Here is a 136011-nt window from a genome sequence, read left to right on the forward strand (position 1 = left end):
TCCTATCGGCCAGTTTTTCTTCTCAAACATGGTAGTTTTCTTCTCTAGAAGTTTGATGTGGGACTTTAAAACATATATCTTCTATGTCTGCACGTAACTTGAAAGGATGGAACGCAGAATAAAGTAACTCTTAAGGTCATTGTCTGCTACTTCTAACATCTGTGTCTTTTCTGCGACTGTTTCAATTGATTCACCTTGTTATGGAACATATTATTTTGCTTCTTTGTATGTCTGGTCATTTTTTATTATGTGTGAGACATTGTGATGTTATCTTGTCAGTTACAAGATATTTTTACAGGCTGGCAGATGGAAACAGACTCTATACCTGGCCTTAGGTGAATGTTGGGTACTGTTCCCTCTAATCATTTGGGGTGATCCTTCCTCTGCCCTCAGGTATTTTTTCATGCACATGCACTGATAAGTACTGTAATTAATATTTAAAGGGACCTAGGTATAGATCTGGAATTATCTGTTTGCAGATCTCTCTTCTCAAGTGTGCTGTCCCACAAACTCGAGATGCCTTGGTTTCTCCTGACTCTCAGCTCCCTGCTCTCCTCAAATCAGAGAGTTTTCCTGGTTTTACCTGGATTCTAGTTGTATACAGAATGCATATTTACTGTAGAAAATTTGTAGGAACATTAAAATATGAAGCAGACAATAGAAATCACCCCAATCACGGACCAAGAAGTAAATAACGTTGGTACATTTGTTTGCAACTTTTCGTGAAGGTATCAAATTGGCATAAAGGAATTTGGGGTTCCCTGCCCTTGTTCGTATTGAATGCAAATATTTTGTCTCTTGTTAAAACGACATCGGACTTACCTAGAAATTATGGATCCATTCAAATGAAGGAACCTTTTTTAGACTTGTGCCTATAATCTCTTATCTCCTGATCCTGGGCCTCATACGTAGGCAGGCTTTTCAGCATTCAGAAGAAAAATACTTACAGTTACAACTGATGTGACACCAAGACATAAATCTTCCATGTCACAGCTCATGAAGGTGATTTTTACTAAGTTGTGTGAAAGAATAAGAATTCCGATAGTCGAAACAACTGTGCTGACAGTGTTAGCTCTCAGATTTCCTCTCAGCTGCAATACAGAAAAAGTTCATTCACCGAAAATATTCAGGACCCTTAACTTCTGATTTCTTACAGGCCTCCATAAACCTTTCCCAGGAGAGATATTCACAAATAATTCTTAATACCTCTTCTGGGTACTAATTAACTGTGTCGCAGTTAAATTAAATGGAAACCCACAATTGAGCAAAGGAAAGCCGGAGGCAGCTGACAGCTGAATAAAATATGCCACAGGAAAAAGCATCAGTTGTGAGCTTTTATTCTTTCCCTTCCCTGATATGGATGAGCCCAAATAAATGTCTACTCTGTTCAAGCCTAAAGGGATTCATTTCTCTATATCAACATTACTCATGGCCATAAAGTCTATGTCAAATTTTACTCATGGAGATTTGTGTTCTGAAAACCCAAGGGAATAGATCTTATCTAAACCTGAGGAGGCTTCTGATTGTATCCAGACCCAGAGTGATCAGATGAATTCGTGGAAAGAAAAGACATTTGTACTTGTCCTCAAATGTACTGAAAAACAAGGAACTTCTGGCTTATTGGGCCTTCTATAGGATATCAGAGTGTTACAAGGCCACATACTATTTATAAATGAAATATGAATTAACTGATACATTACCAGAGCTTTGGTTTGCTTCTTTGCAGACACAACTGTCATAGATCCAGAAATGATAAACTGCTCATGAGAGAGAAACGAGCTTATTAGCACTTCTTCCTGCACATTAACTGGCCATGTCTAAAGGGTCAATTACCCTTAGTGTGTATTTTCTTTTCCTATGAAAATCCCTTCAAAACTTTGAGTAGGGCAGATTATTGAACTGCATACAATGCGTGACTAAATTTTCATGGCTGCCTTCGCCTCCTTATGAAAATAATTGACAATCCTTATCTAAAGGTGAAAATCCTTGTCTAAAGCAGAGGGGATGAAATCAAAGGAATCCAGTGAATGTTTCCATGGAAGGTAGAGAAAAATTTAAAAAGAGAGCTAAATTTATCTTGAGTTTCAGAGAAGGGACTAAGTGCACTCATATCCCATGATTCTCATCTCAGTAGCTTTGGCCAGGAAAAAAGACAAGTTCAAAGGAATAGTTGTTCACTACATGACCATCATCTTCAACACTTCAATATTCTATGCATATTTGAAGAGAACTCTGTGGGTGAACCAGGAATTATCTAATAACCCAACCCAATACAGTCTCCTAAAGGAAACGAGTAGGATTTTACTGTATGGCTGTATGCTACCTAGAATTTAATGAATAATCACCAACACATAGACCTTAAGGCTCCTATGACAATAGAAAGTCTACAATGGCTGAGATTAAATATTGAACCTTAGATCGGCAAGTTTGAAAACTCTGCAACCTTTGCAGGCGGCCAGCGCACAATTTGATGGATGACTGAATGAAGAGTTAATTGGCTATCAGTTATTTTAGGTATAAGCCAGATGTACTCACAGGTAAAGCTGCCCATATCGGGAAGCCTATCTGAAATGAGAAGAAACTGGTGTTGGGTGTTGCGTAATGGAGAACTGAAATTCCAATTATCCCATAGACGATGAATTTCACACTAATCATAATCTGAGCCACCTGGATAAAAGACAGAATAGAATAAAATACAGACGTCGGTGAACATTCCAAGAGAGAAGATTTCTCTGTTCAAACACAGAGGCCACCCGTGGATTGGACCGTCAGATGTCACTAAGAAGAGCTCCTAAGTAGAGCTGGGTACCGTGGTACCTGCTCCCTGTACTGGCAACAGCTGAAATCACATCACTGTGACAGCTTGCCTGTCTCTTGCCTGGAGTCACCCCTACAGGCATACACCCTGGTGTCCTTCAAGGCCTCCTCCATGGGATTCCCAGCACTCTACTATCTCCCAAGCTACCCAATCCCTCCCACCCCCCCCACCCAAGATTAAACAAAAACCTTCTAGTTTCTCTTCACTAAAACTTGCACCTGGCTGAGGCTCACCTACCCCCAGGAGTTTGAGATGTTCCTTCAGGAATCTCTGCAGCTTGTTTGGTGTGTGTCCTGAGGTGTCAGGTGTTACAGCCTTCCCTAACCGGACACCGTGGTTTTGATTTGAAGAAACATCCACAGCTATCCCACTGGAAGCCACAATTTCTCTCATTCTGTGAAGAAACCAGCCGTTAACAGCATCAGATTCACTATTCACTGCTCACTAGGCACAGTACTCTGTGCTCTTCTGTGAGAAGTATTAGTAGGAAAGTAGACACTCGTGTTTCTGTTTCTGTAGACTTTACAGCTCATAAAGGAGTCTTAGGCCAAGTCATGTTTGTCTACGATTGTAGATCCCAATACTGTGCCCACAGCAGGCCCTTCGTAGCAAAAGTAGGAAAAAGAAAGGAAAAAGAAAATGATGGAGGCTTACAAAAGTCACTTAACAGGTGTCTGGGAAATTTTCTAGGTTATAGAAATATGTCACTCTGTGTCTGGGTTTCAACACGAGTTCTATGTGGATTAGGTGGCAAGATGGCCCAGGAAGAACTGCTCCATGTTGTAGCATGGGCATTGCTTCCTTCTTTTTTTTTTTATGACCATGGAATATCCCATTGTAAGAATATATTACATTTTGTCTATCTGTCCATCAGTTGATGGGCATTTTGGTTGCTTCCACTTTTTGGCTATTATGAAAAATCCTGCTGTAAACAACGATGTGCAAAGTTTTGTGTGTACTTATGTTTTTAATTCTCTCGGGTGTAGACATGGCGTAGAACGGCTGTGTCATCGGATAATTCTGTGTTTCACCATTTGAGGAACTGTCAAACTGTTTTCCGGGGTGGATCCACCATTTTCCATTCCTACCAGTAGTGTGTGACAGTCCCAGTTTCTCCACATCCTTGCCGACACTGGTTATTGACTGACCTTTTGGTTATAACCATTCTAGTGAATATGAACTGGGACCACATTGTGGCTTTGATTTGCATTTCCCTATAACTAATGATTTTGAGCATCTTTTCGTGTGTTAATGGCATTTGCATATCTTCTTTGGAGAAATGTCCATTCCAATCCTTTGTACATTTAAAAATTGTGTCATTTGTCTTAGTATTGAGTTAAAAGAGTTCCTTATTTTTTTTCCATACAAGTCCCTTATCTCACCTATGATTTGCAAATACTTTTTATCTCATTCTGTGGGTGACTTTTCACTCTCTTGATGGTCTCCTCTGAAGACCAGCATTACTTGTGATGAAGTCCACTTGATCTGTTTCTCTTCTGTGTCTCATATATTTTCAGTCTCATCTCTAAGAATCCATTGTTAAACCCAAGGTCATGAAGATCGAGACCTTCTAGAGAAAAAAATCTTAGATTTTTTTCTAAGAGTCTTTTCTAAGAGTCTAATTTTAGCTTCTAAATTTAGATTTTAATCCATTTTGGGTTAATTTGTGTTTACGGTATAAGCTAAGGGTCCGACTTCATCATTTCGTACATGGATATCCAACAACATTATTTGTTGGAAAGACCTTCTTCCCATATTGAATGGTTTGGGAACTCTTGTCACAGATCAGTTGAGTATAAACAGATAGATGAACTCATTTCTGGACTCTCAATTTTATTCTATTGATCTGTATGTCTATCCTTATGCTGGTACCACCCTGTCCTGATTATTATTGCTTTGTATTGTTGCTCTGAAACTGAAAGTGTGAGTCATCCACTTTGTTCTTTTACAAAAACATTTTGCTATTCTGGGTCCCTTGCAATTCCATATGAATTTTAGAATCAGTGTATCAAGTTTTTACAAAGTAGCCGGCTGGGATTGTAAGAGAGAGAATACTGAATCTCTATAGGTCACTTGGTGCCTATTGCCATTGTAAGAGCATTAAATATTCTAATCCATAAGATTTCTTTTCATTTAACTACACCTTATTTATTTGAATAATGTTTCTGTAGCGTTGAATTTTATGCTTCTTGTACGAAACGCATTCTTAAGTATTTTATTCTTTTGGATGTTTGTAAATAGCGTTGTCTTACTAATTTCATTTTCAGCTTGTTCATTGCAAGTGTATAGAATTACAGGGATGTTTGTATATTGATTTTGTATTCTGTACCTTCCTGAGCTAGTTTATTGGTTCTAATGGATTTTGAGTGGAGTCCTTCGGATTTCCTACCTACACAGCGATGTTATGTGCCAATAGAGACAGTTTCGCTTCTTCCTTTCTCATTTGAATGCTTCTTATTTTATTTCATTTTCTAATTGCTTAGCTAGAACTTCCAGCATAATGTTGACAACAGGAGTGGTGGCAACAGGCAACCTCGTCTTATCCCTACTCTTGGCAAGAAAGCTTCCAATCTTTCACTGTTAAGTATTGTGTTAGCTGCGGGATTTTCATAGATGCCTTTATTGGGTTAAGAAAGCTCCCTTTTATTCCTAGTTGTTGAGTGTTTTTATAACGAAAGGGTATGAAATCTTGTCAAATGCTTTTTCTGCATCTATTGAGATAATCATGTGAAGTTTTTCTTTTTGATGGTGCACTTTTCTAGGTGACGATGCAGTACATTAATTGATTTTCAGACTTTAAATCTACCTCACATTCCTGGGATACATCCCACGTAGTCATGGTATATCATTCTTCTACGAAAAAAACTTTTTTAAAGTTTATTTATTTCTGAGAGACAGAGAGAGTGCAAGCAGGGAAGGGGGCAGAGAGAGAGGGAGACACAGAATCTGAAGCAGGCTCCAGGCTCTGAGCCATCAGCACAGAGCCCCCCACATGGGGCTAAAGTCATGAAATCATGACCTGAGCCAAAGTCAGATGCTCAACCGACTGAACAACCCAGGCGACCTTATCATTCTTTTATATATTTCAGGATTCAGTTTGCTAGTGATTTGTTGAGGATTTTTGCATCTAGATACCTAAGAGATATTAGTCTGTAGCTTTCCTTTATGGTAATATAGTTTCTTGTCTGGCTATCAGGGGAAGACGGGGCATATAGAATGAATTTGTAGGTGTTCCCTCCTCTTCTACTTTTTTGGAAGAGTTTATGAAAATTTGGTAGTAACTTTTCTTTAAATGCTTGGTAGAATTCACCCATGAGGCCATCTGGGCCTGGGATTTTTCTCTGTGGGCAATTACTTTTATTAAGAAGCCAATCAGTGTCTTTACTCTTTAGGGGCACTCAGATTGCTTTTTCTTGAGTCTTTTCAGTAGTTTGTGTCTTTTAGAAATTTATCCATTTAAGCTAAGAAATCTAATTCATTTACATATAATTGCTTATAGTATACGGTTATAATCCTTATTTCTGTAGGATCGGTAGCAATGTCCCCTCTTTCCTTTCTAATTTTTAAGACTTCTATCTGTTTTTTCTCGTTCAATGTGGCTAAAGATATGTCAATTTTGCTGGTATTTTCAAAGAGCCAGCTTCTAGTTTCATTGCTTTTTTTGTATTTATTTTTGTTCTGTATTTCATTAATTTCTGCTCTGATATTTCTGCTTGCTTCAAAACAAATTTTTTTAATGTTTATTTTATTTTTGAGAGAAAGAGCATGAGCAGGGGAGGGGCAGAGAGAGAGGGACACACAGAATCCAAAGCAGGCTCCAGGCTTTGAGCTGTCAGCACAGAGCCCGACGCGGGGCTCGAACCCACGAACCGTGAGATGATGACCTGAGCTGAAGTCAGACACTTAACTGACTGAGCCACCTGGGTGTCCCCTGCTTGCTTTAAGTGTAGTATTATTATTATTTTTTAATCTCCAGTGTCTTAAGGTGAAGTATTAGGTTATTGATTTTGAGATAGTTCCTCTTTTTAAAAAAAAAATTTTTTTAATGTTTAGGTATTCTTGAGACAGAGAGAGAGAGAGAGAGAGAGAGCATGAGCAGGGGAGGGGCAGAGAGAGAGAGAGAGAGACACAGAATCCAAAGCAGGCTCCAGGCTCTGAGCTGTCAGCACAGAGCCCGATGTAAGGCTTGAATCACAAACCCCGAGATGACGACCTGAGCCCAAGTCACACGCTGAAGCCACAGAGCCACCCAGGCACCCCAAGATTGTTCCTCTTTTTTAAATAGGTATTTTCAGGTACCAATTTCCCTCTGAACACTGCTTTAGCTGCATTTTGTAAGTATATGTCATTTATCATGAATGCATTTCCTAATCTCCCTTTTGCTTTCTCCCTGACCCCCTGCTTTTTAGGAGTGTGCTACTTAGTGTGTGTGTGTGTGTGTGTGTGTGTGTGTGTGTATGTGTGTGAGTTTCTCGAATTCCTTTCTATTACTAACCATTAACTTCATTCCTGTGTGGTCAGAAAACATACTCTGTATTATTTCTATCCTTGTAAATATATTGAGGTTTGCTTTATGGCCTAGTTGATAGTCTATTATGGAGACTAATCTATGTTCACTAGAGAAGAAAGCCTTTCTGTTGTTGGATGGAATGTTCTCCATAAGTCTATCAAGTCTGGTTGGTGTATAGCTTGTTCAAGCCTCCTATATCAGTGTTGACCTTTTGCCTGTTTGATCCATTATTGGATTGAAGCATTGATTGTGATTATTGAGTTATCTCTTTCTCCCTCAACGTCTGGTTTTGCTACCGGTAACACCATAACTTGGTGTTCCGTTGTTAGCTGCATATATGTTTGTAATTGTGTCTTCCTGGTGAAACTGACTCCTTTAGCATTAGAAAAAGCCTCTCTTTATCTATGCTAATGTGTTTCTGCTTCTTTGCATGTCTTGTAATTTTTTGCTAGAGAATGGACATTTTAGGTAATATACTGTAGCATTTCTGGGAATTGTACCCCTCCTCGGCTTGCTATTTTTATTTCTTTGTTTACGTTTATATTCCCTGGCAGGACTATTTTAGTAAGCTTATTTCTCCCCACGCAGTAGGAAGCCTCTGATGTTTCTCTCCAGGGAACAGAGCCGTGGGTGTGCCCGCAGTCACCCTGGGATGACCTTGGTTTTCTTAGAGCTTGCTTTGAATGTTTCTTTCCCTGCCCTCAAGCAGTGATTAATCTCCACTAATTGTAGGCTGACTGCTTTACTCTTTTCAACAGTGCCCTTTCATGCATTTTGAATGACTCCACAAAGGTATGCAATCAAAATCAAGCTCCCTTAAAATCTTTTTAATGTTTATTTATTTTTGACAGAGAGAGAGAGAGAGAGAGAGAGAGAGAGCATGAGTGGGGGAGAGGCAGAGAGAGAGGCAGACACAGAATCCAAAGCAGGCTCCAGGCTCCGAGCTGTCAGCACAGAGCCCGATGCGGGACTCGAACTCACAAACTGTGAGATCATGACCTGAGTCAAAGTTGGATGTTTAACTGACTGAGCCACCCAGGTGACCACCCCCCCACCCCCACCACACACACACATCAAGCTCTTTAAAGAGGTAGTTCTAGATGCTCTACATCACTCATCATCAGGGAAATACAAATCAAAACCACAATGAGATACCACCTCACACCCGTCAGAATGCCTAAATTAACAGCTCAGGAAACTACAGGTATTGGCCAGGATGCGGAGAGAGGGGAATGTTTTCGCACTGTTGGTGGGAATGCAAACTGGTGCAGCCACTCTGGAGAACAGTATGGAGGTTTCTCAGAAAAATGAAAATAGAACTACCCTATGACCCAAAGGATACAAAAATGCTGATTTGAGGGGGCATATGCACCCCAATGTTTATAAGCAGCACTATCAACAATATTATGGAAGTGTTACGTCATGGAAAGAACCCAAATGTCTATTGACTGACAAATGGGTAAAGAAGATGTGAGATATATATATATATATATGGGAATATTACTCGTTGATCAAAGACAATGAAATCTTGCCATTTGCAACAACGTGGATGGAACTAGAGTGTATTATGCTAAGCCAAATCAGTCAGATAGAGATAAATACCATATGATTTCACTTATATGTGGAATTTAAGAAATGAAACAGATGAACATAGGAAAAGGGAAGGAAAAATAAAAACAGAGAGGGAGGCAAACCTTAAGAGGCTCTTAAAGACAGAGAACAAACAGGGTTGCTGGAGGGGAGGTGGGTGAAGGGATGGGCTAAATGGGTGATGGGCATTAAAGAAGGCACTTGTCGGGATGGACATTGGGTGTTATAGGTAAGTGATGAATCACTAAATTCTACTCCTGAAACCATTATTACACTACAGGTTAACTAAATTTAAAAATAAGAAAGAAAAGAGTTCCAAGTCAGTAATTGAAACTTGTTCCGGCCCCAGGCAGGCCTTATTCCATTTTCCCCTGTGAAGCTTGCCAGTGTATAATTTAGCGTATATCTCCAGTTAATCTACTGATGTGTTTTCAATTGCTTTTCATTACCATCTACACTGTTTTTTGTTTTTTGTTTTTAATTTTTTTTTTTCAACGTTTATTTATTTTGGGGACAGAGAGAGACAGAGCATGAACGGGGGAGGGGCAGAGAGAGAGGGAGACACAGAATCGGAAACAGGCTCCAGGCTCTGAGCCATCAGCCCAGAGCCCGACGCGGGGCTCGAACTCACAGACCGCAAGATCGTGACCTGGCTGAAGTCGGACGCTTAACCGACTGCGCCACCCAGGCGCCCCCCATCTACACTGTTTTTGAGAGAACCTTTAGGCTTCACCTTCACACTCTGTTTCAAATGAAGTTGTTTCCTCTACTAGGTATTTATCCAAGGGATACAGGGGTGCTGTTTCGAAGGGGCACATGCACCCCCATGTTTATAGCAGCACTGTCGACAATAGCCAAAGTATGGAAAGAGCCCAAATGTCCATTGACGGATGAATGGATAAAGACGTGGGATATCTATACAATGGAGTATTACTCGGCAATCAAAAAGAATGAAATCTTGCCGTTTGCAACTACGTGGATGGAACTAGAGGGTATGATGCTAACCGAAATTAGTCAGAGAAAGACAAAGATCATCTGACTTCACTCATATGAGGAATTTAAGAGACAAAACAGATGAACATGAGGGAAGGGAAGCAAAAAGAATATGAAAACAGGGAGGGGGACAAGACACAAGAGACTCTTAAATATACAGAACAAAGAGAGGATTACTGGAGGGGTGGTGGGAGGGGGGAGGGGCTAAATGGGTCAGGGGCACTAAGGAATCTACTTCTGAAATCATCGTTGCACCACATGCTAAGTTGGATGTAAGTTAAACAATAAATTAATTTAAAAAAATGAAAATAGAAAAAAAAAACGAAGTTGCTTCCTTTGGGGAGTGATTTGGAGACCTCTGTTCCATGGTCTACTACTCCCTACCCCCAGGCAAAAACAAACAAAAGTAAATCATAGCTCTAGTGCTGGGGTATAGGAATAATGACATACTTCTCTATGAATGACACCACTACTTTAGGAGCCACGTGCTCAGTGGGGTAGGGTAACAGACCCAGGTCCCCTCAGCTTGCCTCTCACAGTATGGAACCCAACTCATGCGCTGGAGTGGGGCAGTCAGGACCCAGTATTCTCAGCCATGCTGTGCCCAAGGAAGAGCCTTCATCCTCAAGCAGGGGGTTGAGAAGAAAAGATGGAGCCTCACGTCACAGGTACACTCACCTGGAGCTTAGCCTCACAACAGGTAGTGGGGGGCAGGCTGCCAAATGTCGAGGTCCTGCCCCCGGTCAGGAAGATGGCCATCTGAGTGGGAGCTGGGAGGGGTCACAGAGGGAGCGAGTCTAGATTCAAATACCACAGATTCTTGCTTTCTGTCCCTGTGTTTTCGTTGATTTGTCTTCAGTAAATAGTATTCACTTGCTCTCTGACCATTTGTAGACACATTAAATGCTTCTTAAGAATTTTTACCAGTTTGCCTGAGGAGAGCTCTGTAAACCTCCTCACACTTCCTGCTGGAAGGAGAACCCGTAAACCACTTTTTAAGTACGATTTTACCTCGTTTATGTGTTTTATTGGTCTTGTGTTTATACCGTGGCAATGTTTGTGAAACACTACCAACGTGCCACCCAGCGTCCCTATCTTGTCCATTCTGTACCCCACAGTAATTAAACTAATATTAAAGGATTCAGAGGCTAGTTTTGCCCCCTCTTTCCCCTGCGTGGGAAAGGATGCTCACATGATCCAAACACGAATTCTCCTCGATTTGAGGTCCAAAAATATGTTACTGGAGGCATCCCACCGTCTTCTGTACACAATTGTGCAAAGCCTATTTCCTACTTGATGAAAGAAAAACTTTCCCCTAATCACCTTTATTACAAACAACACTCCTGCACAGGTCCCCTGGGAAACACAACCAGAGGAAAGCTTATTTACCATAAAGGCAATTCCCTCAGGAAAGCGTAAGTGAGGATACAGGGAAGGGAGGCAGGACAGCAGGGAGACGAAATACCACGTAGCCCCTCTCAGAGCTGCCATTTTCCTGGGGAAGCAGACGCCTTGCACCAGAGCCCCACCCCTGCCCGGGCTCTGTCTCCAGAGTCAGGTCCTGTCTCCACATCCCGGAATTTACCCAAGAAGCCCCTCAGGTGCCCTTCAGAATCGTGAAGAAGAGTGAAGAGCGGTGCATACCTGGTGTGTTCCAGAACACAGAGGTGGGGGCCTGGCGTCTCCTGAGGTGTTGGCTTCTCTTCCATGTCTGGCACAGACTGAGTCATCACGTGGGGGCTCAGATCTCCACTCTGATCTCTGTGAGGCTCCTCGTTGGCTGTGCTCCCACACCCAGTACTCTCCAGATAAGTGGCTGTGATGTGCTGATACTTCTCAAAGTTCACTGCTCAGAATTAGGAGCATTCTAGCCTGTTCCTTTACTTGCCACCCCTCAGATTCCACGTTCTTCCAGTCTGCTGACTAAAACTCTGTTCATTGCCCCATCATCAATAAGTTAAAATGAGTCCCTCATCGGCAGCCCCAGCCTCGAGTCCATGCCTCATCTGGAGCATCTCCTCAGACACACCTTTGAAGGAACATGGTACCAGGGAGCATTGCCAGTAGTTGTCAGGCTGGTACCACGTCTCCTTTCTCTTGTTCAGAAGGAACTGACAGAAATAAACGTGGGCAGATGGGATTTTAGAAACTTGGTGAAACAGGTTTTGTGCTGAGAACTTTAGGAACATCATCTCCTCAAATCCCTCCAGGAAGACACTGAAGGGCAGTTGACTCTTGAACAGGTTTGAACCATGGGGGTCCAGTTGTACACAGATTTTATTTTTATTTTTTTATTATTTTTAAAAATATAATTTATTGTCAAATTGGCTTGCGTACAACACCCAGTGCTCATCCCAACAAGTGCCCTCCTCAGTGCCCATCACTCATTTTTCCCTCTCCCATAACTCCCCATCAACCCTCAGTTTGTTCTCTGTATTTAAGAGTCTCTTATGGTTTGCCTCTCTCCCTCTCTGTTTGTAACTATTTTTTTCTCCTTCTCTTCCCCCACAGTCTTCTGTTAAGTTCCTCAAGATCCACATATGAGTGAAAACATATGATATCTGTCCTTCTCTGACTTATTTCACTTGGCATAATACCTTCCAGTTCCATCCACGTTGTTGCAAATGGCATGATTTCATTCTTTCTCATTGCCAAGTAGTATTCCATCGTATATATAAACCACATCTTCTTTATCCATTTGTCAGTTGATGGACATTTAGGCTCTTTCCACAATTTGGCTATTGTTGAAAGTGCTCCTATAAACATTGGGGTACATGTGGCCCTATGCATCAGCCCTCCTGTATCCCTTGGATAAATTCCTATAGTGCTATTGCTGGGTCATAGGGTAGGTCTATTTTTAATTTTTTGAGGAACCTCCACACTGTTTTCCAGAGTGGCTGCACCAGTTTGCATTCCCACCAACAGTGCACGGGGGTTCCCGTTTCTCTACATCCTCGCCAGCACACAGATTTGTTTTTTTGCAAATACAGTACAGTACTAAAAATTCATTTTCTGTTCTTTATGACTTTCTGAACATTTTCTTCTCTTGAGCTGGCTTTACTGTAAGAATACCAGATATAATACAAATAAGATACAAAATATGTGGTAACTGTTTATGTTATCAGTAGGGCTTCTGGTCAACTGTAGGCTATTAGTAGTTAAATTTGGGGGGAATCAAAAGTTATACTTGGATTTTTTACTGTGTGGGGGGTCGATGCCCCTAACTTCTGTGTGGTCCAAGGGTCAACTATATTATTTTCCTTATTCTTGAGAGTGCTGGCAAGAGAAAAGTGGTTTCCCTTTTCAGAGCACAGAGTTACTAATGATTGGTCTTTGGGCTCAACTCAATCAGTTTCTATGATCTTGTTTTATTTTTTAAAACTAACCATGAGTTACATCTTCTCTTCCTTCCTTCCTTCCTCCCTTCCTTCCTTCCTTCTTTCTCTCCTTCCTTCCTTCTTTCTCTCCTTCCTTCCTTCTTTCTCTCCTTCCTTCCACCCATCATTCTCTCCTCCTCCTTCTTTTCTCCACCCCTTCTCATTTTTTGCATGCATAGGAATTTTTAGTTTAAAACTGGACATCATAGTTTTCTGTATTCTGTATTCTGTGCTGTTCTCAAGACTGCTGGCTTCTGGTGGTAGATAACAACACAATGATAAGGATTCAAATGTTGGACACCATCTTTTCTGTAATATGCAGAAGCTTATATTTATTCTCTCCATTTCCCCCTGGCTACTGTAAGGGTCTTTTCTCCATACTCCAGTGGTCAACCAACCACTTGGAAAGGGAGTATAAATTCAGCTAAAGCTGCATGAAGCTTGAAAAATTCACCCAATAGAAGAATCCTCAATATAACAATCCTTACCAGAAGCAGTTCTGCCTTTCAATGATAGGCACCCTTTCAATATTGCCTTAGATCTTCTGATAACATGTCTATTTTTGAAGGAATACTCATCAGGTATAGTACCCTCAGCGCTTCATAAATTCCCATTTTTTTTCCTTGCCTAGTGTGTATTTTCTAACGTGAAATTTGTTACCATCCATCTCTTTGTTTGTTTGTACACATTTTCCCCCCTCTGGCAACTCTAGAGATGTTCTGATTTTTGGCTTTCAAAAAATTAATTAGCATATGCCTTAATGGGGTCATCTTTTCATTTATCTTCCTTAGGATATCTTGCATTGAGTCATTGGGCCCCCAATTTCCACCAAATTTACAAAGTTTTCCGCCATAGTTTTTTCAGTGTTTTTCTGTTCTTTGCCCTCATTCTTCTTCTTTTTAAAAAATTTTTTTAATGTTTATTTATTTACTAATTTATTTATTTATTTATTTAATATGAAATTTATTGTCAGATTGGTTTCCATACAACACCCAGTGCTCATCCCAACAGGTGCCCTCCTCAATGCCCATCACCCACCCCTCCCTCCCTCCCTCCCTCCCACCCCCCATCAACCCTCAGTTTGTTCTCAGTTTTTTTTTTAATTTTTTTAACGTTTTTTATTTTTTTTAATTTTTTTTTTAACGTTTATTTATTTTTGAGACAGAGAGACAGAGCGTGAACAGGGGAGGGGCAGAGAGAGAGGGAGACACAGAATCTGAAACAGGCTCCAGGCTCTGAGCTGTCAGCACAGAGCCTGACGCGGGGCTCGAACTCACAGACCGTGAGAACATGACCTGAGCCGAAGTTGGACGCTTAACCGACTGAGCCACCCAGGCACCCCAAATTTTTTTAACGTTTTTTAAATTTATTTTTGAGACAGAGAATGAATGGGGGAGGGGCAGAGAGAGAGGGAGACACAGAATCAGAAGCAGGCTCCAGGCTCTGAGCCATCAGCCCAGAGCCTGACGCGGGGCTCGAACTCATGGACCGCGAGATCGTGACCTGGCTGAAGTCGGACGCTTAACCGACTGCGCCACCCAGGCGCCCCGTGTTCTCAGTTTTTAAGAGTCTCTCATGGTTTGGCTCCCTCCCTCTCTAACCTTTTTTTTTTTTTCCTTCCCCTCCCCCGTGGTCTTCTGTTAAGTTTCTCAGTATCCACATGACAGTGAAAACATATGGTATCTGTCTTTCTCTGTATGACTTATTTCACTTAGCTTAATACCCTCCAGTTCCATCCACATTGCTACAAAAGGCCATATTTCATTCTTTCTCATTGCCAAGTAGTATTCCATTGTGCATATAAACCACAATTTCTTTCTCCATTCATCAGTTGATGGACATTTAGGCTCTTTCCATAATTTGGCTATTGTTGAAAGTGCTGCTAGAAACATTGGGGTACAAGTGCCCTATGCATCAGCACTCCTGTATCCCTTGGGAAAATTCCTAGCAGTGCTATTTCTGAGTAATAGGGTAGATCTATTTTTAATTTTTTGAGGAAACTCCACACTGTTTTCCAGAGTGGCTGCACCAGTTTGCATTCCCACCAACAGTGCACAGGAGTTCCCGTTTCTCCACATCCTCGCCAGCATCTATAGTCTCCTGATTTGTTCATTTTAGCCACTCTGACCAACGTGAGGTGATATCTCAGTGTGGTTTTGATTTGTATTTCCCTGATGAGGACAGACACATAGACCAATGGAATAGAATAGAGACTCCAGAATTAGATCCACAAAAGTATGGCCAACCTATCTTTGACAAAGCAGGAAAGAATATCCAATAGAAAAAAGACAGTCTCTTTAACAAATGGTGCTGGGAGAACTGGACAGCAACATGCAGAAGGATGAAACTAGACCACTTTCTTACACCATTCACAAAAATAAACTCAAAATGGATAAAGGACCTGAATGTGAGACAGGAAACCATCAAAACCTTAGAGGAGAAAACAGGAAAAAACCTCTCTGACTCAGCCACAGCAATTTCTTACTTGACACATCTCCAAAGGCAAGGGAATTAAAAGCAAAAATGAACTATTGGGACCTCATGAAGATAAAAATCTTCTGCACTGCAAAGGAAACAATCAACAAAACTAAAAGGCAACCAATGGAATGGGAAAAGATATTTGCAAATGACATATTGGACAAAGGGCTAGTATCCAAAATCTATAAAGGACTCACCAAACTCCACACCTGAAAAACAATCCAGTGAAGAAATGGGCAGAAAACATGAACAGGCACTTCTCTAAAGAAGACATCCAGATGACCAACAGGCCTCATTCTGTCTTCTTACGTGACCCCATTTATACATGTGTTAAATTTCTTGGTGTTCTTCTACAAATTACTGTAGTGCTGATTATTTATTTTAAGGCATTCTCTCTCTATGCTTCAGTTTGTATATTGTCTGTTTTTATGCCATCACGTTCACTGACCTTTTCCTCTGCTATATGTAATCTGCTCTTAACCCCATCCAGTGAAATTTGCATTTCAGAGAGTGTATGTTTTATCTTTCAAGGTTTCATTTCTTAAAAAATATATATTTCATTTCAATATGCCTTATAGTCATGCTTACGTTAATCTTTGAGGATATTTATACTATTTATAATAGCTATTTGAAGACTTTGTTGCATAATTGCATTAACTCTTTCATTTATGGGTCTATTCCAGTTCATTGCTTTCCTGGCTGTAGGTCACAATTTCCATCTTAGTGTTAGGTCTGGAAAATTTGAATTTTTGTGTGGATAGTGCATATTGTGCATGCTACTTGGAGTGACAGTATTTTGTTTCTTCTTTTACGTAACGCTGGTCTTCATTGCCTTGGGCACTTCTCTTATGTACAGATCAGTTTGATATTTTCACGGTTTGTTTTTATACTTTGTCAGTATGGGTCCTAAGTAGCCTTACCCTGGCAAACTTTATCCCTTTTACTCAGGCATGAGCTTTTTGTGGTCTCTGCTGAATGTGCTGAGTGATTACCAAGGACTCTCCACACCAGCCCGAGCATCCTTCTCCATTAGGCAAACTCTGGGAATCACTGGGCTTACTGGGCTCAACTTCTCCTTTGTCCAGGTGTGTGGAGTTTTGCCCTGTACCTCGTGATTTACTGTAAAGCAGACTCAGGGACTCCTAAGCAGATTTGCAGAGTGCCTTTTCCACCTAGCCTCCTCTTCCGAACTCCCCCTGCAATTTCTAAATCACACAAGCCTCCCTGAACTAAGGTCTCTGTCTTTTCAAATCAATAAAACAACTATGCCCTCATTTGATCTTGCTTTCTTCTCTGGGAGTTGGACTATTCCTCCGGGCAGAGATCCTGAATGTAGGGCTCATCGGGTTTGTTTTCATCCCCTCAGAAACGAAATCCCTGTACTCCGTTACAGTTTCTGGAAATAATCCTTTCATAGATTGCACCCATTTTTCTATTTTTTTCTATGAGGAGAGCAGTTCAGGTCTTTACCAAGGCTGGTTGCATGTTGGTTTTATTTCTTATTTTCCAGGAATCATATACCCATTTAGTTCCCTATCTCTTTGGTCCCCTTAGTCTAGAAGAGTTTTGTATTTTCTTTGCTATGATTTTGAATGGTTTTGGAGATTCCAAGCTAGCTGTTTTATAGAATGTTTCTTAGTGTGGACTTGTCCGGTGCTTCACCATGATAGAATGAGTGTATGCATTTGGGGCGGGGATATTACAGAAGGGTGGTGGGGTTTTCCTATTCCATCTTTTGGGTGGTGCGTGATTTTGATTCATCACTTTACTGATGGTGCTCTGATATTTCCCTTAATGATTACTTCAATACATACCTTGATGATATTACCATGGGACAGTAAATTTTACTTATTTATTTATTTATTTATTTAGAACATGTGAGTGGGGGAACAGGGTAGAGGAAGAAAGAATCTCAAGCAAACTCCACCCCAAGCACAGCGCCCTACATAGGACTTGATCCCATAACTGTGAGATCATGACCTGAGTCAAGATGAAGAGTTGGACACTTAACCAACTGAGCCACCTAGGCGCCCCTACTTCAAAAGGTAGTATGCAACCTTTTACAAGTGGGTGCTTTCAAATGTTATGACAGCTAATCTTCTGCAGAGATTCAGATGGGGAAAACAGGTCGGTTTGGCAGGCTTACCTAAAAACAGCAAATGTTCATGCCAAATGGAATATACCTTCTGGAGCAATAGCAATTTCCCACATCTAAAAATCTTTTGGGGCTCTATGCACATAGCCACCGGCAAGAAATCTGAATTTGAGTGGGTTCTTGATCAGAAGAACCATTAAAATATTTATAGAGAGCAATCGTGTAGACATTCCTCCCCTGTCCTTATGATCCAACTGCTGGGATAATACTGGAGATATATCTGCAACCCGAACACGAGTGGGACCTTGAGAAAAAAATCAAACAGGTCTACCCAGAGAAGGCGTTCTGAGTTTGGGTCTCAAAAACTGCCTGAGGCAGGGTCACCTGGGTGACTTAGTCAATGAAGGGTCTGACTCTTGGTTTTGGCTTGGGTCATGATCTCACAGTTCATGGGTTCAAGCCCCACATCGGGCTTTGTGCTGACAGTGCAGAGTCTGCTTGGGATTCTCTCTCCCCTCTCTCTCTGCCCCCACCGCACTCATGCACTCTCTTCTTCTCTCTCAAAAAGAAATAAACAGTAAATTTTTTTTTAATTTAAAAAATCTGCCCGAGGCAATTTCTTTTTGGAATCCATTTGAGAGACAGCTGGTTTGTCACTGAATTGATTACAGCTGCTTCTTCAAGCAAAAGGTAGAAATATTTGGTGATTTCGGACAGACCTTCTGGGAGGAAGCGGCACAGAAAGACTCATTCATCGTGTGTGGTGGTATCTTCAAAGGCACACTGCGATCTGGTTGCTTCATAAAATAGGGAAGGGAGGAGCCCTCTGAGAACCTCCTTGTCCCACTGCTGGGATCTGAATCCTAACATTCTCTCCTGCTGAAGGTGAAAAAGTTCCCATAGTTTACTGATGGGAATTCCTGGGTTAATGACTACATTGCTATCTGGAAGGCAATAAAATCTAGATGGAGTGAGACAGAGTAACTCAGAGTTGATAGCAATGTATTTAGCTGTGGAAGAAGAGTCTGACTCAGGCCTCACAGGAGGGTAAGATTAACACATACATGCGTGTTGTGGAGGTGATGTTAGCCAACAGGCTTTCTAGATGATCAGGAGTATTGGCCCTAGATAACCAAACAAGAAGGATCATCGCCATGTGAGGTACTCTGTTATTGAAATCTACGTAGAAATTTAGAGGAAGAATTAATTTGGCTCCTCTTGGTGCCTCCCAAAGAAAAGAGAACAGAACAACAATAAAAGCACCTGCTGGCTCAGGAGATGAGAATATGGGGGTTGACGCCTTAGCTGACGCTTCGATTCAGGAAATGAAAAGGCATATGGGTGCTCAGCCATGGGCCAACAGCCAGAAAGGTAATACATTCCCTTTAGTGTCATGGAAAGGCAAGTGCACGGAGTTAGAAGACCCCTCCTAGTAGTCTCTGAGAGTGAAGAATGGGTATTAACTAGGACTGACACTTATTCTATTCTTGACTTCCCTGTCCTGTAAAAGAAACAACCTGAAAAAGTAGAATTCATGAGTGGGAACAACGAATTCTTGGTCACTTTGGATCCTGTGGGTATATTGATGCTGGCCAGGTACATATTTTAATGCTACCTACGAAAAATGATTGGCAACATGGTTCAATGTTACGCTGACCAACTGTGCTCATTACCCTCGGAGCAGTGTTGTCCTGTGAAATTTGAATGAACAGTTGAAACATCTGTTATGCAAAATGTTTTCTTTCTCTTCTACTTTTGTGGACAGGTTTTCATGGTTGGGAGAAGATCTTGTTTTCAATTATATTTCCCCAACAGGAGTAACCCTCCTGATATCATGCCCTCCTGGTAACAGCAGGAAAGATAAGAACAGAGAGACAAATGACGGGTCATTGCCAGCCATGGTTTTCTCTCTCAGGTGCATTGGTGTTCCTTATCTGTAGATTCTTCTCCAGAAGAATAATTGGGGGTTTTGAGAAGATTACAAGGAAGTATGTTTTTGGTTTTTTTTTTTAAATATATTTTTTAATGTTAATTCATTTATTTTTGAAGGAGAGAGTGTGAGTGGGGGAGGGACAGAGAGAGACACACAGAATCTGAAGCAGGTTCTAGGCTCTGGGTTGTCAACACAGAGCCCGATGTGAGGCTTGAACCCATGAACCATGAGATCATAACCTGAGCTGAAGTCAGTTGCTTAGCTGAGTCACCCAGGCACCCCTAGTTGTTGTTGTTATTTTTAATTTATTTTTTTATTTTGAGACAGAGAGCGTGCATGCATGCATGAGCGGGGGAGGGGCAGAGAGAGAGGGTGAGAGAGAATCCGAAGCAGGTTCTGCACTGTCAGCACAGAGCTAAAGGCAGGGATTGATCCCATGAAATGTGAGATCATAACCTGAGCCAAAATCAAGAGTTGGGCCCTTAACCAACTGAGCCACCCAGGCACCCTTATGTCATTATTTATGAGGTCAAAATTGAGTTCTAAAAAACAGAGAATTCCTAAGACAATGTAACTTCCACAGGGAATATTCCCTATCTTCTTCTCATGTCATGATTGTTCTGTGGACAAAGTGGTTTCTGATTCTCAAAATGTCAAGTTTTCCAATACTGATAATTCCCTCACATAACCCACTACTGACTTCTTGGACAACTGGTAGACCGAAGAGGACAATGTGTGTCAGGCTCTGGGAATCAACATTTGTAGGTTGTGATAAAGGTCTGAATGTTTTAAAATAAAAGCTAAAAGGCTATCTCGGAGAGACTCCACATCTTAACCCATCTTAATACCTTCTCTGGAGGACGTAGAGGCTAGAGGGTGCCTGTGTTGCATAATTATTTTCTTACACAACAGGGGAATTCAGTTTTGTTGAAGCAAAAACCTAGCATAAATGAGAGAAATGCCCAGCTACCTCACCACATAGTACCCCCCAAAGAGCCCAGTATACTGCTTCCTAGGGAAAGATCTGTGCTACACCGATGCCTTACAGAGGTATCATCCTATGGCCCTGGTGGAACAGAATGATTTTCATGGGCCAAGTCACTACACATATGGCAAATCCTCTCCATTTGATAGAAAATAAGTTTGGCCCCAGGCCAATTTCTGGGGCTTATCCAAATTCTCTTTTTTGAGCTTCAGTTTTGAAATTTTGTCCAATAGGGGATACATCTTAGGAACAGATTATTCCTTTAAAGAAAGTTTACTGTGCTGAGAGTAATTCACTGAGAAGGCCAAACCCCTTTCTGAAACATTTCTCATTTTGGAGAAAACACTAATATTATTACCTTGCCACAGATTTAACGTTGCAAGTTCCAAACTACAAAGAATTCTTCTAGACCAGTTTTAAAAGATCTCAGTTACTTAATTATTTCCAATTAGCATTAGACCTTATCCATCAATATAATAGAAAACTGGCCAAGATGTTTGCCTCGTAGCTATTTAGGGAACCAATATAAGCATCCCAGGGAATAATCTTGAGACAAGTATGAATCCTAGGAGTGCTCACATTGGTTAGCTAATGTGTGATTTTCCCTTTTACAGTCTCTTTCAATATTTGTAGAAAGATAATTAGTTTAGAATTCTTGTACTGATTTAAGACATTTCATCTAAGAGGGAGGCTGAGTTCAAGAATTAGTTTCTCTATATTTTCACTATCCTTGTTATAGAAGAAGATTGTCCTAATAATTGTGTTTAGCAATTGTGGAATTAGTGCAAAGAACAAAAAGAATACAAACTTTACACTCAGAAATCTCTGGTCAGGTTCTATAAAAGGGAACAGTGACATCATGTCTGTTGTCTTATCATTGAACTGTAAGTGAGGAGCTCTAAATACTAAGATCAAGGCAACTGGAAGGCTGTGAATTGGGGTGTTTCACGAGAGAATGGTGATGATCTAACACAGGTAAGTACAATGTCTTCAAGATGTTTTGTTCAAGAATACAAAAACAAAGCAAGAACTCAAAAACTGAGTATACAATTGGATGTGTAGCAGCTCAGTACCAAGGACAGGAGCAAAGACAGAATATCGGTATATAACTGCTCCTGACTGCCATTACAACCTGCTGAACATTTGGAGGAAACTGTAGGTAACCAAGAGGATTACTTTCAAACCAAATGTATAGGCTTGCAGTTTTATCAGTGTAGGAAAGGAAAAAATTCTTTCTCTACCCTTCAAGTTCTTCTGGTGGACTTAGAATGCAATCTACATGAGACATATTTGTAGGAGAAAAAAAGCTCCAAAGTTTTACTACATGCCTATGGAGGCCCAAGAATGAAATTGAGACCTAAAGAAATGATCAAGGCAGGAAATTTTTATACTTTTAGACAGACAATAAATCAGTGAGGAATTGACAGGACAAAGACAACTTAACTTTGGGAGCTTCAATTAGTAAGGAACTCTAAACAGAATTTGAGCTGGGGCAGTAAATTAGTAAAAAGTAACAAATGTCGTTTATACAGCCTCTTGGATCTAAATTTTCTATCTCTGGTGAAAAGGATATCTCTGTCTCTCCTGCTGTGAAAGGGTGTCTTTCACACGGGAGATTTCTTTCCTGATTTCAGGGGAGACAGAGGAGGGGCTGAGTGTCCTTCTTGTGCAGGCTGTCTCGTAAGTAACTTTTATTTAAAATAGTATGTTGGAAAAAATAAAATGATAAAATAAAATTAAAATAAAATAAAATAAAATAATAAAATAAAATAAAATAAAATAGAATAAAATAAAATAGTATGTCCGGGCACCTGGGTGCTCAGTTGGTGAAGCGTCCGACTTCGGCCCGGATCATAATCTCACAGTGCGGGGGTTCGAGCCCTATGTCAGGCTCTGTGCCAACAGCTCAGAGCCTGGAGCCCGCTTCAGATCCTGTGTCTCCCTCTCTCTGTGCTGCTCCCCTGCTTGCACTCTGTTGGTCTGTCTCTCTCAAAAATAAAATAAAAACATAAAAAAATTAAAATGATACGTGAAAGTGGCAGTCTATTTAGCCTCTATATCTGCTATGAGGTGGTACACAGTAGATAAAGTCACTGATGAGGTGATACACACTAGATAAAGACGCTTATCATGTTGATAAGGAAAAAAGACATTAGTAGAACAATTGTTTTTGCCTTAGCTGGAAAGCGACAGTCTTAAGAACTTAACGATCTTTATCTATCAGCCAGATTAATGGGAACTGTAGGGTTCAGAACTAACTAATCACTTCAAGATATCCACTCTGGCATGCAGACTATTTCAAGCTGAAAACAAACAAGGTCCAAACCACTCAGGAAGAAACTTTGACCTTCCCCTTAACTGCCTAAAAGAATTTAGACAGAGGATCTTCTCCAGGAAGAGAGTTATCACCATAGATGACTACAGTGTAAGATGAGCTAAGGGTGGTAGACAGAGAGAAATTTAGCAAAGTCTGTTTGTTTAAGTTCCTCTAAAACCTATAGATCTTTCCACTTTCCAAACTACTTCTGTCCTTTAGGCCCCTGAATAGTCTGAATAACTCTAACCCTGTTAGGTCTTATTAGGCCAAGATACTCTCTGTAAATGGGTTATCACCATTTTCTATGGCTCAGGTGGATTATCTGCAGATATCCCAGGATGTGTATCAGAACAAGGGGTATATTTCTGTATTGGATCTCCCAGCTCTAGATTCTAGATTGCTTATTGCAATTTTGTCTGATCTACTAGAAATGTCCTTATTATATTATGAATTAGAAGAAACACTGATGCGGACTATTGAACCCTTAAAAGTTACCACGGATCCTAAAAACCGACCAACCAACCACAAAATGTGATTCCTTCAGTAACCCCAAACAAGAAGCCACATCTGGTTTAGAATGAATTGTGCAGGATCTAAAACAAAGAAGGTTGAACGTATCTTAGAGAAGCCTGTTTAATAGTGGACAGGGGTCCACTAGCAAAGACACTTCGTGGAATAAGCTATGCTTGTTCAGGATCTCAGAGCTGTGAATAAGATGATCTCTTGCATTTTAACAAATGATTTCCAATCAGAAAATTGTTCTTTTCTTCCACTACTTCAGATTCTGTTCATTTCATGGTAGTAGAGCTCCATTCTACTTCCATCATAATTCCTGGATGTGAAAAGTTTGCTGTCACTTAGGAAAAGCAACAATCCACTTACACAGCCATACCTCAGGTTGTGTTACCCGCACATGGCTCTCAGGTTGTAAATCAAGATGAATGGATAAAGAAGATGTGAGATAATATATAATATATAATATATAATTATACTTATATAAGTATTATATTATATATAAAGTATATAATAATATATTAATATTATATATAATATAATATAGTATATATAATATAATAATATTATAATATAAAGCATATAATACTTATTATATTATATATCATACTTATATACTTATTTATATATAATACTTCTATATTTTTATATATATACTTCTATATTTTTATATATACTTACTTATTTTATATATACTTACTCAGCGATCAAAAAGAATGAAATCTTGCCATTTGCAACAACGTGGGTAGACCTAGAGTGGATTATGCTAAGTGAAATAAGTCAGAGAAAGACAAATACCATGATTTCACTTATACTTGGAACTTAAGAAACAAAACAGATGGGGGCGCCTGGGTGGCTCAGTCGGTTGAGCGTCCGACTTCAGCTCAGGTCATGATCTTGCGGTCTGTGAGTGTGAGCCCCGCGTCAGGTCCTGTGCTGACAGCTCAGGCCTGGAGCCTGCTTCAGATTCTGTGTCTCTCTCTCTCTCTCTGCCCCTCCTCTGCTCATGCTCTGTCTCTCTCTCTGTCCAAAGTAAATAAACATTAAAAAAAATTAAAAAAAAAAAAGAAACAAAATAGATGAACATAGGGGAAGGGAAGGAAAAATAAAATAAGATAAAAACAGAGAGCGAGGCAAACCATAAGAGACTCTTAAATAGAACAAACTGAGGGCTGGTGGAGGGGAGGTGGATGAGGGGATGGGCTAAATGGGTGATGAGCATTAAGGAGGGCGCTTGTTGGGATGAGCACTGGGTGTTATATGTAAGATATGAATCACTAAATTCTACTCTTGAAACCAGCACTACACTATATATATTAACTAACTTGAATTTAAATACAATCTTGGAAAAAAAAAAAGACTTGAACCATCATTTGAAGTAAATCCTACTCTTTCCCAATATATGGATGATAGAATCCTTTGCTTATCCTCTAGAAAACTGTCACTAAAAGACTCTCTTTATCGCCCTCAAAAAATTGCCTTAAAATCTTACCCTGATTCCACTATACAACTTTTCTAATATTAGACTTATTTTGGGTGTAGCATCTCTAAGACAATCAGATATCAACAGACCATTAAAGGGTCATCTACTTTTTCTCAACCAACTTCCAAGAAACAACATGGGATTGTTCGGATGGTGGTAAGATATGGTCATCCTTAGGTCCCGCATTTCTTCTCTGAAGTAGCCTCCACTATTCCCTGACCAGAATTGAGGTGTTCAGTCCTTTACTCTAGGATTCCACTCCTGATGCTACCTCTCTGCCTAAAGGAATAGACTTTCCTTCCTAAGCCACCACTTTGGGGCTTCGGCAATACTGTAATGGTGAATAAAAACATTTAGAACTTTCCCTGTTGCCAAATGGAAATAGACCTCTCTCTTCCCCGCTCCCATCTCCTTTTTAAACCATTTCTTTGAGAAACCTAGTATTTGTGAATCCTTCTTCTGTCCCTTTGGTATGTATGTAAATGTTTTTTTAAAGGCTAAATAGACCTCTTGCCCAAATTACAACGCAGGAATATTTTTCTTACGGGCTTTAGAGCCATCTCTTTGAAATGTAAACAATAAGAAAGATAGTATCACCATTCCCTTGCCACTATGAGTGTTTGGCTTAGTGCCTTGCTCCAAACTGTAACCATCTGCCTGTCATAGAGATACCGGATTCTTGTTATGCCTTCACACAAAGACAGTTAGCTAGTACAGATGGCTATTCCGATGGCTAGATAAATTTAGTATGAAATAGAAAAGAATGTATGTGCTACCAAGTCCTCTTCCAGGAGTTCAATGGTCTTTATTCCTGGGAACATGTCTCTAAAGGATTGTATCTGCTTAGCTGTATAAAAATCCCTTCGGTGGATCAACTATGACTTGCTGGGGAAATATGATGAAAAATAAAGTCTGCTCCCAACCCAGAAAATCTTTCCACAGAGGAGAAAGAGAAAAAAAACCCATTTCATTAGTGAATAAACATCAAGCCAGAATGTGATGTGACGAACAAGGTTCTACTGAGTTCCTGTCGATTATATCAGTCACGTCACATTTACCTGACAATGTAGACCCTTCAACAATTTTTACATTTTCCCCAGTAATGTTTCTCAGATGTATGACACAAAGACATCCACGTATGACCATTGTGCAGTCTATCGGGAAGCAGCTTTGCAACCTAGTGAGAGCTGCCTCTTGGAGATGGGGTCCTACCCTCCACAGAAACCAGGAGTGAAGGGCACTGTCTTGATGACGATTTTTCAAAGAGATGGTTCCCAGGTGCTTAAGAAAGACATTCCTGGGTCTTAAAACTGTCAAGAGACGTATTTGCCTTTTCAAGACGATGCTGGCAGGCCGGATCTGGAGACCTAGAGGGGGTCCCGCAGGACCAGCCAAGAGGGTTCTTGGCTTCAAGAAGGATGGAAATCAAGTGTGAGCCAGGAGGAGGTGACAGAGCTCAGTGAAGATTTAGACAGAAGAGATACAGATGGACCATCCGGGAGACTCAAAGGAAAGGAGCATGAGCCTCGTCTTTGATCAAGGTCTGGGGGATTTATGGAGGATGGAGGTCTGGTGTATGTGTCCTCTCAGGTATCCAGGAACCTGTTAGAACACAGATGAGGGCCCAGGTGTCATTTCTTGGAGCTAGGGGGCCTTGGCATCGAGATGTCTAATGTCAGTGGTCTGGAATACACATACGATGGCTTTGTGTCCCGTCATTCTCTCATCTGGTCCTTCCTTAGATGTAATTTATTCTAGAGAAATCATTAACTCCTTGCCCCTTTCGAGGAGGACATACTTCTTCGCGTTCTGAGGCATGTGTAGAGTGAGGTCAGGGTGCAGGTCCTAGCGAGAATAGAAGCAGGAAAAGGAGCAAAGAGATTTTTATAGAGTCTTTCAGTTTTCCTGTCTCAAAAAGATGTACATACATTTCCATAAGACAGAGGAGGAACTTACTAGTTTTCTAAGGTAAATATCCCAAGGGGGCGGGGGGGGGGAGTCTTTTCCCTTATTGTCGCCAAGGCAAATTAATCCTTCTATTTCTAACTTGTATTTGCTCTTACAGATGCACTAGGTACACTGGCATATATGCTTGTTCAAAGTCAAACTGGAAAATGGTAAAGGGGGTGGGAGGTCCAGGCTTCCAGTTCTGGCCTGAATAAGTCACGGGAGTGAAAGGCCCAGCACAGAGAACACAGTCCGTGGTGCTGTAATCACCTGCGGTGACAGGTGTTAGCTACACTTGTGGTGAGCACAGCCTAACATTGTAGGGGCCAAGGGCAGACCACCCCCAAATGTACCGCAATGGCATATGGATTGTATTGAATGAAAGCTACTTGGGAAACAGTCACTGTCAGGATACTCAGACCCTTCTCTGTCCCTCTGAAAGCAGGAAACAAATCTCCTGTATGGAAAGGTACCCTTCCCGTACTAAGAAGAAAAAAAGACACCCTAGGCCTCCTGGGTGGCTCAGTTGGTTAAGTGTCCAACTTCGGCTCAGGTCATGATCTCACGGTTTCTGAGCTTGAGCCCCACTTTGGGCTCTATGCTGACAGTACGTGGGATTCTCTCTCTCTCCCTCTGTCTCTCTCTCTCTGCCCTTCACTCACTTGCACCCTCCCTCTCTCAACAATACATTTAAAATTTTTTTTTAAAGTAAAAGAGGGTTAGAAAAAAAAGAAAAGAAAAAAGACACTCTATCATCCGAGAAAGGGACTTTCACATTGAGAAAGGTGTAGAAATAAACCACGTTACTTTTTTTCCTAACCTTCTACCTCAGCCCAAATTCCACTTAGAATTCCTTACTCATGAAAGCTCCTATGTATCTATTTTCCTTCTCCTGTAAATTCCTCCCAAATGGATCGCCCTTTTGTTTAAATATCTAAAAACTGCCTGCCTTGGTCATTTCTTCGGGCCTCAATTTCATCATCGGACCCCTGTGCACACATAATAAAACTGTTTTTTTTCCTCCTCTTGTTAATCTGTCTCATGTAAATTGAATTCTTAGTCCAGCTGGAAGAACTTGAAAGGCAGAGGAAGATTCCTCTCCCCCACTGCAATGTGCAGACATGTCTTATCAGTATATTATACACCTAAGGTATGGTAACATTTTGTGTCAATTTGACATCATTTTTTTTTTATGGGCAAAATTTGTGGATATTGTAGGCTTGGCAATACAACTATAAATAAATTCAGTGGCACTAAAAAGAAAAGTAAAACTTGGGCTCCTGGGTGGCTCAGTCAGTTAAACATCTGACTCTTGCCTTCGGTTCAGTGCATGATCTCATGATTCTTGAGTTCGAGTCCCACGTCGGGCTCTGTGCTGACACTGCAGAGCCTGCTTGAGATTCTCTCTCTTTCCGGCTCTCTCTCCCTCTCTCTCTCTCTAAGAATAAATAAATAAACTTAAAAAAAAGTAAAGTTGTTTCCTGTATTTTCTGCTGTGGAGAACAAAGGCAAAAGGAAATATAGATAAAGCTAAATTTCCTTATAACTTGCAGCTCATTGACAAATACTTGAGACAGGGGAGTTTGACATTCCTCCAGGAACTCCCTGCTGTCTTAATGGTAATACCTTGCTAGAGGCAAAAACAACCTTAACTTGACAACAATCCTGGAAGTCTTCTTTAACATACGAAAATCCTTTTGGAAACTTCCTTTGTCTCTACTCCTCCCAAATTAAAAGTGTGTAATCAATCACTCCTCCCAACCCCAGTGAAGCTCTTTCTGCCCATGGGAGCTATCTCTGTGCTTTAATAAAACCGCCCTTTTCGCACCAAAAAAAATCTTAAGAATTCTTTCTTGACCATTCCCTCATGCACCCCACATCAAACCACATCATTTCCCACATTTTGTGGAGAGGATTCTGAGTTGGCAGGATTTAAAATTTCCTTTCACTATCAAACCTGCTCTCTTTATCCAGACATTTGTCTCAGGACACACACATTCAGCTTTATTGGAAACCGCTAGTCAGTTTTCCGAAGAGGTGGTGCAATTTTAGGATTAAAAGGCAAGAAGGAGGAAGGGGTGAATGGACAGGATAAGGATTGGCTGTTGGGATTGATGTGAGGTCACTGAGAACAGTGGTCAGGAAGGAACTCTGGCTATGTCTCCGGTGCAAAAAGTGTTTTAGTATGCCCTGGGACAGGACCCTTGGGCAGAAAGAGCTGCATTATGATTGTGAGGTGCGACTGATGATATATTTTTAAGCAGGGGTGGGTAGAGATGATGGAAGTCTCTAAAGGGATTTCCTTATGTTAAAGAAGCCTTCCAGGATCCTGGGGTTCTGGCTGTTGTCAGATAAGGTTGCTTTTAGTCTCTAGCAAAGTATTAACATTAAGAAAGCTGTGAGTTCCTTGAGGAATGTTACATTGTGCATGTCTCAGGTATTAGTAGGTTGCCCGTTGTAAGGAAATTTCATTTTACCTCCATTTCTCTGGACTCAGTTCTCCTCATCAGGACAGCTCCCCACCCATCTTTGTGGGATTCGGGAAAAACAGACCAAGGCAGATTGATAGGGAGCACTAGGTGTACGAAATTAGTTGAAGATCCCATTACCTGCTTATTGTTAGTGACCCTGCTTAAAGCCTGATGTCTGAAAGAATAGGAGGTGATAGGTTTACTATCTGTAGCCTTCTGCCTCCATGACCTCCTGAGAAGAGTTTTATTTACTCAGAAATTGCTCAGTTAAAATCACTTCCACTCAAAAACTGTATGTATAGCAGAAACCAGGGCCAAAGGGATAGGAAATCCCCAGAGAATAGTGTGTAAGAATTAGGACACTTTCTAGAAAGATCAGCAGAAGGGCAGATCATTATTGACATGGATTATTAACATCACAATAAGGAGACAGATTACTAATTCTAGATATGACTGAGTAGAAAGGAACGTTTGGGGGTGGATGATTGATCCCTAAGTGGAAGCACATTTTGAGCTCCAGATATTGTGACTTAACCTGTCACAGTGGGTAAAGACCCGGATCCAACAGAGTTGCCCTCAGAGGAGAGTTCTTATGCATCAGTATTGATGAGGGAGCATAAGGCAGGCAGAGGGCAAAGTACAAGCTAGCGTACCCCACCGCCCCAGATGGGATATGTGTGATATCTCTCGGACAGTCCCGACTACCCCAAAACAGGAAAGGACAAAAAACCAAGTGGTTAACTGATAAAAGTCTCCAACAGTTTACAAGAAAAAGGCAATCCCATCAATAGCCTAAGGCCCAGGAACCCCCTGCTATCTTAATGTTAATGCTTTGCTAGAGGGAAAAACAACCTTAGCTTGACAATAGATAGGCCTCCAGTAAGTCTTTAGCATATGAAACTCTCTTTGGAAACTTCCCTTTTGACTTTACCACTTCTGGCCCCAGAGTATATAATGAGCCACTCTTCACAAGCCCAGTGCAGCTCTTTCTGCCCACGGGTCCTGTCCCTGTGCTTGAATAAAATCACCTTTTTGCACCAAAGACGTCTTTAAGAGTGCTTTCTTGTCTTTCAGCTCCAAACCCCATGAACCCCTCATCACCCAAAAACCTCATCAGGTATAGTGTAAGCCCTGATGTTTTTGTTTTTGTTTTTGTTTTTGGTAATGCACGCGCCTGCCAACTTAAGCTTTGATTTGGAGAGAGGCGTTCTTTCAAACAGGGATCCACTTCCCAGATAACCATCTAGAATAAACACACTGCCAGCCATCTGGTAAAGAGTCATAACACCTCTGGCACTGACCCCTTTATTTTAGAGATCTTTGGCGATTTCCCTAACTGATACCTTGGGCCGCTTGTTTTTTCTCTTCCCATGCTTGAAATTCCTACTCTTGTGTTTTAAATTCACCGGCAAAGAGTGAGTCCCCCAGACCCTAGGCCCCCACCCTGTCCCCAATAAGAGCAGGACCCCAGGCCCCTGCTCTCTCTTTTCCCCCCACCCTTGACTTCACAATGTGACTATGGTGTGCTGTGTAATTTCCTGGTCTTGTAACAAATCTTTATTTTTTCAGAGTTTCCTGATGATGGCTTCCGAAGGGTGTCTTGCAATCATAATAACCACAAAAGTTGGTCCATCCCTAACATTGGTTTGGAAAGGGGAGACATCTGTGGGAAGCTCACAGGGGCCCAGCTGAGTGTCTCCAGACATTTCTAGCCAATTGCAATACTATTAGATGGGCTGAGACCATACAAACCCCTGGAACTTCGTGGCGATAACAAGATTCACACCATGTAGGAGGGATTTGTCAGTATGAGGCCCAGAACAAAACACCTTTTCCAAGAGAGTAGGATTCTTGTGGGACTGCTGCGTAGGTTATAGCCTAAAACCAAAACTGTGGCCTAAAGGCACCTTATCATATTGAAAAGGACCTGCTAGCCTAAATACGGACAGTAGAGAGAGCACTTTCTTAGGGGAGTGGTTATGGCTGGAAGTCCGCCTACAAGGACCTCAGAGCTGTAGGGGAATTCGAGAGTTATTCTAATACATAAGCATCACCATCATGGGGCTTTTGCTATTATTCAGGAAATACTGTTGGATATTGGTTATGGAAGGTGATGCCTTCGAGAATCAGTGTGTCAGCCTGTAGAAGGACAGGCTAACAGGAGAAAGAAGGAATTTGGGAGACAGATACCATCTGCATAAATGCTCACAGGCACACATGTCATGGATAACTTGGAGATACTTCTTCCTCGTGGTGCATCTGGCTAGAATCGGGCAGAACACCACCGCTTTCATTTTGTGAAGTGGGTTACAAGAGGTTACCATGGACTACAAGTCCAGAAAAAATCGACTTGTGATAAAAATTTCCCGTACAACCCAAAGTTTAATATGGAAAGTGTCTTGTGGAGTTGAAAATGTTATGTAATAAAATCAACTTCATTGCTCATATAAAATAACATAAAATAGAATTAACTAAAACAGAGGCTGATGAAGCTTTGGGGTGATGGTGAGTGGTCTGGAGCCAACGGCCAAGAAAGAATTCTTGAAGAAGTCTTTGGTGCCACAAGGTGATTTTGTTAAAGCAAAGGGACAGGACCCATGGGCAGGAAGAGCTGCACTGGGGTCCTGATGGGTAACTCATTATATATCCTCAGGGAGGGGGTCAGGGATAGAGTAAGTCTCCAAAGAATTTTGGAAGTGAGGCTTCCAGGACACTGAGGGGTTAGCTGTTGCTAAGAAAACACCACTTATCACTGTTTAATAAAATCTCAGTCATGAGACCCCTCAGATGCATCTCGGGGGGGGGGAGGGGGGGGTCGGGCATAAGTTTGGAGCATGATTGCCAGAGTATATCCTGGGGCAGTTGAGATAAAGGAAGTAGACTTACAGGATCCTCGAGGTTGGGACAATGCTAAGCCTAGGTTCTCTTTTGTCCCCAGCAAAGCGTCATCCTTGAGGCAGCTGAGGTCCTGGAGGGAGGTCACTCTGTCGTCTTGAGGACTTGGCAATGGGCTATAGGCAGTAGGGAATTTAATTTGTCATTTACCTTAGTTTCCCACATCACCACGGCAAGCATTTAAACCCCTTTCCTTTGTTCTTGGGTAGCCAGGAGTGTCCGAGGAATATCAGACATATTCCACCTGGTCGGGGCTGGGGGGGGTGGGGAGGGTAGGCCAGCCTGTATTTGGCCCTCAGCTGGCCCCAAGCTCCCTCATCAGAGGTTTCAGCAAAGCCTTTATTTATGAAAACTCATCATTTGCATGCAGCTTCTACTACATCAAGCCAGGATAGTGTGTGATGTGGGAAACAGAGGCAGAAAGAAATGGCAGATAAAATTCAATTTCCTTATAACCTGCAGCCCGTTGACAAATACTTGAAGCAGGCAGAGCATAACATTCCTCCAGGAACTCCCCACCGTCTTAATGTTGATGCTTTGCTAGGGGGAAAAACAACCTGAGCTGGACAGTAGCTGGGCCTCCAGGATCCTGTGTCTTTAGCATATGAAAATCACTTTGGAAACTTCCTCTTGACTTTACCTCCCCCAACTCCAGTCTCTTCTCATGGTTCGATCCTGGGGCAGCTCTTTCTGCCCGCGGGTCCTGTCCCCGTGCTTTGATAAAATCACCTTTTTTGCACCAAAGATATCTCAACAATTCTTTCTCGGCTGACAGCTCTGAAACCCCACCACTCCAACACCCCATCGGTGTGGGTCCCAGTCGTTGAGGATCTGGGCAAACACAGACTTCTGCCTAGTCCCGAAGAGGAGCACAGCAGTGGGGAGGAGCTGGTGTTGAGAACACGTGTGCCCTTTGATACAGTCTTTATGTGTGAGAAGTGGAGCTCGATTATTATCTTAGCTGAAGCACATCACAGATACTCATCTGGGAAGGTTGAGATAAGTCACAGGAAACAAATGGCCAACCCGGGATCCCGAGCAGAGTCGTCTTCACGCATCACACATCAGAGCAGGTCACTGTCTTTGAACGCTGTGAATTCGAGACCACGCCGCAGAAGGCACAACCACCCATTTGTGTGTGCTGAGGAGATGCATAGGTAGGAAGAAATCTTTTCTCATCTTTAGCCCATGCTTTGTCTCCGAGAAGGTGTCTAGGTGGGAGGCATACAAGTGTCCGGACTATGGGGCATTCCGTAAGTTGAGCTAGAGAAAATTTGTGAATGGAAAAATCTTGCTTGAAATCTTGCTGTGAGCGGGCAGTTGCTTTTGCTTCTGGAATATGAGCGGAAGGTAAATATCTGGCTTTGAGTCTTACAAGGTTTAGAGTCTCTGCTTTAGGATCAATAACTGTGTGCACATTGCCAAGGAGAGGCAGCTGGAACGCAGTCTAGATTATTCTGAGCTGACTGCTTGGGTAGGTATGGGAACCAGGATAGAAGGAAAACTCTGGGTTATGCCAGAGACACCAAATCCCCTGTCCCTGGATTTTGCTGAGGAACAAGGAAGATATTTAAAAGTGAAATGCTGAGGGGGCGCCTGGGTGGCTCAGTCGATTGAGTGGCTGACTTTGGCTCAGGTCATCAATCTTGCAGTTTGTGGGTTTGAGCCCCGCGTGGAGATGGCCGCTGTCAGGGCGGGACCTGCTTTGGATCCTCTGTCCTCCCCCCCACCCCCGCCCATTCCTCCCCCACTTGCTTTCTCTCTCTCTCAAAAATAAATAAACCTTTGAAAAAAGTGAATCCAGGCTGAGAAGTGTTTTCTTTCCTGCTGTCAACAGCAACACAGGGACATTTGAGGCAGAGACAGCCCGGGACTACACGATAAACCTTCCTGAGAGTGAGAGTATAACCCAACCACACTGGCCAGGTACCTGGGTTTTGCCCTCGCAGCAGCAGAGTCTGCTGCTCTTCCTGAAGGGGCAGCCCCAGGTCTTAGGGGTGAGTGGGCCTGAGATCAGAGTGCAGGCTGTGGGGAGGGGCAGGCTTCCTGACACAAGACTGGGGTTTCCTCGCAATACCCCCCTTCTCTAGATCATCGACGGTGGTCGTGAGCTGAACAGAACCATCCTGAACGGCACAGACCTTACAGATTCAGGAAGTGGAAAGAAATGGTGGAAAGCTGTCCACCACTGGAATTAAAAAAAAAAAAATTTCTACTTAGGTAGTAATTATATGAACAAATACTTTCAGACTAACGTCAGTGTCCTGCATTGGGCAAGGAAAAAGATTCGCTCTGTAGACTGTCACCTTCCTGGGACCTTCTCAGGCTTGGGGTCTCAGCAGTGGGAAAGAGGTTAACAGGCACTGATCTGAGAGAGAATCTTCCTCCTGAGAAGCTGTCCCTCATAGGATGTCTCTTACCTTCCAGGTGGCTCAGATCCTGATTGGGCTGATAATACTGTGCCTGGGTGTGACAATCAGTCCTTTCCCCCTATATGACTATGATTCTCAATTTTGCCTTACCACTGAAATACGCTATCACCTATGGGGACCCTTCTCTGTGAGTATTAGTGATGGTTCCAGTGTTTCAAATTTTTCAAGGGTCTTCAACACCTTCATCCTTGTCTCTCAAAATCCCATGCACTGCTGTTTAGGTCCTAATCTTGGGCTGACTGGGTAGATAACACTGGCAGGGGAGTGGGGGAAATCAGGTGGATGGGACAAGCTCTGAGTGGGTTTTCTCTCTCTGGTCAGTTCTTCATATCTGGAGCGCTGTCCATTGCTGCTGGAAGGAAAGTAACCAAGGGTTTGGTAAGTGTTTCCTTGCGGAGGCTCGGATGGGTCTAGTGAAGTAAGGAGCTGTTCAGCTACAAGGCTAGGGCACCTACAACTTGCTGGTTCTCTAGAGAAGGACCCTAGAAGTGGTTCCAGGGGGGTCCCTAGAAGTGCTTCCTTCATGGCACTTAGGCAAGAATGATGGGCTCAGCTCTGTGCTCTGTGAGGTTCCACGTGCCCACGTGCTTGCTATATGAGAGCGCCTGAGGGAGTCAAAACCACGACTTTACCAGACGTTTCTTTTTAAACTGGGGAAGATCTCCAAGTAAACTCCCTGACTCAGCTCAGATGAGCTGAATGTCCCCGACTGGCACATCTAACCTGGGAAGAACACGAGAAAGGTTCGCAACAACTCTTCTCTCTTATTCTTCTTCAGATCCAAGGAAGCCTGGGAATGAATACAGTCAGTGCCACCGTAGCAGGCATTGGCATAATTGTGATAATTTTTGAAGAAATAATCATGTATGACACAGTGATATGGAAGTCTTCCTATGCAGTTGCATTTATAGTAAGTATATCCGGTCCCAGTCACGGAAACCTGTTAACTGGTTTTGTTTGAATTTTTCTCTTAATTCTCACCATGGAATTGGCAGCCGTTGCTTACTTAGATTCTGGACACTCTCCTGAAGGCTAAGGGACCTAGCCTTTTGCGTCTTGCTGGGAGTACTGAGCAAAAAAAAGTTAGCTTTTTAGTACCATTCGTGTCTGAAGGCCCCGATGTGTGGTTGGTGAGTGGAAAATTCTGCAAGAACTCAGTTTTCCCTGGGGCACTTTTCTCTTGATTTGAAAAGCCATCCGAAGAGAAAAAAGAAAAACTGGTGTTCCCGGTGCTCCATGAACAACCACCTGATATGACTGGGGAGGGTGTGTTGGTATTTGAATTGCATGGTGCAACCAGAGTGAGGGAGAAGTTCAGAGGGTTAACTGTAGGGTGTCGTGTGTCATAAGGAACAACGGCAGACGGACCAAAGGAGACGTGTAAGGCCCAAAAGTCAACACTGGTCATGAAAGGTGGGTAGCAATCAGGCAAACAAACCACCAGAAATCAGTATGGACACGCCCAGACTTACCTGCCATTCTAGACCCTGTGAGTAAGAGTAGAATTCCAACGATCCATTTTCAAGTTGTTTGAATTGGGAGAAAATTCAGGAATCCCTCCTAAGGAAAGGGGTTCCTAGTGCCAGATGTGAAATTTTGCCAACAATTTTCTCTCTTACAATACCTGCTTTTCTGTCTTCTATAGCCTGTGGGGGTTTTCCATGTGTTTTCCAGGGCATGCTAACTGGACTGCTGCTCTTGTCTCTGGCGGAAGGCTGCATTGCTCTGGCTCTCTCCATATTTGTGTGCAGGGCAGCCTGTTCCGTCAACAAGGTGAGTGTTCTGGGTCTTTATGGGGTCTCTCTCTCTCCTTCTCTCTCTACTCTGCTTCGTTCTCTGTGTGTGTCCTCTATTCTTTTTGTGGGGAAGATTAGGAAGAGGGAAAGTGCTGTTCCATGTATAAAGTCTTTATCTTCTTTGAAGGAAGTGACACAGGGGGAGACACAGGGAAATAGCCAACCACACTCAGCCAAAGAACTATCCCTAGACACTGAAGAGTCCTCTTTTTCTCAAATGAAGGTCACTTCTGGCATTGTTGAAGAGGTGTAGGGAAAGGAAGGTTAAGGCAAGAATGGGAACCTAGACCTGCAAAGTATCAGGATTCAGAAGGAAGGTGCTCAGTGACCATATGGTTTCTAAAGCAAGTGAGATGGTTTCTTTCTCCCTATTGTCGACTACAAGAATCTAATGTTCTGATTTTTCCACAGGTGGTGGTTTTCTTACCAAATAATGACAACAGCCCCTCTCCTGACCATTTGTATGATGAGGTCGCATTTCAATAGATCCCTGTGGTGTGGCATTTCCAGTCAGTTTGACCTATCGAATCTCCCTCAGTTGGCTGTTTACCACATGGGACTAAGACTGAGAGTACAACACAGGATAATAAAGACTGCTTTTATTTGCTGATGAGGATTATTCTTTTGATTCCCCACCGTACGATCTACCAGCTTTTCAAGGAATCAGGAAACAGTGTCATTTTAAGGTCTCCAAATCTGTGTAAATGGAAATAAGTTGCTTGATTCAGATTTTCTTGTATCAGTCCATGTCGTGCCGAATCTTTCACCAGAGGAAAGAAGTCCATGTTGGTTACTTCTTATTCCAACAGCTCCATGTGTCCCTAGTTTTTTTTTAGATTCTGCCCCTCTGGATGAAGATCCAGGACATTTCTACTGCCAATGAATTCTTAGCTAGCGTCAAACAGAATATAACCTATATTTTTCTTCCTATGTTCCTTGATGACACTCTCAGACAAGGGCAGTGTGGTATTCAGAAAAATCAGTCCTCAAAGCTCTTTAGATCCTGATTCCCAGAACCATTAAATATGTTACATGGCAAACGGGAGTCAAACATTGCAAAAAGAATTAAGAAGATTACTAATCCTGGATTGTCTTTCTGGCCCAATAGTATCACACAGGTTCTTAAAAGTAGATAAATTTTCTGGTTGTGGTCATGGAGAGTGATGTGACAATCAAAGAGTCACAGATGCAGTGTGAGAAGGGCCTGGCCCCCCCACTGCTGGCTTCGAAGGGGCTCGAGCCAAGGACTGTGATTATATTGGGCCCAAGAGCTAATTCAGGAGAATGTCCCCCCCTTTTTTTTTTTTTTTTTTTTTTAGAGAGAGAGAGAGGGCACAAATGAGTGAGGGGCAGAGACAGAGAGAGAGAGAGAGAATTCCATGGTGAACAGAGAGAGAGAAAGAGAGAGAGAGAAAAGCAGGGCTCACCTGAAGCAGGGCTCAAGCTCATCCCATGTGGTACTTGAACTCACAAGCCATTAGATCATGACCGGAGCCAAAGTCAGATGTTTAATGACCACCCAGGCACCCAGGAATCTACATATTTTAAAGCGAGATGTAAACAACCCTTTACTAAGCAATCCCTACTTGTCCTGTTTGAGGAGACACTGGTTTGTCTTCCAGTTAATAAATGATGGGTGATCCAGATGTACATTGTGGGGGAAATCCATGATGCTGGACCACTAATCTTAAGTGATCTTAAGGGGGAAAAAAGGTAAAATTGGACTCATAACTCACATCATTAAAAAAAAGGCAATTCCACATGAATAATGGATTAATTTAGAAAAGAAAACCACTACAAAGTCTATAAGGCAGTGTAGAAGGATATATTATTATGTTGAGGCACAGAAAAATTTGTCAAACAAGATGCATAAAAGTTGCCCGAAGTATGTTTTATACAGTCCGTGAAAAATTAATTTTTCAATTCAAAAGAAATATAGAGTGAAAAATCAAGAAGTAACTTCTAGAGTATAATTGTAACACACAAAACATCAACAGGATTAATGTGCAGAGTCTTCAGTTTTTGTTTGTTTGGGAAGACCTTTATCTCTCCTTCTATTCTAAATGACAGACTTGCTGGATAAAGGATTCTCGGCTGCATATTTTTGCTGTCTAGCACCCTGAAAATCTCGTGCCAATTCTTTCTGGCCTGCCAAGTTTCAAAAGAGAGATCAGTCACGAGTCTTATAGGTCTCCCTTTATATGTGAGGGCACGTTTACCCCTTGCTGCTTTCAGAATTTTCTCTTTATCCTTGTATTTTGCCAGTTTCACTATGATATGTCGTGCAGAAGATCGATTCAAGTTACGTCTGAAGGGAGTTCTCTGTGCCTCTTGGATTTCAATGCCTTTTTCCTTCCCCAGTTCAGGGAAGTTCTCAGCTATTATTTCTTCAAGTACCCCTTCAGCACCTTTCCCTCTCTCTTCCTCCTCTGGGATACCAATTATGCGTAGATTATTTCTTTTTAGTGTATCACTTAGTTCTCTAATTTTCCCCTCATACTCCTGGATTTTTTTATCTCTCTTTTTCTCAGCTTCCTCTTTTTCCATAACTTTATCTTCTAGTTCACCTATTCTCTCCTCTGCCTCTTCCATCTGAGCCGTGGTGGTTTGCATTTTGTTTTCCATTTCCTTTAAAGCGTTTTTCAGCTCCTCGTGACTGTTCCTTAGTCCCCTGATGTCTGTAGCAAGAGATTCTCTGCTGTCCTGTATGCTGTTTTCCAGCCCAGCGATTAATTTTATGACTATTATTCTAAATTCACTTTCTGTTATATTATTTAAATCCTTTTTGATCAGCTCATTAGCTGTTGTTATTTCCTGGAGATTCTTCTGAGGGGAATTCTTCCGCTTGGTCATTTTGGATAGTCCCTGGTGTGTTGAGGGCCTGCAGGGCACTTCCCCTGTGCTGTGGTGTATAACTGGAGTTGGTGGGCGGGGCCGCAGTCAGTCCTGATGTCTGCCTCCAGCCCACCGCTGGGGCCACAGTCAGACTGGTGTGTGCCTTCTCTTCCCCTCTCCTAGGGGCGGGATTCACTGTAGGGTGGCGTGGCCCGTCTGGGCTACTTGCACACTGCCAGGCTTGTGATGCTGGGGATCTGGCGTATTAGCTGGGGTGGGAAGGCAAGGTGCACGGCGGCGGGGGGTGGGGGGGCAGGCTTAGCTCGCTTCTCCTTAGGTGATCCACTTCAGGAGGGGCCCTGTGGCAGCCGGAGGGAGTCAGATCGCTGCCGGAGGTTTGGCTCCGCAGAAGCACAGAGTTGGGTGTTCGCGCGGAGCGAGCAATTTCCCTGGCCGGAGCCGGTTCCCTTTGGGATTTTGGCTGGGGGATGGGCGGGGGAGATGGCGCTGGTGAGCGCCTTTGTTCCCCGCCAAACTGAGCTCTGTCGTCCGGGGGCTCCGCAGCTCACCCTCCCTTTGTCCTCCAGCCTTCCCGCTTTCCGAGCAGAGCTGTTAACTTATGACCTCCCAGACGCTAAGTCGCGCTTGCTGTCGGAACACAGTCCGTCAGGCCCCTCCGCTTTTGCAAGCCGGACTCGGGGGCTCTGCTTGGCCGGCGAGCCGCCCCTCCGCCCCGGCTCCCTCCCGCCAGTCCGTGGAGCGCGCACCGCCTCGCCGCCCTTCCTACCCTCTTCCGTGGGCCTCTCGTCTGCACTTGGGTCCGGTGACTCTGTTCTGCTAATCCTCTGGCGGTTTTCTGGGTTATTTAGGCAGGTGTAGGTGGAATCTAAGTGATCAGCAGGACGCGCGGTGAGCCCAGCGTCCTCCTACGCCGCCATCTTCCCAGAATCCCTGTGCAGAGTCTTTATAGATGACCGCAAACCAATTTAAAAAGCAAACATAGAAAAGGGCAAAAAATATTAACGGACTTCATAGACGAGGACATGCAAATAAAAAAGAAACACAAGAAAATTCACCTCATCAGTCTTCAGAGAAATGTCAGTTAAGTCCATGGTGGGGCACAACTTCCCACTAACTAGGGAACCCGGTAACTCCAGCTGTTGGCGAACATGCAGACCAATGTGAATATTTGCTCTTATTTTGAAGGAGACATTTGATTTAAAAAAAGCACTTCGGAAAACCACTTTAAGTTTTCTCATAAAGTTGCATACTGCATTTCCTAAGAACCAGTTATTGCACTCCTAGGTATAGACCCAAGAGTACACTTGTACTCATGTAGACTGGGAGTCAGGCACTCAAGGTATCTTAAAGGAAGGATAGCAAACAATTGAAACAATGCAAACATCCATCTATAGCATGTGGATTATATATATATATATATATATATATATATATATATATATACACAAACAAAAATACAAATGAAAAATTTGTCAAACAAGATGTCAAAAAAATTATTCATTTGTTTTTATATTTATGTATTTGAACAAATAAATAAATGGACACACACAGGCACGAGAGAGGAGAATAGGTACACACTTAGGAACATTATAAAGCAGTGAAAATTAATGAACCACAACTCCATGTGGCAACCTCAGTAGGTCTATGATGGATGAAGCGAGGAAGGGGCCTTAAGTAGAACGAGGAGGGACACATCAGAGGAAGCAGAGTAATGGCGCATATGGTCTATCCTCACGGGGAGATGCCCAGACCACGGAGAGAGAGGATTCTGATTATTTTTGAAAATGATAATTAAGCCTACCCAATAATTCATGTTAGAGATTTCCTCATTATTTTTCTTTTCTTTTTATTTTGTTTCATATCCTTCAGTTAATCCAGTTATGAGAATCTTTCTGTAAACCACCAGGCCATGATCTTTATGAGAATGTGCGTATTTGCAATGCCAGCTCCTTAAATGCCTCAACTCACATTTCATTGGCATAAAGCATACCAAAGGGGTTCTCTATTTCCTATGAAAAGCTAGTGTTGTTTTATAAAGAATAGTGCATGAATAGATTCCCCCACAATAGATAGACTCGGGCATGAACTATAGTCAAACTACTTATGAATGGTGTGACTTTCAACAGTGGTTTTTTTCTTTTAAGTTTATTTATTTATTTTGAGAGAGGGAGAGAAAGAGCAGGTGAGGGGCAAAGGGAGAGGGAGAGAGAGAGAATCCAAAGCAGGCTTCGCGCTAGTAGTGTGGAGCCCGACACGGGGCTCAAACTCATGCATTGTGAGACCGTGACCTAAGCCAAACCCCAAGAGTCATCCAACTCAGTGAACTGGCTGAGCCACCCAGGCACCCCTTACAGGAGTAGATCTTATCTTTGCTAGATCTGAATTCTCCCATCTATAGAACAGGGGTAACTATTGGGCGGTGTGGTATGGCTGGAGGGTTGCTTTCTCTTCCAAGGGTGTTTCCTTCCAGGGGGAGGGAGCTCCACCAGAGCAACATTTCTGGCCTTTTTCTTATCCATCACTTCCTACTTCCATGGAAAGGAGGAAGCAGTCTGTTACACCAGGGAGGAGGGACCTGGCATCATGTAGAGAGTTACTGCTCCCTATGGAAAAATGGGCTGCTGCCCGTGACAGTGTGCTAACCCTGTGTGGGGCCACCCCTGCCATGACTTTGCATGGTTGTGTCATTCTGAGACCCACTCTTGGGAAATCGAGCAGCCACCAGTTATAAGCCACATCTACCATTGTCAGACCTTTTGATCTTCTTCTGTTTTACTTGATTATTTTTCAAGAGGGTAGAAAGATGATGAAGGAAGATAAATAATATTTATCGGGTATTTCTCAAATCTCAGTACTTGGTGCTTAAGTCCGGACCACTCAAAAGAGAACAAAACTACTATTTTGGGTAGAATAATGCACACAGATGGTAACCTCCTGCAGGGACGTTACCTTTTTGGAGGAATTACTTTTTTGCTGCCCTGTAGAAGGGCCATGCAGGGTTTCTTCTAAGATAGCCATTGAAAGTATAATATCACGGTCCCTTGGTGGCTAGTTATATCTATAAACTATAATAGAACCAATAAGGGATATCTATAACTATTTCTGTATCTGTCTATGTATTCATGTATCTATCCATCTATCTATCAAGAGAGGAGAGAGAGATTTATTTCAAAGAACTGGCTCACACAATTATCAAGGCTCGCAAGTCCAAAACCTGCGGGGTAGCCCAGTAGTTTGGAGATCCAGCCCAGGGAAGAAAAGATGTTGCGTTTTGAGTCCAAAGGCAGTCTGCTGCTTTCTCTTGGAAAGTCAGTCTTCTTTCTGCTAAGACTTTCAACTGTTTGGACAAGGCCCACCCACATTACGAAGGGTAATCTGTCTTACTCAAGTCCACCAACTTAAATGTGAATCTCCTCTAAAAAATGCCTTCACAGAAACATCTAGAATAATGGTTTGATCAAATACTTGGGGACTGTGGCCCAACCAAGTGGACATAACATTAACCATCACAGTAAACACGTGGGAGGAATTTCTCAGTAAAGAAACTAGCTAAACCTGCCAAAGAAGACAGGAGGCTATCGGCTGTTGCAGGAAGAAAAGCGTTCCCTAGTAGTCTTTCACACATCACGGAGGAGAAAATTATTTTATCCTGCAGCTCAGGAGAGTCTTCTGTGTTTTCTGAAGCACTTGTGAGCTTGTAATTCAAATGGGCAGTCTGGTCTGGGAAGGCACCCAAGAAGAACGTGCACTGAGAAGCAAACAGAATAGGGCAATCTACTGAATTTGAACCCCCCAGGCTTGTACAGAGGCTCAAAAGTCATACGCAGAGATTATAACTGGGGGCGCCTGGGTGGCTCAGTGCGTTGAGCGTCTGACTCTTTATTTTGGCTCAGGTCATGATCCCAGCGTTGGGGGATTAAGCCCTGTGTCAGGCTCTGTGCTGAGCATGGAGCCTGCTTGGGATTCTCTCTCTCTCTCTCTCTCTCTCTCTCTCTGCCCCCTTCTCCCTCTTGTGCACTCTCTTCCTCTCTAAAATAAGATTTAAAAAAAGATTATGTCTGTGCATTTCTAAAGAGTATACCACTTTTAGATAGGCTGATAGACATTTACTGTTTCCTGAGGTAATATGCAGGAGAAAGGTCAATGTTAAGCTTCTAAGGGAAGGCCTTCAGATGAAAACATCCTGCTAGCTTCTCTGTGTCAGAGAAGGAAGGCACAACTCAAGCACCTGATAAAAGGTGCTTCTACAAAGGAGATGAATTGAGATACACACAAATCGCTACAGCATATGCCTCTGTGGACAGAGATGGGGGAAGGAAATGCTTCTCAAAACCTGGGGCATTCACGAGTTAAGAAAGGTAGTGTCTTGGGGCGCCTAGGTGGCTCAGTTGGTTAAGCATCTGACTCTTAATTTCGGCTCAGGTCGTGGTCTCATGGCTCGTGAGTTCGTGAGCCCCATGTGCAGGGGATGACAGTGCAGGGGTTGCTTAAGATTCTCTCTCTCTTGCTCTCTCTGCTCCCCCCTCCCCGTTCTCTCTCAAAAATAAATAAAATTAGAAGAAAGAAAGAAAAAAGAAAGACGGTAGCTTGAAAAACTCACGGTAGAAGCGTCAGGGACTTACTAGGGCCTTGAGCCAAATATGAAACAGGGGTTTCAGTGTAGGAATTTGGCGAGGGTGATTCTCCAGCAGTGTGGTCAGGAAGCCACCGTCCAGGTAGGCAGGTTTCATGGGCTTAAATAATCCCTGGTTAGGAAATGGAAGCATTTATTGTGGTATAAAATTAAAAATGGCCGGAGAGGCCCTGCCAAGACACAGAATGCAAAGACAATACAGATGTGGTGGGAGAATGAGAAATCACAGCATTAACCTGGGTCTTCCCTCACTTCCTGTTTTCATCCAGACTTCCTGCTGAAAAAAGAAAAATTCCTGGAGGCGGAGCTAACCACTTTGGTCGTTGGATGGCATGAAGGGGACCGTATTAGACACTGAGCCTGGGTCAGGGAGAAGCATACCAGACAAAATTTCAAATCCCCAAGGGTGACAGTGGAGACAAAATCGGGAGTTCAAAGTAGCAAGGGTTAAATGGCAAAACCAAGGAATTCATACTGGGAGAAACGAGAGGCACAGATGCGAGCAGTGCCCGGGTGCGTTCTTACGCTGGTGCAGTGCAGTGATGTGTGAGCCTGTAGGCATGACTTCGGATGCTTGGACTCCCGCGGAGGACGAAGGGCCACCGTCTGGGAAGGGGTGGTCGGCCATCAATGTCTCCTTTCATATCTTCTCCAATGGCAAATCCAAGAGCGACTTCTAACTAAGCCCATACTGTATTTTTTTTTCAATTTTTTGAAGTGAAAGTCACATAACATAAACATTTCTCCCCCATTTCTCCCCTCCCTCAGGCCCTGACAACCACCAGTCCACACGCTGTCTATGTGGGTTTACCCATTCTGCATATTTCCTATGCATGGAATCATACATGTCTGGCTTCTTACACTTAACATAATGTTGCAGCTCATATGTATTTTAATAGGAATTTAAATAAAGCACAGAATAAGGCAAAATAGAGAGCTAGTATCAGGCCTGATAGAATATTGGCTAATACTCACTGAGCTTTTAGCATATGTCCAGCTTTGTAGATGTATAAAGCACCTTGCAGACAAAATGTACTTTGTAGACAAAAATCTCATTTTTCCTCAAAACAGCCTTCTGTTACAGGTCTACTATTGTCCTCTTTTAGAGACCATGGAGATAATAAGTAATTTTGCAAGATCACAGGCTAACGGCACTAGCATCTGATTCCAGGGCTCGTTCTTTCAAAAGTCATTCTTCACTTCAGTGGGTGTACCTTTAATTGCAGAACTTAAGAGAAAGTCAGGCTTGAATAAAAGTGGAGGAAGGAAAATGAGATTAGTTACAGGAGAGCACTCTTTGCTTCCAGATTGCCTTTGCATATTCAACTGGACCATTCTCATCTCTACATGTATCTAATGTGTATAGGTATGTTATCGGTTTTTTATATTCTCATAAGGCAGGTGACGGGTCCTTTTTCTCTCAGAGCAAATCGTTCCTGAGATCAATATGTACCTGTGCCTGTTATTTGTTTCCTGTAATAGGATCAGAGTCAGAGTGACTGGGTTTATACCCAGCCCACACTTAAGCCAGGGCCCTAGGAGACGATGGACTAGAAGCACATTCCACACTGAGGCAGGCTGTCTACAGTCAACCTCGTTCATTGACAACATAGGGAACGGTCATGACACTGACCCTACGGAGTTCCATTATTCTTGTAGACCAAGGACGTCTGCATGTTTTCCATTCCTCCCTTTTTGGAACTGTCGTTTCCCACCCTTGACTATACACGAATTAGAGTAGGGGGTGATAGAAAATAAACGGATTTGTTGTTGGTGTTGCTGTTTTTTAATTCAGAGGTCTCTGACTGTGAGGAATAACAGCCGGAACAGATGAAGCAGACTACATACACCCAAAGGTTCCGGTTCTCAGGACGAGTACGTTGACTGGGTGGAGTTGTTTTCTTTGATGAGAAGAGTGAGTATGTTTTGAGATGGGAAAATGCCAGTGGGTAATTTTGCCAACAGAATTACAGGTGGTGGAGAAAACTCACTCTTGCTCAGAGTCTATTTTGCCGTCCATTCTAGACACAGAGTTAACTACATTTTAGCATCCTCTGCAGGCAGTTCTATACTAAGACCTCATTCTGGAACATTACTGACAGGTCTGGAACATGGACTCCCATGGTGACCTCCTCTGTTGTGCCTTCCTTACAGTTTACTACACATACGTATAGGGTTCTAAGGAATGGTGAAGGCCAGACGGATGAGGTCAGGGTCACTGGGTCACAACCTGGGGAAGAGCTGCTTCTGGCTAGGGTTGCTCAATGTGAATTATTGTGTGCCTGAGAAATGAATTTCTATTATGTGTAAGGAGTTAGACTTCCATATGTCTGTTTCAGGGTCTACCCTCATCACACCATTTTTTACTTCCTGCATACCATGTGTAAGGCACTTAACTTCTCTAGATTTCTTGTTCCTAACTGGTAAAAGCATTGTTTATAGGCACTGTCCTCGGATAAGAGTTGTGAGGATTGATTCATTTAATAGATTTGAACTCCTTAGGACAAATCTTGGTCCTCAATATTATTCATTATTTCTTAAGGAAACCCCGTTTGATTTCCAGAATGCTCAGTCTTCAGAAATACCCCTTTGTCTTTGTTTTGTTTTGACTTTTTTCCTCTAGTAATTTTCATTTTGAAAACATTTCCCATTTAATTTTTTAAAAATTTTTTTTTAACGTTTATTTATTTTTGAGACAGAGAGAGACAGAGCATGAACAGGGGAGGGTCAGAGAGAGGGAGACACAGAATCTGAAACAGGCTTCAGGCTCTGAGCAGTCAGCACAGAGCCCGACGCGGGGCTTGAACTCACGGACCGCAAAATCATGACCTGAGCCGAAGTCGGCCGCTTAACCGACTGAGCCACCCAGGTGCCTCAACGTTTCCCATTTTAGATAGATAGCTGTAACTGGGACCTCTGATTAATGGTTTGTTTTACTCTTAATTGAGTTGTTGTTGTATCTTTCAAACTCTATAAACGATCAAGGCTGCAAGAAGGCCTGGTTCAAGGGACAGTCCAAAGATAGAAGATGTCTAAGAAGATTAGTATGCCCTGTTTACTCGGTTGTGAAATATTCTGTAGCTGATGGATGGCATGATTTGCTCACGAGAGTTAAACAATCTTATATATACATCTGACACTCACAATCAGATTAGGCCCTAAAAGGGGAAACTTCCAGCATACCTCATCTGCACTAAGGAACACAGAAGATTTAAAAGTAGCATTTGTCATCTCTTGGTTGCAGGACTGGGGAAAGAATCAAGCTAATTTCCACTTCTCGCTCTCTTAGAGAGTCAATAACATGCTTGGTGGAGACCCACCCTGAGTGAGTAGTCCTGGGACAGAGATAGCTCCTCCCTGTTGTCTGGATATTTGGAGAAGAGCTGTTTTCCTCTAGCAGATTAGTTTAGGGAACTAAAGCGAGGTGTGATAAGATCTTACCCTCTAGATCAGGGGAGTGGATGGGTTGTGTGTAACCTGATATAACCTAATCTCCGTTACAGAAAGCGAGAAACACAGGACTGAGCAATTGGGGTCTAGTAATATGAGGAAGACTTGGAGCCTGAATCCAAACTTTTTGAAGCTACCCAACCAGATGGTAATGGTGTCTCACCTGCCAGGAAAGAGCATGTTCTTAGTTTTACAAGTGACAAGGGGTGATTTCTGAATTTCTGTAAAGAGAGCACTGATTCTCATGAGAGTAAAGGCAGCTAGAAAAGTTGTCTGAAGAACTGTCTTCATCTTAGCCATCTATCTATCTTCTGGCTTCTGCTTTCTGGAGGAATAGTCCTCTGGCCTGTGAATAATGTCTTAAAAACAGAACAAAACTCTTTATTGAGGTACAACTGGTGTATAAACACCACCATTGTTTTAAGACTACCATGCGAAAAGTTTTGACTTATATACACAACCATGAACCATCATCACAATGAAGATAATGAACAGAAACATCACTCCCCCCAAATTTCCTGCCCCTCCTCACCCGCATCCCCATTACCATAAATTATTGATCTGCTTTCTGTTGCTATTTTATATAAATGGAATCATACAGCATGTAGTTTTTCTGTCTTCTTTCACTTGGTGTAATTATATTGAGATTCATCCATGTTGCATTGTCTATGGACAGTTCATTCCTTTTTATTGCTTGGTGGTAGCATTCCTCTGTTTGGATACGTTACAATCTGTGTATTCACTTGTTAACAGACACTTGGAGTGTTTCCGGTTGAAAGCTATTACGAATAAAGCTGCTATGAACATTTGTGTACATATGCCTTTGTGTTAACATATACTTTTATTTCTCTTGGGTATTTACCCAAGAGTGGAATATCTGGGTCATCAGTATGTGTTCAGATTTTTAAGAAACTGCCAAAATGTTTTCCAGTGTGATCATTTCACATTCCCACCAGCTACGTATGAAGGTTTCTATTCTCCACATTCTTGCCAATACTTGTTATGATCAGTCTTTTTCATTTTAGCCATTCTGATAGGAGTATAAAAGAATCTCATGGTCTTAATTCGCATTTCTTAACAACCAGTGATCTTGAGTACCTTGTCACGTGCTTATTTCTAATTGCTACATCTTCTCTGGTGAAGTGAAGATTCAGCAGATCCAATTATTTTTCACATGTATTACTTGGGTTGTTGGCTATTTTGTTATTGAGTTTTGAGAGTTCTTTATGTATCCTGGATACATGACTATTATCAAATATATGTTTTATAAATATTTTCCCCCAGTCAGTGGCCTCTGTTTCCATTGTCCCAAGAGTGTCCTTTGATGAACAGAAGTTCTTAATTTCTTCCTGTTAGAATGCCAGAATGACTTCTTAAATATACTGCAAGACTCTGTCATACTCTGGGGAGTTGGGGCTTTGTCCTTTACACGGCTATATGTATCTCTGAGCCAGTGGCTATTATGTATTGTTATAACCCTAATGGATAGAATACGGTGACCCCTCTCAAGAAATATCCCAGTGATCCATTTGTAAAGTTTATGCTTTTCCCGGAAGTTTATTCTCTGCTGAAGTAGAGTGTTGGTTCCTATGAGGCAGGGGTGAGGCATTTATCAGGTACACCGTAAGGGTTCCACCAAAACTAGTAACAGTGAGTCATTTTGGAATCTTCAAACCAGTGAATCAGAAGAAAATGAAAGAAGGTACTCTATAGAACCCACTTTCTTCGAGGAATTAGTATTGCTCTTAAGTGATAGGGGTGTAAAGAATTATGTCAGGAACTCATGGGATTCACCAGGATGCCTCCTGATGTTTCCATGTCTCGTAGTAGCCACAAATAGGTAAATGGAACAACCATGGCCTGGAGAAGGCATGAAACCAGAGGCTCAGACCTCTCAAAGGAGAATGTCTGGGCTGCCCTAATGGAGAAGAAATTGAGACAATCAGAAGTACTGAGTGAGGGTGAGTGGAATCTAAAATGGAGCTTAAAAGAAGGAATTGATGGATACTATCGAAACTTCAGAACAACTATAGCTGTGGGTACCATTGCTTGTTCCTCTATTGCAATATTTTCTTTTTTTTGAGAAGTTTTCATGTGAAAAAATGCTCTAGCGTAGGAAATGAGTGTAGTTGAGCAGGACATGATTTGGCCAACACTGTTTGGTCACTGACCAACCCATGTCCCACAGGCCTTGTTTCTAGAGCACACTCTTGATTCTTTGCCTGAGGACTTTCTCCAACCCCAGAGAGGTAGGTCCTACATATGTACATGGCAGGAAGATATTGCCAGGGAATTAATAGTTCCTGAGAACAGCTTTTAAATAGCAACAGCTAGGAGTTGATATATAAATATAGTTCCTAGATTTTTCCTTCTAAACTAAGATCCACTTCGTATACAGTTGGAACTGGCTCGCTAAGGTATATTTTACTGGTTGCATTTTCTTGTTATGGGCTGAATTGCGTCCTCCTAAAATGTATATGTTGAAGTTCTGATGCTCAATACCTCAGAAGGGGATTGTATTTGAAGATAGTGTCTTTTATTTTTTTTTTAAATTTTTTTTTCAACGTTTATTTATTTTTGGGACAGAGAGAGACAGAGCATGAACGGGGGAGGGGCAGAGAGAGAGGGAGACACAGAATCGGAAACAGGCTCCAGGCTCTGAGCCATCAGCCCAGAGCCTGACGCGGGGCTCGAACTCACGGACCGCGAGATCGTGACCTGGCTGAAGTCGGACGCTTAACCGACTGTGTCACCCAGGCGCCCCGAAGATAGTGTCTTTTAAAGAGCTAATTAAGATAAAATGAAGCCATATTTTATGCAATCCAATTGTCACCGGTGTCCTTATCACAGGAGGGTTAGGACACAGACATATACACAGGAAAGACCATGTGAGGACACAGCAAGAAGGCAGCCATCTACAAACAAGGAAAAGAGGCTTCAGAGGAAGCAACCCAGCTGAAACCTTGATCTTGGACTTCCAGCCTCCTGAGCTATGAGTAAATAAATTTCTGTTGTTGATTCTGTGGTATTCTTTTATGGCAGCCTGAGCAGGCTACCCCTGCTATCTTCATTTGACTATCTTCTATCTTCTCTTCCTCCCTCCTGATGTTTTTCTTTGCTTCTTAAAAAATAGACACACAAATCCTAACCTAAAAATCTGCCTTTGATAAACCAAACCCTGGATAGTGCCTTATAAAACAAAAACAAAAACAAAAACAAAACACCATGATACCCAGTCACCAAGAAGAAAGCAACACTATTAAAAAAAAAGAAAAAAGATTGAGCAGTAGGTTGATTAAATCAGCATTCAGGTAATAATGAGGTTGCATTAGATTTTTACTATGTGTCATACATTAGAGTGTGCATTTTGTATCGCATTACATTTTGTCAAGTTCACCTTGACACAAGCAAGGGAGACCTAGTACATTCAACAGTCAAAGAAACTTAGATTGGACCCAGTGTCAGATGGTATGCCACTACTCACCCAAACTATTTGCACAAAGATTTTTCATTTGAATAAACTGTCAACCCAGAGGGAAGTACAGTTTCTAGGAAGGAGTAAGTGGGTAACAACAAATTCCTCTCTGAGGCCTAAGAACTGAAATTGGCTCAAAAATGGTAATACCGTCCCAATGAAAAGAGGTCTATTAGGCCACGGAATGCTAATATTAGTATTTGCTGGTCACCTGTGAAATTAAGCACATATCCGTGCCAATTGTGTCTGTGTATGTGAAAGTGCATAATAAAAGACATGGGGAGCAGGGGATTTGTAGAAGATTCCTATCAGATCTGTCTTTGGTTGCCATCTTGGATCCAAGATGCCCTGGTGTGGTAAAAAATGTTTCGATGGTGTCTCATGGATGAGAGTGAACCTGGTCTATGTCTTGAAGCACTAAATCTTCGTAAGTTTCAGGTTGAGTCAGTAAGTCTTGATAAGGATCTTCAGAATGTGATCTGGTCAAGCAACTTAGTGCAGAAGCCTAGAAATAGGACATCACAACATCGACAATTACTTCAACAAGATTTTCAGTGATTTTTATTTGATATATTTTTTTTTTTGCTGCAGTGCTCTGTATAGCCCACTGGTCCTCAACTGGTGGTACCTTTACCCTCCAGGGGATATTTAGCAATGTCTGAAGACATTTTGGTTGCCAAAATTGGGGGTGGGAGGAATTTTTGACATTGAGCAGATAGAGGTCAAGGATGCTGCTAAACAGATCATGCCCCCTCCTCCCACCCACCCCCTCCCCCCACCCCTCAACATGTAATTATTCATTCCAAAATGTCTACAGTGCCAAAGCTGAAACACCCTGGCCGGCCAATGTTTTCACAACAGCCTAGGCAGAGATAGGGCAATTCTAGCCATGTCTGGAACCACCGTAAAATACATTTTTTTTCGGTGATCTTGTCAGGTATTTATGTAGCCAACAGTCCATGCCAGCATCTACAGGGATTTGAGTAGTAGCAAGAGAGACAGTCATTCCATAAAAAATAATAAAATGCTATCTGTGAACACAATGAGATATGTCCCCCTGACTTTTATCCTAGGGACGTGGAAACAGAAATATCAGTATGACATTTTGCATGTAGCAAAGGCCAACCATTTACGAGGGCTTTGCAGAATCAATATGGAGGAACGCACATGTGGTGATGTGGGAGACTACATATACACGTATGAATACGTCTGTGTGTGTGAGCACATTGACGTGTTGGGGTGTGTATGACTGATGGGATTCCATGAAAAATTATGAGGTATGGAATTAATATCGAAATCACACTTACTTGTTCCTAGAGCTATTGTATCTCTTACTTGGCTGCTACTTTTTTCCTTAAGTATTTATTCGATCTATTATGACATCCACTTGTTAAAGATACGGGAAAAGCCACTGTTTCCCCATCTCCCAACACAGTAAATGTAATACATGTTCAGTATATTTTAGATGGATGAGTAAGAAATACATGTGTGAGTGAATGAGGGAAACTGACTATGAATGAAGTATCTGTACAAAGGAATATTTCGAAAATGGAGTGGCTGGTGAATGTAACATGTAACTGTTGTTCTCTAACCTCCCATCTCCCATCTTGCCATTAAGAGGGTTTTTGGGGGGTGTTTGCTGTTGTTGTTTTTGCCAATTCTCTATACAACCAGAGATTGAAGTTAACTATTAACACATCTGATTCTTTGTGATGCTTTAAATGCTTCCTCACCTTCTCAATAAAAAAGGCTACTCACCCAGCTGATCTCCTTGCCATCCACGGTATAAGTGAGCCCACAGAGTGAGAACGAAATAAAAATCTGCACACAAGTCAGTATCATTTGAAGGATCACAATATTCTACAGAAGAGAAGGGCAAGAATTAAGATTTCCCCAACCAGCTTTAGTCTGCAATGTGCTCATCCTGGTTGTCCGGGGGGGCAAGGGGCCAGGGTTAGTGGATATTTTGAGGACAATGCACTTCCTATCTAAGATATGCCCATTCCATTGAGACACAATATTGGATCTGGCACAAACCTTGCCTCAGCGAGCAACCATAAATAAACTCCTACAGAAACAAATATGAGTTATAGGAATTCTAAATGGCAGAGCTCTGCAAAAGAACTCCCTTAACATTCTAGAGTTAGTTACTCCTATTTCAGCCATTTTTTCACACGCATTGGTCAAACACTGAATACACCAGGACTTTTCTCTCTCTCTCTCCCTCTCTCTCTCTCTCTCACACACACACACATTCATACACATACACACATCATGTGACTCAACTTTACTCACAGAAAGGATGGATTTACTAACATTCCATTGGTCTTTTATTTTTTTATTTATTTTTTAATTTTTTTATTTTAGAGAGATAGAGAGAGAGCATGGGGAGAGAGGCAGAGGAAGAGAGAGAGAGAGAGAGAGAAAGAGAGAATCCCAAGCAGGCTCCACAGTCAGTGCAGAGCCCGATGCAGGGCTCGATCCCATGAGCCTGGGATCATGACCTGAGCTGAAATCAAGAGTCAGATGCTCAACTGATTGAGCCACCCAGGCGCCCCTCCATTGATCTTTTAAATTAACATTAAAATGACTCAGACCAGCTCCCAAATTTTGTATCATTTTCACTACCAGAAATCCATAGGCCAGTCCTCAATGTTCCAGATCAGGTCCCTCCTCTCTGGGCACACTGATCTGTGAGCAGTCTTTTTATCATTTTTTTTTAGAACAGCCCATGTTCATCAGAGAAAATCTGGAGTAATAAGAATACGTGTTCTTAAAATGACACACAGAAATGCACACACATAATTCTGCAATTCTGAAATCAGGTTGTTTCACTTTTTTTTAAAACAAATGTCATGTTTATATTTATTTGTTTTCCTATCACTTTTCAACGTTTAGAAACTTCATCATAGGCTTTTAGTCACTGAGGGCTGAGGTAACTGAAAACAAACATCACGTGTGAAGACACCATCCAACAAATTAGTACTTACAGTTATAAACGATTTAACCAACGAACACGCCGGTAACTCCCAGCATTCAAGTAAGACTATGTCAACTAAATTCACGGAGAGAAGAATTATCCCAGTGCTTGAAAGTAGTGTGCTGATAATGTTAGCTCCAATACTGACTTCGATCTGGAAGAGAATAAAGCCTTTAATGGAAATACTCAGGGCCCTTTGTATTTCCAGACACATCTTCAGCAGTAGCGTGGAGGCACACCCTGGCTCCACGGGCTAAGGTAAGGGATCCTTCATGAGGAATTCAATTTCCTGTTTTACTGAAGCAGTTTTCTGGCAAGCCACTCTACATCATGGGAGAGAAGGGAAGAAGTGATCCTCCAGAAATGAAAGCCCATGGAGCCAACATTATGGGGGTTCTGTTTGTTCTGATATCACTGGTAGGAGTGATTTTCAATATGTCCACCCTGAACTAGAAGCTCCCTGATACAAACACAAACGTGCACCCCTCTCTATCTTAGCCTTCCAAAATGCGTCTCTTCAACCATTGAAACAAGGATCTATCTGTGAAGACCCCCTTCTTTTGCTTCTTACTAGGCTAAAATTCAGACAGTTGGATACTTTCTCCTCTTTTTTTAATTTTAATTTTTATTTATTTTGAGAGAGAGATAGAAAGCAAGTGGGGGAGGGAGGGAGGGAGAGAGAGAGAGAGAGAGAGAGAGAGAGAGAGAGAGAATCCCAAGCAGGCTCTGCACTGTCAACACAGAGCCTGACGCAGGGTTTGAATGCATAAACCATGAGATCATGACCTGAGCTGATGTCAAGAGTCAGATGCTTAGCCAACTAAGCCACCCAGGCACCCCTGGATAATTTCTTCTCTTAAAAAAGCTAAGTGTAGGGGCGCCTGGGTGGCGCAGTCGGTTAAGCGTCCGACTTCAGCCAGGTCACGATCTCGCGGTCCGGGAGTTCGAGCCCCGCATCAGGCTCTGGGCTGATGGCTCAGAGCCTGGAGCCTGTTTCCGATTCTGTGTCTCCCTCTCTCTCTGCCCCTCCCCCGTTCATGCTCTGTCTCTCTCTGTCCCAAAAATAAATAAACATTGAAAAAAAAAAAAAAGCTAAGTGTATGTCTCATTTTCTAAAGAATTAACAGATGATTGAAGAAAAAGTTGCAAGCCAATGAAATAGATCATTGAAGAAAAAGTTGCAAGCCAATGAAATAGATCATTGAAGAAAAAGTTGCAAGTCAACGAAATAGACTGGAATATCCAAATCTTGTTTTGGTTTGGCCTCCTGTAGAGAGTCAGAGTCAACTGTTCTTGTTAACTCATTAAGTGAGCAAAAGGGAAACTGATACTCACCAGAAATTCTGTTTGTTTTCTTGTACATGAGATGGTCAAAGATCCAGACATGATGAACTGTTCATGAGACAGGAAAGACATTAATGGGGGAGAACGCTTTCCTATCCACATCACCCACCTCCACCTTGGATGACTTAACCTGAACCCCACATCTCTCCCAGTCCAAAAGAATATTCCTAAAGAACAACGCATTGAATCGAACCAAGTTGAATGTGTGTCCATTTGGGGCATGTGGATGGAAGAATATTGATGTGGACAGAAAGTGAGGCAAGAACTCAAGGTAGATGCCATTGGCCGTGATAGAGTTGGACAGGATGGATGATTCTGCCCTACACACCCCCATCCGACCCCTATCCTGACCTATCCAAATTTATTCCAACCTGAAAGTTCATTTGCTTTCTTTAATTTTTTTTAAACGTTTATTTATTATTAAGAGACAGAGAGAGACAGAGCATGAGCAGGGGAGGGGCAGAGAGAGGAGGAGACACAGAATCCGAAGCAGGCTCCAGGCTCTGAGCAGTCAGCACAGAGCCCGACGCGGGGCTCAAACTCACAGACTGTGAGATCATGACCTGAGCCGGAGTCGGATGCTTAACCGACTGAGCCACCCAGGTGCCCCTCATTTGCTATCTAAAGTACACCTGGATCCTCTCAAGTAGGAATGATCTCTCCCTTCAAAGGAGGGAGCGTGGGACTCAGGAGCATTTTTTTTTTTTCTCCAAACACTTACAATTGGTCCTGAGGCTGCTTCGTCACTTTCTCTCCTAACAAATTCCCTATCTACTTGGCACAGTGCCTCTAACAGAGTCTAAAAAGGAGTCTCAGCTATTGTCTACAAAAAGAGAGGATAAACTAATTACATATATTTTTCCTTTATTTACAAGTTCTAAATAACTTCTTTGATTCCCAAAGTAGTTCAAACAGATATACTCACAGATGCTGCAGCCCAGAACGGGTAACCAATATAAAAGCAGAATAAAAGATTCCTTAAGTCAGAGTGCCAGTAAAGAAAAATCTCAATGATCCCAAATAAGAAACATTTCAGGCCAATCATTATCTGAGCTACCTGGAGGAACAAAAATAGAATACAGGGGGGAAGTGGAAAAACTCTCTACATTACAGACTTTTCTCCCTCGATCTCAAGGCCACATATGAATCGCATTTTATCTTTTCCACCTTCACTGGGTCTTAAAAATAATCCTCGGAAGAGTGAAATCCAAAAAAAAAAAAAAAAAAAAAAAATGGTGTTGGTTTCCCAGGCCCTGTGGATGGATATTACGTCATGGGGATATTATATTTGGGCACAAACATCCCATTTGAACCCTGGGAGCCTGAAACACCTTCAAAGCAAAACATCTGACCTAAGTGTACTCCCAGATATATTTTCTTACCCACTTTTTACCCAGTCTTATGAGCTGGCATAAAATAATTCACCCCCAATAAAGTTGTAGACCATTTAATTTTCCATACTCACCCCCTAACGTCTACAGGGCTAAAGGTAACTTACACCCAGGGATTGCAGATTCTTTTTAAGGAAATCACGCAGCTTGCTGTGTAGACGTTGAGCTAAATCAGGTGCGTCTGCTTGTCCCACCTGCGCACTTTGAATTTCATTTGTTGAAATGCCCTCAGCAGTCCCCTCAGTAGCAACGACATCACTCATTCTGTAAGAGACCTGTACTTGACGCCTGGATGCGGGGGGGGGGGGGGGGGGGGGGGCGCGGTTCTGCAGCCCTCCAGGATGGAATCAATGGAATATGGAATTCTGGAGCACAGCAGTGGGAGACAGGCAGGGATGGGAAAATAGTACCACGGGGGCTTGGACAGCTTCCTTACACTTTCTAGAAACCCAAGATGTTCACCACTGTAGAGCGGACGCCTCCGTTGTTTCTCACATATCTGCAAAAAAAGAGCTGTGGATTGGACTGGAAGAATGCATACCTTAAGGTCAGGCACACCCTTGCATGAATCGCGACTTCCTGTTATTTGCTCGGTGGCTTTGGACAATTCAGGTACATTCTCCGAGTTTCTATTTCTTCAGCTGTGATTTAGGAATAGCAACGTTTCTGTGACCTCATAAGGATTTTCTCACGTCATGTTACTGAGACAATTCATCGAAGTTATTTAATAATCTGCAACGTGATGCACGTTTCCAGTTCGTTTCTTTTCTCCTCAGAATAGAGCAAGCTTTCCTATGAATTCTCTGTATCATTGCCTAAAATTTCCATATGATGGATTTTTAGAATAGAACAGAATGCATCTCACTCGATTGGCCTTTTCCTCTGAGCCTACATTACTTGTTTTCTTCAGAAAGCCATACTATTTTTCTGTATTTAACATAATGGCTGCATTATAAGATTTTGAAAAAACAGAGAAAAGTTCACATAAAGGTACATTAACCACACACAACTAGCAATATTTGCCTTCATTCCAAGTCTTTGCTGATACACATAAATGGTTTTTGAGAGTTTAATTATGGTTTATGTGCACCCTTGTCTCTAAATATTTTACACTTCACATTATATATTAAAAATCTATCCAAGTGTCTGTTAATTATCACTTTTCTGTTTTCACAATATTTTTAAAAAGAATAATGGTATGATCTATTAAGCATTTTCAAGATGCCATATATGTATATTTTTAAATTTTATTTATTTATTTTTGAGAGAGAGAGAGAGAGAACACAAGCCAGGAAGGGGCAGAGAGACAGGGAGACACAGAACCCAAAGCAGACTCCAGGCTCTGAGCTGTCAGCACGAGCCCGATGCAGGGCTCGAACCCACGAACCATGGGATCATGACCTGGGCCAAAGTCAGATGCTTAACCAACTGAGCCACCCAGGTGCCCCTAGATGCCGTATATGTTTTAAGTGACCTATTTTTGTTACTGTAAATAAGTATCCCTTTAACATTCATATTCATAAATTCCCTTTTGTGGGATTATTGGATCAAAGCATAAGGATAAGAGCAAGTGTTACACATCCTAAATTCCATGCCAAAAGGTTTTTTCTATTTACATTGTCATTAGAAATACCTGGATTATCGGGTTATGACACCCTCAGTGAAACACCTCTCTTCTAACGATGAAATCAACTGCAGAATATTTCAAGTGAAATATAAAAGGTAGTAGCAAAATGTTTCATTTTCTGGCTGACATCCTAGTATACCAGGTTTTCTTGATCTCTGTTTCTTTAGCATCTAGAACCTCGCTCGGCATCTAACGGGAGAACATCCTTTACTTTTCAAATGAATTAATGGTAAACAATGAAAGGAAGATTGGAATCTATTGCTGACATTCTAAAACAGAAACAAGTAACACTTTAATGGGTAAATTATGAATTCCAATGCAAAGGACAGACAGAAATTAAGGGTGGTGCATGTTGCTCTAAAAGCTTCCTGAATTACTTCTATCACACACTTGCCTCCGTGTAAACCTTTCTGTGTATCTCAAGAGTTAAAAAAAAAAAAAGTCATATTCAGCCTCTGATGAAGAAGATAATCTTATTTTTCCAAACTCTAATTGTAAGGCGGCGCCTGGGTGGCTCAGTCGGTTAAGCGTCCGACTTCAGCTCAGGTCACGATCTCGCGGTCCGTGAATTCAAGCCCCGCGTCGGGCTCTGTGCTGACAGCTCGGAGCCTGGAGCCTGTTTCAGATTCTGTGTCTCCCTCTCTCTGACCCTCCCCCGTTCATGCTCTGTCTCTCTCTGTCTCTCTCTGTCTCAAACATAAATAAACGTTAAAAAAAAGTAAATAAAACCTTGTCCTCTCATGTGTATGAACATGCATATACCTACATGTGGTAAAAGTCTTACATGGATGGCAAGGGAAAAATAACGATTGTCTCTGAGTTCAGAAGGAAGGAAAATGAGCTGGCGGCTCAGGGCTGAGGCTCCAACTCTGCCTACAAAGTTTTATTAATTTTTTTTAAATTTTATAACATTGAAGCAAATGAAGCAAAAAGCTGACCCTGGGCAATAGATAACGTATTTGTAATCATATTGTCTGTGCATATATCCTTAGTAAAACAAATGACAGTAAGAGAAAATACTGACACAGAGCCACTGCCAAGCTGGCAGGGAAAGACTTTTCTGCTGTCTCCTCCCCTCCCTGGATCCTCACTCTTCCAGCTTGGATCTGCTCCCAGTCCAGCGATTTTGCCCATCCCCAGCCCAGACTCAAGCCCGGAATCATTGCCAAATTCAGCCAGAATATATACAACCAAAATTGAGCTGCACCTACCTTGATGTCTATCCCAGGCTGCCGGTGGGTTTTAAGTAGCAAGCTGTTCTGGTTTGCAACCTCGTGTTTCATATCTTTCATGGAGTTGCCCCCTGCCCTTGGCCCTCTGTGGAGAAGGATTGTTACGGTAGAATTGTTACTCTAGGCTTCTTTATTTCCAACTTTAGGTTTGATAATAAGGGCGGTAAAGATAAGCTAGCCTTAATATTATCAGAAGATAATCAACAATCTACCACGCTCAGAAACAGAGATAACAGCTTTCTGAACTCTTCTGATGGTTGCATATTCCACTGTATCGGTTTCCACTTGATTCTTTTATTTAGACCCAAACTCCCTGATTCGCGTTTATATTAAGAGTTCTGTTTAATTCTAGTTCCGTTCTTAAGGCGCCCCTACCAAAAAAGATGCCTTCAAACCCTGGCCTCTTCTCCGCCAAATGCTTTTTCTCCTTGCTGAGAGTATGCTTTTGAAAGGCTAAAATGTTTCCTTTTCCTTATCTCACAAACATCTGAGTGTGACACCTATAGATCCAACGTTTATCCAAGGTATAGTGAATAGTGCTCAGAATTTCTTTTCCAGTCCTTACATGACAGACACAAGGATCTACTTATTATCTATATATTAGAATTAAAAAAAAAAAAAAGGAAGCTGAGAATTGATCCAAGATCACACAAGGAGTAATTAGTCAAACCAAGTCTGTCCAAACCCATGCCTGGTTGTTGGGGTTAATTTCAGCAAGCCTGAAACAGACCTGAGAGGTTTTTCGGGAGTACCTGTGGGGCACTGGCCCTTAGTGAAGGCACGGACACGTGGATTCATTGTGTTGCTCTGTAACCAGGGGTCTGAGGAGTTTCTGGGTGGCTTGTGCCAGCTTGTCAGCATTATTTATTGATAACAGTGTGACTAGTGATGTGTACGTGGCTTCAGCGAGACCACAGAATGGTATGTTATTGGGGCTGGTTGCAATAACATGCCCATGTGACAAGCCAGGTATAAGAAGCCCCCAAACCAATACAATTTGGTCCTGGTCCTGAGGTTTTCTGTTGGGATTCCTTATCAAAAACAAACATGCATCACAGGGGGAAAGGGAGAGCAATTGGAACACAAACCCGTCATTATGGGCCCCTTGCAATGAGGCAGTCATTAGCTGGAACGCACATTTTTAGTTTAACGCTGTTGCTATATCGTGTCCTAGTCCTGCAAAATAGATCTTAAAGTGGGACGCATAGTCCATTTGGATCCTATGAGTCTTCTTTAGAAATTAAACCCTGGGGCGCCTGGGTGGCTCAGTCGGTTGAGCATCCGACTTCGGCTCAGGTCATGATCTCGCAGTTCGTGGTTTCGAGCCCCGCATCAGGCTCTGTGCTGACCTCTTGCTCAGAGCCTGGAGCCTGCTTCAGATTCTGTGTCTCCTTCTCTCTCTGCCCTTCCCCTGCTCACGCTTTGTCTCACTCTGTTTCTCAAAAATAAATAAATGTAAAAATTTTTTTAAAAAAATAAAAAGAAATTAAACCCTAACCGCTACCACTGGAACATTGGGCATCAGAAGTGACATTGCATTGAAGACCCAGATTCGTCTTTAACTAAAAATATTACTAAGGATTTATTTATAAGTAAAAAGGTTTTGATAAAGGGAATGCCCAGGTGGTTACTGAACCCCTTCGGTCTGAGGTGGCACAGGCTTTAAAATCAGTTGCTGATAATAGGACTTCCCGGTATAATATGGAAATGATAGAAACTTGACCTGAGGATCTAGCAAAATGGATGAGTAAGGAACTGCAAAAGAACGGCAAGTCAGCTGAACATTCCTTTTTAGCGTTCCTGCTTAACAAGACCAAGAGTGAGCTTTTCCCTTTTTGGCCAGTAGGAGGAGCGCCAGCCAAAGGAACCGGGACAAATCACACCCCATCAATTGTCTACATCTATAAAAATGGCTCCTAAGAAATTAGTGTATAATGGACTAACGGAGAAGTGCATCATTTACACTCAAAAGAGGGCAAATGCTCTACTGTCCTTCCTTTGCCTTGTGATGGTCAACGCCTACTGAAGCCATGGAAATACCTCAAAAGCTGGCGGCTTCAGAATGGCTCTACAAAGACTCTATGAAACAAGCCCCCAGGTTATGACTGACCCCTTGCCTGGGTTATGACTGACACTGTGATAAAAGAGGTATCACCAGAATGGGCATCTTATTGGACTTTGCCCTTGTGACCTCAGGAGAATGGAAAAAAAATGGCAGTCTTGAGGCACATTATTCTGTAGCTTTCCTTTCTTCTAATGTCTTTGTCTGGCTTTGGCTCATGGAATGAGCTGAGACCGTCCCCTCCTTTCATTCTTTTTTTTTTTTTAATTTTTTTAAAACGTTTATTTATTAATGAGAGACAGAGAGAGACAGAGCGTGAGCAGGGGAAGGGCAGAGGGAGAGGGAGACAGAATCTGAAGCAGGCTCTGGGCTCTAAGCTGTTAGCACAGAGCCCGACGCGGGGCTCGAACTCATGCACTGTGAGATCATGACCTGAGCCGAAGTCGGATGCTCAACCGACTGAGCCACCCAGGCGCCCCCCGCCTCCTTTCTTTTGTGAAGAAGTTTATAATGGATTGTTATTATTTTTCTTTAAGTAACTGATATATTCCAGTGAAGCTATTTGGGTCTGAGCTTTTCTTGGGTGGCAAAGTGTTTGAATATTATTTCAATTTCTTCACTTGTTATAGATACATTCATATATTTCTAATTCTTTTTGGATCAGTTTTGGCAATTTATGTCTATCTTACAGTTTCATTTATTTGTGTAAGTTGCTGGCATAAAATTGTTCGGAATTATATATAAGGGCTTTATAATGCTTTTAATTTTTGTAGAGTTGGTGATGGGTCTCCTCTTCCATAACTGATTTTGATGTGTGTCTTCTCTCTCCTTTCTGTTTGGTCTGTGTAGCTGAAGTTTGTTAATTTTCCTGGCATTTTCAAAGGACTAACTTTGCTTTCCTTAGTCTTTCGTCATTATTTTCCTGTGCTCTAGCCTTAATTATTTCCTTATTTCTCCTTACTTTGGATTTAGTTTTCTCTCTCTTTCCTGTTTCATGGGAGGGGGCTTAAGGTTACGGATTTGGGACATTTTTGCTTCTGATATAAGCACTGAAAGCTATAAATTTTCCTCTAGGCCCAGGATTAGCTGTCTCCCATACATTTGATGTTTTCTTTTTTATTCAATTTAAAATATTTTCCAATTTCTTTTTTTTTTAATTTCTTTGACCCATAGTCAATTGAGAAATGAGTGATTTAAATTTACAGCTACATGGGGATTCCACAAAGTCTCTCTGCTATTGATTTCTTGTTTAATTCTGTTTTGTTCAGAGAACTTTATATTATTTCAATCTTATAAAATTTATTGTCTTAAGTTCTAGCATATGATCTATATTTGTTTTCTATTGTTGTATAACAAATGCATTACTACAAGTAATATATATTACATTATGTTAAGATTTTTAAAAATATTTATTTATTTTTGGGAGAGAGACAGAGCATGAGCAGGGGAGGGGCAGAGAGAGAGGGAGACACAGAATCTGAAGCAGGCTCCAGGCTCTGAGCTATCAGCACAGAGCCTGATGTGGGGCTTGAACTCATGAACTGTGAGATCACGACCTGAGCTGCAGTCAGACGCTTAACCGACTGAGCCACCCAGGTGCCCCTATATTAAGATTTATCTTATATATATATGTGCATCAATTTAAGTTGGTTAATAGTGTTCAAGTCTTTTATTTCCTTCTTGATTTTCTGTCTAGCTTTCGTATCAATGATTGAGAATAAAATATTGAAACCCACTTGCAGTTGCTGAATTCTTTCAATTCTGTCAGTTTTGGCTTCCTATATTTGGGGGTCTCTGCTGTTAATTACACCTTCATTTACCCTTGTTCCTTCCTGCTCTGTTGACCCTTTTATCATGATAAAATATCCCTCTTTCTCTCTAATAATGTCTCATATTAAAGCCTATTTTATTTCATAATAATATAGGTATTCTAGCTTCTTATAGTAATGGTTCGTGTCTTTTTGAAGATACAAATAATAAATTATTTCCGAAAGATGCATTGTCCCCTCTCACTGATGACATATGCAGACAAAGTTTGCAGGTGTGATTTTATACTGTCATATTAGCTGCCCACAGGGAAGTTCTCCATGGACACTGAATTATTACCCTGGCTTGCCTTTTCTATTTATTTGGGGGGCTCGGGGAGGGGGGGGGGGGAGGGAAAGCATTTCTCTTTCTCACCACTGGATGTCAGTAGAGTCACCTGTGCAGAAGCTCTGAAAAAATGCCTTTAATTCTAAAATCTTCCTTGGCAGCAAAGGGAAGAGAAAATAAATTGCTGCAGTCTGAGATTCTCTGTTTAGAGTCCTGTACAGACACTCTTGGAAGAATGAAAGATCTTAGGAGATTAATCAGTTTCAAAATCCAGAGGCAGACAGATATTCAAATTGTTTAGAGAATCAAGTTGGTGTAAGGGAAAAAGTGGGGGGGGGTGGCGGCGGTGGAAGAAAATTGAAAATAAAACTCAACGGAGCATTTTCTATGTGAAACACACATGTTTTCAATACATCTTCAGATCTCAAGGTAGATGCCAATCTCATTTCACTCAGGCTGGAGGGGCGTGGCCGCTTAAAAGACACAGGTGGTTAACATGCTGGTTATGTTGAACCAATGGTAAGAAGTGACTTTGAGTGTTGCCTAAAGGGCTGGCTGCCTTTTCTGAGAAAGGAGTCAAAGCTAAGAGAAGTCTAGCTTTGGGAAAAGCCCTCAGGGAACCTAAGGATAGGTTGGGGACCCTCCCCAAGCAGAGAAACCCACCTTATGATTGATGAGAGGATTGGAACTTTCAGTCCACCCCCCTGGCCCCTGGAAAGAAGAGAGGGGAGAGAGGGGGTAAAAATTGAGTTTTATCACCAATGGGCAATGATTTAATCGATCATGGGTATGTAACAAAGCCTCCATAAAATGCCAGAACAGGATTGGGATAGCTTCTTGGTAAAAACAAAGAGATTCGGGAAGAGTGGTCCTTCACAGCATTTCCCATTCCTTGCCCTCTGTATCTCTTCTCTATGGCTTTTCTAGAGTTATATCCTTTTACAATAAACTGGTAATAGTAAGTGAAACATTTCTCTGAGTTCTGTGAGTCACTCTAGCAAATTAGTTGAACTAAGGAGGGGGCTTGGGAACCTCCACCTGTAGCCAGTGGGCCAGAAGCTCAGGTGACAATCTGGACCTACTACTGGCATCTGAAGTGGGAAGAGGGTGGTAGGGTCACAGTCTAATAGGACTGAGCCCTTAACCTGTAGGGTTAGATGCTATCTCCAGGTAGAATTGAGTTAATTGTTTGGTGGTATTGATAAAATACACATCATAGAAATCAAATAAAGATTTTATTTTGAAGCCAATTACTTACAGAGCTCCTGAGGTTTAATTGTAGGGGGCTTGTCTACATGTAGTGATGAGTAAAATCCTGTGAGGGAACACTACTGTCTACTATGAAAGAGTCGGAACACCACCGTAAGTCAGTTAACTCCTGTTGGCGATTAAGGGGGACAGGAAAGAGTTGTCTCCTTTACTTCGGCATGATCACTAAATCACACAATCCTATCTAGGTTTTTGGTAAATGTCTGACTATTTGGCGGTCTAGTCGATGGTAACTTACACATCTGTGCTTTTAACCTAATGCCAAACCAAGACCCCCCCTATTGAACACATATATTCAGCAACAAGAAAACAAACATATACATTTCCAGTACTCATTACCTAAACGCTACATTTCAGGGAACTCAAACTTTGCTTTCTTGAGTTTCTCTGGCTGGTCTTCATACAGTATCATAAAGCCAAATTTCTGATGACTATTTCCCCTAAGAAGTTACTAGTTCTTCGTATCCAGGGTCACGAAATGCCTTTGAGGGTGTGCTGGATTTATTCTTGCAACTCTGAGGCAGGAAAAGCACACGCTAAAAGAAACAAAATATGTTAGTTCTTCAGACTTCACTAAGGTTCAGCTTAATATATACATCTCTCGATGTCATTTCCTCCAATCTGTGTGTGTGTGTGTGTGTGTGTGTGTGTGTGTGCATGTGTGTTATACAAGATGAGTGTAGCATGTCATTAAGCTCTTTAAATAAGTGCTGCTCATCAGCTTAGTATTCATTCTGCTTTCTGTAATAAAATTTTGGATAAATCAAGGCTTTTTAATTTGGTTAAAGGAAGCTGTGAGTCTATGGTGGTGGGAGGGTGCTGTCCCATGGAATTTGAAACAACAAGTTTTTAAAAGTATCTTTTAGGTGAAAAAGAATTTGAAGATCACAGGAAGGTGAAGCGAGAGCAAAGGACGTTTGCCAAATCCAGTCATGTGCAAATATCTTTCACTGAGTCAAGACTGTTAAGGAGACTGGGGCTGTCTAGGAAAGACACAAGCCAAGTTCTAGGGACCCAAACACAGCACGGACTCACACACAGTGCCAGGCAAGCCACTTAACTTCCAGGTTTCTGCATTTACAAGATAGGAGACCGAACCGGTCCATTTTTCAGGTTCAACCATTCCATTTGGTTGACCCTCAGCCAGTCAGCTCCCCAGTCGTTATCTGCTTTCCTCATCTGTCTTCCATCCCCATCAAACCAGCTCGGATGTGTATCTCATGACCGACAACTGCCAGCCCGTCAGTCACTCTAGCTGACATCACTCAACACAACCCTGAACCTGAAATACACCTGGCAGGACTCGGGAAGGCCGGCCAGCACACTCACCCCAGGGAAGTCAGAGTGAGCCTGTTTCCACCAAATCACGGCAGAGAGCGCAGCCAGGCAGAACTCCAGCGCCGTGTAAATCAGCATCACAGACAGAGTTCCCTGCAGTGGAGGAAATACAAGATTGGCAGTGCTTGAGTCAACTGAAGCCCTCATCCCTTGTTGGGCGGCGATTGTAGGGATGAAGGCCTCAACCATCACAGAGTAGCAATTGGCTTAGTTTAATCCCTTTGCTTATTTAGACCCTTGAGAGGGAGGATGAACTGTAATTACATCAGCTACACATAATCCACTTTGTGCACTGTACGTTTCGCTCGGAGACATAGCTGTATCTGATTACATCGTTGACTCAGCTAGTGGTATAATAACTCCCAGGGCTGGGAAAGGCCAGCTCCCATTCTTGTCTCAGCCTCACCTCTACCGCTTAAGCAGCTGAGTGGGCCCGAAGTCTCTACTTCTCTAGCTTGTTTCCTCATTTATCAAATGTGCACCATGATACTTCCTTCTCAGGGGGATCTGAGAACCAATGAGGTTTTGACCTCATTGGTGCAAGTCCTTTGTAAAAGTCAATATTAACACCCCCTCTGGATGGGCTTTCTTAGCCTTTCTTGATGTCTGTGAGAGTGAGAAAGAACAATCAAGGCAATAAACACAGCATAAACAAAGCCGCCACCCTCACTGACAAAGCAAACCAACTCAAAAAAGACGCTCCACCAAGAGACTAGGTTCTACCATTTCTGTCCTGAGGCAGCCTTCATGCAAACCTGGCGAGATGATAGGACAGGAGAGCAAATGTGACTGCACAAACTTCTCGTCTATTTACACACAGTGGAAGAGGAAACGCAACTCGTGGACGTTAACGAGAAATTGTCCTAGCAAGCAAGCTCACTACAGTCCCTTTATTTATAAAGCAAAATTATCCCTCACCAATTCATACTTTATTCATTATACAAATCCCTCCTAAACTTCTCTCCAGGATGATTCTCACCATGAGCTGGCTCCACCAAGTGTGGGTTTATGTCAATTACTGCCACCTCATTTGCAGGTACCTTTTCCCCAAGATCATATCACGAACCTGGAGGGAAACAAGTTCCTCGGGCCAGCTCCATAAGGAGTGGTGTGCAAGCACGTGCTTGACCAGCTCTGGCCATCCTCCAGCTGTGTCCTTGACATCACCCACTTTTGTGATTGCAGGACAACAGATATTCTGGAGGCCCTTTATTCGTGTCTTTCTCAGGGTTTTCTGACCACACACATACCCTTCAATGCTCCAACCTAAGACATTATTTCTATTAGCTAAACTTCATTGCTTTCTTTTCCCTAACAGTGGCAATTGTTATCAGTTGCCATTCTCCATCCTCCTATATATATTTCTCAATTTAATAAATTCCACCTCTGTAAGTTACAACAAAGAGCAGTGATGCTGCTTTCTCACTCGATCAATACTGTTCATCACTGCGGTCACCGGAAGGAGAAGCCCTCACCTCCAGGGTCACACTTCCTACCCTCTACTTCTCAGTGCCGGGCCTGATGTCTGCTCAGGCCAAGTTAACACCCTAGTACACATACTTTCCATGCTTCCTGATCACTCACATCTTCCTGCTGTCTTTGCCTTTCTGAACTTACCTTTCCTCGTGCCAAGATTTTTGGTTTGGCAAACTCCTATTTTATGACTCTAACAACAGAATTACTTTGACTATTAAGAAACTCTATCAAGGTAAGTTTTAGCTTTTCCTTATCACCTTTATTTGTCATTGCCTGTTCTACTCCATTTCACTGCCCCAGAGCCTACCCTGTCATCTCAGTCGGGCAGTGCCCCCCTCTTTGGGAAGACAGAGCCTTGGCCTTCCCCCAGATGCCCAAACCAGAAAGAGTTAGACAGATTTTCAAAAGAAGGGGTAACGACAAGTCAAGGCTTTCAGAAACCTCATATGACTGGAACAACCCGTCTAAAAATACTTACAGTCAGAGTGGTTTTGGCCGTGATGCATTGTTTGTCCATATATGGGTTAATAAAATAGCTAAATGTAGTCCATTCAGGTTTTCTTTGCTCTTTGTTGAAGGTACACTTCCGAAAGGCAGGATCCACAGCATCCAACGTGACAGAGAGGAGAATGAAACCCACCAGAGCACATAGAGAGCTCAGAGTGTTTGCAACCACGCTGCTCTGAACCTGACAGACAAATGCTGAGCAAGAATCACTTCCGACGAGCAACCAACGTTCTATCATCCCTCTCTGCCAATGCGTTGCAGAACCTTACTTTCTAATCTGTGTCCTTCAGGAAGGCTAGCATGGGTAGACTTAAACCTGTAGGTCTCCCCAGCACTTAGCAACATCTCTGAACCTAGAAGGTACATCTTGGCTAGGTGAATGAATAAATGAAATGTTTCTCCCCACGTAGGACTTCAGTAGGTGACAGAGAATATTCCTCTCCTGAATTCTTTACCCAGGACTGATGGCTGGGCTTCCTGAGGCCGTGTCTACAGAATCCCCTAAAAGGTATGACCAAAGGCAGATGTGATTTCTTTCTCCCCCAACTCATCCAGAAACTCCTGGTGGAAGCATCAGCCACACAGAGGAGGCAGATGAAGCAAGGCGCTCCTCCTTGCACCCCACCTTCTTCAACGCCCAGCCACCCAGATAGGAATATGGGGACATAGTGTAGTCAGGCTTAGGTGAGCCCTGGAGTGGACAGACCCAGGGCTCTGTATGAATGAGCGGTCACACCCAGAGCTCTGTATGAAGGAGTATATAGAAAGAGTTCTAGTCTTAGGCCCGAGGATGGTGTAGCATGTGAGTGGCAGGGTGAGGCAGAAGGTCAGACTGGATGTTAGGAAGCTGACATCATGGTAGTAGCTTTGCCTGCGACCCTCTCAGTTTTCCTGAGTGCTCCGTTCCCCAGTTCCATTTTCCACTCTGGGTCTCGTTTCCACATGTACGAAGTGAGTGAGGGCAACAAATACACTGAGCTCAGAGATGTGGTCTCTTCTACCCCAACTCACAGGAAAGGGGACTCGAGCGAGGATGATCCTGAAAGCTATATTTATAGGTGAGTGTGGTCCAGGGAACTCCCAGTAGCCACAAATTAGAATATCACATAATCCTGTCTAGGTTCCTCTTCCTTTAGGGGCTCAGCAGTTGGAGATTTGGGGCACAGTAGAGAATAGGCAGGGCATTTTTCTCCTCCTAACCCCCATTCCCTAAAATAATGACTAAGGTACACGCTCCTGGGCCTCCTGATAACCTGATTTCTGGAGTATAGGTTTCTTAGAATAATTTAGGTTTGTTCTGGGACAACACTCTCCCTCCACCTCAGAAAGGGCTGGTATAATGTGTGAACACAGTAGAATTCACTACAAGATTCATGACTTGGTGAGCCTGAGTGCACCCAAAGCCCACACCCCCATGGCCTTGAGTTTGCTGCTCTGTTCACTCTGGTGTTGCTCTTCTCTGGGGTGAGGGTCCCATAAGCTTCCCCGATAATCTAGAAACATTAGTCTTTAAAAAAATATTTATTTATTTATTTTGAGAGAGAGGGAGAGTGAGCAAGCATGTGCATGTGTGGGAGGGGCAGAAGGAAATGAGAGAGAGAATCCCAAGCAGGTTCTGCACTGTCGGCACAGAGCCCAGTGCGGGGCTTGATCCCACGAACCATGAGATCATGACCTGAGCCGAGGTCAAGAGTTGGATGCTTAACCGACTGAGCCCCCCGGGCGCCCCTAGAAACATTATCCAATACGGTTGTCACTAGCCACATGGGCTACTTATATTTAAAGTAAACTGAAATAAAATTTGAAGTTCAGTTTGTCTATTTCACTGGCCACATTTCCGGTTCTCAGTTGCAACATGTGACTGGCAGTGTGATTGCTTCATCTCTGCTATTCCAGTAAGTTCTATAGGACAGCACTGATCTGGCAGCTTGGGGGCTAGGTAAGGGTTCCGAGTAATCAACCTCTAAAGTCTGATGAGAGAGAGAGTGAGAGAGAGAGAGAGAGAGAGAGAGAAAGAGAGGGGGGGGGATTGGCATTGTCCTGAGCACTCACTCTAATTTCCTGCTGCCTTCAGGAGATTTTTTTTTTTAAGCAGAGCTTCCAAATGGAGTTTCTCTGCTACTTTGTTCTATGGCATTCTCACGTGTGACCCCCAACATCAAACTACTTGAGGGACCTAGGATTGAGTGAAGATTTAGCGAAACTTTACAGATTAGAAACCTCCCTACAATCCATCTTTCCTCTCCCTGCCACTCCCAATCCTGGCTTTCCTGGAAGAGTTAAACGCAGGAAAATTTGTTTTTTTTTATCCAACACCAATAATTAATGACACCTTTTAGGACTCGAGCGTTTATACTCAGATCCTCCAAAAGTATTGAGTTTTAGATCAGATAGATAAAAGAATGAGAGAGAATTCCCCACATAACAATTCTGACTGGCTTTTCTCAAGGGTTTGGACAGAATCCACAACACATACACCTCTTTGTAACACCGTCACCGTCTTCGTCCCTGTCACCATCAAAGGTGCATTATAAGGAGGCAGACTTTTTCTAGAATAGATTCCTGGGCACTGGTCTAGAGTATAAGACAGTACCCTGAATGAAGTCTGTGATTGAGCGTGCAGTGACCGGAGGAGGGTGCACTGGACAGGAATATGGATAATCCAGACTCAGTTCCTGACTCTGATAAATATCTGCTCTGAACCTGCAAGGTGGAGACATTGACCCTGGAGATTTCTCCCTAAACTTCATTTCGATCCATGAGTAGTGGGTCAGAGTTCTTATACTCACCAAAGGCTTAGTTGACTTTTTCTCCATGATGACTGACAGAGTTCCAGAAATGACAAACTACTCAGAAAGGAGAGACAACGGTGAGGTCAGTTTCTACGTATACACGAAGCCGCGGTGTTAGCCACAAGGTGATGAGATGAAAAGTAAGGTGATCTTCAGAAGAAATGATTATTTGAGCCAACCAAGACATAGATGTAGAACCAGGTGACTCCTGCTATCCCACCCGACTCAACTCTTCTCTGGGCTATACACACAGGGAAACATGTTCTACCATTGACCCCTTGCTCCCGGCAGACAGTGAGCTGACAGGTGCACAGCCTGCCCTCCTGGCATCTTCTTCCCACTTCCACCCTGCTTGTCCTCCTAAGGATCTCTACTCACACACAAGCCTCCCATGAATGGGTAAGCAGACTTCAAAAGGGTGGAAAACACCGGGGTAAAAGATGGAGAGGACGGAACAGATACCAAAATGATCCCCAAACTCAACACCATCACCCCGCACAGGATCTGAATAGCCTGTTGGAAGAAGAAGAAGGGAGACAGAGGATTAAAGTCAGCATTTGGAGAGGCAAAGCCTCTCTATCTCTCCCAGGGTCCTCGCACATCATCACCGTCTACAGGATCCCAGCAAGGATACAGACACTGTAAAAGGTCTGGGGTGGGGGCTCCACAAAGATGTTGGAGGAAATGCTGCTGTGTCACAGAAAACTACAGTCTCGGGCCATCTGGCAGGTGCTCAGCAAGCCTTCGAGCATCTCTGCCTCTCTGGCTCATGGCCCTTGCTCCCGGCTCAGTGTTGGACTGTTTTCCCTGGCTCTCTCATTCTGTTACTACCAACTCTCCTGTCTCTTATGGAAACAGGGGCGATCTGAGAGCCCTCACACCGCCTTGGCACTGGTGATGTGGAAGTCCCTCCCTTCATCTCCCACACCCTGCTGGACACAACAGAGAACCTGACCCTCCGGTCAGCTCCTTGACCCCTCCAGTCCACGTCCCTACAGCTGTGGATCTTGGCTTCCAAGTAGCCAAGGTTGCCTCCTTGACACCCACTGCAGATATTTCCAGCCCTGTGAATATTTGCCAAGCAGTTTTCCAAACATTATGTCCCACGAACCTCATAGTACCCCACAGGATCATGTATTTGAGGCAAGGCAATGGGTCCCCCCAGGTTCTGCAGCCTTAGATCATATAACTGCAGAGATAATTCCAGTCCTACATATATCCCTCCCAGCTCTCCTCCCTTCAGTCCGCAGAGCTCTAGCAAATCATGCATGAGAGGAGAGAAGCTAACAAAAGACACATATCATCCCTGTTCTCAGAAGGGAAGGAATAAAAGAGGGGAGAGAAGTTTATTTTTCTCATGATTTGTGGTGAGGGAAAAATTCCCTTCAAAAACATCAGTCAGGTTGCCTAAGCATGCAATTGGTGAACACATAGAAAAAAACATACATAAAATATGGAATTACTTATCACCATTACTCTGGTAAAACATGTAGACATATGGCTTTTTGTACTCTGATTACACTTCAAGAGAGTGATTTTGGGGGCTCCCGGGTGACTCAGTCAGTTGAGCGTGTGACTTCGGCTCAGGCCACAATCTTGTGGTTCATGAGTTCGAGCCCTGCATCAGGCTCAGTGCTGACAGCTCAGGGCCTGGAGCCTGCTTCAGATTTTGTGTCTCGCTCTCTCTCTGCCCCTACCCTGCCCATACTCTCTCTCTCTCTCTCTCTCTATCTACTAAAAATAAATGAAACATTAAAAACAATAAAAAAAGAAAGTGATTTTTTATAAAAAGAGGAGTGTGCTATTGCAAAACTATGGAAACATCAACAAAGACTCAATTGCTAGTATTCAGAAGAGGGGAGAAACATTTTTAGTATCATCTTACGTCTGGGGAAGGTTTGGATGGCTCTACAAGTGGCTTCCATTGGACTACTCACGAACCCAGAGTCCCTCTGGCAAAACTTAAGAGCCACCATGGCGTAGTCTAAAGACTACGGTTTCTTTCCTGTACCCCGCCCCCCTCCCCATCCCATTCCAGCACGTTCTGAATTGGGCTTACCCCAAGAACTTTGACCTCTGCCTTTAGTTGTTTCTTGAGGTTGTATTGCCTCTGGTTGGTGGGTTTAGGTTCCCCTGTTTGGGGGAAGCTGATGCCATTTGGTGTCAGAACTGCAATGGCCTCATTGGTCATGGACCGTGATAGCATGATTGTGCCACGAACCCTGGAAGAGAAAATAAACACATTCAGTTCTTAAAAAGTATAGAGCTCTCAGGCTTCCCAAAATTGGAAGCCAGTATTTGCCCATTAGTCTGGACTTGACCTATTCTTTTAGGGAAGGAAATTTATACAGCATGCAGCGGTGAAAACCACAAATACTTGGCATCATGAATATTTGTTTCCCAACAGCGTTTGGCTCACCAATCTCGAGAGGCAGATGGTCACACAAAACTTGCAATACGTCGAAATCTCTCCCCTGGTTCTACCCACAACAAGTGAATAGCCAAATATTCCAAGAATTTCACCCTCAAACGTCCCTACCAGTTATGAGATGCAGGGAGGGTTCTATTCATCAGCGTTTTCCTATTCGGGTTCTGTACTTTTCACGCTACCTAACTGTTCATTTTTTAGCCCAATAATAATACTTATTAGGATTAATCCCAAGTATTTTTAAGTTGTATTTTATTAGACATTATCCTCTAGTGCCTTTTTTTTAAAAGTAATCTCTATACCCAAAATGGGGCTTGAACTCATGACCCCGAGATCAAGAGTCACATGCTCTACGGACTGAGCCAGCCGGGTGCCCCCACCCTCTAATGCCTTTTTAATCCTTACAACAACCCTGTAGGTTAGTTGGTTCTTTAGTTACCAAAACCATGCCGTAGTGAGGGAAACTCGGAATCAAAAAGCTTGTTGTGAAGGGAAATAAAACCCACTTTGCACACATGCATGGCAAAGAGTTAATGCCGAAGAGATATTTGCAGTTATGATGATTACTCAGGCACGTCCACATAACTGGAGAGCTGTAGAGCTGGGACTGGACCCCAGCTCCCCCTGAGTATGGAGCCTTTGCACAATTCACTAGATCGTGTGACCCCTTCATCCTTTCCACCTGGCAACAGCAGCCTGTGCCTGTGTTGACTCATTCTGGAGAGGCAGCAGCATGTAGAAATACGGTAACAGGACCAGAGTCACGAAAGCCAGGTTCCAGGCCCGAGCCTTCCACTTGCCAGCCTCAAGTGACCAAACTGCCTGCAGTATTAGCGACGAGCTCAGCCTGCATCTCTGCTCATAGCACCGTTCTCAGCCCCTGGACTGTCCGGTTTGTACAAGGCCCAAGAACAGTTGAAGGGGCAAGAGCTGTGCTCTCATTGATCACGTGACTTCAGGTAAGGGACTCACTGAGATCACACAGTTAGAAAACAGCAGCAAGAGTTAATCCAGAACTCCTTCCCTCTGCCTGCTCTATTTCCAAAATAATCTGGTGCCTCTTAACTTCTCTCCAGGAGCTTCCAATCCAATATCCCCCCTAAGGGAGGCACAGCAGGGGAGTCAGAAGTTGAAAACAGTCTCTGGACATTGCCTACCTGTGCCCGTGGACCAGCCTGTTGGTTGCAGCTGAGGTCTCTCAAACTCCCAGGAGACTCTCGGTTCTCACACAGTCCTGTAGAATTTTCTACTGGTCTTCACCTTTTGAAAATCACCAGCCCTTCCTCAGTCCAGAGTTTATAGCCACACAGGATGTGATACTTACAGATTGTGGATTTGTGAAATGTGCTTGCACTTCCTTTTTTCCCCAAACTCCTAGCATCTTCAGCAAAGTCTCCAGTAGAAAACCTAAAGATTGGGAGAACGTGAGATTCCCTGAGCCCTGTGTGTGCATTGCCACCCCAACACTTCCTAGCTCTGTGTTATCAGACAAGTCGGTGTTCTTCTCTGCCTCAGTTTTCAAGTCTCTTAAACAGAGCAACAGTACCAACACTGGAGATTTGTTATGAATCAGTTTAGAGAAAATATTTATAGAAGGCCTTTACTGTTTCCAAGAGGCATTCAATAATAGTAACATTGATCGTGATAGTGATATTGATAAATAATAATATTAAATAACATATAGCTAACTATAGTCATAATAATGGTGATAATGACTATGCTGATTTCAAGAGGCATTCAATAATATATAAGTAATAACAGTAATAATAGAATATAGAAAAAATGTTTTTGTTACTTACGTAAAGTTTTCTTTTTCCAGTTCCTTAGGCTCTGGACAGGCTGAACCAGCCTCTCAGCACCCACTGCCTAGATGCTGCCTGCTATAGGGTGGTCCTTCTTTTCTGGTTTCTCTCTTTCTAGCAATGGATCTCTGTGTCCCAGAAAGGTTGGACACTTCTAGGAAGTGGTGAAACCAGATGGGGGCGTAGTTGGGGAAGGACCTGCACAGATTTAACAAACTCAGACTTGGGATGCTTTTGTGAAGCGGAGGGGTCTTATGCACCCTCAAGCATCCAGATGGACGTTCTTTGGAAGCCAACTTTGATATATCAGGGTGCTGGCTCAGGATGCCAGCACCGGAGCCAGTCATAGAGGCTGAACAGCCCCATTCCACAAGCTTCCTTTTTCCCTTGGGGGAGAGCCAGAAGGAACCCTGGGAACACAGTTGCAACCCATCACTGTCACCTCAAGGGATTCTGGGTTCTGCACTTAACTCCACACATTAAAGAAAAGAGTTAAGAAACACCATTAAGGTTAGCTTAGTTCCCAGGACTAGATGGCACAGATTACAAATGCAATTCTTTTGTGTTAAACTCGAGAGATGAGTCTGAGAGAAGGAACAGACTCTTGCTAATAACCAATTAATTCTATCAACCAAGCAAAGACTCCCTCTACAGTCTGTCTTCCTCTCTATACAATTATAGCTTCAAATAATCGCAGATGAGTTACAGGATTGCATGAAACAACACGTGCAAGGTGCTTAGTACCGGACCATACAGAGTGGTAGTCCAAAAGGGCTTTATCTCCTGTCTTCCCTCCAATATCCACACCATTCAAACACCCAATTCCAATCTCCCTTCCTGCCTCCCTCTACCCCCTGCATTCTCCTCCTCCTTTTTCTTTTGGGCTTCAGTAATATCTGAACAAGAGACTCCTCTCTCTGTTTTCTCGACTTAGACCCATCCCACCTTGACCATCTCTCGTTTCCAGAGTCTGGACTCCACCAATCCAACTTGGAGGGAAAGGACTGACAGAGCAGTAACACCTGTGATTAATAATTTAGGACATCTCTTCTCCGGAGAAGCACTAATGACATTTTGGGTTGGATAATTCTTTTTTGCAGGGCAGGGGAGTCCTGCACTCTCTAGATGCCAGTAACACTGCCTACCCCAGATGTGATAACTAGAAATGTCACCAGATATTGCCAAACGTCCCCCAGTGGAGAGGAGACAAAAATCGCCTCATTGAGAAACCATTGATCTAGAAGCAAAAAGGTTTTTTTCTGTGACTTCTGTGCAAAGGCAAGTATGCAAGAGACGAATCATTGTTGCTATTTAACTCATTGATTTAATTTTTAATTTTTAAAATTTTTATTATTTTTATTTATTTTCAAAATTGCATTAGATTACTTATGTATTTTATTGTATGGTATTTATTTGAGTGGAGGGCAGAGTGAGAGAGAGAGAATCGTAAGCAGGCTCCACACCCAGTGCAGGGCCCAATGCGGGGCTCGATCCCCGATCCTGGGACCATGACCTGAGCCGAAATCAAGAGGACACTCAACCAACTGAGCCACCCAGGCACTCCATTTAGTTTTTATATTTTATCTATATTTATATTTATAATTATATTTATATTTATATAACCACATAAAATTTACAGTTCACTAGTGTTAAGTACATTCACATTGTCATGCAACAGATGTCTCAAACGTTTTTCTGTAAAATGGAAGCTCTATACCTATTGATGACACCTTCCCATTTCCTCCACCCTCAGCCCCTGGCAACTATCATTCAGCTTTCAGTTTCTATGAATTTGTTTACTTTAGAGTCCTCACAGCCATAGAATCGTACAACGTTTGTCCTCTTTTGACCGGCATATTTCACCTAGCATGATGTCCTCAAGCTTCATCCACATTGTAGCGTGTGATAGAATCTCCTTCTTGTTTAATGCTGCATAATATTCCACTGTATGCATGTGCCACTTCTGGTTTATCCATTCACCTGCCAGTGGGTATTTGGGTTGTTTCCACCTCTTTGCTATTGGGAATAATGATACAATAAATAACGAGTGTGGAATCTTTTTGAGATAAAGTAACCCATAGACCTTCTTTTCTTTAGGGTCAGTTTCTAAAGATTTACTTTGGTTTGGTTGGGCCATGCTTTCCTGTTCCTCTCTTTGCTTTGTGATCTTTTTTGAGATTTGGACATTAAAAAAAAAAATAGCCACCTCCTCCAGTCTTTCAAACTGGCTTCATAACGGGGAAGACCTTTGCCAATCAGCATGGCTAGAGATTCTGGGGACCCCTCCAACCTTTTCTGAGATGCGTCTTCTCTGGGCTTGTACATGTAGACCCCCAGTTAAAGAGGTTTGCCCGCTTCTTCTTTGGAGCCCATACACCTTCTTCCCCTGATGTCTGTCCAAGGTACTACAGTCACTCTGCCGCTATGACAAGCCGCGGTGGTTGCCTTTGTTCTTAGTGACCCTCAACCTTGCAGCCAAACTGCCAGTTTCCATCGGCACTCTGAATCCAGTGAGACAGAAACCAATCCCTCTGGAAGCCCCTTGAAAATCCAGAATACTAGACACATACTCTGCCTCCACTGTTCCTTCCCTCCTGAGGAAAGAGCTGGAGGAGAGTTTTCTCCCCATCACACCACACTGTGCCAGGGTGGGTAATATATCACATGCTTTTTCACACACTTAGATGCATCTTTCCTTGGCTTTGTGCTTGCCTGAGATGCTGTGACTTAACTGGTTTCCAGAAAGCTCACGAGGCACTTTGGCCCATATATAGTTAATTTGGTGTCTTCATGGAAGAATGGGGGCCTGAGGCTTCCTATTCTACCATCTTGCTGCCACTCAAGTTAATTTCTTGTTATCTTATTCTGCTAAGAGGTGGGAAGTCTCCCTTCTGCCTGTGGCAGAGCTCGCAAAGCAGGCGTGTATAAGTGACGAAGAGTTGGATTGGCGGGGAATTTTGGTGTTCATCTATCAAAGCAGGTCATTGTGATAAGGATCTCTACTTGGAAAATAAGAAGACCCAAACTCTTTGGACCCCAAACAGCCATCTGGAGCTTGGTTGTTTTATCCAGGTCCCATCTGCCTTCTCAGCTTTCACCACCAAGCATTTGCCCCCTGTCTTCTTCAGGACAACAGGAATCTTCTTCAAGTCCGTAGGGACATCTGTTATTCTCTTTATCATGACTACTCCTTCCATTCCATTTCTCTTCGTGTACCCAAACACTGGGAACTTGTCTCTTTCTGAGCACTTATCATAACCTCTTTAGCGGTATCTTATTCTTTGGACTTTTGGAAAACAAAAGTTATAAACTAGTAGACACAATAGTCTTTTCCTTCCTCCATTTATACATATTCCTGTACTTCCCCCGCTATTTCCTCATCTCTAATTAGTAGGTTATCTTGAGGAAAAAGCTAAGAAAGTCCTAAATGCTTGGACTGGGAAAGAAAAAAAAAACCAAATATTATCTTGCAAGAATTTTAGTCTTGCTCACAGGCTGGGGATAAATGGCTTTTGGGCAACAAGAAGTCTGCTGATGAAAACACAGCCTTACCACCTGCTCTACCCTTCAAGGGATTTGGAGAAGGAAGGGCAAGAGCCCAGCACAAGCTAGTTCATGGCAAAGACTGAGACAATCCTACATAAGTGAAGAGTTTCTTCACATAATGAAGAAGAAGCAGGTAGTAGACAGTAAGAAAGGGGAAAACGGTCCTCCAACGGAGAATTAAGTGGACTTAAGTGTGTAGGATCTTTGTGATTTGAAGAAATGGTCCCCTGGCTCTGATCTCTGTGGGCAACAGGGCGTATCTAATAGGATAAAACCTTGTTCGTTTTAGCTAAGGAATAGTCTCAGATCATTTGCTTTCTACTTGTATTCCACATATATGGAAGTCTGTTGCATTTCTGTCCACTAATAATGAAGTAGCAGGAAGAGAAACTTAAAAAGTGATCGCATTGTTTACAACTGCACCAAAAATAATAAAATACCTAGTAATAAACTTAACAAGGGAGGCAAAAAGAAAAACCCTATACTGTGAAAACTATAAAACACTCATGACAGAAATTGAAGATAGCACAAACCAATGGAAAGATATTCCATGCTCCTGGGTTAGGAGAACAAATATTGTTAAAATGTCCATACTACCCAAAGCAATCTATAGATTTAATACAATCCTTATCAAAAAACCAACAGCATGTTTCACAGGACTAGAACAAATAATCCTCAACCTTGTACAGGACCACAAAAGACCCTGAATAGCCAAAGCAATCTTGAAAGTGAAGAAAAAAGCTGGAGACATCACAATTCCAGATTTCAAAATACACTACAAAGTAGTAATCAAAACAGTATGGTACTGGCACAGAAACAGACACATACATCAATGGAACAGGAGAGAGAATCCAGAAGTAAACCCATGACTGTATGGTCAATTAATCTTTAACACAGGAGGCAAGAATATGCAATGGGAAACAGTCTCTTCAACAAATGGTGCTGGGAAAACAGAACAGCAACATGCAAAAGAATGAAACTGGACCATTTTCTTACATCATACAGAGAAATAAACTAAAAATGGATTAAAGACCTAAATGTGAGACCTGAAGCCATAAAAATCTTAGAAGAGAGCACAGGCAGTAATTTCTCTGATATTGGCTACAGCAACATTTTCGTAGATTTGTCTCCTAAGACAAGGGAAACAAAAGCAAAAATAAACCATTGGGACTACATAAAAATAAAAAGCTTTTACACAGCAAAGGAAACTGTCAACTAAACAAAAAGACAATCTACTGGATGGAAGAAGATATTTAGAAATGACATAGCCAATAAAAGGTTAGTATCCAAAATATATAAAGAATTTATTCAACTCAACACCAACCAACAAACAATCCAATTAAAAAATTGGCAGGACACGAACAGACGTTTCTCTAAAGAAGACATACAGATGGCCAACAGACACAGGAAAAGATGTTCAACAGCGCTACTCATCAGGCAAATGCAGTTCAAAGCCAGAATGAGCTATCACCTCACACCTGTCAGAATGACTAAAGTCAAAAACAGAAGAAACAAGTGTTGATGAGGATATGGAGAAAACGGAGCATTCTTGCACTGTGGGTGGGAATGAAAACTGGTACAGCCACTGTGGAAAACAGGATAGAGGTTTCCGAAAAAATTAAAAATAGGATTACCATATGATCCAGTAATTCCACTAGTATTTACCCAAAGAATATGAAAATAGCAATTTGAAAAGATATATACACCCTTATGTTTATTGCAGCATTACTCATGATAGACAAATTATGGAAGCAGCCTAAGTCTTCAATGATAGATGAGTGGATAAAGAAGATGTGGTATATGTATATATATGTGTGTATGTATACATACACACATATATATACACACACACACATATATATATGTATATATATACATATATATATATATATATGGAAAATATATATAGTGGAATATTGCTCAGCCATTAAAAAGAATGAGGTATCTGTGTCCCACATATATTATTGGTATTTGTTTAATGGCTTATATCTGAAAATGTTTTGAAATATTTCCCTTCAAATTTAATGTGGCCCAACTGATAAAGACAGCAGTTTTATGGGCATGCCAAGGTTTATGGCTCTCTGAATAAGTCAATATCTGCATTCAACTTCCCAGCTTCTTGGGGAAACATTGCTCTACCTGAAATATATAAATGGGTTAAACTGTGCCATGACAGACTAACACAAGATCTAGGCTAATTTTTTCATGAAATAATAAACATTAAAACATAATTAGGATTAATTTATTTAAGAGAATTTGTTACAGTTATGCCTTCCCAAGAAAGATACAACATTTATAGCTTGATCTTAGAGTTTCTGAGGAACTACATACTGGATTATTATATTAATAAATTTTGGGAGATAATTATAGTGGTAAGGTTATATAGGAGAATTTTAGGCTTAGATATGCCCTGGGTATTTAGGGACAAACTATCATGATGTCGAACACTTACTTCCAAATGGTTCAGCAGTATATGCATCTATGTGTATATCTGTAAAACGGTTCTGACCATCAGTTCCAATGTGTGTGTTGTGGGGCGGGTAGGGTTTATAGGAACTAAGAACCATCTAATCAGAGGAAGAGGTGGAATTATTTTAGGATTTGAGGAAAGGTGGTATTTAGGTAAACTTTAAATGTAGTATTTTGATTGGCTTAAATCAAAGCAGAGCTATATACAAAGGGGTTACTGCTAAGTTTGGGCTAGAAGTAGATTCAGAGTCCTATGTCCTTGGAAACCAGAAAGTTAAGAAAAAAATGTGGAATGCTGAATCCCCCAAACCCTTATGTGGGTGACTGCTGTTTGCTTGTTTGTTTTCCTTCCTTTTAAACCGGGAATGAAAATTTCAATGCTGGTGCAAATTTTTGTCCCTGCATAGACAGCCTGAAGAAACTGATTAACACAAAGACAAATTTATGTGTATGTTACATATTAGGTAAATCTCTTCATATGTAATCTGTTTGCATTGAGGATGCAGAACCCTTATTTTTAAAATTAACTTTAGTTTAATTAAAAATTTTTAATGTTTATTTTTGAAAGAGAGAGAGAGAGAGACAGAGACAGAGAGACAGAGCGTGAATGGGGGAGGGGCAGTGAGAGAGGGAGACACAATCTGAAGCAGTCGCCAGGCTCCGAACTGTCAGCACAGAGCCCGACGCAGGGCTTGAACTCACCAACCGTGAGGTCATGACCTGAGCTGAAGTCGGACACCCAACTGACTGAGCCACCCAGGCGCCTCTAAAATTAACTTTTAATGGTCTCAGCCCATGTTCTCCCTAAAACAGAGCTGGAGACAGGGATTTAATGTTGATATTTTAGTTGGAGGACTATCAAAAGTGCATAAATCATAATAGTCCAGCAAATCACCATGAAGGGAATACACCTACATTACCCTGTCCTAGATCAAAAATTAGACAAGTGCCAATGCTCAGAGGCACATGTCCCTTGAGCTCTCCTCCAGCCATTACATCCCCAAAGGTAACCACCATATTGATTTCTAATATCAGTGATTTGTTTTTCCTGGTTTTGATATTTCAATAAATAGAATCATATAGCATGTATTCTTTTGTGTTTGCCCTGGTAAAGGAGAAAACCACGGGCCCCTAATGGAATCACTTGTGTTAAAAATCCCCACATCAGCAAACCCAGACTTAACACCTAACCAATAATGTAACCTCTAACCAGTCAACATGGAATTTCCTGGTCAGCTCTAGGAAATTTACTGATAGACCCCTCCCATCCCCCCTCAGGATCATGACCTTGTCTAAAACAATGCATTCTTTGCTAATAATTTCCTTTTTCTGCTCCCTCTCGGCCTTTGAAAGCCTTTCCTTTTCTGTATGTAGCTTGACGGAGCACCTTTCTCTTTGTTGGAACGTGTGCTGCTTGATTCATGAACTGTTCAATAAAGCCAATTGGATCTTTTAAACTACTTGGTTGAATTTTGCTATTTAACAGCCTTCTCTTCAATGTTATTGTGTCATATCACTGGGTAACACATAACCTCAGGACGGAGGCATTAAATTAAATGTGTATTAACTCCCCTGAGTTTGCGGGTCAGAGGGGTTTTAGTATGGAGAAGGGAAGTTAATTATAATGGGGAAAGTGAAATTTAGAGATGATGTCAATTTTCCGTGGTCACTTTTAACTGAGAATTCTCCATTGAATGTGTTAAAACTGTAACTTCGGAAATAACTAGAATGTCAGCTCTGTGGGGTCTCAGACAGCTTGGGGAGTTCATTGCCACATGCTTGGCAGGTGGTGGGTGCTCAATAAATATTTGTTGAAGAAAGATGTTATAGAGATAGAGTTAATTTGCAGCCGTGCTGGGAAACCTCAATCTTTATCCCTGGGGATTCCTGAATGTCTGAATGAATGTCTGGATTTTGACTCCTGGTTGAGACAAGAACATTGGGGTTTACGATGTGCTGTTTAGAATCCCAAACTACCTTGGTGACCAGCCCCCCGCCACCATATCAGTTTCTTGACTAATAGTTTGCAACTAGCCTAACTGCTTTAATAAGCCTTGCCTGGACTACTTAAGGAGATACTGAGAGATTCTTGCACAAATCTGGGAAGTTCAAGCCAGAGCTAGCATGGTTCACGTATCTGGTTGGGTCAATGAGGAGCACTGGAATGTCTCCAACGCTAGCCTGCACTGACTCTTGCTGCAAAGTACCTTTTGTCTTTAGATAAAAGTCTCATGGGAGACATTCTAGGCAGTCTGGTGAGTCCTTTCAAATGTGCAAACTGGTGAAACAAGACTGATTTGGGAAATCTAAGAATAGAGAAGCAATAATATTTGCTAACAAACACTTCGAACCGATGTTCTTTTGGGCCAGATGTCTTCCAAACAGAAAAATTGAAAAAAAAAATTTGAAATATGAAACCCCCATTGGCTAGGTGAACTAAAACTAAAACAAATTTCTCATAAAACTTCTACAGAATTAAACTGAAAGGAGAATACTTGGGTTGTACCCACATGACGGATTTGAATGCAAATTTGTATCATTTGTATCCCAAGTTCATCCCTTGTTCCAAAATAAATTTAAGTAGAATGATATTCTAATTAATAAATTGTTGACCTTGAAGAGGTTCCAAAGGAAGCCAAACACATTGTCAGCTTTGTTTAGACCACATCTCAAATTTAGAAGTCATATTTTTCTCTATCCACCAAGAAATCAAAAGAAAGTGGCAATTTAACCAAGTGTTAAATAACAAAATTTTGTAGTCCAGATATAATTTTCATCTGGTAAAGATAGCCTTTGTCAACAAAAAAAGGACTCTGATCTTACACCCAGACCTTGCCATGACTTCATAACTTAAGAAAAAAATATATATACACATGTATAGTGTATACTTAAAATTTATGTGTATATATATATATGTATAACATATATATTATACACATGTATATATGCAATATGCAATATACTTCATTTAAGAACCTTGTTATGGGCACAGCCTCTGTGGTTTCAGAACTACGGGTAAAGTGGGAAAATTTTCATTGCTCTCCATCATCTTTAATCAAATTTGGGAGGGAAGGAATACTTAGAAGAAAAAACAACTTTAAAAAAATATCAATTTTCAAAGGTAGTCAATATGGACTGAGGCCCTCTGGTCTGGTAGCTGAAGGAGAACAGCCTGGATGATAGTGGGCTGCAAAGCTCCGAGGGGTGCGTGACCCTCAGCCAGACTGTGACTCTCCTCCTCTTGACCGTCAGCCCACCTGGCCCAGCTGAAGAAGTCCATTCAAGAAGTGGGTGATTCTGCACTGACTTCGCTGGGAACCTTCTTGGGATTCTCTCTCTCCCTCTCTCTCTGCCCTTCCTCCACTCATGCTCTGCCTCTCTCAAAATAAATAAACTTTAAAAAAAAAAAAAGAAGGGGGTGGTTCTGGTGAAGCGGTATGTGGTAACCGAGAAGAATTGGAACAAGATGTTTGACCTTTTCTCTGTGGGAAAATACCACACTTTGCTAACATTCACGATGAAAATGGGAACATCCACATCTGTAGGTGATCAGGGGGCAACCACAGGGACTTTCAGAACTTTCTCTGTCTGATGTCCATACTCATTGGACATGACAAAAAAGTCTAAATTTTAGCCCTACAGGTTAATCAAAATTAGTTAAGTTCCTGGGAATCACATGAACTGTAGCAATCCCACCAAATATCAGTCAGTAAAAAACAAAGTGTTGACCTTGAGGAAATTCCAGAGGAAGCCAAACACACTGTCAGCTTTGTTTAGACCATATCTCTAATTTAAGAGTCGTATTTTCCCCCATCCACCACGAAATCAGAAGCAAGTGACTTCATATATCTTTTATGTGTTTATCATATAGCTATTTAAAAAATCAAACCAAGGAAATTTTGGTTAATTCAAAAATTTAAATATTTGTCCAGAAATTTGTATAGCTTAGTCTCATTATGTTACCACCATTTGTGTTGGTTGAAAACAAAAACTTTTGAACATGGATCAAAACTGTCCAGATATTACTATATGAAGACATTGGAAAATATCAGAACTTAAATATAAAATAACAACTGAAAAGTGCAAGTGTCTTTCATGAGTTCATTCTTTTTTTTTTTTTTAATGTTTATTTATTTGTTTTGGGAGAGAAAGAGCGTGAGCAGGAAAGGGTCAGATAGAGAAGGAGAGACAGAATCCCAAGCAGGCTCCATACTCAGCGTGGGTCCTGACATGGGGCTCAATCTCATGACCCTGAGATCATGATCTGAGCTGAAATCAACAGTGGGATGCTCAACTGACTGAGCCACTCAGGTACCTCTATGAGTTAGTTCTTAAGGAATCTAAATAGGGTGGCTTAAGAAAATGAGCATATGAAAATTGTTACACTTGAGCTCTATGGTTGAAGATTTTAGATGATCAGACAAGTATTGATTTAATGATATTACCAATTTAGACACCCTGAAATGAATTTTAAATATTGGAAAACAAAATAAAAAAATACAACAACTATGTTTATAGAGATCCTTTTATAATTGAAGGAAAAAAAATCAATTCTTCCTGTCATCATGGCACCTGACTTCTTCTGCAGACTACTCTGTACAATTAGAAAACTGAAACAATTGTAAACAACTACTTTCAGACATTGGACAGCAGTCAATGCAGGGCTTTCAACATCTAGCAAAAGGTAACAAATGTGAATATAACAATTGTGGTCTGGTTTAAACAGGTAGATAGTAGTTTCAAGCTTAGTGATTACCAGAACTCACACAGAACTGGGAGACATTCAAGTTCCTATAACTTGGAATGTAGAGTCTTCTATGAACACTTAAAATGTAAGGACCTCCAGAAAAGTTAAGCCTTAATAATAAATCTATGGGGCGCTTGGGTGGCTCAGTCAGGTAAGGGTCCCACTTCAGCTCAGGTCATGATCTCATGGTCCTTGAGTTTGAGCCCCACGTCGGGCCCTGTGCTGATGGCTCGGAGCCTGGAGCCTGCTTCCGATTCTGTGTCTCCCTCTCTCTTTCCGCCCCTCTCCCGCTCATGCTCTGTCTCTCTCTCAAAAATAAACATTAAAAAAATAATAATAATAAATGTAAACTGGCCTAAAATAATGACTCTAAAGCCTCCCTCTAAAGACTTTTAAAAACATTAAAATATAGGCTTAGAAATGCCATATAAACCCAAAGCTATTTTTTTAATTTTTACGTACATATATGTATATATGTAAATACATTAGCAAGTTAACAATGCTTATCTCTAATGGTAGGATTATTGGTGAGCTTTGTTTCATACATTCCTAGATTTTCTTGTTTTTCTGTAGTGAACTAGTATTATAATTAGAAGAAGGTAAAGGAAAAATATCACAAATCATACTTTACTTTCCTTATAAATTTTAGGACTTATAAGGACTTACAAGTTACAGTGTTCTGCTACAATAAAAACCTAGATTAGAAAAATAAATGCCTCAAAAGAATCAGACTGGTCTACAAGTTTAACGGCCTTCCCGAAATAAAGTGTAATACTCCGAAAAAAGAAAGTTTGAGCACTCAACCACATAAAAATGACTGCATCTAGCATCCAATCAAAAGTTATTTTACATGCCAAGAAGCAGAAAAATGACAATAACCAGGAGAAAAACGAATCAATAGAAACAGACCTGTAGGTTACTGAGAAGTTTAAAATGATATGATGCAAAATGCGGCAGTCTTTTCTAAAAGTTAGAACCAAAACATCTTCCTCTAATAGGCTGGAATGTTCATACAAACTTTTTACAACTGAAAATGCACTACTCTTAGAGTGCTTATGTGAATATAAATATAAAAAGATTTATGTAAGGGCGCCTGGGTGGCGCAGTCGGTTGAGCGTCCGACTTCAGCCAGGTCACGATCTCGCGGTCCGTGAGTTCGAGCCCCGCGTCGGGCTCTGGGCTGATGGCTCAGAGCCTGGAGCCTGTTTCCGATTCTGTGTCTCCCTCTCTCTGCCCCTCCCCCGTTCATGCTCTGTCTCTCTCTGTCCCAAAAATAAATAAACGTTGAAAAAAAAAATTTTAAAAAAAAGATTTATGTATGCAAACGTTCTTACCAAAGACACTCTCCGGCCATTTAATATGAACTCAAAGCAACATCTCAGCAAATATGAGTATAGGGTATTTTATAAAATCCAAAAAACAGCAAAGAATCAAGTGATTTAGGGTCTTGTAGGACTTAGTAAGAGCTTTGGCTTTTCATGTTCAGTTATTTTTGAGGGAAAGAGAGACAGAGTGTGAGTGGGGGAGCATCAGAGAGAGAGGGAGACATGGAATCTGAAGCAGGATCCAGGCTCTGAGCTGTCAGCACAGAGCTTGATGTGGGGCTTGAACTCATGAACCGTGAGATCATGACCTGAGCCAAAGTCGGATGCTTAACCGACTGAGCCATCTGGGCACCCCAAGAACTTTGGCTTTTATTCTGAATTAGAGAAGAAGCCATAGGAGGATTTCGTGTGGTTACTGCAGTACTTGAATAGATCTTTTTTAATTTCTTTATATGTCTAAAACTTCAGGGATTGGCTTGACTCCAGAAGTTGGCCCAATTCCAGGGACACCTTGAATCAGAAATTTGAAGGACTTGTTAGGGACTAATCTTTCACTTGGAAACTCTCAGTGTTGCTCTCTTCTGTAAGCACTTGCCTCTGGTAGGACTCATACAGTAGCATGATGACTGCTAATAGCATCAGATTTCTATCAGCACAGCTCCAAGCCCATCAGGAAAGAGAAAAGAGGAAGACTCTCTTTCCTGGTCCGTGGGAAGCAAAAATGCTGGGATTAGCTTTGATCGGAAATGTGTCGTTTATACAATTGGTTTTTCTTAGGTCACTAACCTACTACAGAACCAGCCACTTTAGTAGGGCTGATGTAATTCTGCCATTGCCCATATCTAGGAGAAGTTGGGGGTAGAGTAAGCTTCACCCTGTGCATGAACTGGGAGTAAGGGAATGGTGGTTCTTTAGAGGAAATTCAGGTCATGATATCAGAACAAATGGGGATAAATGCTGTGCACCAAAAACTGTACAGTGTAAATGAAATATTGGAGAAAAAATGATAAATGAGGGAGGGAGCTGTCATTTAAAAAATCAACATATATATGGGGTGCCTAGTGGCTTGGTCAGTTAAGCACCTAACTCTTGGTTTCAGCTCAGGTCATGCATGATCTCACCGTTCGTGAGTTCAAGCCCCATGTGGGGCTCGGAACCTGATTGGGATTCTTGCTCTCCCTCTCTCTCTGCCCCTCCCTGCTCGTGCTCTCATTCAAAATAAATAAATAAATAAACATTAAAAAAAAAAACCCACCTTGCACTTCCAAAGGCAGGAGAAGAAAGTTAAATCAGAAGGAGGAGTGTTGGCCAGGGAAGCAGAAAAATGTAGTCTTCAGGGAGTCCTCATTTCAGCAATATCTTTTTGACCTTCTGCTGAATCTAACTTACCAACTTAATGTCCTTATCTAAAGTTTTGAGGGGCAGCTGGGTGGCGCAGTCGGTTGAGCGTCCGACTTCAGCCAGGTCACGATCTCGCGGTCCGTGAGTTCGAGCCCCGCGTCAGGCTCTGGGCTGATGGCTCGGAGCCTGGAGCCTGTTTCCGATTCTGTGTCTCCCTCTCTCTCTGCCCCTCCCCCCGTTCATGCTCTGTCTCTGTCCCAAAAATAAATAAAAAACGTTGAAAAAAAATTTTTTAAAGTTTTGAAGATGGATAAAAACTTTCAAGCACCAGTGACTCACTAAATGCATGATTTATTTATTTAATTTCTGCTATTGTTGATAAAGAGCCAGTAAATGAGTTGTTGAGGTCTTGGGGGAAAATGAGAATATGATTCTGAAATATATATATACATATATACATTCTGTATATATACAGAATCAGAGTTGGATTCTGGTACTTCCCCAAGTGGTGTCCTTGCCCAACTGGCAGGATAGGTTTTCTGGAACATTTTGCTGTTGATCTGTTGGTGACATCAGACCTCTGTAAATGGTGTGGGAGATGCTGTTTCCGCCACATGAGGATTCGATGGCAGAATCAACACAACCTGTGAAATCAATCAGAATGGTGCAGGTGAGTGAGTCAACCAAGTAGCCATATCATCGTCAGACCCTACTCTCTCTTCTCTGGATTCGATCTCTAGATCAACTTGGTGGGGTTTCTCTGGCATTCTGGAGATCAGACTGGATCTTGGAAAAATATGCATTGATAGCTCTTGGCATGAGATGCTGACAGTGACCCTGTAAGTGGATGATGCTGCCCAGCAAGTGGAGTAAACCAAGGTGTTAAGGGACATTTAGTGCTCTTCTTCCAAATTAGGTTCTTTATGTATGATGGCAACAACACACCCAAATCCTGATTTGCTGGCCATGACTCAATCATTTCAAAAACTACGCCGACTCAGAATGGAAGGAATCATCAGGAAACGGAGGAAAATGCTGGTCTTTCTTCCACAAACTCAGTGTGAAATTGTGTGGGGGTGTAGGGGTGCGGGGTGGGATGGAACCGGGAAGAGACGAAACTTAGGCATCACATGCCTCAAAGACCTTGCTCCTCCGGATCCACACCAAGAGAATTGTGGGAGCAGCATTTCCAGCTCTGTAACTCCAGGAGCAGAAGGGAGCTCAGGTCTAGACATTACGACACTAAAGCATTTGCTCCCTTGTGCAAATGCTTTGGTCAATGAAAATAAGACGCTTCACCTAATGAAATTGCAGTCATTACGAATTGCTGAAAACCCTAACTTCTAGGGCCTTGACATGCAGAGGTCCACTCACAGAGTTAGTCCATCTCTCTTCTGTGGGGCAGGAGATGTGGTGAAGCATGGAAACCCCAAAAGAAAGTAAAGAGGCACAAAATGGGGGAGAAGAGCAAGAGAGAAATAATCTCGCCAAGTGATTACTGTCTTATGATTTGCCTTTGGGTAATCAAATTAATGAGCAGCTCCTGGCATTTTAATTCAGTTCATGGAAGGGATCCTTCTCCTTTTCTTCCTGGTGCCTCTTGGTCTTTTCTCTCTCTCTTCCCATGTACCAATCCTCTCTCTACATGATGTTCTTTCTGCTCAGTGGCCAGGAAGATCTGCTGCCAGTCTCAGGGTAAGAGATGGGCAGATATGTGCACATTGGTAGAAAAGTTTGAAAGCGTGACTTTCTTCAGTAGCCCAGGGAAGGTTGCTATGATAGGGGTAATGGGTTGAAACCTGGCACTCTCTGGGGTCCTCTCCATTGTGAAGTACTCTCTGATCTGGACTGAGAGAGGAAGCCCTTTGTGGGAGTGAGGATGGAGAAAATGAGCTTTTCTTTATTCACTGTGGTAGGCAAGATGCTAAGATGACACCCAGTGACCCATGCCCTCGTGTGACTCCCTCTCCTTGTGTATGGGTGGGACCTGTGTATAATGGGATGTCACTCCTGTGAGTAGGTAACCAATCAGTTGACTTTGAGTTTATCAAAGAGGATATTATTCTTTGGACATTTTGCCAAAGAAGACATACAGATAGCCCGTAGGAAAAGACGCTTAACGTCACTAAGTATCAGGAAAATGCAAGTCAAAACCACAATGAGATATCACCTAAAAACCTGTCAGAATGGCTAGAATGAAAAACGACAGGAATTAAGTGTTGACAAGGATGTGGAGAAAGGAGAACCCTTGTATGCTGTTGGTGGGAATGTAAATCGGTGCAGCCACTGTGGAAAATAGTATGGTGGTTCCTCAAAAAATTAAAAATAGAACTACCATATCATCCGGTAATTCCACTATTGGGTATTTACCCAGAGAACATGAAAACACGAATTTGTAAAGGTATGTGTTTACTGCAACATTATTTGCAATAGCCAAGACATAGAAGCAACCCAAGCGTCCACTGATAAATAAAAGGATAAACAAGACGGGTACGTATGTGTATATAGATGGAACACAGCTCAGCCATAAGAAAAGGATGCTGTCCTGCCATTTGCAGCAACACGGATGGTTACGCGAAGTGAAATAAGGCAGAGAAAGACAAAGACCATACGATTTCCCTTCCACGTGGAATCTAAAACACAACACAAAACCAGATTCTTAAACACAGAGAACAAACTTGTAGTTGCCAGAGGGGAGGAGGGTGGGGAGACGGGCGAAATAGACGAAGGGGATTAAGGGGTACAAACTTCCAGTTATAAATCAGTCACGAAGATGCAGAGTTAGGGAATATATCCATTATATTGTAAGAACCTTGTATGGTGACAGATGGTGACCACACTTCCTGTGGTGGGCACTGAGTAATGAATAGAACCTGTCAAATCGCTAAGCTGTACATCTGAAACTAACATAACAGTGTATGTTAATTATACACCAGGGGTACCTGGGGGGCTCAGTCAGTTAAGCATCCAACTCTTGATTTCGGCTCAGGTCATGATCTCAAGGTTCGTGGGTTTGAGCCCTGCATTGGGCTCTTAGTTGACAGTGGGGAGCCTACATGGGATATTCTCTCTCTCTCTCTCTCTCTCTCTCTCTCTCTCTCTCTCTCTCCTTCTCTCTGCTTCTCCCCCACTTGCTCTGTCTCTCTCAAAATAAATTAACTTAAAAAAAACTAAAAAAATTATTCTTCAATTAAAAGAAGGACATTATTCTGGATAGACTTGACCTTATCATGTGAACTTTTTAAAAGGAACTGAAGGCATCAGAGGTTTTCACTCTCTTGCTGGCCTCAAAGTGGAAGTGAGTTGTGAGTTCCACTGCTGAGAGGAAATAAACTGTGTCATGGGAGCATGGAAGAGGATGAGAGGGGTCTGCTGAGACCGCAGCCCTAGCCCGCTTGTTGACTACAGGCTTGTCAGACCCAGAGCAGGGGGGCCAGCTGAGGTGTGCCCAGGCTCGTCACCCATGGAACCTGAGAAGTAATAAATGTGTGCTGTTTAAGCCTCTACGTTTCTGTAATGTATTACACAGCAACAGGAAACTAATACAGACAGCTTCAAGGGAAGCCTAATACTCACCCCGCCAGGATGACAACAGGTGACTTTGCATCCAAAGGCAGATAGGGTCAGAGCAACGAAGAACTCAAGCACGGTTAAAAGGAGCACCACAGCATCCAGACTCTAGGAACAAATGCATAGCCAAGAACCGTGAGGAACAGAGATGACAAATTTAAAACACTGACCGTCTGGGGTACCTGAGTGCCTCAGTTGGTTAAGCGTCAGACTCTTGGTTTTGGCTCAGGTCATGATTTCACAGTTTGTAGGTTCGAGCCCAGCATCAGACTTGGCACTGACAGTGTGGAGCCTGCTTGGGATTCTCTCTGTCTCCCTTTATCTCTGCCCTCCCTAGCTCGCACGCGCTCTCTCTCTCTCTCAAAATAAATAAATAGACTTAAAGAAAAGAAAATAAATCAAGCGCTGACCATCTGATTACAATGCCAAAAGAGAAGCACTGGCCTGAGGTCAGAAAAACTGGCTCCTAGTTGCAGCCATACCCTTGGCCAATTCTTGGCCTGTTGAGTACCACTCATGCTTCCAGTTTTTCCATTAATAAAACAATCGCTTTTCCCTACACTCTACCTTCCACTGCTATTGTGGGTACAGAATGGGAAAACTATTTAAAGGGGCGGGGGAGGGGTTAGGGGCATAAAGATAACTTAGTTCTTTCAAGCACCAGAAGTTCCATCGAGTTGACACAACAGTATCATCTCCCGTCTTGGTAGTTATAGGCAGAGTCATAATTGTGGACAGAATATCAATAGACCAAAGAGGTCCACATCTTCATCTCCAGAAGCTCTGGAGATGTCTCGTTACATAGCCAGGCAGAATTAACTTTGCAGATGAAATGAAGGTTGGTTATTAACTGACCTTGAGATGGAGGGATTATTCTGAGATTATCTGGGTGGGCCCCAAATAGTTAGAGAATCCTTCTAAGTGGAAGTGGGAGGCAAAAGAGTCAAAGTCCAAGAGACATTTGAAGATGCTGCACTGCTGGCTTCGAAGATAGGATTTGACCACAAGCCACAGAATGTAGGCAGCCTCGAGCAGCCAGCAAAGGCAAGGAAACAGATTCTCCCTCGCAGCTTCCAGAGAGGAATGTAGTCCTGCCAGCACTTTGATTTTCACCCAGTGAGAACCATTCCAAACTTCTGACTTCCAGAATTGTATGATGGTAAATTTATGTTGTCTCAGGTCACTAAATTGGCAGTAGTTTGTTACAGCGACAAGAAGAAACTAACCTAACAATGAACACCCAGTTAGTCAGTCTGTGACCCATCTCCCCAGAGAACTGGCTTTGGGCTTATCCTCAGCCAATACATATGGTCAGATTTGAGAAACACTAGGTAGTCCTCTTACTACCCTAAAAATCTGAATTGGATGCCTGGAATTGTTTGGTCTAAATATTCTTTTCCTCTCCATGGATAGGGATCGTACCTATCTTCTTGTGGAAAAGTCAATAGACCCAAGAGTCCAGACACAGTGACACAGTGTGACACAGACTCAGCTGAGCCTTGAGAATATTTGCATTTGTCATTTCCTTATCTATTTACTCATCTCTTCAACATATTGTAGCCTCTATGTTTCAGGAATTGTCATAGGCACAGAAGACAGAATAGCAAATAAATAGACGATTTCCCTAACCTTGAGGATGCTACAATCTGGTAGGGTAGACCAGGAATTGACAAACTTTCTACAAGGGGCCAGCTAACACATATTTTAGGTTTTACAGCCCATAAGGTCTCTGTCACAAATACTCAATTCTCCAGTTATAGTACAAAAGCAGCCACAGATAATATGCAATCAAATGGATGTGGCTATGTTCCAATAAAACTTTATATTCAAAAAAAAGAGTCAGGCTGGACTTCCAACAAAAAGTAGCTAAAATATATATAATACATGAGTTTGAGCCATATAAAGCCGCTGTCTTTCTAGATCAAGCAGAGTTGATCATTGGCAATTTCATACTGTTCTGCCTAATGACTCCAGATAGTGTGTGCTCTACTCTTTCCTACAAAGAGCTCACTTTTCCACTCTTCTTAGAATCACATTCAAAAGTAAGCCCTTGGGCCTTCATCAACCTCTAGCTGCTTTCCAATGTTTATTTCTTTTAAAAACATTTTTTAATGTTTATTTATTTTGAGAGAGAGAGGATCCCCCAAGCAGTCTCTGCGCTGTCAGAACAGAGCCTGACACGGGGTTCAAACTCACGAACTGTGAGATCATGACCTGAGCTGAAATCAAGAGTCAGATGTTTGGGGCGCCTGGGTGGCTCAGTCGGTTGGGCGTCCGACTTCGGCTCAGGTCATGATCTCACAGCCCGTGAGTTCAAGCCCCGCATCAGGCTCTGTGCTGACAGCTCAGAGCCTGGAGCCTGCCTTGGATTCTGTGTCTCCCTCTCTCTCTGACCCTCCCCTCTTCATGCTCCATCTCTCTCTGTCTCAAAAATAAACATTAAAAAAAAGTAAAAAAAAAAAAGAGTCAGATGTTTGACCGACTGAGCCACCCAGGAGCTCTGTGCTCTCCAGTATTTCTATATTTTCCTCCAAGGAGCTTCCTACTGGTAGGAGCCTGGTCCCCTTTCATCTCCCAGAGTGCCATCTGTAGGACCCACCATAAAATATGGGCTCACAGGTCTGTGGAATGACTGTGCAGGTGCCCCGGTAAGAACAGACCAGATACTTCAGATTCCAGGAATCCTTATGGATTTGCTCTGCTGTAAAGCCAGGTAGAAAAAGTGTTCACACAATAGGGATACGTGACAGCCTCTGGGAGAAGGTGATTGAGAAGAAGGTAGAACCAGCTACTTTATTTATAGGGCCTCTTGTTCAAAAATTATCAAGAACTTTACAACGGCAACAGTAGAGCAGTAAACCAGGTGTATCACTCTTCTAACTGGTAAGCCCCCTGTGCCTGCGCGGGTCCCACACCCAGGCAGCCAGCCCCACGCAGCTGGTCCATTTCAGATTTTGTCCTCGTCTACTGTGCCCTTGTAGACCTCAAGTGGAGAGAACTGCAGAAACTGAAAGTAGGCTTCTTCTTCAGGAGGAGGAGAGAGGACACTTGAATATAAATACAAACAGGGGCATCAGAGGCAGGAAGGCACAGAATCTCATCTTGCCCTTGTCAACTTCTCACCATCTGATCTTAGGGGGGAAGCATCTAAGTTCTCGGAAGAAACCCTCTGATTCTGAGGAAGCGGCAGGAAATAAACTTGCACTCCATAAGAGCTGTTAGAAATCTTAAGAGGAGTAGAAATTAGTTTAGCAGAGACACTCAAGAGATTATTTTGGTGTGACTGGATGGCACTCAGGATATACCTAGGATTAGAGGAGGCAGTGCAACTGATCTGCATTCGGGATAAGTTCAGAAGAATGCGGAGGTTCCACGTGTGGGTGAAGACAAGGGTCAGTGAGGGAGAGATGAGGCAGCACAGTGAAAGGCCGGAAGGTCTCATGCAGGAGAGACAAAAGGAATTCAGTGGTCCCGAGAATGGATACTAGACCTAAAAAAATTTTTTTTAAGTTTATTTATTTATTGAGAGAGAGAGAGAGAAAGGCAGAGGGATAGAGACAGAGACAGAGACAGAGATAGAGATAGAGACAGAGACAGAGACAGAGATAGAGGGGGGGAGAGAGAGAGAGAGAGAGAGAGAAAGAGAGAGAGAGAGAGAGAGAGAGAGAGAGAGAGAGAGAATCCCAAGCAGGCTCTGCACTGTCAGCCTGGAGCCCCACACCGCGCTTGAGCTCCCAAACTGCATGATCATGACCTGAGCAGAAATCAAGATTTGGACGCTTAATTGATTGAGCCACCCAGGTGCCCCTAGACTTTTTAATAATAAAGATTCTATTGCATTTTGGTCACAGCTGTGCCACAATAGCGCCCCCCTCCCCGTGCTTACCCAGTGGCCCACAGCTTCACAACCCGCACACTCTGGAGGAAGCGGCAATTTGGAGAACAGAGCCATTACGATAATACCTAAGTGAGGGCAGGTGCTACAGCCAAGTAGTAAAATACAGAGTGGAAATTGAGAATTTTCCAGGAGTGGGATATTGAGGCTCAAAGGGCATAATCTTTCAAGAGCATCCAGAGAGGTGGGGAGGGGTACTAGATCATTCACCACTCATTGGATAATGTTCAAGACAATTTTACTCTATTATTAGAGAACCAGGTAACTCCATCAGGGAGCCCTGGGGACACAGAGGGATTGACATCTGGGCTCCCTTTTTACAGTGGATTGCAGAATTGGTGATTTCGAATTAAACAGAAAGGAACAACAACAACAAAAAGATGAGATGTGGGCCTGCCTTCTGAATAAAAGATGGCCCTATTCTTCAATCATTTCCAATTTCCCAAAGTGAGTCATTTATCAGGAAATACAGTGTGGTACTTTTGCCAGGGCCAGGGCTCCTGTGCCTGGCTTCCCCTACAGTATCGCAGGAAGAGAGGAAGTGCTCACCAGTAAAATGGCCATGGCCATGGAACAACTCTCCAACCTCTGATAAAAGATGCAGGCAGAGACACCTGCTTGAAAGTCTTCCAAGGAGGAGATAGCCAAGGGGACCCCTACTCCGGCCAAGACAGAACTGAAGATGTTTAATCCTAGGCTAGTTTGAATCTAGAAAGAAAGGAAAATCAAGTCAACAATCCAACAGTATCCACGGGGGTGTTTCCATTAGCCACGTTGCACACATCACTTCTTGCCCGCCGCCCCCCCCCCCCGCCACCCCCCCTGCACCGGTCCCCCTTCTCTATCTTGATGACTGGACTGTCTCCTCACTTGTTTCTTCCCTGAAACACAAGCCCTTTCAGGTCGTCTCCTGCCCAAACACAAATATGATTCTGTTGTTCCCAAGCTTGAATCCTTCAGACAACCCCTAGGCCCAGGAGATAAACTCTTTTTCACATGCCAGCTGGACAGATCTGTCTGCGCCCAACTCCCACGGACCTCTAGGTCAGGTGCCTGGCTGCACATTCTTTTCCAGATGCTGCTTGCCTCTGACGCCTCTGCGCTTTCTGTGGACGACCTCCCTCTGCTCTGCATTCCTTTTTCTACATTCTCTTCTCTTGGTGAAGTTGTGGAAGCTTCTTAGAACAACCAAACTTCTCCAAGAAAGCATGAGAGGCTTAATGTGGCTGTAGCGTGAGGGAGATTTTAACAGTTACAGCTCGACAAGATGCTAGGGAGACAGACCGAGGTCAGATTTGGAAAAACCATACAGATCATGCTCCATCGTCTGATCTTTATCCTTTGAGCAAAGAAAACTCAAATATGGTCTCTAGCCAGCAAAAACATTGGTTGAGATCTAGGCCTTTGCCTTTTATTGGCTTTGTGAAAGGCATATTGGCATGAGAGTTATGTTTGAAATTTGTTTTTCCTTACTGAACAGACTTAACGTGAATTCCTTCCCCTACAAACCAAAAGAAAATCCTTTCTGTACACAGTCAGAATACACATTTTAATCAATAAGTCAATAAATATTTTGCCACACCAGCACGTGGTGCCACTGTTATGGGCTGAGTCTCAAGGTGCAGGCTCTGTTTGACGGGTCCCATTTTGACATTCCTTTTTAGGAATTCTCTTTATTTTCATAAAGAGTTTCTCAGCAACTGCCTTCCCGTATCAGAAATTTTATGACCAGCCATTTTTTTATTATAATTTCTGGAAGACCAATGCAGCTATGTAAAACTTATAATCTCTCTTGATTTTTAAAAAACAAACAAACTCTATTTTCTACTCGGGCAGAATACATACTTGGTTAATCCCTCTTTTGGAACAAAAACACACACACAAACAAATGAAGAAAGCAAATATTACTCACCAGACCTTTTGTAGTTCTAATTCCTGCTACAACTGACAAGGACCCTGAAATAATAAACTAGTAACAAGAGAAAAAAATGCAGTTAAAAAACCTTTAAACAAAAATTTGAAATCCCAACTTACTAACACTTACCCCCAACTGGGATAAATATGTTAAACAGACCAATTATATTGGAAGAAACACCAGAGATTGCAAATAAGTCTCCTCTTTTCCCAGAAACAACAGAGAAATTTTACCAGATGGATGCACAGGAGAGTTTATCAAGGCTTTCAAAAAAAGTCTCTCTTCAATGGTATTTAAACTGAGGGCCTTGAAACATAGTGAAAGTTTCTAAATTCCTGACATGAAGGAACCCTAATATGGTACCAGAACTTAATGAAATATTATAAAAGAAGAGAAACTAAAGCTTCTGTCTTAAAATATGACTATTAAAAGTTGTAAATAAAATGGTAGCAAAGAAAGTTTTTCAATTACATATTAGATGTTGATTATATTATTCCATGTGGCTCCATCATTTGGGTAATTATTTTCCATATAGCTAAAACAGCTGGAATCAAGTTGATTAGACCTGCTGTCTTAAACTATTTGACTGTTGAATTTCTGGGTTTGCTTTCCAAATTTGATTTCAGGAGTTTCAAAAATTGTATCTTAAACTTTTTTTTTAATGTTTATTTATTTTTGAGAGAGAGAGAGAGAGAGAGAGAGCAGGGGAGGGGCAGAGAGAGAGGGAGACAGAATCCGAAGCAGGCTCCAGGCTCTGAGCTGTCAGCACAGAGCCTGACACGGGGCTTGAACTCACGACCGTGAGATCATGACCTGAGCCAAAGTCACAGGCTTAACCGACTGAGCCACCTAGGTGCTCCGAAAAATTGTATCTTAATACCAGAAAAAAGACTGATCTAATGAAACAGCTTGGTAGATTTCTTCAAACATTTCTCAGTACCAAGACATGGAAATGGTTAGGGTAAACTAAGTCACTTCTGGAAAAAAAAAAAAAAAAGCAGGGAGAATCATCCATCATATTATATGAGATGCATCATGACTACGTGGGGTATTCTTTCAAATGTCCAGATTTTTTAATATTGCATATTATTACAATTTACAAACACAGATTTGAGGAGAAAATTCACATGCTAATTGTTATTTATGTTTACAACGTGAAGACATTTTATATCATTCAACATTCTTATTGACTTAACCATTATTTATAAAACATGAAGAGCTTCATTTGCTATAACATGATGGAACATTTGTCTCTAATATCAGACGTCTTTATCATGCTAACAGGGAAACACTAGGGCCATCTCTATTAGAGTCAAAATCAAGATAACGATGTAGATGGTTATGTATTACTCTCCTTAGTATATTAACCAAAATAACTACATAAGAGAGATATTTGAGGAAAATGTTTACAATTACTGTTAGTTAAATATGAATATGTTATACTGCAGACCTCCAAGAGTATCAGTTAAAAACAACTATAAATGCTAGGAAAATTCGTTAAGGCACATGGGAAGAACATTATAAACAGAAATTATATACAAATATGCATGTATTTGTGTGTTTAAAGATAAAATTTAATAAGAGAACCTCATTTAGCATAGCAAAAATATATGAAGTTTCTGAGAGAAAAAAACTTAACAAGGAATGTGAACAATATAGATGAGTAAAACTTTACAATGCTCCAAAAATCCACCAAAGTCTACTGGGTTTCTTGTTGTGAAATAATCAGTGCTTTCAGTGTTTAATCTATTCTGGTTTGGGTCTTTTGCTACATGCTGCTGTGATATCCTGATACATATTAAATATTTAATCTGCCTGGCTCTACGAGTCTTACGTTATTATTCCTACCCGAAATATGAGAAAATGCAGTCAAAAGAAGATTAGATATCTTTTTCAAAGTTAGAGAACTACAAAATAGGGTTAGGATATGATTCCAAAGCTCAGGATGTTAGCAACTATTTTATGCTGTCTCCAACTATATCAAAAGGTACTCTACTCACCATCACTGGCCTCCCAATTATGTACACGTCCAGCCCTGAAACAGAATGTGTGTCAGAAAATGGCAATGTGGCACTCATCTTTATTATTTCCAGGCTGAGGTTCGTCATGGCAATCAGGATCTGCACGACCTAGAAATGATGAAGCAAGTAAAAACTGATTAGCTACCACTCCCTTTCCGACCACCAGGTCACCCCTCTTCTCCGTCTTCTGAAACAGTCAGATGGTCATGATATTTCCCTGTCGCTTTGCTTTCCTATAAAAAACTACGGACATGTTAATTTACTCAAGTAGTTTCTTGGGATGTCTATCCCAGTTGCCTCGGTCATTTTCAAGGTAAAAAGAATGTACCAGGACCTACCCAGAGGTGCTTTACTGACCCCCGGGGCTGCTAGTCTACCATAGCTGTTGATCTCCTTTACATACTACACTCTCAGACGGCAGTGACCCAGGAATCAGGAAGCAATTAAAAATTATTCGAGCAAGGGAAAATAATGTGAAGGAAGGAGTGTACAGGAGAAGAAAAAGAGAAGTGCCACGTGATACTTTCTCGGTGTCTAGGGCCTGAGGACACGAGTGAGTCCAGGGCTCTAAAAATCAAAGTGCTGGAGTACGGTCATCCCACGGCATAAAAAGGATCCAAAGTGTGTTGTGATGACTCTGTCCCCTTGGTTTAAAGCTGGGGCTAGAGATAAACCCCTGTACTCACTGTCCTTCCACCTGCACTAACCTGTCTTTCCTTAAACTCTCCATTTCTTTTAGGCACACCGCCCCGCCCCCAGACTCCAGACAGAAATGCAGAGGGAGCTGAAGAATTTTCATCCTCTGAGGAGCAGGTTAAGAAAATTCCCCAGAGATAGTAACAATGCGGGGCAATCAGCTATCAGGAAGACGTGCTGGGTGGACACCAGCTGGCGGACATGTGGCCTTTTTTTTTTCTTTTTTTTTTTTTTTTGCTGCCTCTCTCCGCTGAAGCTAAAGTTATCACAGATGATGCACCACCCTAGAATCCATCCCAAGCCACTATATTCTAAATACAAATAAATTAGAAGCAAGATATAACAGAATATCATATCATTTTTGAGTGATAGGGCCTGAACATCATATACCCAGGCCCCTAGGGCTGGCTGATGTATTGCGAGGCTAATGGGACAGAGTATTTGGCATTAAAACTCATCGGCTATGAGTTTACAACCAGACTGGCCTCTCCCAGATCTGTAACCGACTTACCCCAAGGACTTTGGGCTCCCCCTTCAAAAACTTCTCTGGCATCCTTTTCCACAGATGTGACTGGATAACAGCGGGCTGCTCCGGCTGGTCCCCTCCAGGACCAGCCTCTGATATGGTCCCTTCCATTCCTTGCATGGTTGCCATGGCGGCAGCAAAGGGGCTGCGGTAAGAAATGTAATTTAGGATGAGGTCCTGGAAATGACAGGATAACCTGGGGTCTACATTCCCTTCCTGCATTATACAGCTATTAGAACATCTTTACAAAATGTTGTTCTTTTTTTTTAATGCTTATTTATTTATTTTACAAAGGACTTTTTTTTAAATGTTTTTTACATTTATTTTTGAGAGAGAGAGAAAACGCAAGTGGGGGAAGGGCAGAAAGAGAGGAGGACAGAGGATCCGAAGCGGGCCCTGCGCTGACGGGGAGAGCCCAAAGTGGGGCTCAAACTCACGATCTCTTAGATCATGACCTGAGCTGAAGTGGGACGCTTAACCGACTGAGCCACACAGGTACCCCAATGCTTATTTATCTTTGAGAGAGAGAGAGACAGAGGCAGAGACACACTGCAAAGGGGGCAGAGGCAGAGGGAGAGGGAGACACAGAATCTGAAGCAGGCTCCAGGCTCTGAGCTGCCAGCACAGAGCCCAGCAGGGCTTGAACTCATGAACCACAAGATCATGACCTGAGCCAAAAATCGGATGCTTAACCAACTATGTCACCCAGGTGTCCTTGCAAAATGTAGCCCTTGCAAGAGCCAGCCAGGAAAGAGGAACAAGAAGCACCTTAAGGACAGAAACAGAGAGAGAGAGAGAGAGAGAGAAAAGAGAGAGAGAAATGCCATGTGTCATCAAGATACCAGAGAGAGAGAGAGAGAGAGAGAGAAAAGAGAGAGAGAAATGCCATGTGTCATCAAGATACCAGAGAGAGAGAGAGAGAGAGAGAGAGAAAAGAGAGAGAGAAATGCCATGTGTCATCAAGATACCAGAAAGCACTGAAGAGAGGGAAATCCAGAGAGAACTGAAGTGAATACGCGGGCCCCTCAGATACATGGAGTCCGCACTTATTATCTCTGTCCCTGTTATTGTATATCCCCTTGATGTCAGCCATTTCTCCTTTGAAAGGTAAATTTTATGATAGGAATAAACTGTGTTCCTGTGTATTATAAAATCTCCCTTTTTGACTCAGAGCACAGTTACGTTCTCTGAGCTGGAAACTTTCTCCAGGTTCATCTTTACTAAATATGATTTATTTAATCTTGGATCCTACTTTATAAACTCTGGACTTTGTGGAGAGAATTTACAATCCCAAATCACAGCCTTTGCACTGAGAATTTAAATCTCTTGCCCCCATTAAAATGTTTTAAGTCCTGATTTGCTAATGCATAGCAAGGGCACATAAAATTATTTTTCTGAGACTCAGAGCACAAACATAACACTCTTATGCTGCTTCCTCTCCTCGATATAGTAATCCCAGTCAGATTATGTGGCAAAACATTTAAACCACCTGAACACTTTATTCATTTGCATCCATATTCAGATGTCGCATGGTTCACATCCATAAATTTTGAGGGAAGTGAAACTTAAGTCTTTGCAAAGCCACCATCAATTTTGATACCATTTATGCTTCCCTGAAGCTCCATAAAAGTCTCAAATTGGGACATGTGTGCTCTTTCATTTGTAGCACAAAGTCAAAGAGTGAACATTTTCTCTGGAAAGCATTATTAACCTTATTTACACATGCTAGGCCAAAGGAAATACATTATTAGTGATCTAGCAAAAAACCTGGTGGAAATAAGAAAAACAAATGAGTTCATTTCAGAAACAGATAGGGGAAAAAAAGTCCAAATGAAAATAAAGATTAATCACTTAAAACATTAAGTTAGTTTTAGTGACATATGTTCAAAGTCTGGAAAGCAGTACAATGAACAGTACAAAAGAGTAAATCAGAAAATAGTAAGCAAAGTAAAAACCTTGCAAATAAGATGACAGAAACAAATAATTAATTAAACTCATAAGGAATACGTAACATGAAGGAGAATAAAACAGAGGATATAACCCAAAAGTCATTGTTTCTTCTTCTGTTCTAGAAGATTTCCAAAAGTACTACAGAGAAAGAAAATCAGAACTCCATTTTGAAACTGGGACACAACTAAAATGATCATAACTCAGACGAAGTAATTGTCAAAAACAGTGAAGTTTGCACGAGGATGAGTTTGGGGCAAATGCAGAAAGAATATCAAAGCAGGAAGACACCACACCTCGGATTTCAGAGTACGCTTCTCAAAGACAAGAAGCCCGCTGAGGTATAAAACACACTCTTGTTTAGCATCCTGAGAATGAATGCCACCTGCGGACAGCTGCAGCTTCCCTGGGCAAGCATAGTTCTGAGAAGTCAAAGTTGGGAACACCAGAGAAAACACATCAAAAGGCCACTTTTGTAGACAGCCATCGGTGTCTGAATAATTCTTACACAGGAGTCCTCAAAGAAGGAAGCAAGTATTCTTGATGGAAATCTCCAAGAAATCCTATAGATTAGATTCATCTGAGTGTATCATCAGAATCAAAGACCTGCCAAGTGCACAAAGACCAAGAGATTTTGGTGAGGAGAAACACCAAGTGCCTCAGATATTATGATAGTCGGATACAGAAGATGTAATAACTATGGATGAAATAGTCAAATAAGAACAGAGTCACAAAAATGAGAAAGCACAGATAAAGTGCAAAAGTGATGTGACAAATTCAAATGGGAAGAAAACAATGTTGATGTTAAACAAAACAAAACAAAACAAAACCAACTTGGTAAATGTGTTACACAGCAATGGACCACTGAAAAGAGAATAAGTGAACTAGATAAATCTGGAAAAATGACCCAGGAGCCACAGAGACAAGGAAATGGCCATAATAGAAGAGATGTGAAAGATTAGAGGTACAGAATTACAAGGATGTTGCATGATATGAGAAGGAATGGTTAACAAAGAAACTGGTAAACATGCATGGACCCATATTGTTTGTACAAAAATAAGAACTACAATATCTAACTCATTAGGTTAAACAAAGGACAAAATATAAAATACTGGACCCCCCAAAAAATCAAAGCTTGGGACTGGCATGATGACAATTGGTCTTCTAACATCCTTGTTTTATTTGGGTGATGGGTGAAGATAGTAACTTTAGATTTCAAGTAAGGATAAAAAAATCAAGAGTTACCAATAAAGATAAGAAGTGGGTTGTGTAATTTTTTCAATAAAGAATGGAAAATATTATGAGAAAAGTGAATGATAAAAGATAAATGTGCTCTAATCAGCTAAAAAGGCAAGAAGGGAGATAAAATAAACAAATATAAACAAGACCAACAGAAAGCAAAAATATAGTAGAGGGACAATTGCCTCCAGAATTTCCCATTGAGGACATCTGAAAACCTACTCTTCTCTAAAAGCACTGAGATCCCCCCGGAAAAATGTTGAAAATCAACTTTTTCAGAACTCTAGACATTGAACAAGATCTTGTGACAATCTAAAAAGCATTTATCCAAGGAGAGTGGTTGAAATTTTGGTAAGCATATTGAACTCTGTCATTTTTCCTTTGTGGCGAAATATTCACAGGATATAATTTGCCATTTAAACCAGTTTTAAGTGTATAGTAGCTTTAAGTGCACTCACAGGATTGTGCAAGAATTATCACCATCCATCACCAGAACTTTTTCTACTTGAAGCCGAAACTCTGTACCTACTAAAGTAACTCCCTGTGTCCACCTATCCCCAGCCCCTGGCAAAGATTACTCTACTTCCTGTGTCTAGGAACTGAATTATTGTAAAAATCTCATTTAAGTGGAATCATGCAACGTTGTTCTTTTGTTACTGGCTTGTTTCACCTAACAAGATGTCTTGGTCTCACCTATGTTGCAGCCATGCGTCAAAATTTGTTTTCTTTTTTTTTTTTTTTTAATTTTTTTTTTTTAACGTTTATTTATTTTTGAGACAGAGAGAGGCAGAGCATGAACGGGGGAGGGTCAGAGAGAGAGGGAGACACAGAATCGGAAGCAGGCTCCAGGCTCTGGGCCATCATCAGCCCAGAGCCCGACGCGGGGCTCGAACTCACGGACCGTGAGATCGTGACCTGAGCTGAAGTCGGACGCTTAAACGACTGAGCCACCCAGGCGCCCCAAAATTTGTTTTCTCTTTAAGGCTGAATAATATTCCATTGTATGTGTAAACCACACTTTCTTTATCTGAGTATTGCATTGGTTCTATTCAATACTTACATCTTCGCTGTACTAAGTCTTCCAGTCCATGAATATGGAATGTCTTTCCATTTACTTGTGTTATCTTCAATTTCCTTTAGCAATATTTGATAGTTTTCAGTGTTGCATGTCTCATCTCCTTGGTTAAGTTTAAGCTTAAATCTTTTATTATTTCAATGCTTTCATAAACTGAATTATTTTCCTAACTTCCTTTTCATATTGTCCATGGTTAGTGTATAGAAATGCAGTTGATTTTTGTGTGTTGATTCTGTGTCCTGCAACTTTCCTGAATTTATTAGTTCTAACAGTTGCGTGTGTGTGTGTGTGTGTGTGTGTGTGTGTGTGTGTGTGTGTGTGTGATTGTTAGGGTTTTCTACATATAAAAACATGTCATCTGTGAAGAGAGATCATTTCACTTCTTCCTTTCCAATTTGGATGCCTTTTATTTCTTTATCTTGCCAAATTGCTCTGACCAGGACTTCAATTTCTATGCTGAATAAAAGTGGCAAAAGCAGGCATCCTTGCCTTGTTCCTGATCTTAGAGGAAAAGGTTTCATTCTTTTACCATTGAGTATCATTTTGGCTGTGGATTTTTTTATATCTGGCTTTTATTATGTTGAGGTAGTTTCCTTCTATTTCTAGCTTTCTGAATTTTTTTTTATCATGAAAGGATGTTGAACTTTGTCAAATGCTTTTTCTGCATCAATTGAGATGATCACATGTGATTATTTATATCATTTTGTTAATGTGGCATATTAATTGATCCATTCGTATATGTTGGACTATCCTTACATAGTAGGTATAAGTCTGACCTGGTCATGGTATACAATCCTTTTAATATGCTGTTGAATTTGGTTAATTCTTTGTTGAGGATATCTGTATCAATAATTATAAGGGATAGTGCTCTGCAGTTTTCTTGTCATGTCTTTATCTGGCTTTGGTATCAGGGTATTGCTGACCTTGTGGATTGACTTACAGGGTGTTCCCTCCTATTGAATGTTTTGGAAAAGTTTGATAAGGATCGGTGTTAATTGTTCTTTAAATGTTTAGCAGATTTTACCAGTGAAGCTATCTGGTCCTTGGCTTTTCTTTGTTGAGAGGTTTTCAATGATTCATTCAATCTTCTTTCTAGTAATAGATCTCTTCAGATTTCCTGTTTCTTTATGAGTAAGTCTAGATAGACTGTGTGTTTCCAGGCATTTATCCATTTCATTTAGGCTATCCAAGTTTTGGGGAACCAATTATTCATTGTACTCTCTTACAATCCTTTTATTATTTCTATAAAATTGGTAGTAATGTCCTCTTTCATTTATAACTTTAGTTATTTGCCTCATCTTTTTGTTTTAGTTACTGTAGCTAAAAGTTTGTCAACTTTGTTGATCTTTTCACAAAACCAACTCTTGGTTTCATTGATTCTATTGTTTTGTTTTGTTTTGTTTTGTTTTGTTTAGCTTTGTCATGTTTTAACTTTTCCTTTTCCCATTATCCTCTCACAACTGTGTTGCCCTGAAAATTAAAAGTCTTAGAACCATGGCAGCTATAGAAACCAGTCACTTAAGATCCTGTGGATGAGCCAGAACAAAATTGGAAATCCTTAAAAAGCCCCATCTCCAGAGAACTGTCTCTGTTTGACCAGTTTGGAAGACATCTGGAAAAGCTCCACTTAAAGATCTTATCTTTACTTGAGTGACTCAAGGCTCATTCAGTGACAGAAGCCCTAGCCTCAAGGTGTTTGTGAAAAGCAATCATCAGAAATAGTTTAATTCACAGCTTCTTGAGGCAGTGATACAGTTGGAATAAAGAAAAATCTGGTTAAAAAAATAACTAAAGGAAATAAACAGGAATGATATTTTTGCAGGGATCTTTGAAAAATTCCTAATAAATCCCTGGGAATCTAGAAGGCCATGCACATACGTATGTTGTATGTGTGCCCAGAAAAGACCTGAGGATTCCCTAATTCCTCAGCTAAGACTTATTTTGAGGCTCTGTGCAAACAAGAAGGAAAGGCTAAGTTAGAGTTATAAATTAGTGGAGCATTAAAATTGCCCAGTGTGTGCACACGCAGAAGTAAGTGACATACAGAATTAAAAAACAATAGAAGAGATTAACCAAATTAAGAATTGGTTCTTGGAAAACATAAACAAAATTGACAAACCCTTAGCTAGACTAACCAAGGAAAAAAGAGAAAAACCCAAATCAACAAAATTATGAATGAAAAAGGAGACATTACAACTGATACTGCAGAAATTCAAAGGATCATAAGAGGCTTCTACACCGACAAACTGAACAACCTAGAAGACATGACAAAATTCTTGGAAACCTACAACTTACCAAGACTGAATCAGGAAGAAATAGAAAATCTGAATAGACCAGCTACTAGTAAGGAAATACAATCACTAATAAAAAAAAATCTCCGACAAAGAAAAGCCCAGCGCCAAATGGCTTCTCTGGTAAATTTTACCAAAAATTCAATTAACACCAATTCTCCTCAAACTCTGTCAAAAAATCAAAAAGGGGGAACCTCCCAACTTCATTTTATGAGGCCAGCATTAGTCTGATCCCCAAACCAGAAAAAGACACTACCAGTGAAGAAACCAGGGACCAATATCCCTGAATGATCCACAATTTCTCATTAAAATACCAGGAAACCGAATTCAGCATTGAAAGCATTGAAAAGCATTATTCACCATGATCGAGTGGAATTTATTCTTGAGATGCAAGGATGGTTCAACAGATGCAAATCAATCAGTGATACATCATAGTCACAGAATGAAGGAAAAGAATCACGTTCATCTCAATAAGATACAGAAACAACATTTGACAAAATTCAACATCCATTCACGATAAAAACTGTTAACATAATAGGTATAGAAGGAACATATCTCAACCTAATAAAGGCCATATGTAACAAGTCTATAGCTAACAACATATTCAAAGATGAAAGGTTGAAGGCTTTTCTTTTAAGATCAGGGACAAGACAAAGTTGCCCATTTTCACCACTTTTATTCAACATGGTACTAGAGGTTCTAGCTGGTGCAATCAGGAAAGAAACAGAAATACAAGATACCAGAATTGGAAAGGAAGGAGTTAAATTGCCCCTATTTGCAGATGACATGATTTTATATATAGGAAATCTTAAAGATTCAACCAAAAAATCATTAGATATAATCAATGAATTTATATAGTTGCAGGATACAAAACTAATATATACAGAAATCAGTACTGTTTCTATAAACCAACCATGGAATTTATGAAGAAGAAATGAAAAAATTGATCACATTTACAATAGCATCTAACTAACTAGACTTAAAATAAAAATGTGACAAAAAAGACAATAGCATCAAAAACAACAAAATACTTATGAATAAATTTAACTAAGAAGATTAAAGATCCTTAGGCTGAAAACTGCAAGACATTGATGAAGGAAATTAAAGACACATATAAGTGGAAAAGTAGTCCATGTTCATGGATTGGAAAAATTAATACTGTTAAAATGGCAACACTACCAAAAGCCATAGTGCATTCCCTATCACGAGGCTAATGGCATTTTTTTTTTTTTTACAGAAGTGGAAAACTCCTAAAATGTATATGGAATCACAGAAAATTCCAACTAGCCAAAGGAAAACTGAAACAAAGAACAAAACAGAAGGGATCACACTTCTGATTTCACACTTCCGATTTCAAGCTATACTATAAAGCTATAGTAATCTGTCAGAAAAACAAACAGTCCAACAGCACAGAATTGAGAGCCCAGAAATAAACTCAAGCTTATATGGTCAACTACTATTGGACAAGGGAGCCAAGAATACTCAATGGAGAAAAGACAGTCTCTTCAACAAACGGTGCTGGGATAGTGGATGTTTACATGTTAAAGAATTACACTGGACCTATATGTTACACCACTCACAAAAATTAACTCAAAATAGATAAAGACCTCAATGTAAGACCTCAACCCATAAAACTTCACAAAGGAAACACAGGAATAAAGCTCTTTGACATGGGTCTTGATAATGAACTTTTTGATATGACATCTAGGGCACAAGCAGCACAACAATGAACAAGTGGGACTACACTAAACCAAAAGCTTCTACATATCAAAAGAAATCGGGGCAACTGGGTGGCTCAGTCGGTTGAGCGTCCGACTTCGGCTCAGGTCATGATCTCGCGGTCCGTGAGTTCGAGCCCCGCGCTGGGCTCTGTGCTGACAGCTCAGAGACTGGAGCCTGCTTCGGATTCTGTGTCTCCCTCTCTCTCTGCCCCTCCCCCGTTCATGCTCTGTCTCTCTCTGTCTCAAAAAAAAAAAAAAAAAAAAAAAGAAATCATCATCAACAATGTGAAAAGACAACCTATAGAATGGGGAAAAATATTTGCAAACCAATATATCTGATACGGGGTTAATGTCCAAAATACGTAAAGAACTCATATAATTCGATTGAAAAAAAAAATAACCCCGTTAAAAAATGGGCAAAGGATCTTCAAAGGCATTTCTCCAAAGAAAGGACACAAAAGGCCAATAGGTACATGCAAAGATGCTCAACATCACTAGTCATTAGGGAAATGTAAATTGAAATCCCAATGAGATATCACCTCACACTTGTTAGATGGCCATCATCGAAAAGACATGAGAACAAAGCTGGTGTGGATGTGGAGAAAAAGAAACCCTTGTGCACTGCTGGTGGAATGTAAATTGGTGCAGCCACTATGGAAAACAGTATGGAGGATCCTCAAAATATTAAAAAATAGAATGACCATATCATCCAGCAATTCCACTTTTCCTCTTCTGGGAAAATATCCAAAGGAAACAAAAACATTAATTTGAAAAGGTATCTCTACCTTCATGTTCATGGCAGCATCACACACACACACACACACACACACACACACACTGGATTACTCAGCCTTAAAAAAAAAAAAAAAAAAGGAAATCCTACCATTTGCAACAAAATAGATAGACCTTGAAGACATTGTGCTAAGCGAAATATGTCAGAGACAAATTCTGTATGATCTCACTTACGTGTGGAATCTTATTTAAAAAAACAAAACAAAACAAAACAAAACAAAACAAAAAACCCCAAACTCACAGAAAGAGATCAGAATTGTGGTTACCAGAGACAAAGTGTGAGGGAGGGGAGAAACGGAGGAAGGTGGTAAAAAGATGCAAACTTCCAGCTAACATGGCTATGTGAGTAGAGGAAAGGTGTTAAGAGAGTAAATTCTTTTTTTTTTTTTTTTTTTTTAATTTTTTTTTCAACGTTTATTTATTTTTGGGACAGAGAGAGACAGAGCATGAACGGGGGAGGGGCAGAGAGAGAGGGAGACACAGACTCGGAAACAGGCTCCAGGCTCTGAGCCATCAGCCCAGAGCCTGACGCCGGGCTCGAACTCACGGACCGCGAGATCGTGAACTGGCTGAAGTCGGACGCTTAACCGACTGCGCCACCCAGGCGCCCCAAGAGAGTAAATTCTAAGAATCCTCATCACAAGGAGAAATTGTCTTTTTCCTTTTTCTTTTTATTGTATCTATATGAGAAGACGGATGTGAGGTGAACCTATTTTGGTAATCACTTCACAATATATAAATCGAACCATCATGCTGTCCTCCTTAAACTTATAGTGATGTATATCAATTATTTTTTAATAAAGCTGGAAAAAAGAAAACATGTCAGTTATTTCCTCCTTACATCAGAGAGGCCAAAAGTATTGTAAAGGTAACTACTGATAATTCTTCTTAGTCCAGCTGAATGGGTACTTTGGTGTACTTCTTTTTAATGCAAATAAATGTCTGCATTGATCTCTCAGACATACCTTCAGACTGAGGATTTAGGAAATGTAGATCGTGCCTTGTCTAACATCCGTGGTGGTTCTTCCTCTATATCTCATAAGACTGTGAGCTTCCCTGAGCAGACACTATATTAAAATAATGCTTTCAAATGACTCGAACGGTCTTTCCATCTTTCTGTAGTAACATACATCCTGGTTACTCGGGGCTGATGCTCTGGTCTTTCTAAAGAACTCTGCCTATAAATTTTGTATAACTGCCTACTATCTTCTTACCACAAAAATCCATGTGTTAATTACTTAGGGAAGGAAAATGCCCTAAGGACAAAGTGTGTTTACCCCAGGGGATTCAATTTCCCTATATTCAAATATGAAGGAAGCCCAAACAACAGAGAAATTTCAGGTAGGTAGTCTTTTCCTCTGGATTGGGGAAGATTCCAAACCACAGTCTCACCATATCATTTGTGACATACATTGGGCTATTGACAACTACAGCATCTTTCTGTTGTTGTTCCTGTTATAGGTGTGGAGAAACCTAAAAAACTCCTCACTCTTCTACTGATACCAAATCTCCTTGTGGGTGAGCACGAACACCCGTCTCTTGTTTCCTAACATTTATCACCATTTTTCTCCTGGGTCATAACTGCCAAGGAGGGAACATGACAACGGAGGTCTGAAGGGGCCACCTCTCCTTCTTTGTCACACGTATAAAATAGAAGAGAGGTCCAAAAGGAGCCCTGAACTTGGACAGTTGGTTGGGGATGATAAGGGGGTAGTAGAAACAGGAACCTGGGTAAGGAAAAAGTCTGGACTAGGAATCAAGACATCTGGGTTCCAGTCCTGAATCTTTTACTAACTAGTGTGACTCTGGATAAATCATTTCCCTTCTCTGGGTTTCACTGACCTCACCTGAGGAAAGTGCATTGGGCATAATTGCCTCCAGCTTCTTTCTGATCTCAGGGATGTCAAGAATCCACAAATACTCTTTCCTTAATGGACTTCCTCGGTTCATGGCTTGGTGTCTCACGAACGGTGCCCAACAGGGTTGGGGAACTAGGTCAGGCCACAGCCTACCCCAGGGCTGGAGTGAAACTAGCCACCCACCTTTGCCTGACAGCATCTCCACCAAATTCTGCATGAGGCAGAGCTTTTCCGAAGCTGAATTAGAAAAATGACGTCAGAGACACGGAATAAAGACCAGGAAGAAGGGGCCTTGTCAAGAGTACATGAAATATCTAGTGAAAGGCATGAACTACTGCTTTCAGCTTCCTAAGAGCACAGGGATGGAGAGGTCAAAAGCAACTGAAACCACCTCATCTAGCATCAGCCTTCTGGAGCCTGTCCTTACCCCCACCCTCTGCAGCAAAAAAAATGCTCCTCAGCCCTGCCCCCCAAACACACATTTGAAGGCGCACTACATGCACCCCAACCCAGGATACCAGCTTGTGCTGTGAGAAGTGACCTGATCCTCTCTCATTCGGCCACCAGGGATCCTAGAACCAGACGATGAGACAACCATCAGCCCCAGAGCCAGGAAGGCAGGTGCCTACCTTTCTTCAAGACCGCAATATCTACCGCAATATCTTATGAGTGCCGGAGACTCTGGGCAAGTGCCTTCAGTCCACACACAACGCTTGCACCTGCTACACACCTCAGTCGGGTCAAATCTGCGTTCCTCTCCTGCAGGTTTTCTGAAGCCCAAAGGCAGTGCTGAGTATTTCTGAGATGCACAGCTGGTTCCTTTTTTTTTTTTTTGTCGGAAGCACTAACTGATTCAGTGTCCCTAAAATGGGTGTGGATGTCTTTTGTGAAATTTGCTGAACAAGCAGTGACTGCTTCATACGGTCTTTTATAGGAAAATAATAGTATGCGTGAAACTGTGTCTATAGTCTACAGTGTGTTATTACTATCTTATAGCAGGGGAAATCAGTGCTTGATGATTGACTGTGGGTCAGACTGCTCGAAGGTCTTTACATACACAAACTAATTTAATGGCATTTAAAACTCATTTCAAAAGCTCCTCTTCACAATTTCACACATTTTCACCTGTTCTCATCTCCCTAGAAAACTGCATGTTACCATTCTATACACAATTTAAATATATTATTTACATGAAAATCCAACATTAGGGATGAATGTCTGTAAGATGGCAACAAGTTCATTGCACAGCAATTAATAAGACACATTTCTAAATCGAAGAGGCATCCAATATCATAGAAAGAGCCTGGTATTTGACTAAGACAAAGCCGGTTCCAACCATTTATTCATGGCCTTATTATTTCTCTGAACATAAGATTCCTCATTTGCAATATGAACTCAATATTTTATATGGAGGAGAAAGCTAGTGGTGTTCAGTTCTTATTCATTAAACATTTTCTTAAAGAAAAATTACTTTGAGTCATCAGTGTGCTATGTACTGAAGATAAAATGGTGAAAAAAAGGGGTGCCTGGGTGGCTCAGTCGGTTAAGTGTCCAACTTCGGCTCAAGTCATGATCATGCTGAGTCAGATGGTTGCTGAGTTCCAGCCCTGCGTCAGGCTCTGTACTGACAACTCCGAGCCTGGAACCTGCTTTGGATTCTGTGTCTCCCTCCCTCCCTCCCTCTCTCTCTCTCTCTCTCTGACAGTCTCCCATTCGTGCTCTGTCTCTCTTGCTCTTAAAAATAAATAAACATTGGGGCGCCTGGGTGGCGCAGTCGGTTAAGCGTCCGACTTCAGCCAGGTCACGATCTCGCGGTCCGGGAGTTCAAGCCCCGCGTCAGGCTCTGGGCTCATGGCTCAGAGCCTGGAGCCTGTTTCCGATTCTGTGTCTCCCTCTCTCTCTGCCCCTCCCCCGTTCATGCTCTGTCTCTCTCTGTCCCAAAAATAAATAAACGTTGAAAAAAAAAAATAAATAAATAAATAAATAAATAAACATTAAAAATTTTTTTAAATGGTGAAAAATGATAGACACAGTCCTGCCCCCAGGTAGTTTACAGACTACCAGGCATACAAACAAGTAAATACGCCACCATAATCCAGGATAACCAGTTCCCTGCAAAGTAGAGTAGAATAGTCTAAGAGAGCTAATAGAATTGGATTAATTAACCCAACTCTGGACATGCAGAAGAGACTTCCTGATGAATGAGCAGGAGAATGGAAGCAGAGTTAGGGGATGAAGGGCCTTCCAACACCATCAGTAAAATGAAGAAAAACCAAAGGGCAAGAGAGATCATGGGGCAGTCAAGAAACTGAAAAAGCTTCATAATCACTGAAGAGCAGAACAGGAGCAGACAGTAAGAATAGTCAGATAACCCAGGGCTTTACATCACCTTCAGGACTTTGGAATTTATTCTAGTAATGAGAATTTATAAAGTCTTCATGTTAACGAATGCAGTTAAATCTATATTTAAAATTGATGAGATATTTACTATGCATTAGGCCATATGCTTAAGATGTATGTCTACTTTGGTTTTCACGGAAGCTGAAATTGAACATCAGAGAGATGCATAGAATTGGTGCAGGTATGATTGAAATACAGTCCTGTCTAATTCAAAAGACTCTTGTTTGGAATCCGCTGGAGTTATCACTCTCCAAATGAAAAAAAAAAAAAAGAGTTTTTCAGAAATATTGTCCTGGGCACCATGTAGAGAAACAATAGGAAGAAATAATACTGAAGTCACGGAGGTAGACTCATGAAAGCTACAGTTATACATGGAACAGATGATAGTTACTTGAACCGCCACTGGGGCTAATGAAGTTGGAGAGAAGCAAATGCATTTGAAAGATGATTGGGGAGTAGAAATGGTCGTACTTGGTGGTAGGATGGATGCGTAGGACAAAGATAAGGACAGGAAAGAACGACACTCAGATTCTGTTTTAGGGAGCTGAATGAGTGATAGGACCATTCACTAGGATAACAGACAAGGGCAGGGACAAAATTACAGGTACAAACAGTAAAATTTTGAGTGTGTATAGTCTGAACTTTGTCAAGACCTTCAAAGAGGGTTGGCAGTTAGGAGTTGGCCACCTGGAGGGAGCCAGGGAGTGAGAGCAGGCAGCTGTATCAGGCAGAAGGATGAAATCACCCAGGGTTATAGGTGCAGACAGAGAAGACCAAACCCTTTGAGGGAAGATAAAACCAGTATTAGCAGAAGTAGAAGTTCTCAGAGGATAGAAAAAGGGAGCTAGGAAGGTATTAGGAAAGCTAGGAAAATGTGCCATCACAGATGCCAGAGGCGACAGAGAGTTTCATGCCTTCAAAAGAGGCTGGGATGCCAGACTGATGGCAAGGGTCAGTCTCCTCTCCCACTCCAGATTGCATGAAATGCCAAAAAAGTTAGAGACAGCAATAGCTGGCAAGTGATTTTGAAGAATTATGGAAACACAGTGAGGAGTAGAAATGACTTGACAGAGAAGCATGCACAGAATCTCTCTACCCCAAAGTAAGCACAGAAGGAAACTTCCATAGAAATAAGAGCAAACACAGAGTTCAAGTTCAGTGTCAGAAACTATAAATAACAGGGGGGTGGGGCCGAGCCTGGGGCAGTTGTTTAGGTCACTGATTTTTAAAATAATGTTGGAAAGATCTGGGTCAGTTGTCCCTTCCTCGCTCACCCAGGCACTGCACAGCAATGTGGTTTAGCCCCAAGGTTGAGAACTGTTTCCCAAGCAAAATTACAGTTCTGCTCCCCGCAAATACACAGGATGGGAGAAGCAGAACAGAGGCAGGAATAACTTCAGACCTCTGAAATAACAGGGAAGAAGAGAAAGTAGGGAGGAGGGTCTTATGGAATTGGCATGCACATGAAAGTCCTGACTATAATTATACCCTCTAGAGCTAGGATTCTGATGAAGGAGGCTCAGAGGGCACCTTGGTCTAGAGAAGCAGGGTGCTCTCCCACTTAAGTCACAATCTACCTGCACACATGACCAGGCTCAGGGCCTACTCCTCCCTCATGGTCATCGGATGTAGGCTGTGGTGAGCAGAATGTATATTCACTGACAGGAAAAAAGCTATTACCAAGTTAAAGTGTGAATAGACGCAGAGAATTTAAGGAAATCAGTACCATAAAAGAGAGTAAATAGATTAAACACATGAACAAACACAAAGTGGTTTTTATTTTTTTGGCAACTGCTCTGTATTCTCTTATCTCCTCTTTATTGTATTATTTTCAATATGAGTATTTTTTCAGTATTTTTTTAATTATTGTATTTCTCCCTTCCATTAGTCTGACAATTTTATAGTCTTTGACTATGTGTTTACTTATAACTCTAAAAATCACAGCATGTATATCTGATTTATCTAATTCTGGTAAGAATTAAAACTTTTACTTTTCTTCCAGGAAAGACAATAGTAAGACTGTACATTTAATTCCAAATATATGAGTAAATGTATTATGTGTAATAAGTGACAAAGGTTTCAAACCAAATAAAAAAGCCAAAACTTAATTACTTACTATTTTATTTTATTTTATTTTATTTTATTTTATTTTATTTTATTTTAACATTTTTTATTTATTTTTGGGACAGAGAGACAGAGCATGAACGGGGGAGGGGCAGAGAGAGAGGGAGACACAGAATCAGAAACAGGCTCCAGGCTCTGAGCCATCAGCCCAGAGCCTGATGCGGGGCTCGAACTCACGGACCACGAGATCGTGACCTGGCTGAAGTCGGACGCTTAACTGACTGCGCCACCCAGGCGCCCAACATTTATTTATTTTTGAGACAGAGAGAGAGAGAGAGAGCATGAACAGGGGAGGGTCAGAGGAAGAGGGAGGCATAGAATCTGAAACAGGCTCCAGGCTCTGAGCTGTCAGCACAGAGCCCGACGCGGGGCTCGAACTCACGGACCGCGAGATCGTGACCTGGCTGAAGTCGGAAGCTTAACCGACTGTGCCACCCAGGCGCCCCAATTACTTACTATTTTAAAGGTAAATCTTAATAAATACAACATAGTGAAAAGTAAAAGAATGAGAACAGATGTATCAGGCAAATCCTAAACCAAAGGCTTATTAATATCAGACAAATTTAACCTTATAAGTTATATATAGTATATAAATATATGGATATAATATTTATATCTATATAGTATAAATTATATAATCTATAAAAATTATTATAGTCAAAATCTCCGGGAAGATGGAACAACTTTAAATGTGTATATACTTAAAAGCAGAACCTCTAAAAATATAAAGCAAAAATTGACAATCCACTGAATATTAGATGACATTTTAAATATACATAATCAAGAAAGGATATACAACCATAACATAGAAAGAACTCATGTAAGTATCAGCTAGAAAAGAGACAACCCAGCAGAAAATTGTTCAAGGGACTTGTCCAGGCATCCACAAAGAGAATACCCAAATGGCTACAAAATATATGAAAACATGTTTAATTTCATTAGTAATCAATAAAATGAAAAGCAAAACCAGAGTTAGACACCACTGGACATGCACCAGAATCAGCAAATGTCCTTGAATAAAAAGCATCCCAAATATCAGGCTCCCTTCTCTAAGTTTCCTTATTATTTCCAGTCATTAATGAAAAGTCCCCAGAGATGATGAGCCACCCTTGGCTCTATAAATTCTTCCACCTATCTCTCCTCCTGTTCCTCAATTCCTGCCACTGGTGAAGCCCAACCAGATGGCAGAGGTCACCTCGACTATGACCACTTGGTTCCAAGATGGATTATTCTGGTATTTCCAAAAGCGTTTCAACTGAAAACTAGTCTCTTGAGATACTTTGAAGGGTAAAATAGGAACGGGCAGATTCCATGGATCATTAAGGTTAGAAGGTGCAGAAACTTCACTACCTTCTGGAAGGACACAATGAACAGTAACTCTAAGAAGTCCTACAAAATATTAACACTCAAAAGCAAGGACAAAAAACGTATTATCTAAGAAACATCTGGACACAGAAGGCCACCTCAGAGTTGCTTTGAATTATTAAAGGATATAATCCAGCAAAAAGCTAGTATGAAATAATAAAAAAACATGAAATAGCATTGAACATATAAAGCAATAAGACATTGAAGCGTAAGTGCTTTTTCATGTAAAATATAACATATACAACAACTGGAACTCAAAAACTGCATGATCCCAACATAAGAAATAGAAGGAATGAGTATAGGTATCCTAATACACCATTTGCAATTATGGAGGGGAACTTCTCTTTCTTTCTTTCTTTTTTTTTAAGTGTTATTTATTTATTTACTTAGAGAGAGAGAGAGAGAGAGAGAGCACAAGTGGGGGAGGGGCAGAGAGGCGGGGGAGAGAGAGAGAATCCTAAGCAGGCTCCACAGTGTCACTATAGAGCGCGATGTGGGGCTTGAACTCATGAACCTCGAGGTCATGACCTTAACCAAAGTTGGATGCTTAAGTGACTGAGCACCCAGGCGCCCCATGGAGGGGTATTTCTAAGAGGAGAAAATCTGGATATGTTTTCAGAAAAATTAGAAAATGATGCTGGTCAAGTCATAGCCACATGTCCACTCTTTTCCATTCCTTGAACATCTAGTTCATAGACCTACAACTATCAAAAGCTTTATTCATCATTAATCTCTCTCTTCTTTTTAAAAATATGCACATCTAATATAATGTAACTATCCCCCTGAGAAACAAAAACGCCTTTTTCCCTCCCCAAGGGGAGATAAAGCATAGACAGATTCATCATTGCATGTAGTCTCATTATTCTTTTTTTTTTTTTTTTTTTTTTTGTAGTCTCATTATTCTTACCCAATGGTAAATTTCAACACCTTAACACATTCCACATATCACAGACGGGGAAAGGAAGACAAAACCGAAGACAACATGAAAACAATAGGAGGCAGATTGTGATTTTTCCTATTGGCCCTGGATTTATTTGAAACAAAAATCAGAAAATAACAAGTACCTCCAAATTAAAGACAGCTTTGGGTCCATTTCTCCAGAACTTAAAAAAGTTAGCAAAACTACTTAATGACCATCATACCCAACAACCCTTTTCAGAAAATCCTAGAGATTCATCATCAAGAAGGAGGATTTTTGAAGGGAATTTAAAGGAGTGTAGAAGTTTTTGGCATGTCTCACATTAGCCCTCACAAAAAGACAAGTGCATGGTCAGCGAGGGAACTCTCTGAAAGTTTTGGAGGAAGGGGTTGTCAGAAGGCAAGTGTGGAATTTTACTTATTGAGGTTCAGAAAACCGTAAGTCAGCCTCAAGCTGCCACCAGAGCAGAGCATAAGCAAGGTCGTGTGTTAACTGGCACATGACCCTTTGAGTTGCAATGGCTTAGAGATTCTTGCCTAACTTGGCCCGGAAGATGTCTGAAGACAGGACACTGACACATTGCTGCCTATGGCAGAGGGAGCTAAAGAGTGGGGCAAACTACATTGGGATGCATGGAATTCATATGGGCCAAGAGGATGCTGTAGGAGGTGGCCAGGTTAGTGTTATTAAAAAAATAATCATGGAAATAAATTCACATGGCAATTTTGAGAATCAAATTATCCTTAAAGGAAGAGAAAGGGCCAGAGTACTAGGAATCATGAGTGTAGAGTCTGGAATCACACAGAGCTAGGTTTGAATCCCATTCCTTGTGTGAGCTGGGGCTAATAAACTCTCTGAACTTCAGTTTTTTCATCTGTAAAATGTAGATAATATGTCATATGATTCTTAAGAAGATTATCTTAGATAATACACATAAATTGCTTAACACTGTTAACACAGGAAGAAATATTTCCAGTAATACTGAGGAATTCAGAGAAGCAAAACAACAACAAAATGTTCATTGGATTTAGCCTGAAGGAGGTCATTAGTGTCCCCTTACCCTGGTCTCAACTAATTTCCTTTGTCTAGAAGCAAGTATTTAAATTTTTAGTTGTTCTTTTTTTGTGTGTACTTCCATATTTCTAATGTATTAGAATTCAATGTATTTAATACTATTTTTAATTTGGGGCTTGTATAACTAACTCCCCACTATTAAAGACAATGGACTAACCCCTACACCCCCCTCCGTTACTCTGGAAGCCCCCCCCCCATAACACTTTCTTTTCCCTCAATCTCCCAAAAGAGTTTTATCATAATTTTTAGTTGGATCAATATATAGTGTCTTAGTCATTAGCGGCTAAATTACTACACATAATTGTATCTTTTTTCAACCATTTCTCTTCCCTGGAGTTAATAACTGCCTCACATTTCATACGCTTGGTTTTTCATATACCTAAAAGCAATTAATTCCCAAATATTCCACCATGAATGCAAAACTCTCAATGTCTACAGACTCAAAGGACAATTCATCAGTTTCATTTTTTTCTGGAGATGTTCCTCTGGAGCCCCGTATTCTGCTGTTCCAGTTAGAACTGGTTACCCTCTAGGCCTGCTAAGATCTTAATTCATTCTTCTTAGTGAGTTTACTTAATTTACTGTATTCACTAACTTCTTAGAACCATCAATGCACCATGTCCAGTGACACATCCAACTGAGGGCACTCCCAATTCTTGAGTCTTACTGACTTCTACCAATGGGGATCACTCCTTTTCCAGGCTTCTAGCTCCAGCAGTCGGATTTATACTTTCTGTGGGCTGCTAAGTTATTGGCTACATACCCATCTGCTTACTGACATCTAAAAGAAAATGTGACACCATTTTCTCCCATAGTTTTTGGATTTGTAGATCTATAACTTTCTTCCTACCTCTTGCTATCATTTTTGTTAGGTTTCATGAGAGAAGAGAATTAGATGTGTTTAATCCACCAAGAATAGCCATCAGTTTAAAATGGTATTGTATCGGGGCACCTGGGTGCCTCAGTCGGATGTCGGCTTAGGTCATGATTTCGGGGTTCATGAGTTCGAGCCCCGTGTAGGGCTCTGTGTTGACAGCTCAGAGCCCGGTGCCTGCTTCAGATTCTGTGTCTCCCTCTCCCTCTGCCTCTCCCCTGCTTGCACTCTGTCTCTCTCTCACAAATAAATAAACATTAAAGCCAACTAAATTAAACTAAAAGGAATTATATTGTATCTGCTTTCTTCCCAGTCTATTATACCTTTGAAGGTGTATCTTATTCATTTTTCTGATTTCACTTAGCGGTGCCTGATATCACACGGGGACGTTTCTATTGGACGTTATGTGGGTAAAACAGAGTCAAATGGAGGCGGTGGATGCAGGTGGTGCGTTAGGAGGCAGTTGAGGTAGTTGAGATATATCATCAGAGGAAATTATATTTCAACCTCAGCAAAAGAGAAAGGAAAAGCCTCAGACATCTGCTATTAAATAGTAGAGCAAACAAAAAATGTGAGAGCAAATATATTAGAAACTGGGGGTCATGTAAAGTTGAGGTGATATATTTAAGCCCTGCTCTGCATTATTTTGAATCTAGGAAGGATATTGCCATGCTATCTCTCAAGAAAAGATTTTTTTCCCCAGTGTTTGTATAATTCCAAGTTAAAAACACAAACATAGCATATTTTTCTGTGTGGGCTTCCTCCATTATTATGGACAGAATGGTTTTGCAAAGAGTGGATATGCAGCAAAGAAAGGTACCTTTCTTAAGAAATCACTCTTAACATGCTTAACATATAATCCCAGACACCTGTGCCTATACGTTACTAATACATAAAATAATTGTTAGAGATGCATAAGGACAGGGTCTGTTCAGTGACAATAGCCCAACGAACCCCTGCCCGCATCAAAGCAATGTACGCATATCACAGTCTTCCTTACCATTGTCAGCTCACTCAACTGCGCTCATTTACTGCCCTGCAATCATTTTGCCGATTCAGCAAACTAGGTTTTTATCTCAACTTCTTAGAGAATGGATTTCAGACGAGTCAAACCACTGAAACTGAACAAATGTGTACGTTTTAAAAGGAAACAAAAGCATTGTTTCTTATTTTTTTTTCAAAAGATGAATTCTAAAGGCCTACAATTTTTTTTTTTTGATGTTTATTTTTGAGAGAGAGTGAGAGACAGAGCGTGAGCGGGTGAGGGGCTGAGAGGGGGAGACACAGAAGCAGGCTCCAGGCTCCGAGCTGTCAGCACAGAGCCTGACACAGGGTTTGAACCCATGAGATCACGACCTGGGCTGAAGTCGGAAGCTTAACCCACTGAACCACCCAGGCGCCCCCCCCCTTTTACATTTATTTATTCATTTTGAGAGAGAGAGAGAGAGAGAGAGCAGAGCAGGGGTAGAGAGGGAGACAGAATCCCAAGCAGGTTCTGTGTGCTCTCAGTGAGCACAGCAGGATGCGGGGCTTGAACCCATGAAACCGTGAGATCATGACCTGAGCCAAAATCAAGACTCAGAAGTTAACCAACTGAGCCACCCAGGTGCCCCTAAAGGCCTACAACTTCAGGGAAATTTAATCTCCCTTTCTTTGAACACCGAATTCACAGAAAATAATAATCACCAACAGTCTACGGCAAATAATTCTCCCCACACTTCCGTTTTATCAAGAGTGATAAAGACATTATTTTTGGTACATTGGATTTTATCTTGTGACTTTGCAGCAGGAAAAAATAAATTCCCAAAAAAGCTAAATAAAATATCTTAGCACTTCTCCAAATCCATCTTCAGTGGCTTGATACAGTATTTCTCACAGTGTCATTTCCTCTGGCCCCTGAACTTGGAATGATCAGCTACCTCAAGCTTCCTAGAGTAGATTCATTAATCCAAAGAAATGCTACTCTCCAGCAACCATTCATTATAATTTGTTTTAATACATAAAATAGTAGGTGACTTAAAATTATATACAATTTTTTTTTTTTTAAGCTCAAGGGACTGGGGCTGTGAGTTCTGCCTCTGGATGTGCCATTGCGGTAATAGAAGTTGACTCTGGGGGTATCTGAATCTGAGAACTAGCTGCTGTTTATCGAGTGGCTCATCTGAGCAGGGCGCGAGACGAGATGCTTTACAGACATATCTCTGTTTAATTTCCTCAACAGCCCTACAAGGAAGGTTATCATTAGCTCCAAGTTAGAGCTGAGGCTCAGAGAAGTTAGGACACCAAGCTAGGATCACACAGCAAGGAAGTGCGAAGTCCAGATTTGAAATTAGATGGGTCTCTGAAGAACCCCCACTCTTCAAGGGGGAGGACCTCTGCCTCTATGCCAAGCTCAGAGGGCAAGCCCTAAGAGTTCTTCACAGCCCCAGCACATGGCAATTTATCTGCCCTCCGCTTGAGCTCTGGCGAGGGAGGATGGTGTCTGTGATAAACTGAGACAAAGAACATGCAAATGTTTTGTAAACTGTGGAGTGATATTCAAATGCAAACGGATTGAAACTTGTCTGCCCATTCCCGCCCCGCCCCTGCCCCCAGCACAAGAACTCTTTCAATTGAATTAGGAGGTTGGATTTCTATATTTGATACTTCTTTTTTGAGAGATCGTTGACATAGGATGAGTTTCAGGTGTACAGGAGAATGATTCAACGTTTGCGTGGATTGCAACAGGATCACCACAATGTCTGGTTTACGTCCCTTACTGCACACAGTTAAAACAGTTGTTTTCTTATCATGAGAACTTTGAAGATCTACTCTATATGGAAACATTTTGAGGGGCCAATGAAGCCTGATTCAGTAAGATTTTAGCTCTTGCGGATGGCTTTTAGGAAAAGGGTATGGAAACCGTAGGAGCAGGAGCTAACAGGGGGCAGAGATGGGCAGTAGTAGCCAGGGAAAACCAGAACACAGAGAATCCGCTGGACTCTACCCCAGAACTTGTTTCTGTGAAGACTGAGGAGCAAGGGGGCCAAAGATGAGAAGGTACAGAACTGGGAGTGAGATGGCCCCAATTTTCATCTCTGCTCAGCGGCTACACTCAAAGCGACGCCGGTGAGGTTTTGTTTCTTCATCCTCCAAGTGAGGAACCGAAAGAGACACGTTCTAAGGACCAGCCCCCCTGACCCCCAGTGCTTCCACATTTGGTTAGCTGCCACATAGATTCTTGCTCCTTCCCATCTGACCATCTCTTTGTCAGTATGAACCAGCTGATTGGAACACCTCCTCCCCTGCCGTCTATACCACCTTCCACACGTATCTCATGACTACTCCTTCTGCAAACCTGAGCCTCTTGAGCCATAAAGCCCAGGCCTTGATACACCCTGGGGCCAGCTGCACTCTTCAACTGGGAGAGCTCGAGCTTAGCTATCTGCAAACACAGTAGCATTTGCACACAGGACTCCAGGAGGCGAGGCCGACATCTTATCCAGTCGTGTGTTTTCTGTAACAAAGAGTAGATGGTGTCTAAGCCAGAAGCACCAGGACATTCTTCTCTGGTCTTTACCCTGTGAACTTGGTGGGGCTCCTGGAGGTAAACGGCACACAAGTGTGCCCCCTCCCGCACTCTAAGTGAGCCGCAGCCTTAACCCTCTAGAAGGTGACTCTAGACACAAGAACGACTACATAAAACATCAGCAAGAGCAATGGAAACACTGAAGTTGGTTTTTAGACTCACTGCCACCTCTCTTTTTCTCCCTGGAGGGGCAGGAAAGGAGCGAGTGGATACCCTGTCTTCCCATCCACCCGTACTGCCGATTTCCACATTCATTAGCCCCGTGAGCCAAGGCCAAGTTTCATTTCATCATTTCTCCCAGGGTGGGACCCCATGTGGTACAAAAGAAAGGTCCGAGGGCAGCAGATGTGAGCTCTAGACATAATCTGGCCACTCGCCAACTGTGCCCCTGGGAAAATCTCAAATCTCCTATAAATTTGGGATAATAAAGCAAACCATGCGGCGTTGTTTGGAGAATTAGGGGCAAAGCATTTCTTCCCCTATGCTCTCCCTGCACCGGCACGGCCTCTGCTGTAGCTGTGCCCTTCACAGTTAGCCTGCAGACCATCTCCTCTTCCCCGACTCCTGCTCTCATTGGACTCCAGTAATGCGGTCGTCCTCTCCTGCCTTCAGCCCGAGAAGGGGTGCAGCTTTGCCATTTCTCATCTTGGGTGCCTTCCACCCCTTCTAAGTTTCCCTAATGGCCTTCATCAAAGCCCCTTCAAATGAATCCTGGGGGATGAATTGTTTCCTGGGGAGACCCTGGCTGATAACTGGGTATCTGATAAGGCTGAACGTAGGGAGGCAGAGGGGAAGAAAGAGAAGTGCCTAACCAGCCCCCCCAGGTTTGTTCTGAGCTGCCTCACTGTGGTCTGAACGACCACCCTCTCTCCTGGGCCACTACATAGCCTCCTGACCGTTCTCCCCACGTCTCCTCTTGCCCGCCTGTGGTCTGTTTTCAACACAGCATGGTGGCAGAGTGATCCTGAGAACCCACAAGTCAGATCCTGTCTCTCCTTGGCTCAGAATCCCCCGACACCTCCCATGTCACTTGGAATGAAAGCTCGAGTCCTCAGTATCTTTTTATGATCTGGCCCCCAGCCAGGGCAGATGGGCAGACAACATTGCCCTGTCCCATTCTACCCCCTGGCCCTCCACTTCAGACTCACCACATCCCCAGAAACACCAGGCACACACTGGCCTCAAGAGCTTTGCTCTTTCCATTTCCTCTGCCCAAAGAATTGCCGGTGAGCTCTAGGGATCTGTATTATCAGGTTCCAGAAAATTGTTTGATTCCACTCATGATGTCCAACAATATTAGAAGAATAATAGTACTTGTGCATTAAGTTAGATTCAATTTTATTTACCTCAATTCTTTGTGAAAAAAATCGTTTATTAGCTTTTCTTTTTTTAAATTTTTTAGAGATGAGAGAGTACGTGTGTGCTCAAGCGAGACTAGGGAAGGGGCAGAGAGAGAGAGGGAGAGGGAGAATCCCAAGCAGGCTCCACACTGTCAGGGCAAAGCCCGACAATGGGCTCGATGCCATGACTGTGAGATCGTGATCTGAGCTAAATCGAGGGTCAGACGCTTAACCTACTGAGCCACCCAGGTGCCCCAATTAGCCATTTTGGATGGGGAGTGAGAACCGTAGGCGGCATTCGGGGAACATAAGGTGGTTGGTTATTTCATGGCTGGCCTAAGAAGGGGTGTGGGTAATTTAAAATTCCTGTGGAGGAGGCAGGGCTGCAGAAGAGTCAGCATAAAACGGTGAAGCTCCGCAGTGTGTGAAACAGCATGAGAAACCAAACAAAACAACAGAGCACTCAACGGCGGTAACGGCCCAGCCATGAGGGACCTGGGTACTGCAGAACTATTCAAAGTCCCGATTTCATTTTACTTTGTAATTTCTTCCTGACTCTTCCCCTGGCCCACTCCATGGCATCGTGCCAGTCTGTTCTCATCTGTCGGCGTCATTAGAAAGGACCAGGTGAGCTCCATCCCTTCCGAAGACACCCCTAGCTCCAGAGATCACGAGTTACTCCAACAGCTCCTCCTTGACAGATTTCCACGGTGCATGGTCCAGATGCCCAACTCCTGGCATGCAGGAGCCTCGGGCTCTGGTTCAAGCTGTTTCCTGCATCCGAGGCCAGCGGCTGCTCCACCAAGATGGAAGGAAGGAAGCCAGGCATTGGTGGTGCCACCTGGCCACTCATCCTGGAGCGTTCCTCAACCCTCACCTTCTGCAGCAAGGTCCACTTTCCACAAAAAGGACAAGAGGGCATGGCGGTGTTTCTGGTGTCCCATCCACAATCCAAATCCCACAGAATATGAGATCAGGTGAGGTTTTAGTGTCACTCTCTCCTTCTACCTTAATCCAAGCCCACTTCCAGGCAGGTGCTCAGACTTTCCAGAATGTGGCGATGGGGAAGAGAGGAGACTGGAGCACATAACAATCAGACAAAGTCCAAATGATTCCTTTCACCTACCCTCTAGAGGATGAGATGTAGAGAATATGCAGAGGATGAGATGGGATGGAGGGCACAAAAAAGTGCTCATTGAAATGAAAGCCTTGTCAGTATCATCTGTCATCATCGTGAACACCTATCTTGAGAATCAACTCTGTGCTGAGCTTTTTATCTGCAATCTCAATTATCCTCACAAACGATTTTCTATACATTAGTATCTCCGTTTAGCAAACAGAGGAAACAAGCTCAGAGGGATAAATTAATTTACCCACTAAGTCCGCAGGTTAATATAGGATAGAAGTGGGATCCAACCAGATCTAGTACACATGACCCCAGCTGTAGGCCTGCCTTTCTGGAGAGCCTCCCTGAGCCTCCAGACACGGGGGTTAGGTGGAAATTCAGAGCACGTTTTCTTGCCCACCGCCTCCCTCTTGTGGCTCAATTGCACATATGAACTCAGTGTGAAGGAGATGAGGCAGGTTACCGAGGAAAAGGAACGGTCAGGGAAACTGGGTTACAAATCCATTACCTTCATGATCTGAGTTGCATTCTTTCTTGGGGCCACGGTTTTCTCCTACTTCAGTTAGGGAGATCTCTGAGTCCCTTCTAGCCCTGATGTCCCATATTTCTAAGACGGATACTGGTCTCTCAAGTAGAGTCCAGTCCTGCACCTTTACATTCTAAGAACTGTGTGTGGCTGTGTACTCGTTTTAAGGGCCTCCTCAGTGAGGGTCTCCATGACATTAGCACTGCTCTGGCACAAAAAAGGAAGTGGAATGTGCAGGGCTCTGCATTCATCCAGTTTATCACAGGTTCACAAGGGGGCAACCCTGGGCCACTCAGGGCACTGCCTAATCGCAGCGAACTTGGTCAAAATGGCTGGTAAGTTGCAAGATCCAGGATCTGAACCTAGATTTTCCGGCTCCAAACTCAAGTTTATTCCTTCCACACATATCTATTCTAGACTGAGTAAGCTTCATAATGAAGGAGCTGCAGACAGAAAGAGGCACAAAGGGAACTAGGATGTACGGCATGGCAAAACACCTCGACAGCAGTATGAATGTAGGTCCACTATAGTTTACAACACTAGGATTTACTCGAATCCTCTCTTGGGGTCATACAAGGTGTTAAACATTCCACGGATGTGAATCACGTACATGCTCTGTCACAGAGACAAAGCTGACTTAACAATAACTAGCTTGCAGAATTGTTTCAGGGCTAATGCAGGTCATAAGAAGGTGCTTGGCAAGTAGCCATAAAGATGATTGTTTGTTTTTCTAAGCTTCTAGAAAAGCTACCCAAAGGAAACTGACTAGGAAGTTCCATTGTGTAGGAAGAAAAAAAAATAAAACAAAACAGAACTCACAAAGAAACTTGAAGGAGAGAGAACGGGGTGTGGTGGCCCTGAGGTACAGGCTAAGCCAACAGGGGAAGTTTTGTGAGGGAATATTCGGGGACAAAGGGTGATGAGAGGGAGGCAGATGGCAAAAATCAGCATTACAGGGCAGGTGCTAGCAGAACTGTGCGTCTTTGTGTTGCTGGGCACTTGAAGACGGCTCTGTTTTCCGCATGCCTGTAGTCGGTATGGTGCAGGCTGTGCCTTGAGTGCTAGAAGAATTCTCCTGATGCCAGAGTTTGAGTTTCTATTGCTTCCCCCATCCTAATTCGTCCTCCAAACCATTATTTCACACGTTTGTTGCAATATGAACAAAATATATTCACTTCAGATTTTAAGTTTGGTTATGGAGAGTTTAAAAATCTATACATTTTCATAAGTCTTGAAATTTTTTATAGAGGTAACAAATATTTGTGTTATTTATTTCTACTTCTCTTGCAATGGGGTTAGTGAATGTGACCTGGAGCTTTTTGTTTTTAATTGAATGAGGTCTCCTTGGGGATGAATTTATGGTGAATTATCATCAATGTACCAAGTGAGCTTAAAAACCATGTTTCCTTTATACAGATTAAGTCAAGCATTTTATGATTCAAATACTGGGGGTTTTGTTTGTTTGTTTGTTTGGGGTTTTTTTGCTTACGTTTCTCAAAACTTGCAAGACGCACATTAAAAACTCTCACGACTGGTGTTTTTGTTAGTTTCTTCTATCTCTAGGCAAATCTTCAAATTATTTTTTTTTATTGTTTGTGTATTGTGTGTTTTGGTCATAAGGACTTTTTGTTGTCTAATATTAATATTACATGCTTTGCCCTTTTATTTTGCATCTTCTGACCTTCTTTGCCTCTCCTTGCCCTTGCAAACACTACTAACTAGGGACCTCTGGAAATACAATTGCAATTTTGTCATCACTGTGCTTAAATCCTCTGGTGGCTGCCGATTGCCTCCCGGACACAGCTCAGTGCCTGCAGGAGGCATTCAGTGCCCTGGGCATCCAGGACCTGCCTCCTTCCCAGTTAGGTCTCTCACTTGTCACTCTGTGTTAGAATCGTAACAAACTGCTTCTGCTTTCAAGGCGCTGACCTTTGCGCACACCGATCTGGATGGACAATGGTGTGACCAAGTGTCAAATGCCAAACATCCAAGCTGCATGAAGCAGGGAAGAGGAGAGGCAGCAAATCTGTCTTCGGGCACCTCTTCACTCATGGAACAAAATGCCAACATTTTAAGGGAGCAATGAAGTGACAGAGAAGATAATTTAAATTTGGAACAAGAGCGAAACAAGACAAGGTAGCAGTTGTAGGCAGCATACTTATTCGATATCAGCATTAGACATCTTCTTAACATATTTCTTTTGCGCCATCAAGTGCAAAATAATAAATAATCATGAATTGTCACAGTCTTTAGTGGATTCCTCAGCTTAGTATCAATTTTCTACGGCCTGGAAAAACCTACCAGCCTAGGCACTGTTGGGTGAGCCGAAATTCCTGGTGGGAGGGGAGCCCAAGTTTTCCCCTTGGTTGTACTAGAGACGACAAACTCTACTGTCTCTCTCCAGCTTCGCTTCCCATGTCTTTCCTCAAGAACAGCTGGTTGCTTGTCTTCTCATTTTCTAGCCTTAATTTCTAGGGCCCAGCGTACAGTATTTAGACAATTTGCCCATCTGAATTGCAATTTGAATCAGAGAGACAGTGATCTTTGTCACAGTAAACAAATCATTTTTGTGTTTTGTTTTTGTTTTTGAGAGAGAGAGACAGAGAGAGCACCAGTGGGGGAAGGGCACAGAAAGTGGGAGAGAGAGAATCCCAAGTAGCCTCTGCTCTGTCAGCACAGAGCCTGACCCGACAAGAGGGTGGGCGTGGGGGAGTTGATCCCTGAACTGTGAGATCGTGACCTGAGCCAAAATAAATCAAGAGTTGGGGGCTTACCCAACCGAGCCACCTAGGCGCCTCTTATCTTTGTGTTTCTAAAAGCAATAGAAAGCAATAGAAAGAAAGCACATTGTTTATTGTATAAAAAAAGCTTCATACAAATGTATAAGGCATATTTAATTAGTTTAAAATATTCTAGATCCAACAGAACACAGGTATCTCCCATGTTTCAAAAGTTTGCATTACGCCACTTGGCTTTTATGAGAGACCTACATTAGTATCTGTTTTCGCTCAACAAAATAAATTTGAAGAGGGTTTTTGCTTTTACAGAGGACTCTGTGGCTCTTAACCTCTTGAAGGTTTTGTTTCTTTGGCTACAGAAGGACCTCCCAGCGCCTGTTTTTCTAGTGCTGCACACCAATGACCAAAGGAAGCAAAAAGTGATATTCTGTATTTCTGACTGATCACACCTGGAGACATTTAGATTTTATACCAGGGTTGTGGGGTTTTTTTTCGGTTGTTTTGTTTTGTTTTATGTCTATTCTGGTCGGAAGTTTTAAAACAAGACTACTGACAATCAATCTGATTGGACCCTGCCGGGTCACATGTCCAGGCTGAACCAATCACTGCCATGGGAGGGATCAAAGGCACTGACTGACAGCCTCTGACTAGAGCACCCTGGAAGGAGGGGAGAAGTCAGCTCCTTAAAACCACGTGGGTCTCCAACCACAAGTCACGGACTGCTGGGAAGCACAAAGTGGAAAACGGATCTGAGGAGACCAGTGTGTTACCCCATTTTCATCTGGGCGGCATTTTCTGATCTAACTCTCACCCAGGGATGCTTCCCTCAGACTCTGCATAGAGTTGGGGATCCTTTGGCAGCATTCCAACTTTCCTCTGCTCCACGTTTACAAAATTTAGAAAACAAGCCCCAAACGAACCTTTCAAACAGTTATCCCATGAAAAGCTCTGTTTCCAGATTCCCCCTAGGTAACCTAGATCCTACAACACCGTTTCCTAGCACCAAAGGGGTAACTCGGAAGTATCTGAAGGAAGGATGTAGATGGAGAAAAAGCAACCTTGATTTTCATGCTCAAGGATGTCAATCAATTCTGGCTTTCTAGAATGGAAGATGGCTGGACAAAACTGAATTTGGGCACCTTTTTTAAAATGCTGTCTGCGGTGGGGTGAGGGGGCACGGTGTTTTCCCTCTCAGGGTAGGCTTTGAGACATTACGGGACTATGTTACGAGTTCTCTAGAGAAACAGACCCAATAGGAGGGAGAGGGGAAGGGGGGGAGGGGGGAGGGGGAGAAGGGGAAGAGGGGGGAGAGAGATAAGATGTAGTGCAGCAACTGGTCACGTGGTTATATCCTACAGGCCGCTGCCCGCAAGCTGGAGAGCCAAGAAAGCTGGCTGTGTCCTTCAGCCCCAATGGAAAGGCTTGAGAAGCAGGAGTGCCAATGTCTGAGAGAAGAATAAATGGATGCCTCCGCTCAAGCAGAGAGAGCACAGCCACCCTTCCTCTCTGTTCTGTCAGGCCCTCGGCATATTCAATGAGTCCATACTTAGCAGTGGCGGCCATCTTCTTTACTTAGTCACCCGATTCAAAATCCAATGTTAATCTCTTCTGGAGACACCCTCTGGTAGGCACCCACAGAAATAACGTTTTACCAGCGCTCTGGGCCTCTCTTAGCCTAGTCAGGTTGACACATAAAATTAACCATCACAGGTACTTCTGCAAAACATAGAAATCTGTGGTCACCCCAGGTTATGAAGTCACTCCGGTGGCACTTCTGTCCCATTGAGCTTATTCAGAACCTCTTCGTGTCCTTTTCCTCTCTGGTTTCTGCATCCCTGGAACCCTCATGCTGCATGGAGTGTGAGATCTCTGTAGCGGTATGGTCTTTTTCCACAGTAGCTGCGCCCACTTTCTCTTGCAATGGAATCACTTAGGCCTATAAAACCAGGCTCGTAGGTGCCGTTTCCCTTGTCCTCATTGTAATTCAGCCAAAGAATCCCTCTGACGGAAATCCTGGACTTAAACTTCTATCTATGCCTGTGAAGCCACAGGCTGGGGGGCGGGAAGGGGGGGGGGGAGGCTAAGGATGGCCAGACATGGGACTCTGGGGCTCAACCTCATGACTGTGAGATCGTGACCTGAACCAAAATCAAGAGTCAGATGATTAACTGACTGAGCCACCCAAGCGTCCCTTTTCTTACCTTTTAAGTCCACAGGCGTTTAGTATGGTACTTCACACTAAAATACCATGGTCCCTCAAAGTGGTGGAAATGTTTCTTTTCTCTGCAGCCTCTTTTTCTGCAGTAATCACATATGACCCTAATATTCTATATCCTTCTTTCCTATTTTCTGAAAGACTCCACTGAGCTACACCTCTTAAATTGGCCCATTCCCTTATCTATTCATGAAAGGTTGACGTTGTTCGTTGGTTAGACTATATTCTGTTTTCCTTTCCCTTATCTTCTGGTCTGGGCATTTTTGTCTTCCTAACATACTCCTGCTATTAGCCTTTAATACTCTCAACTGCCCCAGAAGCATCCATTGTCCAAATGAGGCTTGGTCATCTCATCTCCCAGCATTACCTGACCTGTCAAAGAGACATATTCTCATCTTGCCAACTTCTAACCAAGACTGAACTCAACTGATTATTGACCTGAAGCCACCCAATCAAGGCTCCAACACATGCCTCAAACTCCCCCAAATGCCATTTTTTACTTTTATTTTAAAGTTCCTAGTCTCTGGAGACAGGTTTTAGGGGGATTAGGGAACCACTAAAAAAATAACCTTTTCTTCTCATCCCATGGTTAGAAACCACTTGAAAAATAAGAGCAAATATTCAGGTGAAAACAAAACAAAACAAAACAAATCACTTTATTCGTGGCAAGCTGAAAGAAAATCATTCCTTCAGTTCAAGGCCAGATAGAATTTAATCGATGTAACCAAACAATCACTGGCAGAGCTGAGACAGTACAGGTCTCTCCTCTAAGAGGAAACATCTAGCAGAAAAGGAAGGAAGGAACGAGTGAACAAATGAACGAATGAAGTCATGGGGGCTGAGCTGTATGAACCCAATCCCTGATTCCAAACTCTGTAGTTACACATATCACTCCTTCTCTGAAGGAGAGTTGAGGGTGAAGGAATGGAAAGAAGGTGTATTTCTCTATGGGAAGTTTTGCCACAGGAAATGTGGACTTAGAGATCAAGGAAGTTCCCTCCTCACTATGGACACCTCTAGGGAAGGAGGAAAGGAGACAAAAATAGAAGCTTTAAGGCTGTGTGCAACCATTAATTTCTGAGCAGGGAAAGGGTGAATCTAAATAAATACAGAAAATAAATAATGAAAATGCTTGAATCTCTAGGGTAAATATGTAGCTATCAGTTTTTATCATTTCCTATACTTGTGTGTATTTTTTAAAATTTTTTTAATGTTTATTTATTTTTGAGAGAGAGAGAGAGACAGAGTGAGAGAAGGGGAGGGGTTGAGAGAGAAGGAGACACAGGATCTGAAGCAGGCTCCAGGCTCCGAGCTGACAGCACAGAGCCCGACGCGGGCTCGAACTCACAAACCACGAGAGCATGACCTGAGCCGAAGTCGGACACTTAACCGACCAAGCCACCCAGGTGCCCCAACTTGTGTGTATTTTAAAAATGTCATTACAATATGAACATTAAAAATTCTTCTCAAACATTTATCATCCTACCGTTCTGTGAAGCAGACCTGATCCTTTCAGAACCACTACAAGAAAAATAAAAGAAGAAAAAAGAAACTATAAGTCTCCTATGGACACTGGAATTATGTCGTTATTGTTTAACATACCAGTTTCATACTGCTTTGCAGCTTATGAAAGTCTCTGAATGGCATGTATAAATATTTTAAGAAATTTAAGATATTCAAGAAAGAATGTCAAACAAGAAGTATATGTATGTGTGTGTAGACATATATTAAGTACATGTGTTAGGTGTACATAAATAATATATATACTTCCTTTTTAAAAATTTTGTAATGCTTATTTATTTTTGACACAGAGAGAAAGAAAGAGAGACAGAGTGCAAGTAGGGGAGGGGCAGAGAGAGAGGGAGACACAGAATCTGAAGCAGGCTCCAGGCTGCGAGCTGTCAACATAGAGCCTAACATGGGGCTCGAACTCACGGACTGTGAGACCATGACCTGAGCTGAAGTCGGACACTTCACTGACTGAGCCTCCCAGTCACTTCAATAATACACATACTTCTTGTTTGATCTTCTTTCTTCCTCTTCTGTGTTTCAGGGTACCCTCCTGAACAACAGTGAGAGTACTCTTTGCGGGACCAGATGTCATTGTCATGCACATGAATCATCAAAGGCAGAGGGACTGCTCTCTTCAGAACTGATGGGAAAGAAGGCTTTCAGCCTCAAAGATACTTTACATTAATCAAACAGTAGGCTTCATCTCAAAACGCTGAAAGTAGTTGGAAGACGAGCCTCATGAAAACATATCAAGTTTCCATTCCCCAACAGTCAGACACAGTCATGCTTTCCTTTCCCTCTTCACCCCCCGCTGAGACAGGATAAATGTTTTTCCGCAAACTCAGGAGGCAAAGACGTTCAGTCTCAGACGCATGCAGTGACCAGTAGGTGACATTCTGTTGTGACCTCCGGGGTGAGCGCTAATGACAGAGTTGCAGCCGGCTTGGTGTAAGATTTGTTTCTATTTTCAAAAGCAGAAGCAAAGGACACTCCCTTCCTCATGCCCTCACAGAAAATGGAAATTGCTCACCTGCATTCGTTTCTGGGGGACCCACAGCAGAGAGAGAGGCTGCTCGCGTGGGCATGTCCTGTCCTGGAACCTCGGGCCGCTGACCTGGGCATCACCGTGAGTCCCTTTGCCAAGAGTGTCCTCCCAGAGCTCACTCAGGGTCAGGATGGGCTCAGAGAGGGCAGGGCACGCATGTCTAACCCCGCGGATCGGATGCCTGCGCACCTTCCCTCCAGAAGCCTTGCCATTTACTTCCTCAGACATAAAACAATCTTATCTTGGGTGAGTCCCTTCACTCCCCCGTGTCTTCCTCTCTTTGCACAATAGGGAGAGTGAAGGGAGTGAGAAAATAATGAGCCCATACTTAACAACGGTGCCTGGCACCGTCCTTCCTCTGTACTGGTGAGCTGCCTTCTCCTCTTCCTTTCCTTCCCCGCTGTGCTCTCCTCGACAACAAAGCGAAGCCCACCCAGCCACAGCCTGACTCCTTCACTTTCTCCAAAGCGTCCCGCCTCCTCCTTCCCCACTTCCCGCTCAACACTTATCCGGAGGCCCACCCAAGTGATCTCCTGGCACCATTCCCGCTAGGCCAAACGAAAAGAAAAGCAAGGTGGAAGATTTTCATGGAATTCTTTATATGTTAGACAAAGCCAGACGTTCCATGTGCTTTCTGAGTTGCGTGTACGCCCGCGCGCACCCGCACAGCAGCACCACATAGGAGTGCGCGCTCGCACACCCGTCTGTGAGGCTCGTCACTTTCGCAACCATCACGGATTTATGTGCTTTTCACAGTTTCCCAGCAGATGGCAGCAAAGGGGCCCGCGGCAGAGCAGAAAGTATTGGAAAGGCTAGAAGCT

At 42.1% G+C, this 136011-nt stretch overlaps 4 protein-coding genes across 7 annotated transcripts; 1 reads left to right on the forward strand and 3 right to left on the reverse strand.

Moving 5' to 3' along the window:
• The first annotated feature begins 19147 nt into the window (after positions 1 to 19147).
• On the forward strand, positions 19148 to 37241 carry LOC124506092 (membrane-spanning 4-domains subfamily A member 12-like). The gene is made up of 8 exons (XM_047072083.1): positions 19148 to 19232; positions 33151 to 33562; positions 34243 to 34402; positions 34833 to 34964; positions 35159 to 35215; positions 35616 to 35747; positions 36512 to 36610; positions 37045 to 37241. Exons 1-8 carry the CDS (start codon positions 19148 to 19150, stop codon positions 37117 to 37119), a joined length of 1152 nt encoding a protein of 383 aa, XP_046928039.1. The 3' UTR covers positions 37120 to 37241.
• A 13649-nt stretch (positions 37242 to 50890) lies between these two features.
• LOC124505547 (high affinity immunoglobulin epsilon receptor subunit beta-like) lies at positions 50891 to 59764 on the reverse strand. Of its 4 annotated transcripts, none has more exons than XM_047071517.1 (8): positions 59601 to 59764; positions 57304 to 57403; positions 56870 to 57037; positions 56297 to 56428; positions 55363 to 55419; positions 54038 to 54181; positions 52806 to 52907; positions 50891 to 51552 (listed from the first exon to the last, which is right to left on the reverse strand). In XM_047071517.1, the coding sequence occupies exons 3-8, from the start codon at positions 57023 to 57025 to the stop codon at positions 51427 to 51429; spliced, it is 717 nt and encodes a 238-aa protein (XP_046927473.1). In that variant the 5' UTR covers positions 57026 to 57037; positions 57304 to 57403; positions 59601 to 59764; the 3' UTR covers positions 50891 to 51426. The 4 variants fall into 4 exon arrangements, with proteins under 4 accessions (XP_046927473.1, XP_046927472.1, XP_046927474.1 ...); XM_047071516.1 differs by having other exon boundaries at positions 56870 to 57026; positions 59601 to 59763; XM_047071518.1 differs by having other exon boundaries at positions 56870 to 57026; positions 57304 to 57494; positions 59601 to 59763.
• A 6621-nt stretch (positions 59765 to 66385) lies between these two features.
• On the reverse strand, positions 66386 to 73365 carry MS4A6A (membrane spanning 4-domains A6A). The gene is made up of 5 exons (XM_047069978.1): positions 73219 to 73365; positions 71538 to 71672; positions 71157 to 71213; positions 68443 to 68548; positions 66386 to 66477 (listed from the first exon to the last, which is right to left on the reverse strand). Exons 1-5 carry the CDS (start codon positions 73363 to 73365, stop codon positions 66386 to 66388), a joined length of 537 nt encoding a protein of 178 aa, XP_046925934.1.
• Positions 73366 to 89305: 15940 nt separating this feature from the next.
• LOC124505209 (membrane-spanning 4-domains subfamily A member 4A-like) lies at positions 89306 to 101585 on the reverse strand. The gene is made up of 6 exons (XM_047071083.1): positions 101426 to 101585; positions 100198 to 100326; positions 98195 to 98251; positions 96832 to 96990; positions 92394 to 92495; positions 89306 to 89461 (listed from the first exon to the last, which is right to left on the reverse strand). Exons 1-6 carry the CDS (start codon positions 101567 to 101569, stop codon positions 89390 to 89392), a joined length of 663 nt encoding a protein of 220 aa, XP_046927039.1. The 5' UTR covers positions 101570 to 101585; the 3' UTR covers positions 89306 to 89389.
• Between the last annotated feature and the right edge of the window lie 34426 nt (positions 101586 to 136011).

This window comes from Lynx rufus, unplaced genomic scaffold (genome assembly GCF_022079265.1).
Source record: "Lynx rufus isolate CCGP_SWC_20201006 ecotype Redwood Valley unplaced genomic scaffold, mLynRuf1.p SCAF_9, whole genome shotgun sequence".
Lineage (NCBI taxonomy): Eukaryota > Metazoa > Chordata > Mammalia > Carnivora > Felidae > Lynx > Lynx rufus.

Excerpts from the sequence above, each read along its gene's own strand:
- LOC124506092 (XM_047072083.1), top strand. The coding sequence starts at position 19,148 with ATGGGGGTTGACGCCTTAGCTGACGCTTCGATTCAGGAAATGAAAAGG. Across the intron at positions 19,233-33,150 it reads ATGGGCCAACAGCCAGAAAG|ATATCTCAACAATTCTTTCT; the intron begins GTAATACATTCC and ends TTTGCACCAAAG. Across the intron at positions 36,611-37,044 it reads CAGCCTGTTCCGTCAACAAG|GTGGTGGTTTTCTTACCAAA; the intron begins GTGAGTGTTCTG and ends ATTTTTCCACAG.
- LOC124505547 (XM_047071517.1), bottom strand. The coding sequence starts at position 57,025 with ATGAGTGATGTCGTTGCTACTGAGGGGACTGCTGAGGGCATTTCAACA. Across the intron at positions 54,182-55,362 it reads GAAAACAAACAGAATTTCTG|ATCGAAGTCAGTATTGGAGC; the intron begins GTGAGTATCAGT and ends ATTCTCTTCCAG. Across the intron at positions 51,553-52,805 it reads ATGGCAAGGAGATCAGCTGG|GCTTCTGCACTAAGTTGCTT; the intron begins GTGAGTAGCCTT and ends TCCTATTTCTAG.
- MS4A6A (XM_047069978.1), bottom strand. The coding sequence starts at position 73,365 with ATGCTATCACGGTCCATGACCAATGAGGCCATTGCAGTTCTGACACCA. Across the intron at positions 71,673-73,218 it reads CAGAGGTCAAAGTTCTTGGG|GCTATTCAGATCCTGTGCGG; the intron begins GTAAGCCCAATT and ends TTCTTCCAACAG. Across the intron at positions 66,478-68,442 it reads GGATCCTGCCTTTCGGAAGT|GGAACTCTGTCTGTGATGCT; the intron begins GTACCTTCAACA and ends CCTCCACTGCAG.
- LOC124505209 (XM_047071083.1), bottom strand. The coding sequence starts at position 101,569 with ATGGCAACCATGCAAGGAATGGAAGGGACCATATCAGAGGCTGGTCCT. Across the intron at positions 96,991-98,194 it reads TTAGAACTACAAAAGGTCTG|ATTCAAACTAGCCTAGGATT; the intron begins GTGAGTAATATT and ends CTTTCTTTCTAG. Across the intron at positions 89,462-92,393 it reads CCTGTTGTCATCCTGGCGGG|GTTGTGTTGATTCTGCCATC; the intron begins GTGAGTATTAGG and ends TTGATTTCACAG.